Genomic DNA, 144,179 nt, shown 5'->3' with positions numbered 1-144,179 from the left:
GTAAAATGGGCTAAAATACATTTAGGAAGATAGCCTTTCTTGGGCTGCTTAAACCCAGACATTTTGGTCTGTCTGTCTGTCTGTCTGTCTGTCTGTCTGTCTGTACTCGATTCAGCCACCCGGCCAAAGTAAAACAGACATTGCGCAAGTCTTATATACTCACAGCCAAATGTAAACGTCTAAGCCCGGTTTATATGTTCATACTTGCCAATTTTGTTGAACAAGAACAAGACATTACGCAACTATTAGACAGGAAATTAATGCCCAAGGAATATTTACAGTGTTCGCTTATTCAAAATTTGTGGATGCTTGGTTTTTCGATAGCAAATGATATTCTACATCTACTGCAGAAAACCGCCGCCTGCTGTTGCCCGTGGGACCTCCTGGCGGCATATGAAAAATCACGCGGAAACAGCAACGAAAGGTTCCACTAAAGCTCCACGTTCTGCTTGGAACGCACGTCGGCCGCCTCGAGTCACGCGCGTCTCCGCCGTAGTGCACCACTGGCATCGAGGAACCCAGCCTGTAGCAGTGGAACGCGGTATATTCTAATCGCCTTGAGCTAACCTTTAGTGTGTTTACCTTCGGATGAGCGCGACGGTACAGGAACAGCATGAGAGGATAGAGGGAAAGCAAATGGGGGCATTTCCTTGGCAAATGCCTACAAAGACTATCGTCTTTTGACGACATTTGCAACGAAAGGAGCAGATACGCGGTCAATTTTTTTCATAAATTTCTCTTTGCATCGCAGGCCCGTTAGGGCGTCAGATGGGTTTTTGTTGACATTTATCATCCATTCAAATGTGTTAATACTGTTTCACAAGGTTTTTTCATAACAGCCACCTATCACGGAGAATGAGGGTTTTGGGCAAATTGCGTGATTGTAAAGAATTAACAATACCTATTCAGGCCGTTGATACATTCATTTTTTGCTTACAAATGTTGCCAATACAATAACCCAAAACACACTTTCACATTTTTGTCGTAATACCCACAAAAATACGATATTAAGGTTTCTTGTAAATCACTTCTATTTTCTATAAAAAGAGTAAATCACTCCTATTTTCAGCGTTCGACTACCACGCGCCATTTATTGACTTTCTGTAACTACGAGCCACCTGTGGGAGCTAATATTAATTACTATAAAACTCTGACTGATTGTTTACATCACCCCTACAGAGATAACAGCTTTCATGGCTAAGCAGTAGTTTGTTTCGGGATAGTTCCAATAACGCCCGAGTTCCGGCCGTTCCCCATAACCGCAAGCCTCCGCTTGGAGCGCATGCATAAACAGAATGCATCTTACTCGCGAAAAATAGACACGGTCGAAGAAGTACACAAGACACTCGCTAGTGTCTTGTGTGTCTTGTACTCCTTGTAGTCTTGTCTTGTAGTGACTTGTAGTGTCTAGCGAGTGTCTTTTGTACTTCTTCTTCGTCCTTGTCTATTTTTCGCGAGTAAGATGCAGTCAGATAACCAACTAACCCAACTTTATGCCTTAAATATAAACAGAAGGCGGGAGTTTTTTCTATAAAGTTCCTGGGTGAAACGATTTCGACAAATAAGAAATAACTCAAGTCGTGTTGTACACGAATAGTGACATTAAAAGAGCGATTCACCCAGACATCACCGGGTACGACCGCTAGTTTCGTGTGTACGCTTATTCATTGCCCCTTATCCATTGTTCAGGTAGTTGCTTTGCAGACGATTAAAACGTCCTCATATTCCTCTCAACTCAATGATTGCACCCAGCTAGGCTTCCAAGCGCTGAGCATTAAAGTAGCTCAATGCAACGCCACACTGCGTCCGGTGCTCCTCCGCTAAGCCAATGCGCCACTCAGCAAAGTGCTTGTGGAGTTCGAAAAGTGTTAAGGAATTCTGCGAACCTGTGTTGCACGTGGTCGCCTTCGCAACCTGGTGAGCCATTCATGCAATCCCGGCTTCACTTGCAGACTGCTTACCTCTTAGCGGTGTCAAAGGACAGACCATACTTGGTTGCCCTGGAATTTGCAGCCAGCTTGAAGAAGGTCTCCAATTTTTGTGTTGTCACGTGGAACGACTTATGTCTGCCCCTTTTGTAGAGCGACTCGAAGAACATAAAGTCGCATACGCCGTCATCGGGCCCCACTATGTCATAGCTGTCAGAATCAATGGTGCAGATCACTGTGAGCATATCTAGTGGTTTGCCTGAAATACAAGATGTCACCCCACAGACTTGTCATCGTTGAACAAATGCAGGACGAATGGGTAAGCGTAGTACTGCAGGCTATAAAATTATCGTCGTTGTCAACTTAGGTAAGCAGGCTGTTCGCGTTTCCAAGGGCTACAGCTTGACACTCGTAATTTGATGGAGTATACATGACCGGATAATCCACAGCTTCGGCTTTTTTGCAGTGACAAGCGAAGCTATCCTTAACAAACCCAAATGTTATTTGTGAAGTACTTCTCTGAATATTAGATATCCAGTAAGAACGGCAGCACCCCCCACCCCACACACACACACACACACACTCGCCCCGATGCGGATAATTTTCAGGATTAGAAAGCAGGCACTTGTAGACCTCTATCGTTTAGTAAGAAAAGGCTCGAAACAAATCACGATGCCAAGATTCTGACTTTTTTTGATGAAGCGTAAGTGTAATACACTTTGAACAACGCGCTGCATTAGACTAGATGTGAAGTATTGGCCTAGTAAATCATCGCTAAGAAATTCATTTTTTTTTTCTAGCAATTTATATTTGTCTAAATCCGCCATATCAACATCACCATTGTTCGAAGGAGGTTTCGGCACCAGGGAAGAGTTCTGCGGGCATTGGAGCCACGTGCAAAGCGTCTTTCAGGGAATTCTGGCAACAAAAGATCCTGCACATGGTGCGGAGCTTTCTGACTGACAATGCTGTCACTCTACATGAACGAGCACGAGCCGAATTTAAAAGTAGTTACTAGCACTAGTGTACCTCGCGACTGGATTCGCGTAAGGGAAATGTAGTGCCTGGTCAGACCACAACATTGCAGGAACGTAGCCCGGATGCAGCCTCTCCGGGTCTGCTGATGTGCCCCGCTTATGGTCACTAGATCCAATTGGTCATTAGATCCAACAAGTCGGCAGATCTACTAGGTCACGTGACGTTCAAATCAGAAGATCCAACGAGTCAAGAGATCCAACCGAGTCACTAGATAGAACGAGTCAAGAGGTCCATCTGAGCAACTAGATCCAACGAGTCATAAAATACAACGGGAAGAACCGAGCATGCTTGTCTTTCTTAGAGTTGGGGGCTCATTGTATTTATCGGTTTTCTTTTTACTAGTCTACACGAACCTGTTCATGAACTACTTGAGCTCTCTGAATGCCTGAGTGTGAAAGCAAGCAGGAATTGACTGCAAGGCATTTTTTCAAGATTAAACTGGTACTGATGTTGTACAGCCCACATTTAGGTCTCAAGAGTGGATTAGATAAGCATACATTACACAATTAGAAAAAAGAGAGGGAAACCAAATTGTCCTAAATTCACAATTTCAGAAATTCGTTTCAGTAGTTAGCGCTACTATTCGAGAACATTTACAAGAAAGGTAATTAAATGAAAGAGGATCGAGAATCGATCCTTAGTAAATAATAACAATTTTATAGTTTAAAAACGTGGATTCATAATTATGCATTAATAAAACAATAGGGCCACAGACGCCGTGTTTACAATAAAAAAATCCTTGAGATACTGCATAAAGACAAATAAATTTAACGCGAATGAGGAACCCTCTTTACCACACAACAACTGAAGAAATGGTTTCCAAGAAATTGAGTGCTCTTATGATGATGTTGGATAGAAAAAAAAATAATATGAAAAAATCTGTAATTGATTGGAACTTTTTACTGTGTTCTTTTGCTTCCTATCACGAATGCCTGAACACTTTTTTGTACCGAAATCATCATGCGCTGGAATGTGCGGGCGCCTAACTGTGCGTGTATGGTATGTTCATGCACCAAAACGGCCTTGTAAAAATTTTCTATAGTTTATGTGTTATAATTACTTTGTACCGAAAATTTTTAATTTAAATTCCTAGGGACGTTCGCCCTAATTGTCAGCCACCTGCCTCTCCCCGAATTTCTCTCGGCACATGGGAACGGGGGAAATGGCGTGCATGGCACCGGCTTCCGTGGGAGCTTAGATCGGGCACTTGGATCGGTCCACCGCTACCTTTCCTGTCTCTTATTACACTAGCCAAGGCAACCCATTCAGGAAGTCAAGCCACGTTTTTCTAAAAACGCGCCGAAGCGAACAACATGGGCGACGAATGGATGAGAGACGTGATGGTGTAAGTTTAATATCGTTCCCCATGACTGGACGAATATTTCCCTATTTCTGTATTTTTGTGTATTGCGCGATGCACCATCAGATTCGCCGAACAGTGATTTGTTCCCAGGTCGTCAATACGGATGATTTCCCCTCTTTCACTATCTTGCACAAATGTAAATATGCGTGCATAAGTTTCTTTGTTATACTTCCAACTTCTTAGTTGCCCTCATTGTACTTTGGCAATGAGAAGTCCTATACTCCGAAGAGCGCAAAGCCACCCTAGCCTCCAGTTGGCGTTCAAGACGGAAGACCAACGAACAATTAGTCTGTTTTTATTGATTCACACCCAGCTCTCCTGCTCAAAATTATATAACTGTGCGGGGACGCAGTTATTGTACAAGAGAAAAGTGATGTTTCGCACTGCCCAAGGACTGGACTTGGATATGAATCTTCGAATAGTTTGCGTGTCAATAAATATCAAAAGTTACTGTTCACACACTTCATAAGGATAGTTCAATGATCACAAAGCCTGGTAGAACAAAGTTACAAACTTGAAACTTTACACAAAGCTAGCTTTTGCCTTCAACATTGGCTGTGCGATAAGTCTGCGCTCAATAACTTTATAGTAATCACATCTGGAAGAACTGGGGTGAGCAGGAAATTGCACCTGGTCTTGCTTTATTGAACTATTGGTTTTAACTAATTTGTTCGCGAGTAGATGGCAATGAAGGTAATTTTTTTACGGTGAAGGTGTAAGACACTCGCTCGTGTGCATTTCTTTGCCGCTTTATGTCACCAGGGTCGTTAAGCGGAACGCGCTTTGCGACAAAGCCCCGACTTATTCGGTTAACTGCTGATGCCTAAACTCCAGCGTAGACATCTCGCGAAAAAATATGGTGTAGCCTGACAAATACTTCATTACGGCGAGTCCATTTACTTGTCGTAATTATGTAGTCCACAATAAAGTGGTAACCGTGGACGAATTCTCGTTTGTTCTAATAATGTGAACATCTACGGGGTGAGAATGGTTATAGAAAGTGGCTGTAACTCTGGTTTTGCTGAACAGACCCCGAAACATTAAATAAAGTCTGACTGCTGAGGCGGCTACATGATGTTGGGGAGTTTTATCTGAGGCGATATCACGGGTAATCAGCAGTCGCAGTTGTGAATACAAACAACTTGAAGCCGATGGTTCTAAGACATTCCATTAGAGTCTCATAAAAACAAGTTAAACCAGCAGCCTCATGTTTGTCTGTTAGAATAAAACTGCAGCCCTTTCAAATTTGATGACTATATAGAACTAAAAAATAGCTTAAATCGCAAATAACAATCGTATTGTGTTCCTTGGGCTCTTGACGAATTCACAGCGGAAAAAGAACGAGGACAGAGAGAGAACTGTTCTCTCTCTGTCCTCGCTCTTTTTGCGCTATGAATTCGTCAAGATCGCCACACCAACTTGTCCAAGAATCCGTATTAGTGATCCTTGGGCTCGTTCAAAATACGTCTGGTCAGTACGCTCACAAACAAGATACAATCTTTCTACAATTATCTACTCCTGATAATTAAAAGTCACTTAATTACAATTTTCGGTTACCTTGAAATGATATTGTGGTCCAAGCGTACAATTCGATTAAACATTTGGCGCATATATCGAAGCCAAAACCCATTATGTCTATTATTTGGAAGGTATTTTGAATAAAAACATACAGGTGGCCATCATATCTCGATTAAATTCACATTTTGTGGCGCCAAAACACCAACATGCACTGTAATATGTCGGCGCCATCGCAACTGAGGCCGCTCGCAGCCAGTTCAGTTGAAACTCGCGCCATCGCACACATCCCTACGTTCATTGCTGGAAACAAGTCCATGTAAGCACTTTTGGTACGGGACTCGTCAGGCTTCAGCTTAAGCTATGAGTCTTGATACTGCTAATCGCGGGAGGCGCCCATAGTGATAACAAAGAGGCCTGGTATGCACGAACATCGCGCTTCCCTTTTTTATCTTAATGTGCAGACGTCGGTCATTGGGTGCGCTCTTGACGAAGTTAGGCACGCTTGGCAATACCAATGATTGTCCGTACAATGACAGCGCTTTCGCAGTGGACACCGAATGCCAAGCAAAATCTCTGAAGTTCGCCCCGTGTGCATCCACGGTATTCGTAAAATGCGGCAAGTGCGATAAGAGCGAGCCACCAAAAGTGATGCCAGCGCCTGCAAGCGCATGCGCTGATAAAGTTCGCAGAAGAGGTACACTGCCGAGCAAAGTCAAGGTTGCGACCAAAATCAAGAAGTAAGACGTGTAGCGCTGTTATAGCAATACTCTCATTACGCTATCTTTTTCATTGAGTGATTCATTATGAGGTTTAACGCGCCGACGCTACGCAGGCGATGAAGCGCGCAGTAGTGGAATTAAGACCGCGTGGAAATCTTTAACGTGTGCCGAAATCTCGAACGCATGGGCGTTTTCCCCTTTCGCGACGATTGGAAAAGCGGCCGCCCCAGCCGCGAATCGAACACTCGTCCTTGGACTCAGCAGCAGCCTGAGCCTGTGAGCCACCACCAAATGGGACTCTGTTTATTTGGAATTTGAGTTAGTTCGAAGCTTTTTACGGTTTCATAGAGTTCGTTCCAGAGTTACGCTTCCATAGAGTTCGTAATATTAGGATTCAACTATACTGCGAAATTGCAACTCAAAGTGCTTTGTAATTCATTTGTTAACATGATTTTTATTGGTATCTAACACCTTCACTGTCTAATCAGCTGAGCAGGACTGATGGTCAGTTTTTATACAAAGCTTCCGTGTATTTTTTACCACTTGTGCGCATCGCTGCTGAAGTTGTTCATTTTGGCTTTCTGCGTCTTTAAAGTGAAGATTCGGAAAGGTTATAATATTCCAGCTAATATTGAACAAGTAAACAGATGTTTTTGGCACTTCCATCTGCTAATACAAAAAACGCAGCATTGCGAACAATAACATCTGTTATAGGTTCAAATCAAAACGTGCGCGGGCAATGTGTTTGAGACCCATGCTACGGAGTAGTAGATCTCGAGCCCGGCGGGCCGGGAGCGGCTAGCGCGGATCCGGCCGCGGTTGAGGTCAAGAAGACGGCGTAGGCCACGTCTGAAGTCTGCATGCAGACTTTACCATAGCTTGAATAAAGGCACTTTTTTTCAATCCAATCGGAGATAGTGAAAATACATAAAATGAAAAAACGTGATCCATGAACGATTCTCAATAAAGAATTACACCAGAAATCGTTTCAAGGAAGTCGAGTGCATTTAAATTAGGCTGTGCCTATATACCGTCCGACGCTATTAAAAGCCTTCCACTAAAGCGACGTCACCGGTTTTGTTTTGATGAAAAAGTCCCCGTCTGGCTGTAGCGCCTAGAATATACTTGGCACTGTAGTCTGCCACTGCTTCGCCTGCAATAAACGCAACGTGAGGTAAACAAACCTAACACTACCTAACGAACAGAAAAATGTTAAGACACCGAAAACTAACATAACCTTTGGAAAGTATTGGGAAATCCTAAAATGCAAAAAAATAGGCAGAGAACAGACAAAAACTCCTGCGTCATAAGGTTAAATGGACCTTACTCGATTTCCGGTCCTCCAAGCAGCCACCCCGGCTAACTAAAATTAGCATAAAGCCCCCCCCCCCCCCCCCCCCCCCCCCAAAGTCGGTATTTCGGAGAACCTGTGCACAAAATATTTTCGTCCTGCAGTCCCTTCCGCACCCACTCGTCACGATTCCGAGTTAAGAGGTGCAACGTGTCAGAAGATCCAGCTCGTGAAAAGGTCCAAAATTGGATCGCTTGACTCGTTCGATCTCTTGTCTCGTTGGATCTCTTGACTCACCGCGGACCTTTTCACTCTTTGGAACTCTAGTATCGTTGTACCTCAACTCACCGTGGACCTCTTGACGCGGCTGAGGCGAGTCAAAAGGTTCAAGGAGTCGAGAGATACAAGCAGTAACAAATCACCGCAAGCCCACGGGTAACTAGAAGAACAAAGAACAGGCAACCAAAATTTCCAAGAAATCCCAAACCCGAGACACACAGCGCATCGCCTGTTTGGGTCGGCCTACACGGGAGAGTTTCGCCCTCACCCGTGAAGAGAGCCTTGTGACCTTGAAGAAGATGTGCTGCTTCTGTACATGGGAAAATATTAGTTTTTTCTTATATTTGTCACCATGCTCTCCTGCCAGCTTTATTGTTTTATGTTATTCAGTCAAAAAAACCGATAACACCCGCTTTAAAAGCACACCCAGAAGACAGGCAGCGCTACAGTCACAGTGGAAGCAATTTTCATGTCTCTTCGTTACTCTTTGCCGCAGGTGAAGTCAACCCACCATCGCTTTTGGTGCAGAAAGACTGGCCGTCGAGGAAGGCGGAAACTAGAAAAATAATTAACTATCACAAGTAGCCATTATTTGCCATGCACACCCGCATAACTTAAATGACCAAATATTACTAGAGTATTTTATTGGATGCAGCCATCTTTTTAAAATTAGCTGAAGGGGTAATGTCGTCTGAGGGGTAAATTATATCGTCTGAGGGGTAAATTATCGTCTGAGGGGTAAATTATCGAGAGGGTAATAATATCGTCTGAGGGGTAAATTATACATGGTGAAGACAAAAAGCAAGGCTCGTTGGACCTTTTGACACGTTCGAACTCTCGACGCGTTGTAACTTATAACAGAAATGGGACCTCTTGACGCGTTGGACCTCATGACCAAAATTAGACCTTTCGATTCGTTGCACCTCTTGACACGACAGTCAGGTGACTATTGGACCTCTTGGCTCGCTGGACCTCTTGACTAATGGGACCTCTTGACCGGTAGCGCCCATCCCCTGTACCTTTCACTTGAATGTCACTGTAGCAGGCACACATTCCCATGACTAATCTGCAGTGGTAGAAGCGCCCCTTTATCCTACTTTTTGACCTTTACATTACTACCTCACTGGTAGCCAATTGCTGGTAGCGTGCTCAGTCTCAAACATCTTTGCCCCTTTCTTTTGAAAACCTTCTTTTTGTGCAGCAGGAACTCACCACGAGCTGTCGAAAAAGAGGACATAAAGACGTGCAGCGCTAGAAAGCAAACCCGCTCCCGAAGCAGTAAGATGAGGGGCGTCCATTTGTTCACTTTGTAAAGCCGGATTGGTAGGCGCCGGGGGCAAAAGGTATTCTGCCCTAACTACCCTCCTCTACCTCCCGCCCCACCGAGTGACTACATCCAACGAGTCATAAGATCCAAACAGTCGGTATACCCATCCAAATCATTACATCCAATTAGTCACTAGGTAAAACCAGTCAGTACATGCAACCGAGTATCTAGTTCCAACGCGTCACTGGAACCAACTAGTCAGTAGATCCAAAATGACTCGTTCGATCTACTGACGCATTGGATCTAGTGACTCGAAAACGGTGCGCCTGCGTGAGGCGCCATCGCCTTCGCGGCTTCGGCATGCACCCCACAGTTAAAAATCATCCACCCCTCCGTTTAACGAAGATAATTATTCAGCGCGAAGGTTCCTTGCGGTGGGTTCTTTGGTTGGCCAATCCCACACTTCGAGTATGTGCTACCCTGAAAGTACGCCTCCCTTACTTAGAAGATTCGCATCAACTCTCGGATGTGCACTACGCAGGCCTAACGTTGGGTTTGGGGTGTACGGCGCCAATCGGGACCTGCTGCTTGGCGTTCAGTGAGGAATGTTTTAGTAGGTGCCGGTTTGAGGCGTTACACCCCAAGATGTGGCGTTAGGCCCAATGTCCTAAACTTCAAAATGGGAAGTTAGTACCAACGACATGTGGTTAACAGCCTTATGGCATGCAGAGCAACACCATTCTTGTGATGGATTCAATTGTCCTAGACTCGAGTTTTCCAAATCGCTTCAGCAGCGCCTTAACGGATCTATCGTATAGATGCCGGTTCCGTACCGCGAGGGACCCAGGTTTGATTCTGGTCATGGGAAGCGTTTTTTTATTTCATTCACCGACGATCATTCCTCATCATCGTCAGAGAAACTTGGCTTTCCTCCAGGGTGTATTGGCGCACAACGGCATCAGTGAAGACACCAAAGCTTAGCTTTACAAACATTTGCCACCGCTAGCGAATTCCCGTGGAAAGCACGTAACAAGGCCATGGAAGGGAAATTCGAGATCATACTGTGGAAGAGCAGGGGTTTTCGGAGCTGGAAGTAGTGATCGCTACTCCAGATGTTTGCGGTCGCTATCACTGTAGGTAAGAACGCGAGCACCCTAGTCTGCGAGCGACCACAGCGGGTATAACTTGTGAGGCCGTTGTTATAAGGCTCCACTGCCACAGCGATACCGCGCTTTACATCAGGAATTCTCGATAATATTGCCGCACATCCCGCGCTGTCAATGGTTTCATCCTGTTTTGCCCCCAGCACTGAGCCGGAACGTCTACCTTTGAAGAGACTTTGCAATACTCCCGATAAACGATTTCACTCTTCCCTTCGTCCCTAGAAGCATTGTCAAAGCTATAGATAGCAGCAGCGTGAATCGGTACTGCGTGATTTGCTCATCGCCTCAGAACTATCTGCGTTCCGTTTCGGCTTTGCTTTGTGGCTTTTTTTCTAAAGTGGGTACCGGATACGTTTATTGCAGCAGCAGAAAAAAAGCGCCCAATAGCCGCTACCTTGCTGTAATGACGTATTTCGTGTGCTCAAACAACGCCAAGATTAGGGACAGAGATACAAATCTTTTGAGCATGTTTTAAACTTATCAGATGGGCATCGAGCAGTACTTTTCGGCTCAGCTGCTATGTGGCCCCATATAAGTGCGAGATGTTTTGGTAACTACGTTGTGAAAGCATTATAATATTCTCCGTGGGCGCTAGACATCTCCCGCTTCAGTGGCGCGCACCGGCATTAGGGCGCCCACTTTAGAAGACATGACGGTGGCTGTGGCAGTCAGAATCGAACGCTCCGGGTGTATAGCTGGAATCTGGTGCAGCAATGATCGGAGCAGGGAAAAAAGGAGGCGTGTGTTTCTAGGCTTGTCGCCAATGATACTACTGGGAGAATAAAAGCAAGATACGTGACTTCAACATGCGCAGTTTCTGCCCAGTACTGCTCCTTCTTCCCCGTCAGTCCTCGCATGCAGTGGACTACAAGTAGAGTGAAGTAGTGCAAGTTCATTGTACTGACGTTTGCACCCCGAACAGCAGAGCCCTCGCGTACTCGTCACTGCTCTTCTCTTTGAAATTCTATACGTAATTTTCATCGTCCTGCTTGAGTTATCGACATTCACTTTTACCACGTGTCAAGCCAGTGACACCCGCAAAAACAAGGCATGGAGGGTAACGTATCGCGAATGTAGCAGCTACGTTCCGAAACGCTCCCTCGACTACGAAGCAGCGCTGTCGCATCTCACATCCTAGCAAGTGAACCTAGATGTCCAATGAAATTTTTTTCAAGCTTAAAAGCAGCGGAAGCAGGTTGCTTTATCACATGCCGCACCCGGCTTCATTGCTCTACAGAGAAAGGTGGCGCTCTGGGTACCACCTAGGTGAATTTGACATGACGGCCAGTACAACAAAATTACAGGGGTAACTAAACGTGCTGAGCTAGGTGGTGCATGAATGTAATAAATAGACGAAAAGAGCTCTAAACGGACCAAGATGAAGAGACGCGTAAGCGTAAACAAGCGCCTGTTTGTCTTACGTGTCGTCCTTCGTCTTCATCCATGATGCCCTATTTGTTTATATGGGCTGCTTTATAAGGATAAATTTTAAAATAAGTATTGGTGGTTTAACATGTCGTATGGTATGCGGCGCGACTTAGTGGGTACCAATTGATATTCACCACATAGGGCAGCTTGGAATAACGAAGCGGTGCTCCTTAGTACAAACACTACTGTTCACGTTGACGTTCGTGAAAAAAGTTTCTTAATACCGGGGACTCTTCTAAGGCACCCTAAAACGTTTCGGCAGATTTCATTCCGGCCACCTTTCAAACACAAAAATACTCGAAACCCTTTGTTCTGTAAACTGTGCGGCACGTTTGTTTCTGGTCTACTCACGTGTTGTCGTACTTGTGGTTGTAGTGGTGGTAGCAGTAGTAGTTGTAGTTGTAATCATAGTCGTTGTTGTTGTAGTTGCAGTAGTGGTAGCCGAAGTTGTAGTATCTTTAGCAGTACCTGTAGTAGTGGCCATAGTTGCGGCAGTTTGAGGCATTGTTGGTGACATTCCAGGGGGCGCTTGTTCTGTAAACTGTGTGGCAAATTTGTTTCTAGTTTACTCACGTGTGGTCGTACGTGTCTTTGTAGTGGTGGCACCAGTACTAGCTGTAGTTGTAATCGTAGTCGTTGTTCTTGTTGTAGTTGCAGTAGTGGTACTTGTAGTTCCAGTAGTGGTACCAGAAGTTGTAGTACCTGTAGCAGTACCTGTAGTAGTGGCCGTACTTGAGGTAGTTTGAGGAATAGTTGGTGGCCTTGAAGGGGGCGCTTGACTCTAGAAGAAACAGCATGAAGTTTTATAGTTCACGCGCAATAACCGCATCATTTATCGGAAGTCGAAGTTTCAATTTTAAGCCAACGTTACGAGAGAAGTGTCGTACAATTATTTGACTGATAATAGGTATTGCTTTCGGCCCTGCGAGAGCGAACTCTTAGCTTGGATTTATGACAACGAAATTGGGCGTTTCTCGCCCGCCCTCTTCTTGGCTATATTAACAACTCGCTTAAGTGCCCTTTAAGCGCTGGTATGTGCTGCACACGCGCAACGTCAACGCAGCTCCCCCCATATTTTCTGAGCCACCACTTCACAGGATTTGTTGTAATTACGGTGTCGATCCATTAACACTGAACCAAATACAAAGTATAAAATCAATTTTCTGCGCCAAATTAGCTTACAAAGATAGTCGATAAACAGAAGGCGTTTTACCTGTATGTGAAATGTTATTAAATATTTAGTTATTTAATTTAACAGACGTAACTTTTTACAAAATAATGAATCACGCAAAACAAATAATGAAGCACGTTCGTTTTGCGTGTTTCACGTAACTGTGACCGCGATAATAAAACGAAATTTTAAAAACCTTTTCCCTCCCCCCTCCCAACGTATTACCAATAAATCAGGCTGCCAAGAACTACGTTTCCGGATTTGCACATATTGTATCAATAAAAATTATTTCAGATAAATCAATTACTACTAGGCCGTGTAATCAAGCGTGAAAAACTGAAGGTCCTTTGATAAAAAAATATGTTCCCCTCCAATCTGTGAAAACGCATTACCAGAGAATCCGCGGTGGGTAATGTTAGAATCGTCTGAACGGCTAATTGTCACACAATTTGTTTCCAAATAGTTCCAGTAAAACAACAGTTACACCTGTTATCTGTAACCATACTTACTCCATAGATGGCTATATGCATTGACAGCAGACAGTAATTCTGTAACGTTCAGAACTCCAATGTGAAAAAAGTATGAAACAACCAAACTCGGCATAATCGTAGAGTCGTCTTAGCGGCTAATAGTCAAATAATTTCATTTGAAATTATTTCGATAACGCAAGAATAAGAACTGTTTTTTCTAATCGACCTCCCACCGTATATGGCCAAGGGTTACTGTGAAAAAACAATGTGAAAAGGCCAGTTTAAACAGATCAAGCTTACATTGACTTCATTAGGCGTGACAAATGCTTTTGGAATTTAGCGAAAATTTAAACAAAGACATTTGGCTTCATTCGCGCATTTTCAACTTGCTGGTGATTTTACTTACTTCGATAATCAACATCAGGAGAACTCTATTGTGTACTTGATGAATTACTTATTGATTGTTAATCGTGTTATAGCTACGGAAAAGGTTACATTGTGAATTTAAATAGCTTCAAATGTCGTGTGTATTTACAAGCTATTTCAGTTAAACCGTCGTGGGAACCTTCAGTAATACGGTGCCACGGGCGGCCTTGCTCTTCACCTCAGTGCTGAAGCCAAAGGTCCTTAGAAGTGTATTTGTCCAATAATTATGCACATTCTTTTTCGCGAAATTTAAACCTAAAAAATGTGTGGGCGTTCAAATCGTACTCAAAGGCGAATCCAACTCAATACAACCCAAAAAAATGTCACAACATCATGAAGGTAAATTTTCGCGCACCTGAAATGTCTTCTAAACTTATATGCCTTGCACCAAATAAAAGCTTTAACGTTGTGTCATGTTTATACATCTTCGCGGTGGAATCACAGGCAAATTGTTCTTTTTTTCTAATTTCTCCAAGTAAACTAACCTGCGTATTACAATAAGGGGCGCTTTAGAATCACGCAAATACGGCAGCTCAGCCCCCCTCTGCTGAACGCGGTACCAGCATGGCCACTGGTGAATGTTTTACACGATAAAACACTTCATTACGCCGCCGGCTGTGTGCAGTCTTTGTGAGGAGCGTCAGAGAGCTGCCGAATTACTGTCTCCTTGGTCAATAGCTTGGAATTATATCTGAATTCGTTAATAGTATACGAAATATCAAAAGGGCAGATGTATTAGAAACTATTGGCGTTATATGGCCGGGGCGGCGAAGGGCTATCGACTTTCGACGTCACCTGCCTTAGACCAACAACAACCGGTACTTTTTTGTTGCTTAAGCGTGAGAGCTCGATATGAGGGTGGAGTGGGGCCGCAGAGGCCGAGGGCGGAGCGACATTTCGTAGGTGTAAATCAAAGCTTCCTCTCGCACTCCGAATACGGCCCACTGGGAGGACAGGTTGAAAATCCAGAAAAGTACACGAAGAAAAGTTAACGCGCTTTAGTGATTTCAACGCTCCGATTGGAAGTTGTAATTATAGGAGATTGTGTAGAAACCAGACAGAACCCGCATTTCATGACCGGCTCGAACATAATATTAGCTTAGATTCGGTTGTGTCACCGGCAGGTGTTGAATTCGTTTTACCGACACTGTTCCCGCTTGCCCCTCTCCTCGATTCATGCGTCAAACTGACGTCGTTTTCCGTGACTACCAATCATTCCTTGGTTTGAAGGGGAAACTGGCCCTTCTCATTCCTTTACCATTCACCTAAACCCCTTCTTCCGTGTCCGTCATCTTCCTTATATTTCACGTAGCACACTCTTTCCCCTCCATGTCTTTAATTCTTCTTGTTTGAGACACAAAGCTAATTCCGGGCCGTATATAAGCGGTTATATCGCAGGGGCTTAGACAGACACATGCACACCGACAAACAACTCCATGAATAGCCGTCACGTTTACAAGAATTAAAAACACACGCCAGTTATCAACCTACCCGACTTAATCCCGAATCCTGCTTGTGGCTCGCCCTCCAGCACTCTGGATTTGTAGCCTGTTTACCGCGCACCTGTCGCACTGATTAGCTTGCTAAATGGCAAGAATTTGCGGTTGTTATGTCGCCTTATTGTATGCCTTCTGCAGGCGATGCTTCTCTGACCTAACCAGTTATGTCAAGGCTGCAATAGATTTTTAACGCACCGTGTGAGAAAAAATTAACCAAACTTTATAGGTTGTATTCACGGGCATGGCACGCATGCAGGCAACCATGTGTGCGTGCCGCCAAGCGTTTGTGTTGCTAAGGTGACACCGCCAAATCAGGTGTCACGGTTTTCTCTGGACTCTACGAAATGCTAGCACTTGTCCGTGCTGGCGCCCGATAAAGCACAGCACACGACAACCACAACAGCCGTTTGATTTTCTAAACAGTGCCCACCGAACGAGAAGCAATAACTGGGCGCAAATACTGCCACAAGAAGCACCCTACGATCTACCTATAGCCCGACCTGACTAAAATCGCCAGGTAAATATGTCAGTGAAAGCTGATCGCGCCTTCATGGTCTGTCTTCGTTCTGTCGCGTAGGAGTGAAACTATAGTGAGGTATTGAAAAGGACGTTTGCGATTCGCCAGCGCTTGTGCCGGCTGATGAGTGCAAGCACGGCTCGGGAGACAGCCTCGCATGCACCAGCTGCTAAGCTACCACCGTATCTAAATCGGGGTTAGCGTGGAACATTTTGTCAATACAAATATCTGGTTTTTGTGCTCAGCCGCGCATTAGGGGGCACTTGTGTCAACATCTGTGGTCACAGGCCACAGCAGCAATACATGCTTATAACTGACATGTATGCTTAACAGCTTGCAGGTAAGTCGTTACATCCCAAGATTCGTATTTCTTTCTCCAGGCACGCAAATTGTTACAGTCTACAAGAAAAGGGTCCCTCGTGTACCAATCTAAAATAGAATACGTAAGTTGTATAACAAGCAACAAGTTGTACTTCTAACTTGCGAGTGACGTACAAGTTTCAAAGCGCGCTATTTGGTATTGGCGATTTGAAACCCACATTTACCGATGTGACAGGCGAGGTGGTGGACCACACCGGGTCACTGGAATCGGGAAAACTGGTCTCTCGTCTCCCTGTAACTCTGTGATTTATACGTCCGGTATTTGCCGGTTCGGGGTCTGTAGCACCGGGTATGACGATGTCACTGTAGTAACTGGCGCCATTGGTGCTTCCATCGTTGTCTTTGTCAACTTCATCTGTCCAAATGCAAATGAGAAGTTATTTCATGTACCTTCGGGTGACAAATGACAGGCGTTCACCCGTACGTCACCTTCCTAACGACCGCGTGGTTTGTGAAGTTCTCTGTAAGCGCACCGGGAAAGTGTTATCTTCGCAAGTTAAGTTGGCGGATGCCAGGAATGAGTGGAGATCAACGTAAAGCGACGCACAGGCAAGCGAATCCAGAAATACGAGACGTCTCGCGGAACGTATCCGTCTGCAATCCCAGTGGTGACCACGTGGCCAACCGCAGTACCAGCAAATACAGGCATGCAGCCACAACTCCGTGCCGCCGTTTTGTAGCCACGACATACGGCTCAAAAGTAAAATTCAAACGACCCGAAAAATTGCAACAGGGCCTCGTATTTTAAAGCTGCACGCAGATGTATTACGTAAGCATCGATACTCCTTCTCGAAAGGAGATCGCGTATGTAGAAGCCCGCGGCACCAAAAGGGAACTATAAACACATGTACTCGCTTAGCATATTTGCATTTTGCTTGTTTTATGCACCTTGATGTTATCAACAGGTTATCTTGTCACTAAACTAGTTGAAATTAGGGCTCGTCCATGTGAGCCTTTTGTGTCATTTGTCTTTGGCTTCTATTCACTCCTTGCATGCCCGGTGATTCGAGAACTAATGACAGCAGCAAATGTCTCCGAACTTTTCATGTCCCCAGGAATAGCTGAAATATGGAGAATCGGGCATAGGAAATTTAGGCCGCCGATGTTTCAGGGCGCATTGCTGTGCGTTGTCTGCTTGGTTCCCCAACTTGTCTGAGCGCTTTAAAGCAAAACTACCGCTTCCAATTCCCCATAGAACCATTGGATGCGCATCCCTATTCGCGTGCAAGCAACCAGCTTCTAGGGGTCCCTTATAATTTTCTTATTTGCTCGGAATGTTACAAGACACAATTTACCAGTGTTGTGTGTGTGTGTTTTTTTCACTACGCACCTCTACGCACCTCTATTACCATTGTCAAGCAATTTCCTGCCGAAAATAAATGTTGCCTTGAACATACCGTTTTTCCGTTACCGGCACCTTTGAAACGTTATCGATTTCTTGTGTTTTTTTTTTACTTGAAGGTGGCCTGTTCTTGCCGTCGGTTTGAGGCTACAAACAGCTGCACCAGAGAAATTATCAATCCAGTGCAGGTAAGATGCACAAAAATTTGTGTATTTTTATTATGTCCGTTGATGGATTGGTGTTTGAAAAACCACCCCAAAGGGCTGGCGACGTGACTAAAGGGAAACTGGACTTCGTGCCAAAGACAGACGACTGCTTTACCACAGCCAGAACATTAAGCCCTGACCAGGCGCTGATGAGTTGCTCTCTCAGTGTATGAGGACAGCATGAAAAGACGCCATCCACTAGGAATCTGTGCATTTGTATACTCCATTTCTTCTGTGTTGCCTAAAAGAAATTTCCGTGCATGGTTATCTAAGAGCAAAGATTTTTCAAGTTATTTGATACAACATGATGGCAAGTAGCAGCGCACGAGACGATGCCTTACGATAAAGCCACACACAGCCCCGGGCATTTGGACGTGTTCCTTCACACATTTTTAACTCTGTTGTCTCTTCATGTCTTTCATAAGTCGCTCTGTAGAAAACGTCCAGGAAGGCAATGGAGGAGGCCGTCGTCTGGGAAAATGCAATATATTTACACTATGTACAGAGAGCCGGGTGCTACGCAGCCATCTCGTCGCCTCGCCTGGTCGTCTTCTTCGTCTTCGCCTATGTGCCTGCTGAGCTGGGTGTCAGCTTCATATTTGTCTTCCATGAAACGCCACACGTACGTGAAATCTCTCGCGAATCCTCAGTCACGTCGTTCAGTAAGGCACATGCTGTCGCTGGTACAAGTGAGGCAATCATGTTTGGATATCCCTGGGGTCTATGAACGGTTATTGGAATTCCCATCCATGTCGCTGAAGTAATTTGTGGCTCAACATATTCCCGCCCGCAAGAGTTCGTATGAGCGCTGATAGTAATTTGTGGGTCAACATATTCCCGCCCGCAAGAGTTCGTATGAGCGCTGATGGTGTTGGTCAGTTTGCCGTTCGTGTCCAGCTGGTGTCCGATTTCTTCCTTTTTTCTTATCTTAGTTCTTCGCTTTCTTCTACTCTTTGCCTTTCGTCTAACCTTTGATCTGTTTTTTTTTCCAAAATGGCTACGTCCGGAGATGAGTGCGGAGAAGAGCGGATGACTGGCCAGACATCCGGCACATGGTCACGCTTTTTGCTCTGCGAGGACTCGTTATTGCCCGGTGTAGCGTTGGATATAACAGTTCGCGTTGTCAAGAATGCAACCTGATTTCCGATGTACTTTCAGTGTCGTCTTGCGTTTGCACCTAACACAATGTCCTCCAGGTTTCTTCCACAATGTACTACAATTCCTCCCATGTTTCTTCGAATTCCGAATTGGTTTAGTGGCCTGGTAAATCTTTCACGACACTATTATCGTGGCGGCGCCCTTCTTTCATGTCTTTTTTGGAATTGTGCGGCGTTTTTCAGTAGCCCTTTGGCCGATGCGAAGGTGCCTAATCGCCGTTGAAGGGTCCGAGTTATTAGGAAGAGCGCGTTTAGGAAGTTTGTATCTTTTTTGGCACTTCCACCGTGTGGTTGCAGCTGCCGCACTTTTGTCTCGGTCTTAGGTCTCACGGCGTATACACACTCCTGATGCAGCCACACATCCGGCACATGGTCACGCTTTTTGCTCGGCGAGGACTCGTTATTGCCCGGTGTAGCGTTGGATTCGCCGTTGTCGCCTTCCGAAGTCGGACCGTTCTCGTCATCCACGATATTTTCTTCTGGTGCTGATGAAACCGACTTAGGTAGCTGGAAGACTTTATGCTCTTCTTTTCGTTGCGGATATAGCGATTCCAATGTCATAGCATCTGCATGTCTGAGCGAAAGGGGCAAAGTTGTCTGGGGTATCTCTTGCGAATCCTCAGTCACGTCGTTCAGTAAGGCACATGCTGTCGCTCGTACAAGTGAGGCAATCATGTTTGGATATCCTTGGTGTCTATGAACGGCTATTGGAATTCCCATCGATGTCGCTGAAGTAATTTGTGGGTCATGATTTCCGTTATTTTCCCCGTGTACCTTGCTTTTCACTTGTCCTCTTCGATTCATTTATTGGTTGGCGTTGCATTCTCTCTTTCTTTTCGAGAAATGATTTCTCTGGGGCGCCACCATTTCGTCCATTAAATATTCGTTGACGTGAGCCAATGATTCTGTAAGGTAGTTCAACAGACTCCTGAGCATCGTTGTGTTGGCTGTCAGTTTTGGTTCCATGAGCCAGAGCTTCCAGCTCGTCCCTGATTCTATCATGTCGGTCGGCGCTGTTCAGGAGCCTGGCTAATGACACAGCGGCCTCAACGTCTTTCGCTTCCCCTAGAGTGGGCGTTATTTCGGTGCCCAGCTTCTGATTGAATTCGACAAGGCTGCTCTGAACAAGCTTCAGCCGTTCATCTGTTTCGACGCCTCCTCCTTCCTTCGGGGTGAGCAATGCGGTCGAAGGATTGAATCCCACTCCATGGCTCACCTCGTATCACTTGGCATCCCGGGCTTCGGCACCATGTGGTGGACGTCCAGGGAGGAAAGGCAGGAGGCCATCGTCTTGGAAAATGCAAAAGCATCATGGGGGTTCCGTGTTCCATTGTGTTGCCGTTATGTTGTTTCATTTATCGGAGCACGAATGGGAACGTAGTGTGAACCCCCATGTAGAGACAGAAATGTAGGGAAATGTAAAGACAGCGAAGAGACCGACACCCGCGTTACTTTATCGAACACTTCCCGGTTCTTGTCTTTATTGCGTGCTCAGGCTCCTACCCCGCTGCCCGCCCTCTTCGTCCTTTTCTCTGGTTGAGCTGCAAGGCGCGTGGCGCTTACAGCATTCCCGCAGGAAATTCAACATCCTCCTCTAACGTTTTCAGTTCGTCGTTTCCGTTGACGTTCAGCTTCGCGTGCCTTCGTTGTATCAGTAGCTTCTTGACGAAGTTTGAATGAGGGAAGGACATAAGGCGCGGTCGTAGCACATGCTCCTGTCTCGGTTTGTAGCGCAATGGGAAGAGCGCCACGTACCTCCCGTTGCGGCCAGAGAGTCGTGGGACCGGGCGCCGCCTAACTATTTCTTTTAATAGTGGACTGCGCTGACGTCAGCCCAAACGCTTACGGGGCTGAAGAGACGCGCATGCGCAGTAGAGTGCGGACGGCGGACAACAACAATGAAGGGAGGGACACAGCCCCGAGCGTGAGATGCTTCGCATTTAATATATTTACACTATGCACAGAGAACAGGGTGCTACGCAGCCATCTCGTTGCCTGCCTGGTCGTCTTCATTGTCTTCGCCTATGTGCCTGCTGAGCTGGGTGCCAGCTTCATCTTCGTCTTCCATGAATGTTTTAACACCCACCATATGTGAAGCCCCAAAAATCGGTTAATTGCGAAACATGGGGAATTTAGGAGATCTCTTAAATGTCGCATTTGGTTACTCCTCCAGCACTTTGCGCTAGGAACACTAGGTTTCCCGATCACTTTCCCCGGTCCCTCCACCAAGCGGCCTGATCTGCGTTGTTGAGTATCTTCCTGCCTTTCCGCAAGGTCGCACAAGCAACGATGGCATGGCCCATAAATATGCTCACGTAAACATGCTTCAAGCATCACAGCAACACGACTTGTGTTTACGGCAACACTCCATCGTGTACACACAGGCTTCTGTACACATTGTGTACACGCAGCTTACATGTACATACCATGAAAGAGGCGGCCAAATCTTTGAGAAGTCTCTTTGCACAGTTCCCGCTGGCCAGACCCGCACACCAGCGAAACAATCGGCCTCTGTGTAATGCACGCATGCCACTTGCTTGTTCTCCGCAGCCTCGGCTTGGATGCATCATATTTTTGAAGTGTAATGAGTGGAAGCTACGGCTGGCCCACGAGCCAAGCCGGAGGGAAGCTTTACAATAAAAAATCAAGATTTGGATGGAAGCCCGTCTGGACGGGGAAACGCATGGTGCCAATTAAAAACTGACACCGACCACTGGAGTTTATGAAAATGTAAAAGACGTTTCGGCTCCGATACGGGAACCTTATTTAAGTGATTGGGAACAAGGCCCCCGGACCGGAGCAGAAACGTCTCTTTTGGTTTTCATAAACACTGGTCGTCGGTGTCAGTTTTTAATTGGTGTCTCTACAATATACTTTAAGCAATTTGGGGATCTTCGCCGTCGGCTGAAACAGTGGCACAAGGCGGTCCTCGTTTTATGCACCGATCTCAATAGCGGCTGCAGCTGCCGGGTTTTTACCCTCAGCACCAGAACGCCTAATTCATTGGTCCACCGCGTCTGCCCAGGCGAGGTCCTTGTTTTCTTGCACGGATGAAAACGCAACGATTTCAAACTGCTCGTCATAGACGTGGTTCTGCGTTCAGTTTTGCATTTGCTTAACTCACAAAAGTTTCTCTTAAATTATCTTAATAGAGTTCCCAAAAAATACAACCCTGTCTTCTCATTGATATCGCAGGCTTAGTGAAACAACGATATCCCACAGGAGTCCGACATAATGGGGGTGCGCTTCGAATTTCGCCATTCCTGTCGTCCCCGAAGTGCGAAGGATTATTTGAACCAGCAATTTACTTACCTCGGTCAGTTATTGTGAGAATTCCGACGGTGGTCACCCCGATTGCGATGACGAGGCACGCGCATCCGAAGAATAACATCGTCTTCCATGAATCAAAGGAGTCTCCTCTGCGAAAGAAAACGTTTTTCTTTGTGTTACAAATGCAATGCCGTGAAATGGCCCGGCGTGGTCTCCTGTAGTTCCTGCATCAACAGGAAGAAACTTCGGCATCTCAAACACGCCAAGTAATGGATACTCATTACGTCTGCGGAAGCGACGCGGATTGGTTTTAGCGAAGCTGTTTGAGCAACAAAACTCGTAACGTCACTCCAGGGGCATCGGTAGGGCCTGTACAGTGCCGCCTGAACAACATTGCCTGGCGCGTCAGCCGATTTTCAATCGGAGCAGCAGGGACGCCTCAAGCGGTGGGCGCATGAGTGTAGAGTGACGCGTATCCGCACTCGCATACGCACGTTCCGGCGGCGGCCAGAAGCACGCATGAAGCCTACACGACTGGTTTGGGAAAGGCTAAAAATGCGCACGGTAACGCGTTGCTTTCCGCTCGTGTGTCCCCCTTTAGCCGTGTCCGCCTGCGTGGGCCGCCACACTGACCAGGGGAGAAACTACGCGTCCTATGTTCTCTGAACATGGAGGCGTAGTAGTGACCCGTTGCGAAGGCGGTACACAGCCTCTAAACGCTTCGTATAGTTTCCATGAAGCAGTGCCTCTTGGCGGACTGTCCTCAGGCCGGCAGCACGCAGAAAGGCTAGCGAGCGGGGCAGGACAAGACATAGCAAGAGGAATGTGGCTGTTTCGCCATTTTGCCGGACGCGGTAGGGAATGTGACGAAGGCGGCATCGGCCTGTCGCTAAACTGCACGCGGTCACGCGAGGGACTTGTTCAGATCAGTATATTTGTATACTAGCGGTAGGACCCGGAGGTGCCCGAGTTTGCCAGTATAACAACGAGCGTGGCGTATACTAGGAAAACCGTAAAGTGCTTAAGTTTCCCCCAATCCACGCTCGAAGTTTAGGCTATTGTTTAGGACAAACACGGAAATGTTCCGCCAAAGCTAAGTTTCAGATGAACGCTGTATTTCTTTAAATAAAATTAGAAATTTTCACAACTTTTTCAAGAGTACAATCAGGTCTGGTGATTTAGCAGTCCAGGAATTAAAAACTGTGTTCAGCACTTTGGGCTCGTTGTTGATGTCACATCTTACCGGTGGCCACTGCCTTATGTGCGTAATTTCAATAATACCGATAGCCGTTTGACCGGTTCACTCAAAGAATAACATATGTTTTTGGAAGTTTATTTATTAAAGAAAATTTTGTTATCACACACAAATTGAGAAGTACAGCAAAGAGCTCAACACGTATTGAGGAACGTGTAGACACGATTAATTTACCCCAAACCTTAACTAATTTCGCCATAGATTGGTTAGAAGACCATGTACAACAGCGTTTTAACACTCGTATCAGTTATCTATATCAGCAAAAATTAGTCCTATATCTCAACAGACCTGCAATAACACGATAAATCTTTCAGAATAACTTAGAACCTTTAGCTCTTTCAGGGCCGCAATTCATAAAACAAACGATACATCATCATGACTTCTATTACAAGTGAGATCATTAAGCCATTCAGTAGCACGACAAAAATAGACAATTATGGAAAAAGAGCATTTCTGGGACGCATGGGTAATAATATAGCGGAAATCACAGACTTTGCATCCAAGACAGCTATCGCTTTAACGTTGCCACCGCAACAATGCATTTCTCGCTTGCCAGTAGATGGCGACCATGACGCGTCATCGTAAGTAGCGCTAGAGACGGGACACAGAAGAGGAGACACACACGTGTCCCGTCTCTAGCGCTACTTACGATGAATCAAAACCAACTAGCCCAACTGTCAATTTTATTGACGATGACGCGAACAGGGCTTTATATATTCCATTGAAATAGGCAGCTTTCTCTGTAATAAAGAAACGCTAAACACAGGGATTACCGGCATGAATACGACTGAATAAGGAATGATTGAAACCAAAGCAATCACGCCAGCGTCCTCCTCAGTGTTGAGGAAAACATTTAGCTTCTAACAGGTATGTCCAGGCGTGTAAATTAAAACAGAAAAAAACACGCAGATAACTGAACTATTTGTGCAGCAAAAATGGCAAAGGACAAACTCGAGAGAACTAGCTTTTGTGGGATAGACAGAAATTCAAGTAGACAGCATCGAGGAGAGTTTGCATACCCATTTGAATGGGAAGACAGTTTCATTGATACGTGTCCTAGAGCCCCGAAAACGCACAACAAACGAGGCTTTACGTCAGTTATCGGCGGTGGTTTCTCCCTAAACTCTTTATTCAAAGAAATTTCCCGCGTATTCTGCTCTGCATAAATATCCTCGAAATTCGATTTGTCGCGCGCGGCCACTAAATGTACCACGCATTCCTCACCCTCCCCCCGCTTACCCTGGGCTGTTCCCCTTCCCTCTACCTTTTCCGTGTTTGGTGCATTGCAGAAATTCCCAATTCAATTTTCCCGGGCTTGCAGAGCTCGCACGGCAATGATGTGATAGGACACAACTGGCGTCTCTTGGACGGGTTCCCTTTTTTCGTTTACTACAGTCAAACCCGTTTATAGCGAATTGCAATATGCACCGCGATCAGTTCGATATATCCAATAGTTCGATATAGCCGAACCCGCCTATAACGAACTTATCGGTACAAGTTCGCAATCCGCGGGAGCCCCCCCACCCCCTCCCCCTTCCCAACTCCACCATCCCGGCATGCAGAAACGAACACAGTAAAGTAGCCATTACCATACGCAAAATAATCTATTTATTGCAAATAAAGCTACTTTCCACCTGAACTGCCTACTTTGCAAAGAAAAAAGTGGTGATTTTTGTCTTCACTTTCGTTTTGGCGGCTTCAACTAGCATAACATTCTCTACACGAAACATTGCACCAATTGGAGTCCGCGTCCTCCAAAATCTAAGAAGCGTTGGCGGAGCCCATCGACTGCCGAAAACGCTCCATTATAAGCGTCGGACGGCTTTCACTCGCGACATCATAGGGAACGTAGGGGAGCTCTTCCCACAGTTCACCAATGCTGCTGTCTTGGTCCGGACTCGCTGACTGCGTGGGTTCCGTCGTGAGTCCCGCGCGTCGGAAACAGTTACGGAGGGTGTCGGGCGTCACGTCGCTCCGTGCGAGGCGCAATGTCTGAGTCGCGACTCTTGCTACGTGGTCGCGGCCAATCCACATCTCAATCGCCGCTCCGAGGCCATGTATTTCGGCGGCCATTCTAGGCGCGCAGAGTTCGATATATCGGATGTGAACTTCCTTATAAGGAATATGTATCCCATGTATTTCCGTAACTGAATTAGTTTTGTTCGATATATAGCATATTTCGCTCTATCCGGGTTCGTTATAGGCGGGTTTGACTGTATCATAAAACACAATCTTACGCACCTCATAAAATAAACCGGCGTTCCTTCCGTCGGTTATCTACTGACTCCTTCTGTCAAACACTCCACAAGTTTCTTCGGCGCTGCATAAAAACATGACTTGCGTGACGAAATGCCAGTGGTTTTAGGAGGTTTGAACGATCCCGCCTGTTTGCACCTCTTGTCAAACAACTATTTCTACTTCTGGTTCGCTGGTTAAACAGACAGACAGACAGACAGACAGACAGACAGACAGACAGACAGACAGACAAATGTGTCTGGTTTGGTGTTTTGCGAAATCATACACACAGCCAGCTGAAGTGAGCAGCGCACAATTCAGCGACACTAAACTGTGTGGGAAGGGATGCCCATGCGCTTTACAATATCTAAGAAATATTACGTGCCCGCGCATACGTTTAACTCCTTTGTGCGAATATGTATCACCTTGGATCGCATGCAACGCACAACCGGTAACTGTTTTTGTTTAGTACACAATACAAACCATGGTTACCCAGACTGGTTACTTACGTAACTGGAGGGACTGGAAAGCAGAAAAAGATCATGAAAGTTCCGAAAGCGCAGTTCAAAGATGGAGTGAAAATTTTATACCAAAATACCAGCACGATGTCATGTAGTTCTATTCGCTTGCGAAGTTGAACATTTGATACTATCGCTAAAGCTATTTTCGATTAAAACAAAAAAAAAACAGGCTGCTTCAAATTTTCCCAAATTTAAGAATAGCGCAGAATATTGATTCGACTTTCTCAACGATAATGATAGGCTAGGAGCTCATTTTCGGGCTGCCGGTGTTGCACACACGCAGCCATCAGGCGTATTTATAAATGCAAGTTTTATTGAGAACTTAAGTGATACAAACCGCGTCTGCAAAATAGTATTCCCGCAAAATATGTACCAAAAGCTGCACACCTGGCTTGAATGTAGCAGGTCAAATTTTTTGCAAAACTTCTTTGCCTTTTTCATTGGAACCAGCGCAGAATTTATACACTGTGATCAAAGTTAAGCTAACAGGTTCCATACAAAATTAGGCGCTTACATCTACGTGAAGACTACCTATACAGTGACACGGAATGAGGTGGTAAATGTTCATCAGTGGCCAAATTAATTAAAATGAACCAATAACATCTTTACTGAATGTGGTAAGCAAGGATGTTTGTATTTAAAAGTTAGACAGAATCGTATTGCTACACTGTTTTATTTGGCCTATGCATCCGTGCATGCATCCATGCATGCCCATGCATCCGTACTCCGAGTTATCGATATGCAAAGTTTCATTGCCATTTGCAAGATTTTGCATGCAAGGCCGCGAGAACCGGCTTAAAGCTTCTCCATTTTATGACAACGGCGCGGACAATGGGGCGGATGCATAGGCAAAACTCACAACGGTCTAGGAGAAGACAGCGCTGTTTACACACGGACACAGGGAAGAGTACTTGACACACACGAGCGCTGACACACACGAGTACTCTTCCCTGTGTCCGTGTGTAAACCGCGCTGTCTTTTCCTAATGATGTTAAACCAACACGCCCAGATAGCCACGTTAGTGCATTTCATTCATAACTGTCCCTCTTTCACTCTCGGCTGGCGTAATTAAGGAACAACAGTGGTTCCGGGCACTGCAGCTTGCGATTACACAAGCAAGACTGAGAAAGTGAAAGTTATTACTTTTGCCTATGCCTCTACCCTGCTTTATTATTATTATTAATATTTATTATTTCGCACGTACTGCTAGCCTAGCAAAGGCTTTAGCAGGAAAGTAAACGGTTAACAACATACATGATCATTCACACATAGCTCAAGAGTAGCAAGAGGCCTTGGCCGCCGTTTAAGCAATCCTAACGATAGGACCCATGTACCGACATACATAGTGCAACAACAAGTTTCTCAACAAAGTTCAAAAGCGAAAAGCAAGCGTACATTAACACCGCACGTCTAAACATTGCACGTCACAAAACTGAGGAGCTTTACGCCGGCTATCGTGGCCTTGCATGCGTAATCTTGCGAACGCCAATTAAACTGTGCAGTTTAATATCTGAGTATGCATGCGCTAGAATAATTCTGCCAAATTAAACAGTGAAGAAACATGATTGGGTCTAACTGCAATACAAACATATCTCCTTACTGCAGCCACTAAAACGTTAGTTATTCAATTTTAATTAATTAGGCCACCGACATCAATAATTACCAGCTTATTCTGTATCCAATTGGGTGAATAACCCTACTGTAGACGTGTTCTTCATGAAGCTCTACGTGCATAATTTTTGAAAACCTCTCGTCTTGGCTTTAATCACCCTGTTTGCACGCACTGGTGTTAAGCGACGATAAATCCTCGCGAGAGTAAACGTATCTCTTGAATTTGGATTTGAATTAGTTCCTTGAATTTCAAATTTTTATGCAGCGTGTGTTGCCCGGGGCTCTAAAAATGTCGGAAAACCTAGGTTTTTACGTGCTTTGAAATTGAATGCGGGAGCCTTGCTTACTACATTGACGGGTAAGTTTTATATGTATAAGAGTTCATTCATCCATCCAGCCACCATGTTGTTTTATACCTTCCCTAATTTTTTTACTTTATTTAGATCTACCCTACGCCATCTTAATTTACCTGATTCCGTCGTAATCCAGGTCATTCCATTCTTATTCCTCTTACTCCACTGATATGCCACTATAATCTACGTTACTGGCACATTATTATTCCTTTTTACCATCTTAATCCACCTTTTTCTGCCATATTTGCTTTATTTAACCTAATGTCATTACACATTAATACGCGCGGAACTCCACCATCCCCCACCTAATCGTGCTTCGTCAAACTTATTTCTTTCAATTATAATAAATTAGCCTTATTCAATCCTAATTTACCGAAATCACTTTAGCAATCATTACGGTCCATCACGATGCGATTATTCCTATTTATGCATTTAGTCAATTTAACTGGTTCTGATTCATTGTAACCCACCTAAATCTAATATGAGTAATCATTACAACCAATCCCTAATAAAATATTCATCTCTTGTACACGACTAGCTTGCTTCGGTCCCCTTATATCTTTCTTTGGATCACGAGAGCTTCCTCATCTTTCTTGTCGAAGCCAGGGGCATCCAAAATCAACCTTCCACTGAGGCCAAGCCTTTGTTTCAATAAATGCCTGGGTAAAACACAAACGTACAAATGGGACGTGTTATGGCTGACAACAGGCTCACAAGCACAGAATGTATATGCGCTGTGAAATAGTGTAACACTACCTCCTAAAAGGGGGCAGTCCGAAGGTACCAGAAGGGCATTTAAGCATTTAACGCTTATAGCGACAGTTACGAGAACGCTTGCAGCGACACAAAGTGGCACGGTGAAAAGTGAACGCTGCCTCCAGTCGTGCATTTGTCTAGGGCGATTCGGCCCCCAAAATCCGATCGTTAATTAACCGAAAGCTGTGGTAACATACCAAGTGTTTATGACCATTTTCGCCTATCCGCGCGACAAAGCAGGTAAAGACCTGATTTTGATGTTGCTTCTTCTGGATTCGCGAGCTCGCCTGATTGTGCTGGGACGTCAGAACAGTAGCTGCCGCAATACGGCTGCATTAGCACGTTATAAATCGGTGCCTCACTACGTTTAAGTCGTTTCGTAATTGTTATGTTGTTTTGGTGTTGTTTTCCGCCCTGTTTTCCCACTATACCATATTTTTAGCTACCGCTGGAGGCTTAATATAAGTAATTACGCAACTTCTCAAGCGCGTGCGTTGAAAGCTAGTATACCGGTACCTTCGAACGCGGGAGAGAAAATGTAAGAGCCCACTTTCATTTAGGATAATAAACAATGTTTTATCGGGTTTTAAGTCCCTAAAAAAGTTATTTTTTCTTTTCAGCAAAGGATAAGCGGTTTGTTGTTGTCAACGCTGTGAACCCCACAGAGCAACGTGATCTTGCGTTTGATGTCAACATGTAATCTCTCGAGATTTTGGTCGCGGGTTTCGGGATACTTAACTGTAATAAAATGTTAAAAAGGGACAGTGAAAGGGGCACGAAATTGTAACTGGCGACCACTTTACTCTTAAGGGCAAGCTGTCCAACTTATTGCTTGGTTGCCATGAGGCCAGACAGGGAAATCCTTCGCATCGTATTCATCTGGTTTGCGTTCATGGTGACTTAATTCATCAGCAGAAAATTAAAATCAGGATTTATTTCTACACCCAACGAATCCATGCCTGGATTCGGAGAAGCTAGTAGAAAAAACCCAACAATTTAACGAACATGCAAACGATGAAGTCAACGTCGCCGTTCGACCTAAAACAACAGGGTTATCTTTTATTACGCCACTTCGTTGACGCGCCCATGCTTTCGCCTATGCCACTGCGCATGCTCATCGTAGGTGATAAAGCCACCAAAACGAAGTCATTGGGAACTCGAATACGGTAACTGTAGCAAAAACAGCGTATTCGGAACACCGGTCAAAAAGGTTTTGGGACCGCCCGGAAACAGTAACACCCAACCACAGTTCATTCATGCGGCGGAGGAACTTCGAATAGGCTGTTTCACGACGCGCGAAGGTGCGTTCAAGTCTCGCATAAACAGAGGAAAAAGACTTAGGGTGGAAAACAAAGGAAAACCGTTTAGGACGGTTCTCTTTCGCGAAAACGAAGGACAAGTTTTTTTAGATGGTTGCCTTTTGGCATTAATCCTTCAGGAACACACACACACACGAACACACGCACGCATGTACGCACACACACACACACACACACACGCACACGTGCACGCGTGCACGCACGCACGCGCACACACCCATGCAATACACGCACACACATACGCACACAGAAGTACGCACACACTCACGGGCACAGGCGCACACGCACACACGTGCACGCACGCACACACAAACACGCAAGCACGCGCACGCACAAGAGCGCGCACACACACGCACAGACACGCGCGCGCGCACACGTGCACGCACGCACACCTGCACACACCACACACACACACACACACACACACACACATATATATATATATATATATACATGCATACATATATATGTAGAGAGAGAGAAAACTCACAAACCGCGCAGAAATAGTACAAATAAAGAGGCGGATACACGCAACAGCAATAACAAAGGTTTACTCACGTAGCGGCAACTGCAGCAAAATCACGTTACTGTATTCTGATGAACGCAAGTCCCATTGCCGCTACGGGAGTAAACCTTCTTTGTTATTGCTCTCGCAGTATATCACCAACGTCCCATTGTCTTGCTTTTCCAGTCATGCAATAATGCCAATGCCGCGAGCAGCTCAGTAACTTCTAAAAGAAAAGCGTTTTTATGTGTGTGTGGTTGCTGCACCATATAGGTACGTATGTAACAAAGAATTCACTATTGTACCCCTTTTTATCTTGCTGGACTGAAAAATTGGTATCGCGGAACGTCGCAAGCCTTTTTTTCTCCTTTTCCTTTTTTTCTTTCCAATTTCTTTATCTTTGGCTTTTTTTCTGATGGATGCAAACGCATATGATCTTCCACTAATACACTTCGACAGCCACATCTGGCCCTTTTTGTCTGTTTTTTGTATGTGTGTCTTAGCTATATATGCATTTTTCTTTTTATTTTTCTATGTATTTGTGGGATCCGGCTGGCATTGCGGATGCATCTCACTGCGTTGCACTGCATTGCGCTTCGACATCCCCCTCGTGGACACCCGTTGCTTGTACACACGAAAATCTCTCCGCCATGTCACTTCATGCGAAACGAATTATCGCAAGGACTCTCGTCGGACCTCTTTCATCTCTGCCAAGAGCCACGTGCACACTAGCTGGACTTGCCGTGTCGCCCTGCCGACGGCCGCCAGCGTCGTGGCGCCGCGCTGCGGCACGACGTCGCTGGCGGGCGTCGGCTGGGCGACACGGCAAGTTCGACGCTAGTGTGCATGTGGCTTTACTCCGCTGTGTTTCACGCTCTCCTCCCGCTTTAGTCTTTTAGATGCAAAGAATCTATTGCTCTCGGCGCCGTCGTCCGTCGTCCGTCGTCCATCCATCCGCCGGCCCAGGAAGACACCAGCAACACTGTCGCTCCAGCATCTCATGGTCGGGGCTATGTCCCTCCCTTGTTGTGGCGCTGTCCACACCCCCACTGCGCATGCTCGGCTCATCTCGGGCCGGCCCAGGAAGACACCGGTAACACTGTCGCTCCAGGAGCCATTAACGGGTAAGACACCACCGGGCGTTCAGCAAGCCGAGCATGCGCAGTGGGGGTGTGGACGGCACAACAACGACAAGGGAGGGACATAGCCCCGTCGCATCTAATAAAATTACACCATCTTCCCGTAGGGGAACCCTGAGTAGTATGCGAAACAGCCATGAGCTCAACGCAATTTCCCATTTCGTTGTTCCGGTAAGTGACAAGTGTGGTAGTTACCATGGAAACCAAACTGTAAATATAACGGCAGCTACGTACCGCAACCTAACGGAAACGACGAACTGAAAACTAATGGGCACTTGAATCGACCCCGTGGCTGTTTTGCATACTACTCAGGCTCCCCTACGGGAAGATGGTGTAATTTTTTTCTTCCCCTCCTACCCTTGGCCTCCGTTATTTACCACGCTTTAGTATTTATCAGTATAGTATTTATGTACAGTTTAGCATTCGATATTTGTTCAAAAAGCGTTCGTATAAAACATTAAGTGAAACATTCTGGATGTGATATTCGGGTTGAAAGGCATTTTTCTAGGGGTTGCTACCTTAAATGTTGGCTGTAAGGTATTAGGACGTACTCTCAGGGAGAGCCTAAATGAAGGAATGAAATGGCAAACGAAAGATAGTTTGTTTAGAAAACGTGCAAGAAAGAAGAGACGAGCGATATCCCATTACTTTGATAAACGTCGGTGGTGCAGGAGACCAGTCTTTGTTCTTGATCAGTTTTTTCTCCCAACATTTAATGTCTGTTCGCCACCGCGGCGCTGTTTCAGTTTACGGTGTCTATGACTGATAAAGCGGATGCTAAGCAACACCCATAAACCACGCGAATACCTCAGCACTAGTGACTTAAAGAAACTTTGTCGTACGCACCCTGTGGGGTCCCACTCGGAGGCACGTCAGCTGTTGAGAAACAGGTAAATAACACTTGACATCACCACGTGATAAAATATTCGCACTTAAAACAGGTGGCTACGGCTTTCTCCTGCTTCACTATATACTGCTGTGTGCTCATATGGAACACGCCGGTTGAGGTGCCACGCCGGCTAATAGCAAAGCATAGAAAAATTTGTCTCGCAAGTTTGGCTACTACGCTAATTTATTTGGTGCGAAGGTAAATACGATAGTACTCGATTGTGGACGAGAACGTTATTAGCGCAGAAGAAACTGTGGTTGATTCCTCAGTCATAGGAATATCAGTAAATCACGAAAGTGAAATGTGCAGCGATATGTGCAGCTGAGAATGGTTTGCGGATCGGCGGCTGTCGTGTGGGTGTGCTTGGCGAACGACGTCCTGCTGGCGGGTCACTTCGGCAAGGGCGTATTGGCGTTATTTCCATGACGGATATGACGTCACTGAAATCTTGGAGTATCGCGGCGTAAAACACTTTCGTCTTAAAATATAAAACCCGACAACGAACAAATACTGATGATGATGATGATTGATGATTCCTATTGGTTTCCCCTTTGAAGCGGGGTGATGACATGTCACCTTACCAAAAAGGACTAATATAACCATGTTTTACACTCTTGGTTTAATACTAACACTGCTTATGGCAGGCACTAAAGCTTATTAGGCCCGAAATACTTTCTTTTCCCGGTTACAGGTGGTAACTGTCCTAGGCAATATTCCCCCCTCTGCTTTTCGTCCACCAGCATTCTAATCTTCTTTTCGTCCCCTCGACAGCCTTGAAGTTAACTTCCTCTGTGATACCCTTAAATCCTAGGGCTTCTGAAAGCCCAATATTCCCTTCATGTAGATTTGGATGGATACCCTCACATTCTAACACTATGTGCCGCATAGTTTCTGTTTCTTTTCCGCAGACCACACATACCCCATCATTTTGTGAATACTTCCTCACAAAACTCTTAGTTCGCAGGCAACCTGCTCTAGCCTCAAAAAGCAAAGCACTGCCCTGCACATTGTACTAAGTACTAAAGGTTGCTTCCCCGCAAGAAGACCCTGCATGCAGGGGTGCACCTTTTGCAGGCCGCTTGCTTCGTTGTACTGGCGTCACTTCCGTGACGGATATGACGTCAGCGACATCTTCGTGTATCCGGGAATAAAGCACTTTCGTGTTAAAGCACAAAAATCACGCACGTGCACTCCGCACACATGAATAACTGGCGAAGCTGTAACGTGCTGCTGTTGTTCACCCGTGTGTTGCTCTTCACGCATTATTAAAATCTTTCTAATTGCAAGTTGCCGGTTTCTGTAATTTTCTTTCATTCTCTTCACTGCTCCCGGCGCCGCTAATCGCAAGCTACCTGCAGCTGCTGGAGAGAGAGAGACCAAGAGAGAAAATGCTTTTAATTAATGTATGCACGGGGCCTGCTTAGCCCTGACATTCCAGAGTATCTCTGGAGACGTCTTGAAGCCGCTACCTGATGTACTCCGCCAGTTGCCTTTGTTCTTCGGTGGTTCTTGTTTCGGTCCGCCATTCTTTGTGAACTGTGTTTGTACAGTTGTGTATGGTTGTGCAGTTCCAGTGGATGTGATCTTGCTCTATATGACTTTACATGGGGCACAAGTGGTGTGTCAGGATCTTTCCGTATCTTGGGTAGTCTAGCAGTAGTATCCAAGGTGTCGGCGTTTGAGCTTTTTTAAGGTGGCTCGGTGTACCCTCGGGAGTACCTATGACGCGTGGCCTTCCCATTTCATGGTAACATGTAGCAGGTGTTTGCCATGTCCACGCTGGCGTTGCTAAGCGGATTCCTCGCTTCGAGAACGAGAAGCCGCTTTGAAACGCCAGCGGCGAGTAGCTGATCCAGATTGCACGGCTTTGCATCCCCTCAGGGTTCCTACGTGAGAAGATGGTGTAATTTTTTTCCCTCCAGAAGCCTAGCTAACGTTTAGGTGGCTCCGTGCTTCCATTTTGTTGGATATTTTGATTTTCGTGAATCCTTTCCTGTTCCACATCAGACCAGATATACTCTGAATATGCTGACCAGTGTGTTCCACTCGTTTATTCAGGTAGTCAACGCTCGAGGACCCTTTTAGATGCGACTGCATCTCATTCACTCGCCTTGTCCCTGCATCCGGTGTCGGCGTTGTTGTCGGCGTCCGCCCCTCCCCCATTCTCCTCGCCGCGTGAGCTGCGCTCTCCGCCGCTCACCCCCTCTCCTCTCCGATGGCGAACACTCTCTCGCGAGGGGCGTTAGATTGGATTCGAATGAATTGGCTTGGCTTGGCTTGGATTGGATTGGATTTGGATTGGATTATATTAGAGTAAATTGTGTTGGATTGTGTTGCGTCATAGCCGCGGCAGACGCACTGGCGCCGGCGCGTCCCCTCGCCGTTATGCCCACTATAAAACGCGGTGCCTGCGCCGCTCCGCTCCATCGTTCCAGCGCCGTTCTTCCGCTGTCCAACGCTGCAACGTGAACCCCCAATGCGTCGCATCTACACAGGGGTTCCCGCGAGGGGAGGTGGGAGATTTTTAGATGCAGAGCATCTGATTCACTCGCCTTGTCCCTCCGGCGTCGTCGTCGTCGGCCTTGTCCGCCCCTCCCCCATTCTCCTCGCCGCGCCAGCTGCGCTCTCCGCCGCTCACCCCTTCTCCTCTCCGATAGCGAACAGTCTCGCGAGGGGCATTGGATTGGATTCGATTGGATTGGCTTGGATTGGATTGGATTGGCTTGGCTTGGTTTGGCCTTGCTTGGCTTGGCTTGGCTTGGATTGGATTGGATTGGATTTGGATTGGATTGGATTAAAGTGGATTGTGTTGGATTGTGTTGTGTCATAGCCGCGGCACGGTGCGTCATTGCCGCGGCAGACGCGCTGGGGCCGGCGCATGTGCAGTACTCTCTCTCCCGCGGTTTCCTCTCCTTCGGGCGCGCTGCGCATATAACCGGTGTGCCGTTCTCCGGCGAAGCAACATCCACGCTTGGCTCAAACACCTAGAGTCCACGCCGCTTTACAAGTACGCCAACGTCGTCATCGACTGGGACCGCCTTACGCAGTCCCCTCATCGTTATGCGCGCTATAAAACGCGGTCCCTTTGCCGCTCCGCCTACGCGTCGCATCTACACAGGGGTTCCCGCGAGGGGAGGTGGGAGTTTTTTGCTGCTAACTAATGTACTGGACTGGTCTTATATCTGCAGAAATGAAAACCGCGGCTGTGTTTTATATTCACTATTTGCTTTAGTTGAAATAGTTACATCAGTTGAGCCAGAGTGTTGACCGCGTCCTCAGCAGGAAAGTAAGTGTTTCAACTTCCACTTCTACGCTGTAGCAAACGAGGTGGTGTCATCATCGCGCTCACGCTGAACCCGCGTCAGTTTTATTAAAGCCCTCATCCTAACCTGAAGCGTGTTCTCCGCTCTATCACGATGGCTTGACAGCGGGAGGACCTTGAGGTATACCACTTGGTGCCTAAACCCAGGATATGCCGGCAATGCCAACCTCATCAAAGCACTAACCCACGCAAGCCGTGTGAACAGGTGGGACGCCAGCGCTCTGGGCCCCAGCATCCCCAGATGCCAGCTGACCGTCATGGAATGGCTACTCCGATGTCCCAGGAGCCTCAGCTTGGAACGTCAAGTAATAACCAAAGAAATAGGAGCATTGCGAGAGCAACCAGGACTTTCGGCATAAGAGATGAGCGTGCTCCTTGAAGGAATCCAGGCGCTGTACCAGCAAAAAAACTTCACTACCGAATATTTGACGGGATTCCGGCCGACGCGCTGGAGAGCCATACCTCAGGCGCTGGCCAAAACGGAGACAATGTTGTGTACACGGCCACGGCCCGGCGCTTCAAGTTGGGAGATTCTCTCGCAGCTAAACTGAATTCACGACCGACCAGCTCGCACACTCCTTCCACGCCTAAATCTAAGCTGCTTTCACTTTCGCTCATAAAGTTTGAAGGAAACGGACAAAACTGGCAGCGGTGTCGAATGCAGTTTTCATCGGCTGTGCATAAAAACAACGCACTGAGCACTGCAGACAATTTTAATTATCCGAACACCCTCATGAGTGGAGAAGCCGCGCCGGCCATTTTTAGACTTCAGGCAGTAGAAGAGGTTTATAAAGATGTCATTGACATTTTATAAAGGCATTCGGGGACGAGAGAACCATCATTCAAGACCATGTCAGAAGTCTTCGCGTCCTAAAACACTTGCCGTTCTCAAACATACCGCAACTTTGACGACTATACGACCTAGTAAAGGGGCACATACGAAGTCTCAAGGCGCTTGGCATATGTCGAGCTAATCGCTCCTCAATACTACGTGAGTTCCTCTTAAGATTACTGCCACGCGGAATGGTGCCAAAGTTCCCCAAAGCTCAAAACCATCGACGCATTCAACCCAGACCTCCATCTCTACTCTAGCCGTAGGTGACCCACACTACCAGACGGTATAGCCTGAACAAGGCGTTCAGCAGCTTCACAAGTTGATCCACCATGAATACCAGTGTTGAGAAGCCTTGAAGTAACATACAGAAGCAAGAAACTGTTTCATCGGCGTAGTACTAGAACAGCCCTCCAGGCAACGACATAGTCGGAACTCACAGTTGATATCGGCTCTGCGAGAGTCAGCAAACAACACTCAACAGTCTTTGCTCTGCTATTCGACTGAGTATCGTTCAGAGGTCTGAACTGAGAAGAATGGAGCCCTACAGAAAAGAAAGAGCTGTTCACCAAGGACGGCCGATTATTTCGATGTCTCGAACAAGCTGACTTGGCGATGTCGACTGCGGTGTGACAAGTGTGCACGAGAGCATGCAACCATCATGTGCACATAAGACGTTCCAAGCAGCAACTTGATCTCTATACCCGTTAGGAGGGTTTTTCGAAAAACTGGACTCAAATGTTTTCTTCAAATTGACTGCAGCAGTCACAGGCTCTTCATCATCGGGACGCTACCGAATTCTCTTCGACGGGGGAAGCCAACACAGTTGTGTCCATGCAGATACGTCTAAGAAACTGATGCGAATTCTTAATGGAGAAGAATTTGACTGAATGTCTTCTGCAGTGAAAAAACGACTAGAATGCTGAGGAAAGTACACCTGCTCATTGTTGCCGAAATGTCAGTGTCCCCTACAATTTGAGGCACCCAAACACGAGGCTATATGTGACGGTCATGTCCCCATGCCAGACAACCATGTCGTTAGGACGATGCAGCAGATGCACTTCGACACGCGAACAATATGCACAGAAGGATCGGATGAGGGAAAGCGAACGCATCGATCCTGATTTGCTCGGACCACTTCTGGGATCTAGTCACCGGTAACATAAATCTTGTGATCAGCACACTCCAGGCAGTGCAAACATTGCTGGACAGGATTATTGAAAGCCCACTGTCAATACAAACAAATGCCACGTATACTGTGCTAGCGTTGTCGTGCTTCTAGCGTCCATGGAATAAATCGAGGAGTCGACGGTTGTGAACTGTCACTCCATATTTTAAAGCACCGGCGATCGATGGAGCGACCAACAAAGCTCCGTCAACGAACTGGTGACGACCCGGCTTTGAGAACCATACAAAAGACAAACGAGTGACATGATGCTTCACTCCCGTGCAAAGCAGTAGTTGACCTGGCTGATAACCTTGCTGCTGCGACGAAGTGGCTCCACAGCCTTATGAAATTACAAGAGAAACATGTCACGTTAATGGAAAGGTATGACGCGACGAATAAGTACGACTTCCGGAACGGGCACCCAGCAACGACTCATGACGAGCGCTAGCCCTCATGCTTTCATCGAATGACCCTCAGTTTTCCTCGCTCATCCCTGACTCCGTCCATTAATGTGACTTCTTGACCCAATCTTGCCACACGTTTTGTATACCACGATCCCGACAACTGCTAAAGAGGATTGTTCAATGAGGTCTTTGCCAACGATTGCCTCGAAAACACGTAATGCAAGAAATGCCTCCGCAGCGCATTGACCATTCCACTGTTCCCAACTTGCGTCATCTGTCGGTGGTGGAGAACCCTGTTGATTGAGAGACCCTTGGGAACTTACACATATTGTTGGGTTTAACGCCTTCGTCCTTCCTCGTATTGTCAGCGCCAGTACATTAGGACGAGGGCAATATTGGAAGAGGCCATGAAGACAATATACAGCATTGTTTTATTTTAAAGAATTATGATTTGGTAGCCAACTAAGCTCCACTCCAGCAGCGAAGGACGTTTTTGAAACTTCTTCCTTTTCTACGCTGTAGCAGACGACGCGGCATCATAATCAGTCTCATAAGCACGGACCAAGCAGTGGCACGCGCTACCGCTGCACCCAAGCCAGTTTCAGTGAAGCGTTCATACTAACGTGTCCTGGGCTCTCCGCTTTCTCATAACCGTTTGGCAGCCGAAGAACCTCGATGTCCATGACAGCAAGCAACCGTGAAATTTTTTCGATATGAAACACATATTTATCCATTTATTCCGACACTGAAGCAACATGGTACGGTCATAACGCAAATTCAAAAAATTGCGCCATGGCCGTACAACTCGGCGTTTAAAACAGCATGTTGTTCCGCCGCATAAATTTTAGCAAAACGGGAATTAGTTTCTATGTGAAAGCTATATACTTACGCGAATCCTGTGCCACTGGAATAAAGCAGGGGAGAAACATTAACAGTATGACCTACAAATGAATTCATAAAACGACCGTGTCCAGCCTCCCAACACCTAGCAATAGCGAGATTTGCTTCAATCCGAAGCCTGCATACTTACCTAGTGAGTCATCGGCTGAATGAATGGGTGATGGAAAAATGAAAAGAGCCGACTTAGGTTTGCATGTTTAAAGCAATACATCGTCCTTGCTTGTATTGTTAGCGCCAGTACATTAGGACACGGGCAACATTGAAAAGGGCCATGATGACAATATTAAACATTATGTTTTTTTGCAAGCATAAGATTTTGGTAGCCCACTAAGCTCCACTTCAGCCGCAAAGGGTGTTTTTCAACCTCCCCCTTACAACCTCCCAGTGATATTTTTTGGCGGTGTCTTAGGTCAGCGGCCATAAACAGAACAAACAAAATTTCGAGACGTTGTAGAAAAATTGGCGGAAAGTGCCTAGGGAGTTGACACTTTCGAATATGGGCTCTCTATTATGTTGAATACTTGTTTGAAGTTGGCGGTAAAATTGGCACGTTTTCGAGAAAATACACAGTTTTAAAGGAAAAGACCTTGCATTTTGTCCCCATCGCCCCCTTAAACAATAGAGCATCTGCTCAGCTCAAAGCAAGCCAATCGTAAGGTATTTGTCCGGGCAAAGCCCGTATACTTACATCCATAGGCATACCCAGCTGAAAGCATGGACGAGAAAAAAATTACTCATACGATTCGCTCGCGGAAATATTTCTGCCAATATAAACACCCTTTTTTACGTTGTGTTTTTGCCATGCCGCACTTGGAAGGTGTAACGACGAGAAGAGAGAAGAAAGTAGGAACGGCAGAGAGAGAAGGGGTACAAAAAAGCGCTAGGATTACTATATTCTTTATTGCCAAATTTTGGCGCAGAGCAAGCTGCGGTTTTCTCCGTCGCGGTGCATACCGGTTGCGTCTCATGAAGTGATGGCGTCATCCGCGAACAAGCGGCGGCGCGCGCTACCACTCTCCTGTTATTTCGCCGCGCGTTGTCACCGCCCGTCATCGCGTTGTGGCAAATCAGGATTGAAACTCCCGCGCAATTCATGGAGTTTTATACTAATATATACTGGAGGGAAATCTGGCCCCGCTGTCTAGGGGAGCCGCGCATCAGCGAGCGTTTCGTCATGTACAGGGCAGGCACGTTCCACTTCTTCTTAGCATGGCTCATAAACAGGCTGAAAAGTTGTCTCTGGCTGCAAAAAAGCAACAATATTACTGTAGAAGGTCCATCACATTTGTTTTGTTATTATAAAATTGAACCTCCAAAAACATTAATTTGTCAGTGATTATGTAGAAGCTACCTGCGCGATGAACAAAAAAATGTTACCCTTTTGTGTTGATTTTGGCTTCGAGACAAAAAAAGAAGCCATATGGCTAGCTAAGCCAAGTAGGCGAGGAACGTCGCTAGCGGCAATGGTGCCGCCCACGGCAGCCCACGTCTGCAGCGACAGATTTCCCTCTAGTATACATTAGTTGGACACTCTATGGCGCAAATGTCACGTGATTCGGATTAGCCACGCACGGTGAAGCAGCAAGCATATTGTTGCAACGCGTGTTTGAACCTCACGCACAAATGCCAAGTAGTATGGATTAGCGACGGACGGAACAGCATCTGGGGAAAGTGTCAGGACCTTGCTGGCGATGCATGAAACAAGGGTGAGGGAGGTAGTGAGAGAGATTAAGTCATAGCCGCGCGTGCCACCCTCGCCCTCACCCTTCAGCAGACGCTCCCCTGCGTTTTCTTTCTGCCGTCGCTGCTGCGTTCGCTCAGTCTATTACGCGGCCTCCACCACCGCGAAACCAAGGTAACGCCTGCCAGACGGCTGCGCCCATTATCGCAGGTAGTCAGTTAACCGATAACACTGTACACGTCTACAGCGAAAACCACAACACATGAAAAATAATTCCCAGCATCATCTAGCATCGAAACTTAACTCTGTATGTTAACGCTTAAGCACCTGATGATTTTTAGCTTTCAGAAAAGAAGTTTCCACGACAAAAAGATCAGGACTGATCCATGCATAAGAAAAACACACACCACACCGGTAACAAAGCCACTTTCATGAAGACGTTGACATTAATTAATGTGACCATGAAACTGCTCAACTCAAACGACCACGTACTTTTACGCTACACCGCCTTCATATAATTTCCTGTCTAGTCAGCCGCGTTCCAATGAGAGCAGTCAGGGCGCTTGTGGCATGTCCGCCAGCGCGCATAGCACCACGGATCAGTGGAGAACTTAATTGTCCTAAGGACACTGAGCATAGAGGTGTAGGACACCTACCTTGCGAAGGCTGTAGAGACCTTTTAAACCGATTTATTACTTTCTGTGAAGCGGCCCTGCTGGGCGCACAGTACTCAGGCGGGCAGTAAGAGTAAAGGCTATGGAGTGGACAACTGCAGGAGGGAACCACAGGAAAGTGGCTGCTTCGCTATTTGCAGCTCAAACGATAGGCAGCGATGTACAGGCGACGATGGTTTAAAGATAGGCGGACAGAACGGGTTGTTGAACGATCATCAGATTAATTATGAGGGAAGGTTGCCGTGATTCGTATGGTTTGTTAAAGGTGTTGTGCCACCAAATTTGTTGCTTGTGCATTCTTTGTTGCAAACGTTTTATATTTCTTTATAAGGTATGATACATGCTCTCACATGCACATATTATGAATAAAAAATTTATTATCGCACGATTCCTGTGAACAGGATGCGGTTTCGGTTTCTGGGCGCCGATTCAAGCAGTGACGTCACAGTGTTGCGAGGACGCTCTTCCACGTGTGTCTACCATGAGGCGCTGTGGCACGCTGCGACTTCACTGCGGCGTCTGCTCCCGCACACACGTGCTTCACCACGGAAGTAAACACGCCGACTCGTCATGTCAAGCCGCGACAGCTCCGACACGGACTCTTTGTCTGCACCCTCAGATGCAGACAAATGAAAACTATGGAACTGCAATTGGATATGCAAACCATGCCCCTAAAAAACGCTCAAAAGAAAACCCTGCCCACGTCGCGAATTGAACCCGCAACGTTGACCGAGCGGACGCGACGCGCGAGACCACTGAGCAATCGCACTTTTTAAATGCAGAACATTTCTTAGCCTCGCCTGTTCCTGCGTCGGACGGTGTCAACAGTTTCGCGTCCGCAGCAGGTGCGCCTCTCCTTCCCTCCTCTCTCTCAACAGCAGCTGGCGCGCGCATGCGTCGTAGTCAGCCCATTCGCTCCGTCGCGGTTTCGGCCTAACAGGTGCGTGATAGCAGCGCGGTGGGTCGTGGAAGGGCGCGCGCTGCTTGCGCATGCGCGCTCTCCCCCCCGTACTGCTCTCCCTCTACTGCGCGCGCTGCAAATATAGCGGCTAGCGGTCGCTCGTGTTTCAGTCACTGCGTTCCTCCTTCCTTCCTTGGTTGACGCTCGTGCCCACGTTTACTCGTGTCTGCTACTCCAGCATCACGGAAGAAGCGATGGAAGCAACACTGCCTTCAATCAGTACTGAGGCCCCAATGCTCTGCATTTACTCGTGTTCCCCTCGCGGGAAGGCGCGGGAATTTTTTTTCTTTATTGTCCACTGAGCCATCGCACAAATGGTTTCACACCGCGAAATAGCCGGTGTACTAGCTGGAGGCCCATCCTTGGAGTCGTACGTCGGTGTTTTCTAGCTAGTTTACAGAATTCCTGGCTTGTAAACTCAAATTTCTTAAATAGCGCTTGCGCAGCAAGGTTCCGCGAAGCCCCCGCAGTAGCTTATCGCCATCAACTCTGCTCTTTCGCGAAAGCGCTCGCAAAAAAACCCGCCCGCATCTTCCAACGGGGGGAACTCGAGTAAATGCGTCGCAGAGTGGTGGGGGTATCGCGTGAATGTTGCATAATTGGGTATGGTTTGGGAATGCTTAATTGTTATTTCGTCTTTATTATTCTTATTTATTGAATGAAGGAGAAGCGAAGGCAAGGAGTGTAAAGTTAAAGTCTGTCTTTATTACTTGGTGCCGTCAAGCAAAGCGTCAAGTCAAGCGAAAGCCAAGCAAAGACGCCCTTGACTGAATTATATGCACAAAGACGCCCTTGGCCGCTTATATGCACACCGCCCGCGTTCGAGGGAGAGGAGTACGGGGAAGAGACGCGCATGCGCACACTTCCGTACACAAGCGCGCGAACTTTACACGCACCCACCACGCCGTTATCACGTGTACATGCCCTGCCGCCGTTACTGTTGAGCGCGACGCAGCGCACGGGTAGCTACGACGCATGCGCGCACAGACGCGCTCCCCCCGCACCGCCGCAGCTGTTGTTGAGAGCGACGGAGCGCACGGGGTACACGCGCTCCTCCCGCACCGCCGCACATGTTGTTGAGACCAAGGAGGGTACGGGGGAGGGACGCGCACCTGTGCCTCGACGCGACGCGCATGCGCAGTGAGCGTGTGGACGGCGCCGACATCCACGAGTGACATCGCGAGACTAAGAAATGCGCCGCATTTAAAAATAAGTGTGCCAGGCTGCGACTACGATTTTGCACTGTAGGGATAGTGTTTGCCGTACTATGGTTTTACGTTTTACGTTAAAAACCTTTGCCGATACTGCTCTCTTATTACCCAAATTACCCTACGTAACTCTTATTCTGCACTAAACTGACCTTATATTTTCTACAGGCGAGCCGATCGCACACGCATTCCGGGGTAGCGGCGCCGCCGAACAGCACGGCCGAAGCGTGGAACGCCAAAATACGGATCGCATTGGCGCTAGTGTTCAGTTGTATGGGCTTCGTGGACCTTACTGAGTTTCTTACCCTCCAGAAACTAAGGAAATAGAGCCGCGTTCATTGCGGAACGAATGTTGTCAGGGCGCAGTTTTCGCTTCTCGGTCGATTCCCGACGACGCGTCGGGCGACCAGTCAGGCGAACGGTTTTAGATGCAGAGCATCTGATTCACTCGCCTTGTCCCTCCGGCGTCGTCGGCGTTATCCGCCCCTTCCCCATTCTCCTCGCCGCGCCAGCTGCACTCTCCGCCGCTCGCCCCCTTTCCTCTCCGATAGCGAACACTCTCTCGCCGGGGCATTGGATTGAATTCGATTGGATTGGCTTGGATTTGATTGGATTGGCTTGGCTTGGATTGGATTGGACTAAAGTGGATTGTGTTGGATTGTGTTGCGTCATAGCCGCGGCAGACGCGCTGCGGCCGGCGCATGTGCAGTACTCTCTCTTCCGCAATTTCCTCTCCTTCGGGCGCGCTGCGCATATAACCGGTGTGCCGTTCTCCGGCGAAGCAACATCCACGCTTGGCTCAAACACCTAGAGTCCACGCCGCTTTACAAGTACGCCAACGTCGTCATCGACTGGGACCGGCTTACGCAGTCCCCTCAACGTTATGCGCGCTATAAAACGCGGTCCCTTCGCCGCTCCGCCTATGCGTCGCATCTAAACAGGGGTACCCGCGAGGGGAGGTGGGAGTTTTTGTTGGCGTCTTCGGTCGGCGAGTCAGTCACACTACGGCGACTTTCCATCGGCCGACGTGTTTGTGTCGCCGTCGGCGTAGTGTGACAACGCGGTCTGGAAACTCCGCAGTTCGCCGATGGTTTGGCGACTCGTCGGCGTCGCGTCTATGGTGGCTATAATGGCCACCATATCGCGTCGTCGTCGCCGTCATGCTGGCCTAGTGTGTCTGATACGACCAAGCGACCAAACAAACTGTGATAACTGGAGTTCACGTTGACGTCGCTAGAGTCGCTAACGTGGTATGACGTCACAAACTTTATTATGCTGGCAATTCACTGACGTCATGGTTCGTGGCGCTAGCGATGGGTCCCGATCTCCAGAAGAGCTTTTAGGTACTTTTTAGAAGCGAATTAAAATATATATTAAGTGCTTGCTGTACCCACCACTTTTTGTTGATGGTCCTTGCATACAGAGGAAGCCTACAGCAGGCTTTTTACAGACTTAAAATTTGGTGGCACAACACCTTTAAAGATAATTTGCGGTCCACAATACACTCTCGAGAGAGAGTTGAAGAAGGACCCTACTAAAACGTTCCCTATAAGGACCCTACTGAAACGTTCCGTATATACGCAATTATGGGAATACGCAGTTCGTACGGTGTATGACATTTCCAAGAGTAACTAAAGCAGATATTAGTTTAATAAGCAGGAGAATGATGTGAGTTCGCACAACAAGAATGTTCGGAACAGTTTTCGGTTTTTGCTTCTTCAATAACAAGCAAAAACACGCTCCGTATGTTTTCCGTATACTCCGTATATACGGAATACATACCGACGATGATTTGCGGTTCTAGTAAACACACAGACATAAAATTGGTGTCAGCGTTTTTGGCAAGTATGGAGTATTTTATTTTCATGCGTTTCCCACAAATATTCCTTTTTTGTGGCGGCTTTGTGTCCTTCTAGGAAAGCACTCCGTATTCCCATAATTCTGTATACACTGAACCTTTCAGGAGGGGAGCCATTCAGTTTGCATTCTTCAGCGAACCACAACAATTAAAGTTTGCGACTACCAGTTTATCTGTCAAATACGACTGGGAGAAATCTGAATCCTTCCAGCCTGAGAAGAGGGAAGTACGGCGTAGCTGGCGGTCTCGTTGGATTTGGTATGGTGGGCTTTAGCCATAGCGGGTACTTGCTATACTGAATAATAAGGACACTTTCCTGACCTATGCGGCACAGACCAAGCCCAGATAGGATTGTTGGGTAGAGACAAAAGCGTTTGATTATACGGCGCTGCGCCAATAGCTGCGCAGGCTCTATCTAGTGCGTCGCACAGATGGCTGCCACGGAGCGCAGGACATTGCGCAATGGCAGAGAAGGAGAGACGTCGCGCGTTGAGAGCAGCATACTGGACTCGAGAAAAGGGCGGCCGCGGTGGAAAGGAGGTTAAAGTGGGTGCGTGACCATTGCACCTCCGTAGATGGTCATGCTTCGCCTCACAGCCCACAATGTGCGAAAGCAAGCTTACAAAGACCAAGAGCACACCGATCTCCTTACAGGCGATTTCACCTCTAGATGAGGATGTATTGCTGGGAAAACACTTTAAAAAAATGACTCAAAGCGAATTCGCGACCGACCAGCTCGCACACTCCGACCACCAGTGAGTCTAAGCTGCTTTCACTTGCGCTCATGAAGTTTGAAGGAAACGGACAAAACTGGCAGTGGTTTCGGATGCAGTTTTCATCGGCTGTGCATAACAACAACGCACTGAGTACTGCAGACACGTTTGGTTATCTGAAGACCCTAATGAGTGGAGAAGCCTCGCCGGCCATCCTTAGACTTCAGGCGGTCGAAGATGTTTACAAAGACGTCATTCAGATTTTATAAAACCATTCGGGGACGAGACAACCATCATTCAAGACCATGTCAGAAGTCTTCGCGTCTTAAAACACTTTGGCTGTTCTCAAACATGCTGCAAATTCGACGAGTGTACGACCAAGTACAGGCGCTTGGTACAAGTCGAGCTAATTACTCCTCGATACTTCCTGAGATACTTGTAAGATTACTGCCACGCGGTGCGGTGCAAAATTTTCCCCAATGCTCCAAACCATCGACGCATTCAACCGAGACCAGCAGCTCTACTCAAGCCTTAGGAAACCCACAGCACCAGACGGTATAGCCTGAAGAGGGAGTTCAGCACCTTCTCAAGTTCGTCGACCACGGAGACAAGGGTCGAGAAGCCGTGCAGTAATACTCCGTCATCGGTGTCGCACTAGAAGAGCCATCTAGACAATGACGACCTCGGAACACACACTTCGTGTCACCTCTGCAAAAGTGAGCAAAGAACACTCGACGATGTTTGCAGTTCTATTGGAATGGGCATCGTTGAGAAATGTGAACTGCGAAGAATGGAGCCCTACAGAAGAGCAGCAGCTGTTCCCCAAGGACGGCCGATGATTTCGGTGTCTCAAGCAAGCTCACTTGGCGATGTCGACTGCGGTGCGCAAGTGTGCACTAGAGCATGCAACCAGCATGCACATCAAACGTTCATAGCAACGATTTGATCTCCATACCCGTTAGGAGGGTTTTGCGAATAACAGGCCGCAAGCTTCTTCTTCAAATTGACTGCAACAGTCACAGGCTCTTCATCCTCGGGAAGCTACCGAATTCGGTTCGACTGCGGAAGCCAACACAGTTGTGTCCATGCAGTTGCTTCGAAGAGAGTGTCATGCGAATTCTGAGAGGAGGAGACTGATTTAATGTCTTCTGCGGTGAAAAAACGACTAGAATGTTCATGAAAGTACACCTACTCATTGCTGCCGAAACGACAGAGTCCCGTCCAAAATGACGCACCCATAAATCGAGGCGATATGTGACGCTCATGTCCCCATGCCAGACGACCATGTCGTTAGGACGACGCAGCGGATGCACTTCTACACGCGAACAATATACAGACAAGGATCGGATAAGGGAAAGCGAACGCATCCATCCTGATTTGTTCGGGCTACTGCTGGGATCTAGTCACGGGCAACGTAAAGCACGTGATGACAACATTCAAAGCAGTACAAACATTGGGGAGCTGGACTATTCAAAACCCACTGCCATTACAAACCAATGCCACGTATACTGTGCTGGCGTTGTCGTGCTCCTAGCGTCCGTGGAAGAAATCGAGGAGTCGACGGTTTTGAACGCTTACACCGAATTTAGAAGCATCGGCGTTCGATGGAGCGAACAACAAAGCTCTGACAATGAACTGGTGACGTCCCGATTTCGAGAACCAATACAAAAGACAAAAGAGTGGCATGATGCTTCACTCCCGTACAAAGCAGTACTTGACCTGGCTTATAACCTTGCTGTTGCGACGAAGCGTCTCCCCAGCCTAATGAAATTACAAGGGAAACATGCCATGTTTATGGAAAGGTATGACGCGACGAATTAGTGCGACTTCCGAGACGGGTACCCAGCAACGACACATGATGAGCAATACTTGTCATCCTTTCACCGAATGACCCTCAGTTTTCATCGCTCATCCCTGACTCTATCCATAAGTGTGACTTCTTTACCCAATCTTCCCAGAAGTTTTAGATGCCACAATCCAGACAACTGCTAAAGAGGAATGTTTAATGGGGTCTTCTTTGCCAACGATTGCCTCGAAAACACGTAATGCAAGAAATGCCTGCGCAGCGCATTGACCGTTCCACTGTTCCCAACTTGCGCAATCTGTCGGTGGTGGAGAGTTTTGAAACTTCTTCCTCTTCTACGCTGTGGCAGATGACGCGGCATCATAGTCAGTCTCATCAGCACGGAACAAGCAGTGGCACGCGCTACCGCTGTACCCAAGCCAGTTCCAGTGAAGCGTTCATACTAGCGTGACGTGGGCTCTCCGCTCTCTTATAACCGTTTGGCAGCCTAAGGACCTCGAGGTCCATCACAGCAAGCAATCGTGAAATTTTTTCGATATGAAACACACAATCATCCATTATTTCCGACACTGAAGTAACGTGGTACGGTCATAGCGAAAATTTTAAAAAAATTGCGCTATGACCGTACAACTCAAAATTTAAAACAGCATATTGTTCCGCCGCAGAAGTTTTAGCAAAACGGGCGCCAGTTTCAATGTGAAAGCTATATACTTACGCGACTCCTGCACCACTGGAATAAAGCAGGGGCGAAACATTATTAGTATGACCTACAAGTGAATTCATCAAACGACCGTGTCCCGCCTCCGAACACCTAGCAATAGCGATATTTGCTTCCATCCGAATCCTACATACTTACCTAGTGAGTCATCGTCTGAAAGAATGCGCGATGGGAAAATGGATAGTGTGAATTCGGTTTGCATGTTTACACCAATACATCGTCCTTCCTTGTATTGTTAGCGCCAGTACATTAGGACACGGGCAACATTGAAAGGGGTCATGATGACAATATTAAACATTATTTTTTTTTCAAGAATAAGAATTGGTAGATCACTAAGCTCCACTCCAGCCACGAAGGGTGTTTTTCAACTTCCCCCTTACAATCTCCCAGTGATATTTTTTGGCGGTAACTTCGATCAGCGGCCATAAACCGAACAAACAAAATTTCGAGACGTGATCGAAAAATTGGCGGAAAGTGCCTAGGGAGTTGACACTTTCGAATATGGGCTCTCTATTGTGTTGAATATTTGTTTGAAGTTGGCGGTAAAATTGGCACGTATTCGGGAAAATACAGAGTTTTAATGGAAACGGTCTTGCATGTTGTCCTCATGGCCCTCTTAAAGCATAGAGCATCTGCACAGCACAAAACAAATAAATCGTAAGTTATTTGGCAGGGCACAGCCCGTATACTTACATCCATAAGCATACCCAGCTGAAAGAATGGACGAGAAAAAAATCGCCGTAGATTCGCTCTCTGAAATATTTCTGCCAATATAAACACTCTTTTTTACGTTGTGTTTTTGCCATGCGGCACATGAAATGTGTAACGGCGGGTCCCCAGATTACTATGCTCCCTATTTCCAAATTTGGGCACAAAGCAAGCTGCGGTTTTCTCGGTCACGGCGCATACCAGCTGCGTGTCATTAAGTGATAGCGTCATCAGCGAATACGCGGCGGAGCGCTCTACTGTCCTTTTATCTCGCAGTGCGTGGCCACCGCCCGTCATCGCGTTGTGGCAAATCAGGATTGAACCTCCCGCGCAAATCATAGAGTTTCATACTAATATGTACTAGAGGGAAATATGGCGCCGCTGACTAGGGGCGCCGCGCCTCAGCGAGCGTTCCGTCATGTTCCGGGCAGGCACGTTCCACTTGTCCTTAGCATGGCTCATGAACAGGCTGAACAGTTGGCTCTCGCTGCAAAAAAGCAACAATATTACTGTAGAAGGTTCATCAAATTTTTGTTATTATAAAATTGTAGCTCCAAAAAGATTAATTTGTCAGTAATTATGTAGCATCTTCCTGCGCGATGAACAAAAATATGTTACCGTTTTGAGTTGATTTTTGCTTCGAGACAAAAAAGAAGCCATATCACTAGCTAAGCCAAGCAAGCAAAAAACGTTGCTAGCGGCAATGGCCCCGCCCACAGCGGCCGGCGACTGCAGCGACAGATTTCCCTCTAGTATATATTAGTATGAAACTCTATGGCGCAAATTTCACGTGGTTCGGATTAGCGACCCACGGGGAAGCAGCAAGCACGTTGTTGCAAATCGTGTTTGAAGCTCCCGCACAAATGCCAAGTCGTATGGATTAGCGACGGACGGAACAGCGTCTGGGGAAAGTGTCAGGACCTTGCTGGGGACGCATGAAACAAGAGTGAGGGAGGCAGTGAGAGAGGTGAAGTGATCGCACGTGGAGAAACGAAAGTTGCAGCGCAAAACAGTGAATGCAGCATACATAGAATCACCTAATTAAAAAATTAGTGCCTTTCCACACTGTGAAGAAGGATGACCTGCAAAGCTCGACGCAATCCACGGAGCGCACGAAACAAAATACGTTTATCGTAATTTGCGCTGGTATATACTTCCTAGCCAATTAGCGTAATAAACCTCTGACGGATCCAAGGTTTGCTCTTGCCGATAAATATGGAACTGCCTGTGTCCCTCCCGCGTCGTAAGCATCTTACTGTTTGTGTAAGGCCGGGTTCAGGCTGTTTGTCGCGACTGTCGTAATAACGTTAAAGAATGACGTCATTTCACGTCTCAACCAACCGAACTGCGTGAAATGGCATTCTTACGTCCATAGATCACGATACGGGTTTTGCGTCGGTGATCTGTACATAGCGTAACACACAAACCCAATCCGCTCTACCTATAACTACACCGGACAGGTCCCATTGGGCCGTTTCACTTCCGTGTTTATATCTCGCACCAGCACAACGGGCATGCCATCCATCAGCACGGGCATGAAACCTATAGCTCCGCGTGCACGCCTACCGTCCTCCCTCGTACTGTTCTCCACTACAAACCTGCGCACGCATAAATCGGCAACCGATCAATGGCGCGTGCTTAGAAGTGACAGACGCCGTCGAAAATATCCTCTGAAAGCCCTTCGAAGAAGTGATATTCGCTTACGCCGCCGTTCATATACTGCTTTGCCGTAAAAATGAAGGAAGCTTACTGTAGTCGATTTCCTTCTCCTGCGCTGACGCAACGACCTTTACTGTGTCATTGTTGTCATAAGTGTAAGCTTCGTTCATTTTTTTTAAAGTAATAATCATTGGGCATCACCTTGCAGGACGTACGCTATGATGTGTCCTTACCGTTCCGAGCAACTGTTTTTTTTTTTTTTTTTCAAATATTGGCATGCTTGGCTGGACAAACCTGCCCAGGTGACTCTCGGCGGCCGTCGCGAGGCAGGCACACGGGAGCGCTGGGCATTTTTATGGTTTTGTTAACTGCCGGGCGGTCGCCGCGAGGTCCGCGCTCCCGTGCGCGCGCTCGGCAATTTCTTCGTATTTTTAACTTAGTACACGAAAAAATTACGATTTGCTTAACAGCTTTGCGGTTAAAAGAAGTTGGCGCAGCTTGCACTGGTCGTGCAAGGCTGGAGAAACAGCAGAGCTGGCGGCCCCTCTCCCTCCGTCGGAGACCCGGCTGTTGCACCTCACACGGATTTTCGAACTTGCCGCTCAAAGTGCTTCATGACAGGCAGGCCCTGATAGTTTTGTCCGCAGGCTTTCACATCTCTCCCAAAATGGACCTCGCACGCGCGAGAACCCTGGGCAACCGGCTTCGCGAACTCGGCGCGAACTCGACGTCTGTGCTCCCCGCTGGAGGCGTGAACGCCCGTGAACTGGCGAAGAGAACAGCACGAGAGAGATCACGCCACGAGCGCTCCGCAGGGTTTTCTCGAAGGTCGAGGAGCGTGCCGACGCCGGGCGCACCTCACGAGGCGCACGCTTGCATGCACTCGGTATTTTTCCTTGTTTTTTTGCGAGTAATTCACGCGGCGCAAGCCCACGCGCATGCCGGGAGACTCCGAGCGCTTCTCACGGAGCCATGCTAATTACGTGCGCTCGGCTGGGCTGAGCTTTTTGGTAATGCTCGACGGCGGAATTAGCAGCCTAAACAGCTCTGCTCTTAAAAATCTACTCCAACAAAGTGGCATCGGGAATTTTAGGTGAGTGTTTCAGTAATAACTCTTGTGTAGCAAGCGTCCTCCAAATCTTCACGAATGGCCTTTCTCGATAGGCACTGCGTTCCTCAGGGAAAAGAAGCCATCGGAAGCCATGTGTGGTCATGCTGCTGGCCGCTGTGCTAGTTCACCCTGCGCAAAAAAGAGCTTGCCGTACCTTGGTTTCACGTTTTACAATAAATGTTTCCTTTAATTTTAATTCCTTGTTACCTATTTTATCTTTTCTGACCGTTCTTTCCCCTTTATTTGATCATAGATTACTAGAGCACCAGTTGCACAGGCATAGGCATTAAATTTCCACATCCAGTGAATCGAAGTTAGTGAAGCGTCGCGTGTGCGCTTGTGTGTAGCCACTTTGATTTCATCGAATTTACCAAGCATGATTGATTGATTGATTGATTGATTGATTGATTGATTGATTGATTTATTGATTGATTGATTAATTGATTGATTGATTGATTGATTGATTGATTGATTGATTGATTGATTGATTGATTGATTGATTGATTGATTGATTGATTGATTGATTGATTGATTGATTGTGGGGTTTAACACGCCAAAATTCCACAGGCGATCAGGCGCGCCGTAGTGGAGGGCTTCGGAATAATTTTGACCACCTGGGGGTCTTTCACGTGCGCCGAAATCTCAAACATACGGGCGTTTTTGCTTCTCGCCTCCATCAGAAAAGCGGCCGCGGCCTGGGATCAAACCCGCGTCCTAGGGCTCAGCAGCACAACGCCTTAGCCACTGAGCCACCGCCGAGGGGTTTGCGAAGCTTGATACAGTACACAAATGAGCAAACTAATTCCACATTTTTCTAAGAACAAACCTTGACATAGATTAATTTTAATGGGGCGGACGAACTGCGACGATAAGGCAGCAGCCGGCCGACGGGCTCTGTCGGAGGCTTGACCAACCGCACAGTTAAGCCAAGCCTGCCTCGTGTAAGCATCGCACTAAACGTCATAGAAAATTAGCAAGGAGGGAGCAGAGAAGAGCAAAACACTTTCAAATTGATTTTTCTACTAAATAAAGTCGCGTAAACGCATTCAGAGTGCCCGAAACATGGCCTAGAGAATCTAGACCAATCTCCGCAAGCAATGCAACAATGTTTACAAATCACTTCAGTGTCCCTCTAATGGCTATGATAGCGTTATTCGAGGTAATTGGACGATACGGGTTTTAAAAAACCATAAATTTTAGCAAAGACGAAAAATAACAACAATGAACTACCGAAATTAAAATATAACAAATGGGTATCAAGCTGCTCGTCGGGGAATACTCATTAAGTTGACGGTATCAGCTCTCTTCAACTTGTAGTTTTGTATTGGCCAAGAAGTGGACGAGGGCGCTTCAATATCTGCCCTCGCTACCTGAATCAATGGGGAAAATACCCAGATGCTCCGAGGCAGTCCTTCAAAATTGCCTCAGCTTCGAAATAAGATGGTGCGACAAACACACTTTTGAGAAACTTTTAGCGCTTTCAACGAGTTCACTCTCTATCTACGACTTGAAACCTTGCAATGCACAGGTAGTTTAGTTGCCCCATCATTCCACCTCAGGGTCGGTGGAAAACACAGTCAACGACTACCACCACAGTGTGCACGGCGGGAGACCAAGTGATTCCCGAGGTCGACAAGATACGTGTCTTGGGTCTTCTCTTGGGGCATAACCGCGTCAACAGGGCAACGGTCAACAAGTTAGCGATGAAGGCTGCTGCGGCGATACATCTCATCCGTCGTATCTCCACACGTCAAGCAGGAATGAAAGACCCCCCCCTCGCCCCCCTCATACAGTCCTTTGCCATCAGCCATATCGCATACCTGACTGCCTTCCATAACTGGCGGCAGTGCGAGTGGGTGGAGGTGAACGCCATCATCCGCTAGACCAAGAAGACGGCTTTGGGACCTCTCCAGAGCACAAGTACTGAAAACCTCCTTTCCCGGGGGGTCCACAACACCTTGGACGAAATTGCTGAAGCCCAAGGAAGCGCCCAGAAGGAACGCCTATCCGGTACATGGACGGGTCGCCATATTCTCCAACACCTGGGTCTAGTATACACAGAAGAAAAGCGGCAGCCCCAGGATTAGATACCGGGTGGTGTTCGCAACCGTCTGGTTGTCTGTCCCCTCCCCCGGAATATGACCCCCAGCACAACCACGAGCGGAGGTTGACTAGAGCGAAATCTGTGGTCGATCTTCATGCCAACGGCACCGGTTCCGTGTACGTAAACGCGGCCGAACATCAGGACCAACCCGGTACCTTCGTGGCTGCAGTGGTTGCGGCTGCGACGGCAAATACCAAGTCTGCTGCGAGCTTCCGGGCCAGCAGAGCACATCAGGCAGAAGAGGTGGCCATCGCCCTCGCCATCGCGGACCCCAACTCTCGGACAGCAGTGATGAACTATATGCTCGGAACAATGTGTGCAGCGTTGCAGCGCGTGTCCTTCGCGGGGCGTGTGTGCGTGATGGTGCAGTGTCTATCAAGTGGTTCCCGGCCCATATGGGTCTCAGTGTGTCGTGTAAAGTGAACGCAAACCACAACGAGACGGCCAACGCTGTCGTGCGAGGACTGGCGAACCGTGCGGCGGCTATGAGTGCCGGAGCCTCGGAGTGGCAGCCCGTCCATATTAGCAAGGATCCCATGCCCACCTACAACGACGTTGTGAAATGGTATCGTTTACGCAGGAGGACTATGCCGCCCCCACACCCGGGTCTCACCCGGTCGGAGGCAGCGCTCTACACACAATTAGAGACCGGTTCGTTACTGACTCCAGTGCTTGATATATGCCCAGAGGTGTATATGAGTGACGTGCGCAGATTATGCGCGAAGGAACGGCCCACTGCGGCCCACATCCTGCGGAACTGTGAACTTTATCCGTGTGAGGCCAGTGCGATGACAACGATCCCGCCGCAGTTTGAAGCTGCAGCGCGGAGTGGAAACTACGACACCCAACTTCAGGCCATCCAGCAGGTCGCGGCGGCCCTCGATAGACAGCGATCAGTGATCAGAGAACACTCATTATAAACACATCTGAGCAGTGGGAGGCAGCCTTGCTCAGCTCGGAAGCTGACATCCAGCTACAAGTAGTCCGGATGGCCGAAGCCGACGCCAGGGACCAAGGACTCCTAGCTGATAGCTGGGGGGGGGAATGAGCGGGGACTCCCACCTCTTCTACTCCGAACCCCTTACTGGGCAACAATAAACGTTTTGCCTCCTCCTCGAGGAACTCAGCAGGGGGAAGGGGGGGGGGGGGGGGGCAAACCTTTCGCAACCCGCGGATAGTACCCGGATGCAGTCTTAAAGGCGCTGACGTGACGACGTCCAGGCCGCGTCGCGGTAACTCGGCACCCAGGTTAGGGTAGCCCTACCGTTTGCAGGCTCTCAATAAAGTTGACTCTCTCTCTCTCTCTCTCTCTCTCTCTCTCTCTCTCTCTCTCTCTCTCTCTCTCTCTCTCTCTCTCTCTCTCTCTCTCTCTCTCTCTCTCTCTCTCTCTCTCTCTCTCTCTCTCTCTCTCTCTCTCTCCCTAGCATTCAAAAAAGGGCCCGAGGTAATTATATATTTTCTCACGAAACAAACTGCCTTTCAATTCTGCCGACAAGCAAGTGATTCGTGTTCTTTTTAAAAACTAAAACGGCGAGCTCGTAAAACGGAACGGACTTCGTTCTTTTTTCATCCCTTCGAACGCCCGCACCCGTACCCTACTAGTAATACAGAAGACTTCAGTGCGAGACCCTCGGTGCGATACTGGCCACCGCAAATCATATTTTAGGGCAAGTTTTTCCTGAGCGCTCAAAACGGCGATGTTAAAGTGGTCTGAAGTATTGGTCGAAGTGAACCCTCAAAACCCAGAGACAATGAGGTTCAGGCATACTTCCGGACGAAACTAACGTCACCTCTCTTTTTTTTCTAAATAATTACCTTCGCGTAAGGCCCAATAACTTTGCGCCATGACCTTGGTGCCTGCTTCTTCAAGATGCCGTATGAGGACTGCTAGTTCAGGTAAGCTGGTATCGGCTCATGGCTGGAAACAGCGCGCAAATAAGGCGAGTTGTCGCGAGCTTACTCATGGCGACACTGCCGTTCGGGGCAGTTCCTGGGCGCGTGCGCGTCGACGTCGAGTCGCAGCAGCGAAGGCGGGTAGCGCGGAGGCTGCTGCGATGGGCGTCGGATTGCAGGGGGGTGGTTGGGGTGGCCTAGAAAAATGATGTCACTCGGACGACTGCACGCGTGCTCCTTCGTTTTCTCTCAGGCACTTTTTTCTTCGTCTCCACACGACGGTGATGATTATGTCATGAAGAAGCAAAAAGCACAGCTCTAAAACAGGTATTTGCTTGCACTTCCTATTCTGTAAACCATACCAAAAAAGAAATTCACGCATCTTCACGAAGTGAATCACGGCGAGTGGGCGAAGCACTGTGGATCGTTCTTACCGTAAATCACCCGTGAGACTGCTTACTGCTGCTCAAACGATTTCCAATCCAATCCAATCGAATACAATTCAAATTAATCCAATCCAATCCATTTCAATCCAATCCAATCCAGTCCTGATTTGGACTGGATTGGATCCAATCCAATGCTCTTCGCGCATGCGCTGCACGGCTCTCCAAGAGCTCTCCGACTCTGTAAACTTGTGCGAACCTTTTATTTTTTTCTTGTTAACCTTTTGTGAACCTTTCGTTCACAGATGTTTCGACTTACACGGTACTGTGCGTCTCTCTATACCTCTCTTTCTATCTCTCTCGCTCTGTCTCTAACCTTTTGTGAACCTTTTATTTTGTTCTTGTTAACCCTTTGTGAACCTTTTGTTCACGGATGTTTCGACTTACACGGTGCTGTGCCGTTAGCACGGACGCCGGACGATGGACGGACAAGCCTCGACGTTAAGGTGCTCCGCCCCTAATATTGTTCAGTCCACAGGGTTATGATCGGTTTTGAGCTATCAAACCATCCGCACCCTGCCCTCTCTACTGGTGGAGCTCACAGCCATCCTGGATGGCTACAGGCACTAACGCCGGCCCTACAGCGCGCCCCCGTGGGTACCATCCTACATCTTTATACGGACTCCACCGCGGCGATACGGGATTTACGCCAAGTATCGAACAATTGCCCTATTTCAAGGGACATCCACACACTACTAGACACGTACCCCTGTCCTCTCAGGCTGGTATGGTTAGGCGGAATACGCTCCCCGCTCACATTGCAGCGGATATGGCTTGTCACCCGACGTATATTCCTCGGCCGCTGCCAATGTTAACAACCGGTCCGATAGAAAACTTTCTCCAACGGAAGGACGATCGGCGTCGCGTCACACGTGCCCTCATCCCCCCGTGTGGAACGGACCTCCCCAGTAGACTTGCTCGCTGGGAAGAGGTTTTGCTGCGCAGACTTCGCGTTCGAGTGGTGCTTTCACCTGCTGTGACCCGGGCGTGGCCAACACTACGATGCCCCGTTCGACGACACCTGCCCCTTCAGCACAGCTCCTGCCGCACAAGCTGATGCGGACCATCTCATATGGGCGTGTCCTTCACTGGCCTCAGCCAGAAAGCGACACCTGAGAGGCACAGGCCTCCTTCCTGGAAGACCCCCCGACCTTCAGCGGTGGCTCTGGGGACCCCACCACCACTCCCTTCTTGACTTCCTTCGAGAGACGGGTGCCCAAGTATATTTGTAAATAAGTTATTTTTATGCCAACGGGCATTTTATCGCAAAAAAAAGTCAACAAGATTTATTTCGCTAACCCACATGGACACTATGCCCCGATGACCCCACATCTTTGTCTAACGATGACGTCAATATCGCAGCGCCAATCGGCCCATTACACGATCGATGAAAAATTTCCGCCCCGTCACGTGACTTTCACTCGTGATGACCCTACTGACACAACCCACAGGCGGCGCCCTCTCTGTGACGCTGATCTTTTAAAGGGACAGACAACAAATTTTTCAACAAAATGGAAAGTTGGGCGAGATGGTACGTATTCATGATGAAATGTAATAGCGCAATAAACGACGAGGGACACAGAAGAACTTCACAGCGCCCGTCTTGTGAATTTCTTCTGTGTCCCCGTCGTTTATTGCGCTGTTACATTTTAACATGAACAAATTTTTGTCGAGTATATTTTCTTTGTCCCAAGGTAAAGGGCATTGCTTAAGATACCTTAACCCGAAACGATTTTGCTGATAGTGCCCCAGAACCCTTGATATCGCAATTTTTAGATATACCAGCCATAGGTGTCCCGCCAAAAGTAATGCTAGCAACCATGACAAAGAGCTGTCCTGCAGCACACTTTTAATTGCACGAGAGATTAAAAGAGGTGTTTAAAAACATTTCCCCGGCTAAAATAACAACAATGTGCAACCTTTCCTATCCCGTCATGCGGTTTCTGAATCACGCGGAGTCACGTGGTGGCTCGAACGCCGGCGGTCGCAGCTCAGCTACGCTCCAGCGTTTCTCCCCCTACAACCGCCACCGCATCTAGCCGCAGCACTACAGCCACGGCCACCGACGCCGAAACGCTCAGGGAACCTCCTGACTAAGTTTCATTCACCGGTGAGCCCCCGTTTCTTCATGAGTGGAGTGCCAATCATCCACCACGCCGGCACGGCCTGCTAGGCCTAACCGGCGCTTCGGCGAACCCGCATTGCCGTGGCAACGGTAGCGCGCCCCTTTGATGATCGCCCGCCTTGGCCAAGTCATGGAGGTCGTGGTCGAAGGGGAGGACCTCGCTCCCGAGGACTTCCACGGGGACGACTGGCAGTATATACATCGCGCCTACAAGGAAAACATCGAAAAAAGCAGGGCCATTCAAGCCCCCAGCAAGCAGCAGCCGGCGCACCAGCCGAAGATGCGCCGAGCAAAGCAGCGGACTCCGCCGAGAGCCAATCTACCGGAAGAAGACTACAAAATCGTGTTCCGCCCAAGAGGTGGATTAGATCTGAAAGCCACCAGCATCGTTACCATCACAAATGCGATCTACGCAGCCGCAGGAGTTCCTTACATAAGCGGTGAGCAGGTACGCACACAGCCCATCTCGAACTACTTCATCGTTAGTACCCCCTCCAAGGATCGAGCGGTTCCCTTCTCCTCCGTGAAGTTTATGCGCATTAAGGACCAAAACTTCGAACTGTCGAGTCACGTCGCCGCCCCGTCGCGCGCAGTGTCCGGCATCGTGTTCACCATTCCCGAGGACGAATCTCCAGACGACATTACGACAGGATTCAAAGATCACAACCCTGACTTCCACATACTGAGTGCCAGGAGGATGGGATCCTCCAAATCCATCCAAATTTCTTTTCAAGGCACCGTAGTACCATACTGGGTCCGATACAGACAAACGACCCAACGCTGCTACCCCTTCCGCAGGAAAACGGAGGCCTGCCCGCACTGCTGGAAAGTAGGCCATCGACCAGACGTGTGTCCAGCGGCTGAGACTCGCTGCCACACCTGCGGCATAGTCAATCCTACCGACGGACACCCGTGCACCCCCAAGTGTGTGATCTGCAATAGACAGCACCTGACCGGGGCAGTAGAGTGCCCGCGTAGATTCCAACCCCGACGGGAGACTCCCACCATCGTCGCAAGACGGAAGACAACAACAGCGACAAGAACATCAATCGAGGTCAACGCAGAAGTTCAAGTCGATCCTGAAAAACCCACAAGAATGGCCCAGCCTGCCGGAGCGAGAGAGAGGTCGCTCGAAATCTCGATCTCCATCCGGCAATAGGGCCCCATCCAAGTCCCCTCCGCGGAGCCAATCGAGATCGCCATCAGTCAACAACCGCAGGCGACAAACTTCTAAGGGGAGGGACAAGACGCCACCGCCAGCGTCAACCGCAACCGCCAACAAACAGGTGAGCTGGGGCAGCGGGGCGTCCTACCGTTCCTCGAACACCCCTCCTCCTCAGACTACCCAAATTCCTGCAGAGTTTCGGATGGAACTAGCTAGTCTTAAAGCAGAAGTTAGATATCTTACGCAGGGCATCGCGAAGCTGTTAAAAGATAATGAAGCCTTGCGGGACGAAAATAAAGCCCACCGTGAACAACTGACCACCCCGACAGGCCCCTCTGGTACAGATGTTAATTCGCCCCCCCCCCCCCCCCCCAAAGAAACGCGCTGTCGAAACCTCCCTCCCCCAAGAAGTCGAAGATAAAATTGGCGACATTGCACGCACCCTTCAAGGTATTCTAGAAGTTCAAAATAGTATCCAGAAGTCTATGGTAATATTACCACATAGCCAACTGCTAACAGGCCCATCACAGCGATCCTCCGCCCCCCATGTCGAGAGAAACAGAGGCAAACCGTACAGTTAAAATCTGGCAGTGGAATTGCCGCGGATTTAAACGGAAGCGGCCAGAACTACAACTACTTGTCCAGTCACTTCGATTTCCTCCCGATGTAATTGCACTGCAAGAAAGCGGAACTAACGTTAAACTACCCGGCTATAAAGCTTTTCAGGACCCCGAAAATACCCGCACAGCCATTCCGGTCAATCGCAACCTACCGGCGACCAGGTAACGATTTGACAGTATAGACATTCATCATGATCTAATAACAATCTTTCCAAAGAAGCGCGAAGCGACTAAAATCTTCATTCTTAATGTATATAGCCCACCGCGGAACCGCGACCATAGATTTAATCTTCTTTTCGCTCTCACACGCAGGGAAGTAGGACCGCACGCGCTAGTGGTGGTAGGAGATTTTAATGCCCCACATACCGCCTGGGGCTACAGATGCAGTAACAAAAAAGGAAGGGACCTCTGGGAGCAAATACAGCTACACCACTTTAGCATTCTTGCTGACACCGGAATAGCCACCAGGATAGGTAACAGCGTCCAAGTTGACACTGCCCCAGATCTTACCTTCGCCCTGCATACGAGATGCGAAGAGTGGAACGTTACTGGTCACACCCTCGGCAGCGATCACTTTATTATCGAGACAGTAATTAAGCACACGACGAAAATCAAATACACTCCCCGTCAGGCAACACTAGTCGAGTGGGACGAATTCCGGTTTCTTCGAAACAGCAATGCAGATGACGCTCCGATATCAAATATAGACACTTGGACAGAACAACTCCTAATGGACATAAAAACCACCACGAAAAAGCTTGATCAGGACATCCCATCCCTAACCATTGATGCCAGGCTTGCCCACCTCTGGGAGGCCTACAATCGCATCCAGAAGCGCTGGCGCAGACAAAAACGCAACCGCAAGCTTAAGTTACGCATGGCCTCACTGGAAAGGGAAATAGCACACGCCAGCGAGCTCGCACGAGACCGATGGGACCAAATTTGCGACCAGCTTCAAGGAAATCTAGGGATGAAGAAAACATGGCAGCTTCTCAGACACCTCATCGATCCTAACCACAGCAAAGCTGAGCAGAGAAACCGTCTAACACAGGTCATGCATAATTTCCCAGGATCTGATACAGAACTCCTTGACAAAATTCGTGACACATATTTGCCCCCGAGTCCTAGCCTCAAGCTCCCAAATTACACCGACCTCCCAAATTCTGAAATGGACCGAGACATCTCGGAAGCGGAGCTCAGGGCGGCCATCGCAAAACTTCGCACCAGCTCAGCTCCTGGCCCCGATGGCGCAACTAATAAAGCACTCCGCAATCTGGATGACAAATCGATTGCATCCCTAACGCATTACATGAACGAGTGCTGGAGATCAGGCACCCTACCTCGGTCGTGGAAACATGCCAAGGTAGTTCTGATTCCCAAGCCGAACAAACCTCTCGCACTCGAACATCTACGCCCTATTTCACTTACATCCTGCCTCGGTAAGCTCATGGAGCACATCATACACACCCGGCTGTCAAATCACCTCATAGACACAGAGCAATTCGCCCATACGATGGTAGGTTTCCGAGCCGGTTTATCTACACAAGATGTGATGCTCAGACTCCATCATCACGTCATACGACGTTCGCCTGACAGGTTAGATTCATCGGCAGTACTAGCACTAGATCTGACCAAGGCCTTCGACAACGTTGGCCACGAGGCCATTCTCAAAGGCCTGCAATCGATCAATCCTGGAGTACGCACCTATAACTACATCAAAGACTTTCTCTCAGACAGGACGGTTGTCATGCACGTGGGTGACCTCGTAACCCCCATTTTCTCGGTTGGAGGAAAGGGTACTCCTCAAGGAGCCGTTCTTTCCCCACTCTTGTTTAATCTGGCCATCCTAAAAATCCCGAAGAGACTAGAAAAAATTCCGGGTCTCCATCATAACCTGTACGCGGATGACATCACTCTGTGGGCCAACAGAGGTAGCGATGCCCAAATTGAGGAAATCATGCAGATGGGCATCGACATCGTCATAGAGGAAGCTGGCAGAGCGGGACTCTCTTGCTCTCAATCTAAATCCGAGCTGCTTTTACTTCCGTCGCCGGCTCAAAGACCACCTCAGAAACCGAACATCGAGCTCCACATAAACGGCAAACCGATCCCAGAGGTCCCGATAATCCGAATCTTAGGACTAAGAATACAAAGCAACCGCAAAAGTGACAGCTTCATAAGCCTAATGAACCGAGCCGCGGACCAGACGGCCCGACTTGTCTGCAGGGTCACCAACCGCCATAAGGGTCTTACCGAAAGCGAAAAAGTTCGCATTCTCCAAGCCTTTGTCTAAGCCGGCTAGTTTACTCCCTCCCTTATCTCCTCCTAACTAAGGCCGACCTTGATAAAATAGTCGTGCTAATTAGGCGAACCTATAAATTGGCGTTTCGACTCATTCCCGGCACTTCCACTGCCCGATTGGATGGCATGGGTCTCCAGAATACAGCTCAGGAGCTGATAGAAGCCCACTTAACGAGTCAGTATGAGCGACTGGCCCGAACCAGCACGGGGAGGCACATCCTTCAAGAACTGGGTATCGGTCACCATACAAACTTCGCGCAACTACATCCCATCCCCGCGTCAATACACTCCCAACTAATAATCAAACCGTTGCCCCGCAATATGCACCCTCAGCATCCCATCCCCGCGTCAATACACTCCCAACTAATAATCAAACCGTTGCCCCGCAATATGCACCCTCAGCACCACGTCGCTAGGAGACTAAAGCGAGCGGAAGCACTCCACAAGATGTACGGCAACAATCCCCGAGTTGTATATGTCGACGCGGCAGAATACCGATTCCACGACGCATACACGATTGTAGCCATGAACAATGCCAAGGAACTTCTCAATTCGGCCACCGTTCGGTCCCCCCGCCCAGAGACAGCGGAAGAGGCGGCCATAGCCCTAGCCCTAACACTCGACCCCACTCCCAGCACGATCATTTCCGATTCTAAAACTGCAATTCAAAATTTTTCCACCGGTTGCATCTCAAAGCCGGCACTCAAAATTTTGACAGGAAACTCTGCCCGACCCCTAAAACCGCCAGTTCTTCTGACCTGGACGCCCGCGCATTCGGGCCTCGAAGGGAACGAAGCGGCCCACGAACACGCCCGAGCACTCACGATCCGGGCTGGGCCCAGCCTCTATCCCTACCACGGGGCGCGATCTGCGCGGGATGGCCTGGTCTCTTTTCATGACATCACTATGCACTACCGCCTCTCCCGCTTGACCTATTCTCCGGCGGACAAAACTTTAGACAATTGTAAGGCTCACACGTGGCGACTTCTTCAGACAGGCACCTTTCCTAATCCCGCCGTCCTGACGCATATCCACCCAGCTCTGTACCCCACTTCGGCCTGCTGCTTATGTGGCGGTCATGCCACACTATCCCACATCATCTGGGCTTGCCCGAAAAACCCCCCCTTTCCAGAAATACCCTCCGAGGAACGGTGGGAGGCCGCGCTGCGCAGCTCGGACCCGGACCTACAGGCCCGCTTGGTCGCCAGGGCTGCCGAGATCGCTGATCAGTTCACGCTGACAGCCATCAACGCTATCTAACCACCAGCATCGTTTCCATGATGCATAATCACTGATAGTCCTCGAAATAAAGTTTATTCTCTCTCTCTCTCTCTCTCTCTCTCTCTGAATCACGCGTTGAAATCGACGAAATTGTTTAGACACGTAAGGTACTGTCACGTCTAGACACTAGAGGTCACCTCATTTTAGACTTCAGAAATTTTAGTTCAAAATCAAAATTATTTCCGCCTGTTTATTTAGAAATACCTTGCGGTTACCCCAGTACATAAAACGCTGGCTTTCAAATGAGATGAAGAACATGCACTCCACAAAAATCGGTTGTCTGTCCCTTCAACATTAGGGCGGTTAACGTACGCAAGAAAACCTCGCCGAGTGATTACTTCGACGCGCCCCGGCACCGCTTGGCCTTTTAGAGCACTTCCCAGCGTTCGTGGCGTGATCTCTCGCGTGCTCTCCTCCTCGCCAGTTCATGTGCATTCGCGCCTCATGTTCGAAGCACAAAAATCTAGCTGCAGCCGCGCTCGACCGGTTCGGCATCACTGGCTATCTTCGGCAGTACGTCCAAGCCTTCCTCTCCAGCCGAACCCTGCGCATAAAGGTTCGGAAGGAAACCGGAGGTTCAGCGTATGGGTGCTTCACTCAGTGGCTAAGGCGTTGCGCTGCTGAGCACTAGGTCGCGGGTTCGATTCCCGGCCGCGGCGGCCGCTTTTCTGATGGAGGCGAAAAGCAAAAACGCCCGTGTGTACGAGATTTCGGCGCACGATAAAGATCCCCAGGTGGTCAAAATTAATCCGGAGCCCTCCACTACGGCGCGCCTCATCGCCTGCGTTGCGTCGGCGCGTTAAACCCTACAATCAATCAATCAATCAATCAATGGGTGCTTCAAGGGAGCGTGCTGAGTCCCTTGCTTTTCAACCTCGCCCTTGCACCCCTCACTGAGTGCATCCCCGGAGGCCTGCAATACCCAGTTCACGTCGCTGTGTATGCAGACGACGTGGTGCTATGGGCTCACAGACCAGCAACAGAGGCCGTCACCATCCGGACTGGCCTTCAGCAGAGCATCGACGCCGTGGCGGTCTTCCTGTAAGATCAGGGATTGACGCTGTCCGAGAGCAATAGCCAAGCTTTTCTTGCTCCCCCCTGGAACACTGGCGCTCAATGAGCGACCCCGTCACTGCAGCTGCGTGTCACCCTTCTTCTCTGGTACAAGACCATCGCCTATGTTGGCCTGGTGATCGACTATGAGCTAAACTGGATACCTACGGTGGAGGCCGTCAGATCAAGGACAGCCCAGGTGCTCTACGGGGTGGGACAGCTGCTGGCGCGCGGCCATGGGTGCCCATATGTTTGGGCGCTAAGGATAAATCACGAGATAGCAACTTCGCCAGTCCTCTACGCCTTGCCGATTGCCAGCCTCACCCCTCATTGCTGGGAGCAGCTGGAGCTCGACCAGCTGGAGCTCGACCAGAGATTCGGTCGTACCTCGGCCGCCCACAGTCGTCGTCGCCAACCGCCGAGACCTACACACAGTCCTCAACCTGGCCCATTCAAATGCAGACTCTGCAGCGAGGACTCCTGCAAATGGAGCGACTCCCCAGGGCTCCCGATAGCGCCTCGCTTCTTCGACGGCTCTGGTCCCGGCGTAACTCGCGCATGGGCCAGCCCATCTTCCTTCACCGGCCCCGCCTCCGGCACCCGCTGCCTGACAGGAGCCCCACCCTCCAGGTGTGCACCACAATGCCAAGCGTGCGCTCAAATCGCCATACCTCAGCGGTGGCGCTTCGCCACGAAACCGCTTCTCTCTTACAGGACGGAGTAACAGGCCGCCTGAAAATATACATAGGCGGCTCCGTCCTCCCAGCAATCGGAAGCGCCGCGGCTGCCTGTATACTTCCCCGGAGATCGAAGTAGCCAGGACCTGCCGCCTCCCTTTTTCCGCATCACCAACCACTGCCGAGGTGGCTGGACTCCACGTGGCTTCAGACCTGCTCCTGGAGAGAGACCACCAGGATACTGCTGCAGTCATCCTAACGGTCTCGAAGCCATCCCTACTCCAGGTGCTGGAATCAGACTTGCGATGAACCGCAGTGGTCATGTCCCTACACGCAGTCACTTCCCGCGGCTGTGAGGTCACGCTTCACTGGCTGCTCTCCCACTGCGACCTCAAGGGTAACGAAGAGACAGGACACCGTGTCAAAGGAAGCTGTTAAGTTCCGTCTCCTCATTTAATTAATGAAAGCCGCCGGTGGCTCATGTATCGGCGTTGCCTCCGCTTGTAGCTGTCATGCAAGCGCAGGGACGCGAAGTTGGAGGCCGCTGAGAGCATGCTTTGTGTTCCTTCCTTTTGTGTGGCAAAAACCCGAGTACCTCTGTTGCATTGGTATGCGGTCAGCTCGACCGGGTGGTCTCAGTGAACGGCGGATGGGGCGCAGCAGTGAAAACAGTTCCGGCGCGGAGTTCCCTCTCGGACAGCGCGCACGCCGCTATTATGGCTTGCCGACATTGGGAAGTGGCTCGGTCGTTCGTCAAGGTTGACGTGCTGACGGGAAGCTAAAGGATGCCGTCTCTTAGAGTCGAAAAGGCGTGCGGCGTAGTCTTTGAGGATTTGCGAATAGCCGGCGTAGGTGCTGTTCGTTTATGGGTCATTCGCCTCGAGAATGTTCGCCTGGGTTTAGAGCAGCTCTTCCCGCGAGTCTGGCGGCGGACAGCGGCGTTCCTCAGTCTGGGGAGGGGATTAGCCACGACCCCCTCATTGTGCCGGCGACAGCACGCGGACAAATGCGAGGCGGCAAGGCGAGGACACTGTAAGATGTTAGCCGCGCAAAGACTGCTCTAAGCGTTCGGCTTTGGCATAGAGCAGGTGCCGCCCGCCTAAAGTAATGGTGCGACCACTCCACGCGGTCAGCCACTTTGGGTAGCAGCTAGATGTCTTGTCTTTGCTTGTCGGTTGCAATAACGTACACGGGAAGCGTACTAGGAGTTTTTTTGCGAGAGTTTGCCTTACGGCATAACAGTTATATATACAACATCACAGTTGTTTGAGAGAGAGAGCATGAGAGAGAGCGTTGGGTCATGTGACCGCAGGTGGGGACATGTTTAGGATTGGTTGGTTCTTGTGGTCAATCCGTGGTCCATATGAATCATGTTGAAAAGGGTTTTCGCTCTTTCTTGAACGCCCCTTTGGAGGCGTGGTTTTTGGGATCAAAACCAGAGTGTCGGGTTTGGTCCAGGGTCGGTCGGTCGGTTGAGGGGGATCTAGTTCAGATAGATCACGGCGGAACAGGATGCTGCGGGCAGAGTGACCATGTAACCGTCATTCTTTCCCGATGTAGATACTTGGAGTAATGTATAAATAGTGTAAATAAACCTAATATCCAGCAATAAAAGCAGTCCTCATCCCTCACCTGCTTCAAGCATCGGACGTCGGTCATCGTAGCGAGTCGAGATCGTCCTCTCCGCTCGAGCTTCTTCAAGAACCTCATTATTTCGTCTTCATCCACCAAGAAGATGGAGATGCGAAATCTAACTGGGGCCCACGACCCTTCCACCCCGATGTGCACAGCACTCAGTGCTCTCGATGGGGCACTGGCTGTGCTCAACCTCACCATACTACGCTAACACCCAGACGACCGAATTGCCTGCGGGAACCCGCCGCAGCCACTGCCACACTGCATAGAGCGCCGAGAACGGGCCCTCCTCCTGAGGCTCCGCCTCAACTGCTCAAACACCGCCGCCCGACTCCATCATCAGGGACGCGCAGCACCTCCAGCCTGCAGCAACTGCTCGGAGCTCGCAACCATCGACCACGTCTTCTGCCTCTGCCCGCATCAGGTTCCAGCAAGGCCCCTCCAGGGAGCGGCATACCGACGCATGGGGCTGCCAGCCACCAGCCTCGAGGCGGTGTTCTTCCCATGGGGCCTTGACCTGACGAGAGTGCGGGCCACCTGGAGCCTGTCCACTACCTAGAGGCCACGGGGCTGAACCAACGCCTCCAGACACCCCGGCTATAGGAGTTCAACTACTTTTCTTTCCTTTCTCTCACAGTCACTGTCCTCTCCCCCTTTACTCCCTCCATCCCCCCAACAAGTTGAATGCAGGTGTACCCTTATATGGGCACATATCCTTGGTCGAACTTTCCGTTTCTTATTTCCGAATTAAACCGCTACTACTACCGAGTTCGCGAAGCCGGTTCGAGCGCTTGCTAACGCGGTTCACTCTGGGAGAGATGTGAAAGCCTGCGGACAAAACGGTCCGGGCCAGCCAGGCAGGGAGAACTTTCAGAAGCAAATTGGGAAATGCATGCGAGGTGCAACAACCGGGTTACCGACGAAAGGTGAGACGAGGTGACAGAAGAGGAACGCCACTCCCGAAGAAGAGGAAGCGCTGCGCGTCCACCGTATACACAGGTGGAGACACGTGTACGCTGGCGCCGCCATTTTGGGTCGCTCGCTGCCGCCGCAGCAAGTCATTGTATCAAAATCGCGCTAGAATTATCGCCGCAACGCGGTTTACCAGTGAAGTTTGAACCATCTTATCTGTTTGGCGTTGCTGGGTCTAGTGGTAAACGAGAAGAACAACGCACTGAGCACTTTGACCCAATAGCGGCGGCACGGAACCGTTCAAAGGGCGTCTCCACCCTGTACGGCGGCGCTTGCATCGAGGCACCCTAACGAGAACGGATGGATATGTTCCCGACGGGGCCTGCGGCAACCCAACGGGAAGTTTTCGCTTATCTGCTCCATTTCCTGGAGACGACCGGCCTTACGCAGCGGCTGTAGCCCGGAGTGCAGTGATTGACTGATGTGCCCGGACTGACAGCTTTCTAGGACTGACAGCTCTCTTTATACCGTTCTCTCTCTCTCTCTCTTTCTATTTTGTCCTATCACTCCCCCTCTACTTCCCTTCCCCTGCACTGGGTTGTATGCAGGTGAGCTCCCTGCCGAGCTCAAAATATCCCCAGTGAATTTCCTTTCCTTTTCCCGTCGAAAACCACAACCACCACCATATCGCGCCGGTGAAGCGGCGGCGAAACGCCAGTGGGTTGCAGATCCAGAGTTACGAGCTGGCGTACATTGTACAAGTGGGAACAGCGGAGCACACAACCTGCGACTCACGCCGCACCGCCTAGATGCACTGTCAGTAAACTGCGCGCATGCACAGTTCTTTCACAGCGTTTCAGATTGTGGCCTACATATATGGGAATTTCGTGCAAGAAGCGACGCCGGTCATTTATTTTGAGGCGTCTTTTTATTCTCTGTCGCCACTGAGCATCCTGTTATCTAATACATTCGGGAGCCAAGCGCGCAGCAGGCTGATTGCAGCTAGCATGATGCCCTTCAACGATCACCCTCATCAGGGGCGGCGCAGCGTGATAAGGCGCCTGTAAATGAACGACCGGCGTCGCTTCTCGATCACGCTATTCCCATATATGTAGGCCTCGACTCCCTTTCCGTGCTCCCGGGAGGAGAGTCGAGTCGGCCCATGGTAGGCCACAGTCTCAGACGCTCTCGAAGTGCGCATGCGCGCAGTTTCCTGACTTCGCAGCCAGGTGGTGCAGCATGTGTCGGAGTCTGTACGCTCTGTTGTTCGCATTTTCCCCCCTGTACATACTTTAATGACCAAGTGTTCATTGCTTGTTGGAGGGCTAACGACAACACAACGCAAAAAAATTACGCCCACCTCCCCTCGCGGGAACCCTGGTGTGATGCGACGCTGAGGGGGTTCAAGCGCAAGCGGAGAGCAACCGTCGACCGAAAGGCCGCCGGAGAGCGGCACACCGGTTATATGCGCAGCGCGCCCGAAGGAGAGGATACCGCGGAGAGAGAGAGTACTGCACATGCGCAGCACCGCGCGCAGCGCCGCCAACCGCCGGAGTGAGAGCGCGCTGGGCCGCACACCCACAGATATTGAGAGAGAGTGTTCGCTCTCACCTGGGCACGCGCCGGCGCCAGTGCGTCTGCCGCGGCTATGACGCAACACAATCTAACACAATCCACTTTAATCCAATCCAATGCCCCTCGCTAGAGAGTGTTCGCTATCGGAGAGGAGAGGGGGTGAGCGGAGGAGAGTGCGGACGCCGACGACGACGGACGCACGCAGGAAGGACAAGGCCGCCGACAAGAGATGCTCTCAGCGTCGCATCTAAAAACTTGAGCGAGTATCGAAGCATAACCGCGCTTCGCGCCACTAGTGCAAAGCTGCTCCAATATTTTCTTTTTTAACATTACCAGTATGTCGCCCGGCTGGGAGTGGGGCTCTTTATCAGATTAAAACGTTCAGATATTTGACGACATGCTACTCTGCGGAGAGGGGAGGCTGTGGATTTAGTAAGGAGAGTACCAGAGAAAAGAAAATGCTAGACCTCCACCCAGCTGTTGCACATTCGTTGTGGCGTCATGCACACGTCGCTACTTTTATTGAAAAAAAGTCCTCTTTCATCCACCAGCAAGGATTTCGTTTATTTTGTTCACAACTTCACATTTAAACGGGATCGTCAAAGGCAACATAGTTAAGATTCTGTACTATTAAAAGGATGTTCATTTTAAAATTTTCTTTGCATTGATTGCACATACAAATAAGGATATCTACGTAGCATTTTTCACGAATAAAATCTATAAAATCATAAACTCACAACGCGAAGGCACGTACCAGCAGCTGGCTGGATGTGAGAGAGAAAGCTCTAGAAAGACTAGAAATGTCGACCGCACACGCGCGACTGAGACGCCAGCATCACTCGGGAGACTTCTAGCGTTTCCCATCTGATCAGGCGACACTTCATTTCGCGTCGTTGTCGTTTGGAGGAGAGGAAGCCAGGAGGATCGCCAGGGCGTCCTTGACAGCGTGGTAGACCACGTTCTTGATCTGGACCTTGTCCTCGTGGTTGGTGTGGGTGTCGGACAGCCGGCGGAACTCGTCGGTGAGGCGGAGGCAGTGGGCGACGTTCTCCGGGGAGACGAAGTCCTCGGCCACTTTGATGCAGCTGTGCAGGTTTCGCACCTGGTGCGGGGCGCCCGCCGGAATGAAGACGGCGTCGCCGAGACACTGGGCGATGGCGTAGCCCTCGACGCCGTGCTCCCGGTAGAGACGGTCGCGCAGGTCTTCGTCCAGGTACCAGCTCTGGTCGTGGATGGGGTCGTCGTGGCGGTCAAGCTTCTGACCCCTTTCTACGGCCACCTGGTTAAGCAGTTTCCGGATCTTGTCGGCGTCACGCGCGCGGAAGATGTGCCACAGGGCACCGGGCTTGGCACCTTTCTCTCTCGCCCTCTTCCGCATGAGGCTGTCGCACGAGCCCTCGTCAATGGCCTTCAGCGCCTCGTGGACGTGTTCTTCATCCTTGCCGTCCTTGGGAATGCCGACGTAGACCATCACGTTGACAGCATCGCTGACGTCTAAGTGGAGGTTGGTGGTGCCCTTCTTCGGGTAGAGCGCAGAGCCGTACGCGATGTACATCTTCGGCCCAAGGTCCGGGCGAACGAAGGACTCTGGGAGCCGCGCAGCCAGGTTGAAGACTCCTTCGCGAAGCGTGTATTCGGGCAGCGGCAGCACCTTCATGAGGTCATTGAACCTGCTGGGAAGCACGTCGCTGAAGTCATCGCCCGGCGGCCAGTCCTTGAGCTTGAGCAGCATGCCCTCCCCGTCCGCGTCCTTCATGCGCTTGCCAAAATTCTCGAAGCCCTCCCAGAACCTACGCATCGCCTTGTTTTTAAGGATGGCGCCTGTGCGGCAGTTGACCAGGTCATTGCGGACGTCGCCGAAGTCGCGACAGAAGCCGTCGGGGTGCCACAGCGCCATGTCGAGCTCCTTGCAGACATCCGTGACCAGCACGGGCTGCCCCCGTCTCCACTGCTCCTGGAAGAGGGCCGCGTTGTCCTCGTTGCGCGGCTCGTGAAGGACGAGCAGCTTTCCATTGCAGAGCCAGGAGTGACGCACCGCGGTGTAGTGCCGGGAGCTAGTGGTCAACGTGGATACGCGCACAGGTGGGCCCCGGCGGCCCTTTCGTACGTCATGAAAGCCGTGACCAGTACGCGCCAACTCGCGCACGTGTTCGTTGATCACTTGCTCCACGGACGTCGGCTTCAGGGCGTCACTACCGATTCGGCAACCCAGCAGCTCTCTCATTGCGTCAAAGTCGTCGTCCTCCTTGTTCGAGTCGTCAAGTGTCACGTTTGCCAGGGACGACATGAGGGAGCCGACGCCGAACGCGCCATAGACGTTGTTGCCCGCTCCGCCCGGAGGCGCGTCGGCGAAAAGCTGCTCACTGCGTTCAGGAGCACGCCGGGACTCTTCCTTCACTGCGCTGCATTCTCTTTCCGGTGAGAGGGATGTGAACACTTGACTCATGAGTGCCTTACACGGACCCAGAGTGGGACGCTTGGGGCAGTTGCAGGTTCCCACGCCACATCTGCACTGGCTCGGTATGTTCCACTTGAGGCATATCCGCTGCAACTCCTGATAAACGTCCCATAGAGCCACGCCTGGTATGATCTCGGTCATCATCAGCTTGTCCACTTGATGAGGCGTCCGGTCGGCACACAGGAACCACTGGAACTCGTCTTTGGTGCTCCAGGGCGAGTCCTCAGCCGGCGCTGTACCGTTTCTCTTCGCCTTGTAACAGTCGATGCACACGGCGAAGCCGCACTCTCCACACACCCAGTGGATGTTGAACAGAGTGGTGTCGCAGACATCGCACATTTCGCGAACACCCTGTAAGATGTGCTTCCACGCAACGCCTTCGTCGCCCGCGTGCAGAAACTTGCCTTCCCGTTCTTTGCTGACGATGGCGGAGAACTGGCCGCATACCTGGGACAGTATGAATACTGCAGTGGTCACGTCTAGGCCTTCGGGCGGGCGTTCCAACGAAGGAAAGAACATCTTCAAGTCCTCTCGTGTAGCGTCCGTCGACACGGAGAATCCGCAACTTCGAACTATGCCATCCTTGTCGTACCGCAATTTCCGGAACTCAACAAAGCGGCACACGTGTGGCCATGCCTTCTTCTTCTTGTCTCGTGCCATCCGGCATTCCCTACATAGGGCTAGTTTCGGAGCAGCTTCAAGGCAGGACGCGTGTTGAAGAAAAGGTTTCAGCGATTTCCTCGCACGGGTTGTGATTGGGTTCTCTGCCGACCGCCGCAATTCTCGCGTAGTGCTCGTGGAGCCATTTTCCGCTGCAGACATACCAGTACTCGAGTAAACGGCACACTTTTGCGCAGAACGCGCCTGATTAGGAGAACCGTTGAACGAAGCCATACCGAACGAGTTTATCCCGCCTCCCAGCTGTTGTTGCCGGACGTTGCGAGACGAGCCGAGGAAAGGTCCCCTAGTGGCCAAAGGTGGAACCGCCTAAAACGTTTTAACCCTCGCGTGCCCGTAGTTCTTGCCTAATCGACGATTTAAAAACTAGAAAAACTTTAGATTTGTATAAATTCAACAAAAAGGGATGTAGTCATGATGACATTGCAATTTTAGTGTAGTAGCAGTAGTAGTCTTTGTATGCAGGTTATTTTTGAACACGTATTCAGGGTAAATACCCGAGAAAACTCTGGTGTGGGCGAGGCCCGCACATCAGCCTCTGCTTGATAAATAAAAATATGTATATTCTCTCTCTACCAAATACCTGCAAAACGACTCGCAATTTTGATGTTTACTAGGTGCCCTATGCAGCTCTGATACTCCATTACTGACCAAGCCCCACAAAAATTTATTCCAGCATATGTCACTTGGGTGCAGTAATTTCGGCACTGTCAAGGTCAGCGTGAAAAGTTTGAAAGATTCACAGTGAATGGCCTCGAAGGAACAGTGTAACCAGGCACATTTAGTTGTGTGTGCTTGCAAATCCACTCTACCTCAATAAATGTACTGTGCATGTGTGCAGATTATGGGTGTCAAGCTTGCGAACATATACTCGCTGTTGGTCATGAAATCAAACTCCCACAAAATCTCTGTCGGTTGCAGTCTGTGCATTGTCATTCACATTGTTCACACCACAGCACGTACAGCCTCACTATTTTTACCAATTGAACTACCTTCCTACATCATCAAACAAACAACACATAGTTAATGCAATGAATATTGTTTTCTGGTTGCCATCAAAGCAAATAAGCTCACAGAAGGTAACGAGATGGTTCTATATTTCATCCAATTGCTTTAGAAGTCCGGTGCAGTTCAATATCTGGCCTGCCCTCCATTGCGTGCCGCATATAATGTATGTTTGTCCACCAGTGTCCACTATGTTCAAAGCGCTCATTAATCATCTGTCTTCAATTCTGCCACAATTCACTGCTTTTCTATGGTTGCTGTTTGTATATTCTTCAAGAAGCTGATGGTAGTGCCGGATGCAATTCCAAGCCATTTCCTTCTTACAGTCATGACTCAACATGTTAGAGGCAACTGTGTTGAAGGCAGATTGTATGCCTGAAAGCTTTTGCCGTACTTCGTGTCACAGGCTTACACTTGCTTCTTAGCCTTAGGCTAAGAAGCAAGTGTAAGCCTTGGCAACGCTTTAGGAAGATACAAAAGATATGGCCAGTTTTTGCTGCGTAAGCTGTTAGTCATGTTTCCCGTGAAATGACTGGCATATGCGGTCAAGAGAAACACTTACATCCACGAAGTGGTGTGCATCGTGGGGTGGAGAGGGTGGGGGAGTTGTGGCAAAAACGTGAACCCTCTTACATTTTCAGTATCAGACATTACAGCATGCAGGGGTCTCAAAAATTCTTCCATCAAGGGAGGGTGCAAAGAAATGGTTGAGGCCACTAACTCTGCCCGCTATCAAACAACAACTATCAACAATTATTTTTGAGTGACAAGCTACATGTGAACCGTGTTTGCCTGCAATTTATGCCCTCACCGTAGTGGTTAGCTAGTATGCAATTTCACTGGGTTAAAAAATGAACAAAACAATTGCAAAGTTATGTGCAGTACGGCATCACTCTGAAGTTTTTGTGCATTGTAAGTGAATATTTTGCTACACCTTCTAATCTTTTCTTGTTTTGACATTTTTAAAGTTTTATATTTTTACATTCTTCTTTCACTTTTTCTTGATTCAGAGGGGAAGAACCCCCCCTCCCCCGCCTCCTTAAACGAAATCTTGCGCATAATATAATTAATTTGTTATCCCATGAGATAGCATTGGCATCATTATGACAGCAACGAACGAGCGATAAATCGACAATGGGCTCATGACAGCCAGTGCACACAGATCACTACCCACTGCACAAGTGTCGTGCGAAAGTCGAAGACCCCATGCAAAATTATATCATTGAAAATCTCAGCACCTACATGTGATCGCTTTTCTTCTTTGTCAACTGAAGCCAAAATGAGCACACAACATTATGAAACGTGCGTTTATTTATACCACAAGCATCAGCCATTTCACGGAGGCCATGTTCAATTGCCGCAGACTAGAGGCATGAAAGTCAACAGCCATTCAACAGCACAAGTGATACAACAAAAGAACATCGTACATAGAGTGTAAAAAATAACGCGCAGACTAGAATGACGTGCAGTGCACATATATGCAGACAAAAGCTCTCACAACAAACTTTACCCGCAAAGCAATCAAAGCAGTCAGCACACGTGAACCACACTGGAGAAAATTGAGACGCGTGTACTCATGAAATTGTTAAAAAAAAGTAAGAAAGCTTTTCAAATGCAATAAGAATTTAACATCTGCTCTGTCTATAGGGCTTGGACACTGGTACTAACAATCTTTTGAACAAAGCAGCCCACACAGCAGTCACAAAGTCTTAGGACACAAACTTCGCACACAAAGCAACAGAAACAATTGATAAACCATTTAAAAAATAAACAGGCTTTTCAACCACCACAAGCGTTTAATGTCTTCTTTGTCTTAGTTCAGTCAACTAGCAGTAACACTCCTTCGAACAAACCAGCCAACACAAGGCAAAACAAGCAGAACAACACATAGAAGAGGTTTTTCGGGCAGCATATGACTGATAAAAATGACACACTGGCGAAACCACTGCGCAGACGACTAGAAAACATTTGCGTTAACAACACTGGAATGCTCGGATTAGTGTGGTTGCAATGCTGATGTCGTAAATCCTCTCGCAGTAGCAGTCATGCTTGCAGGGCTCATAACTATTCAGACGTCATGACCACGACACCTTGAATGACCAATGCTTCCCCAAACTCCGTCAACGACAGATTAGCTTTAAACAATTTCACAGCATTTAAGTTGTGAGGACACGCACGTATTTTACATCTCACGCTTTCGGGTGCATTAGAGCTGCGCTTTCTAAGGCCCAACTGTAATTAGTGCAAATATCTTCTGCCCTTGAAATCGGTCAACACTGTGCAAGTAACAAGCGCACTACCTTCAGCAGCGAATTGAAAAAAAAAAAAAAACGTTGCCCGCCTGCTAATTCTCCAGTTGGGAATGCATGCCCGAAACAACAGCATAAATTGGTCTCATAAAGCTTTGTTGTGCATTGCATTGAGCGATATTTTATTTTAAATATTCCCAAACATCACAATTTTGCTGCGGGCGCTTTATGTCTGCAAACAATACACACTACCACACCAACTGAACTACCAACGCTAATCCCGCACATGACAGAAAAGCTGTATTCCTTGCCCTGCCGAGATTAGACTTCAGACGCCAAAACCAAAAGTACGAAACAGCACTGCCTGATGTAACTAACTAGACACACCATTTTAATATAAAAACCCTCCGCCATTGTTGGTTTGATTCAAAGTTTACATATCGAACAAATGCTTGGCTTAAAATGCGTAGTTTATGGCATAAAAGTACTGTCATTTGGTAATTGAAAACATGTTTGCAGAAAACATTAAGAAAACATTCAGCTTTGCTTTCGTCAAGAGAGGAGCCTGTGAAAGCAATGCAACAAAAATGTCAACATTTGTGCGGACTGCACCTGATTAGGCTAGATGACTAAAAAAAAAAAGGACAACACTTTTCAAATGATGTCAACGGGGTTCAAACTTGAGAAAATGTTTTTCACATCGATGCGATTAACACATCGTTACGGTACAGAAACTAACGGGAAGCTAAGAACGCACCACCAACTCAATGCGGTCTCATAACAGCCCTACGGCATCAGAAATGTAAAGAATTATCAATAACTCAGGTCAGCTGTTTTTTTTTTTGTTTTTTTTCCAGTGAGAAGTGCGAGTCCTTATGTGGGCTCAAGCAGTCAAATTCTGTGCAAAGATACGCCTGAGCATGAAACCCAAAGCCTTGTCATTTCACAGGCAATGTGCTTTGCTATGTTTTGTGAAAAGGCAATAAGACAATCAGGGGGGGGGGGGGGGGGGGATAGAAATAAATCTTGTTGGAACTTTATTTTTATAATAACTCACCACACTCAAATACTCTTTTACAATAAATTGTTCTTTTTTTGGAGTCAGAGGTAACTTTCCAGCTTGTTTATGAGCCATACTAAGGATAAGTGGTGTGTGTGTGCCCGGTACACGACGGAGCGCTCTCTGAAACACAGCTCCCCTAGACAGTGGAGTAAATTTCCCTCTAGTTTCATTTGTTTCATTTCATTTACACTAGTATGAAACTACGCATCACAGGGACCTTTGCCACATAGCAAGATTTAAGAAACGAGCGGGTAATTTTACATCGGCCTTATAAGCCAAATTTCAGTGCACCGAAACTACGTTTCCCGTCACACAGAACTGCAGCGTAGTAGAACTGCAGAGGCTGGTCAAGACTGACCCCTTGGAATGTGGAAGGGGGCCTATAGCGTGAGAAAGAGTTGGCAAGGGCAAACAATGCATGCTTGGCAGCGCTATTTTTGAAGCCGCTTTGAAGCAAGGAGTGTTCAACCCCAAGATCTGCCCCTGCACTAATGCCCAGTCATTAAAGCAAGGTTCCCTGTTGTCTCTCACGGTACTTTTACACAACGTAGAGAAGCAAGGGTGTCCCGAGACTCTTGCACACTGAAAAAATGCAACTGACAATCTGCCACACAGTGCAACCATGCCCCAGTGACTAGAAAAAGATAAGACTAGAGATATTTAGACAGCCCGGCAACATTGGGGTACGTCAAAAATGTCCATATCGCGCACAGGCCATAGAAGCATGCGTTTAGCCACAACGCTTAGCTTTGGTACATGCCATCTGTCCTCACCAACCAAAAACGATCACACTTGACAATCGAGGCTGGCAGCAATGGTAAACAAATGGACGCGAGATTCAGTACAGCAGACTAGGGAAGACTGGCACCCTGATGTTGAGTTTTTAACCACTACAGAAAATCCCACGGGTTCAACCGCCAGAAAAATGGAGTGAATTTAAAAAGGCGAAGATGTTATGTGGAAACACCCGGCTGTGGATTTGGAATGTGCACATATTGGTAGCAGAATAATATCTACCCAAAAGTGAGATCAAAGTGTACGAAGTACAAGTTCACACTGCAACATCGAAAATAGTTAAGGTAAAGGAGGTCAGCATCCGCAAGCTCAGTATAAACATTGCACACCAATTTCTGTTCGCCAAAACGTTTCAGAAGAAAAAAGAAAAGCAGTAACAAGCGCGAGCTGCAATACTGCAAAGATGATGTCAAAACAACTCCGCACTTTCAACGACTGCAAAGACATTAAATGGTGGAAACAAGTTGTCATTAAAAAAAGCATATGCAAGATAATCCCTCGCTGTGCAAATGAAAGAAAGAAAGGAGAAAGAAGGCACAACCGTCATGTAGCGTGGTAAGACTGCATAAGCTGGTCAAGACTGACCCCTTAGAATGTGGAAGGGGGCCTATAGCGTGAGCAAGGGTTGGCAAGGGCAAACAATGCATGCTTGGCAGCACTATTTTTGAAGCCGCTTTGAAGCAAGGAGTGTTCAACCCCAAGATCTGCCTCTGCACTAATGCCCAGTCTATGCCCAGAAAAGTGAAAACTTGAAAATTAAGAAAATTAAATGTTCCGAAATATGCAGGCTGTACTAAGTGAAAGCAAAAAAAAAAAAAAGAACTCGGATAAAAAGAACGCACCTACAAAAACACACTTCATGCAGTCTGCCCAATGAGGGAGCCAGAGGCCATGCAAAAAGAACAATATGTAAAAAAAAATAGCAGGGAAACTGCATTGCAAAGAGGAATAAATTCCTGAAATGTAGCTAACCCGCGTTATAATAACATCGCTTCACCCAAATTTCCACTTTATTCTAAGTTTTTCACGGTCCCAACTCCAGTGCATTATTAGAAACCCATATCACTTTTAGCGAATTAAAACTCGTGAAAGTCAGTCTTCTGTTTCGAGGGCTTCATTGTAACGATGAGAGTTTACTGTTTAATTTGTACCATTTCACACAAGATACCTCAGCTTTCGTGTCTTGTTTGTATAACCACAGTGCACATACATTTTCACACTTTCCCAGACTTTTTTACACATTTCAACCAACAAAGAACATCCAGATCTAACGCAAGCAACACTGTTTCACTTACAAAGCTGTTATGTACACCTGCTTACTGGCTGGCTAGCAGGCACATTGAAACAGCATTAACGACATCTTTTCCGGCTTCAAAAACAGCAGTGACAAAAGGAACAAAATGACCAGAACTCAAAGCTGTTGTGAATCAGAAACATAGTTGACTATCTGCCGCCAAGCATGTGACAAGCATGAAATTGCAATCATTTACTCACTGCACCTTCGCCTGTGGCTAGTTGCAGCCACCTGGTGTTAAAGCGGCCATGAAAACAATATAAAAGTTTGTTTCATTCAAAAGAACAGTTTATCCCGATGAAAACAGCGCCAATTTTATCGCAAACTTGCACAACTTAGCTAGATTTGTACTAATGAAGAGAGATAAAGCAATGGCCTGTTTCCGGTGATTTCTCTCTGACATCAATAGGTGGCCAACGACCTCAGCCACCACCAGGAGGTAACGCTGGGAAGTTGCAGTGAAGCCTCTAGTTCTATTTGACCGCATCACTTGCAGGTTATTGTGCAGTTAGCACACCAATAACCATACTTCCAGTGCTGCCCCATACTACGTCTCTGTAGAGTAAAATTTCAAACTTATTTAATATTTCATGCATTTTTTTTACAGCAAAGCTGTTCAGCAAATTGTAATTTCTTCGTGTCCACAGTTGAAACTACCAAGCAATTGCCGAGTGCGTGCACTTGAGCGCGGGCTATGCGGCAACCATCGGGCAGTTAACAAAACCAAGAAAATGCTTAGCGCTCTCGTGTGTGCATGCCCCCTGACGACCACCCAGTGTTCCCGACGCACGTTCATCAAGCCAAGCATGCCCACTTAGGGCCAAGAATGGACAAAAAAAAAAAAAAAAGAAACCCTCCATCGTCCGCCATAATCGTGGCAACCACTGATCTCCACCAGAGTTGCTGGATGGCGCTTCGAGCTCTCCGGCGCACGGCCGCCGGAAGTTCGAGCGCTCGTCCCGGAAGTCGGGCCGTTCCAGCATAGCGCATGCTACGCATGGGCTGGTTTCGCACGCATTTCGCCAAAAATGCCTGCTTGTTGCGCCGTAAACTGCACAAGCAGACCAGAGAAGTCGTCTGGGAAGACGTTCTACTTGGAAGTATTACAATATTCTGAACGATGTGCGTGATACGCGGCGAAACGCAAATGTCATATCAGTGTCGTTTTTAAGCTGGGGCTCTTGTTACGCAGATTCCCTCGCTCTAAGCCGGATTTATACCGGCGTTGGGTGGCAAACTTATACCCTAGTTACACGGCGAAAGTAACCGCAGTTAAGTTTAACCGTGGTTACTAAACTTAAACCGCGGTTATCGCCAACTGCGGTTTTGGATGTTGCACGCGAAATTGCAAGTTTGGTAACCGCAGTCACTTGATTATGAGCGCAACAAAAATAAATTACCACACTCTTAACTTCACGATAAAAAAAGAGAAGCAGTGTAGACAAAAAGAAATATCGTTAAAGCATTCGCTTCTGACACAAACGCAACGCACTCGTGCGCGGCGAGAAGAGGGGCTTCCCCAACAGCTCGCAACCGGCTTGGTTTGCATAGGTCTGTTCGGTGTTGGGAATTTTCATCTTAGCATCGCGGTAGATATTTGACCACCGCTATCTCTACAACTGCGAATTACAATCCATAGCACAATTTTTCACCGCACTAACATTCATTTTCTCGAATGCGGAAGTTCTTTTCCGCGATCAGATTGATTTCGAAGAGCGGCGATGCGATAAGCTGTTGCTGCCGTGGTCTGGGATGGTTCGGGCCGCAAGCAGTGCCGTGCGGGCAGGCGCGCCGGCGTGTTTACAGGCACGGCCGACGCGCGCGCCGATCGTTTCCGTGTGCTGAAAACGCTTCAAGATTGCCTGCTATATCCATTTCTGGCGGACGACGCGCGGAATTTACAAATTTAGCACGGCGTTTGTCGTAGTTGATCGGGCGGATCGGGAAACGAGCCGCTGCTGACGGGCAGTCGCGCTGATTGCGAGAGCGATGCAAAGAACGTAAGCGCGTCTTGGGGACAGCTTTTGGGCGCCTGCTATTTGAGAACCTTTGTCTCTTCCGAACGCCAGGTGATTTTTTTTTCGCTTCCGCTGATGCGCCGCCACTTGCGTCCGAACTGAATTGTGCGATTTTGAGCACTGCGGCTGCAGAAAGTGCGGTTAGCGTGACCGAACTGAGGTGCCAACTTGCTCAGTTTGGGCTAACCATGGTTAGCGACGTAACCGCAGTTTCGTCTGTCGTGTAATGCAGCAAACTGCGGGTTTTGTCTAACCACGGTTTGCTTAACCGTGGTTAACTGTGCCCGTGTGCTCTCCATCCCCAGGCAGCAGGCTCTGCAGTTACCACTTTACTGACAACTGTTTTGACAGAACGGGCGCACGAACTCGGCTACAGCCTGACGCCGTGCCCACGTTGTTTTCTTTCTAGCATAAATCCCTAGCATAAATTTCTAGCATAAATCCCGTTACAGCTGCGTCGTCTCTCAAACCAAGACCCAAGTGACATTTTCGTTCTCCTTTGCAATTAAATTCTGCTTCATATTAACGTCGCATATTTCAGTATAGCATATGTTGCGATCTGAACGCAATGTGTATAGCCAAAATGCAATAAAGTGAGAACAAAATGCCAAAATCCGCCAATCGGGACGCTTATCAGCGCGGTTGAAAAGCATAGCAGACGCCCGACTTCCGGGACGAGCCGTAGAACTTCCGGTGGCCGTGCGCGCGCCCGGCCGCGACAGCGGCGAAGCGCCATCCAGCAACTAAGTGGAGATCAGTGGTGGCAACGCTTGCTCAGAACGAGAAAGACTCATCATAGCATACACCCCTCGAAGGTGATGTCCAATGATTATCACTTCCAAAGAAAGAAGCTCACACTCATAGCAACAATGATGGCGTAAAGGTCGTTGTGGCAGCGAAGAAGAAGCAAATCGGCTGCACTTGTGGTCTTAAACCGCCATGATGTTCGTGAAGGCTGTGTACAGATTTCCTACCTCCAAGTCTTGCGCGTTCGTAGGAGCTTCCTTCATTTTTTTTTTTCAGTTTAAAAAGGCATTTTGTAGCTGGAATGTAGCTGAGTGAGGCTGGTTCTTTCAAATGGAACAAAGTTGTATTTGTCGTCACGGCTCCTTTGACCAGGTGGAGAAGTGCGGTGCAATTTGTTTTAATGAACTTACATCCCATCACGTTTTACAGCAGCTTATTCTAAATGTCACGGGCAGAAGTGCAGGCATTAAGAAAATCATTTTGGTTTTTCAACTGCTCATTACGTACTGCAATTGCCAAGCTGGGAAGTGAGATTCTGACAGTTTTTCTCAATCACCGATATGTTTTCAAAAATGTGCATTAGAAACACATTTTTGCTGTTTCCTCAAAAAGATGGAAATAACGGTATTTTCCGGTATTTGTCCGGACGTTTTTACCATGGCAATCCAGTGGTCAGGAATCAGCAGTGTTTCTGGGCCACAGCTGACGCACTGAGGACAACCGTTTCCATTGAATTGTCAAGCTGAGGTCAAAATTATTGGCACTCAACAGGTGAGGAATGTACAGCAAGGCTCCCACGAGATCCAAAACACCGGCATTTCTTTTGAACACTCCGCACACTACACAATCACAAAGCCCAGTTCATATTCACCAGCAAAGACTGTGAGTGCAGAGGAGGATAAACTGTGATGTAAAGGACATTGTTCCTGACAATGCCATTTTGCAATGCACAACTTGCAGGACAGGCTTTCTTACTCAGTGTACATGTTTCGAACCTTAAAAGGGCGGTGATGTAGTTTCAATTTTCCAACCCAAGTAGTGGAGTAGGCATTTCATTGCAGGTACTATGCCTGTGGGATTCAATCCCTGAAGTAACACACACCAGACCATTACGCCTGCCATGTTCTTAATGCTGACAAGCACGGTATGCTGAAGGATTCAAGACGTGCCCTTGCAGTCAATACAAGGATGACTTCTTGAAGGACATTGTTGTCCGTTAAGGGGACAAGGAAGACAACATACATCCTTGCTTTCTTTGAAATAACTAGCCTATGGCAGCATGCCAAAAAAGCTGACAAAAAAGATGGTCACAAATATCAACAAAGCATTCAAATTTCCCGCCACATAACATCAGCAGCGACATCACTGGTGAGGTACAAAAATGGAGTTGTGCTATCAAACACAATGACAGGCACTACTAGAATCGTGTAATTGTAGTTACCAGCTGGAGTAATCTGCAAAAAAAAAAAGTGGGACCAAGTTGCCACTTTTCTGTCCCCTTTATTTTCTATTTTAATTGTTTGAAATTTGGGCTAAAATTTCCATCATTGTTACTCTGATATGGCTGTCCCTTTGGATGGACCAATGGTGTCATGGATGATGATAATCCCTTTGCAGTCGAGAACAAATTTGTTAACTTTGATGAAACAGCCCTCCTTTGGCCAGAAGTAGAGACATTTCAAACTGCTCCTACATCGCGGACAACCATTATCATTATATCCGCATGTAATGACTAGACATTGTAATGCATGTAATGACTAGGAATGTAACGAGCAGGAATGATGTCTTTGGTAGGTTTGGTCAACAATACTTTAGCAACTTTTCAAGCTCCGACTGCCAACCGCGTTTGACAGCAGAGCCTTCCCCAGCAGATTTGAGATTTGCCGCATTGTCAAGCAACGTGATTCAATAAATGTCTTCTTGGGAAATTATGTTGGAGTTCACGAACAAAAACAAAAATCAACTTCAGAGTAATACACAAAATATTTTACTGACGTAGTTTAAGTTTGTGGTCAGCAAATCCTTGCCTCTGTACAATCCCTAGTGAAGCTCTCTGAGAAATTGTAACAATAAAAAAAAATACTTTTAATCAAAATGACCTTTCCTTGTGCAGCTAAAAACACCACTCTAGTCAACTGATTTCTCAGAATTCTATTGGGGGAAAAAAATTAAAAAATACAAGGGTACCAAGCAGGTCTTAGTAGTACCTCTAAGTCCGTAGATCAGACAACTCCGACTTCATGAATCACCAAAACAAAAAAACAAAAAAAAACTCAGTCGGCTACTCTGCTATCATATTTGCCCTGCTCATTCCAGCTACACCATTGGCTGCCCTGACATTTAAGCTCTTGATTACCTCGCAATCTTGCTATTATCTCCAAGTTGGAGACTGGCAGCCACCGCCACCACCACTAATGCAACAAAGCCTGAACACACAGCTTTCAAAGCTAACACACACAGACACACACACACTTCATACGAATGCCACGCAACCATTCCGGAAAAGGCTACCCACTCAAAGCTTTCAGGCATCAACCAGCACGAAATGCTAGCTGGACCTCACAAAGCCTTGCTTTGAACACCTTCGAAATGGCCGCGCATTCGGCGTGTACAAAAAATGGTCCATGCCAACGTGGACATTGCAGCCATCGTCACCGGCAATGAAAATTTATGGCACCCTCCGACCGAAGGATAAAGGAAAATAGATCGCTTTGGCGGTCTTGACCGGGTGGCCAGGAAGGGTGCAAGGCAAGTGCGACACCGCAGTTCGCCCGAAGCCAAGTCCGCTGGAAGCCAGGGTTGTGGACTTTGGACTTGAGGAACCTGCGAAGATTTGCACACAACGTTGGCACTTACGTTGAGTTCCCTTATTAAAAGGGCCATGAGGACAAAATACAAGTTCAGTTCATTGAAAAGACTGCGATGTCCCGATGAAGATTATGCCAATGTTAATGCAAACTTCAAACAAATAATTGAAATATTAGAGAAAACATACCCAACAGCGGTGGCGGCCTAGCCAGTTTCCAGCAATTTTTCTATGACGTCACGGCATCTTGTTTGTGCAATTGGCGGTCACCGAACAAAGTTACCGCCAAGAAAGACGACGGGGCGATTGTAGGAGGGGCCTGTAGTTTTGTTTGATTGTATCAATTGAATGCTAACATCTGGTTAAAATAACGATAACAATGTTTTTAGCACTGCCCCGCATTACATCACTCCTGCCCATATATGTACAGTTGTTCGTTTTCGGGTTTTATATTTTTTAAAAAAGGGGGGTAAAAACAAAGTGGTATTTCTTAAAATGGTAATTGGGGAAGTTTTTTTGTAAAACCTTTCTGCAATTCGGGTTTTTTAACACGACAGTGTTTCATTCCAGGATGCGCAATGATTTTGCTGACGTCATATTCGTAACGGAAACGACGCCAGTACAACGAAGCAAGCAGCCTGTAAAGGGTGCACCCCTGCACGCAGGCTCTTCTTGCGGGGAAGCAACCTTTAGAACTAAACAGTACGTTATACTTTGGGTTGTTTGTTTTCGTGTTTGATATTTTAACACGAAAGTGTTTTATGCCACGATACCCCAAGATTTTACCGACGTCAAATGATGCCAGTACACCTAGCCGAAGCGACCCGCCAGCAGGACGTCGCTCGCCAAGCACACCCACAAGACAGCCACCGACCAGCAAATCATGCTCAGCTGCAGATTTCGCTGCACATTTCACTTTCGTGTTGTAACGATTCCTATGACAGAGGAATTAACCACATTTTTTTTTTTGGGGGGGGGGGGGGGGGGGTAAATCTACAGATGAATCTCAGCTTATCTCAGCTTATTTTATCAGTAGGTATCACGAGCTCCTTAACTATAACACATTAAAATTGGTGTTTATTTCAAGCCGGTGATCGGGGGATACCAAGGTTTTATAGCAAATACTGTCTAAAATATGGCATTTTTAGGTAAGCGAATCAGTAACGATAACAGTAAAGAGCATTGATAACTTCTGAGAAATGAAACATTTTATTCACAATTAGCTTACCATCGTTTTTTACCCATCCTTGTTCACATACAGTATCATGTGCATGCGCAACATGTCAGTATCCATTCTTTGAGACCTGTGCAATCGTTCCACATATTTCAGCCAGGAGATCATTCTCTCGATATCACAGCTTCCATTAGTTCAGCACAACAACGTCAGTGCAACATTTTCCCACCTGGGGTAGCGAGCACTGAAGTCACGCGAAAACTCAGCTGTGCTTGTGGGGCTTTCTTCCAGCAAGTACTGGTTGAGAATGGCGAACTGTCAGCGTATGATTGCCCTGATCGCTACTTTTAAAAGGTCCATTCAGGGAGAAATCGGGTTTAACCCGGTTTTCCTTAAACATGTTTGGGGTGTAAATATCCGGTAAAATAGGGTTTTATCCGAAAGTGGACAACCCCACATATATGCAAAGTAAAATTTGGAAGTTTTTCTATATTTATAGCGTTTTCTTTCGCTTGAAAAAAGCGTCTATCCCGGCTGGAATGAAACTGAGTCAGTTGCCAATGGCTATTCCTGTCAAATTGAATGAAGTTGTATTTCGCCTTCACAACCCTTTCATAAGTTTTGGTGGCCTGTCAAATACAGCCTAGTAGAATATGCTATACTACTGAGTAAAAAACTAGATCCAGGCGCAAGCTTTTGAATTTGCGCTATTGTCTGCCACGCAGTAATCACACCTACTACAGTGGAGTACTCGGCAAAGCAACAACCCTTTTCTTACGACAAATCACAGAAGTCCCGGCAAACTCCCCACAGGAACGACGAATCAAATGCCAGGGTTATCAACTTGCTTATAATGATACTGAAATACCACCAGAACGTGATTGCTATACCCGATAAATGCAAGTAATGGGTTAGACAGAATAAGAACATTTTGCAAGTATTTGGTGGGCCTTTTACCTGGCATTACAAACAGAAAAAGCCATTGCGCGGCAACACAGACTAAGCAGTGTATGTTCCAACCGACTGAAAGACCAACACACTTTGGACGGAGGATCACTGCTGCATCACCTTTTTGACTGTTTCATTTCTTTTGAGTGATTGACAAATTTCCCAATACTAATGTGACATTTTTGTTTGTTCTGTTTTTTTTTTATGAGTGATGCCACAAGCACAAGTACCCATTGCAGCATCTACAAATACTGCCTCTGCCAGTCCCTTCAGTGCTAGCCAGCGCTATCAAAAGCTTGGTTTTTTTTTACCATATTTATCAAGTTGTCATCTGCTGTCATCACCGACTGACCGACAGAGGAAGGCAACATAGCTCGGCAAGCACGCAGACATCACTCCTACTCCTACAGACAGTCCCCAGCAATAACCCTCCAACACCAAGATTCAATGACCCATCAGAGACAATACCCTATCGATTCAAAGCTGGGCTAACCTAGATTCTTTCGTGTGGGCCTCATAAAATCATGTAATCAGGGTTCCACTACTGCGGTCCACTTTTATTGGTGAATTTAGGACATTTAGACATTGTTCCAAATACACTCCGGCAAAACCTATCACCCGGATATTTACAGCTGTTGGGCTAGCTTTATAAGTAGTACAACAAAACAAAAGTATGATTCATCAAATTTTTGGACTCCAATGGGACTTTCGTTAAACAGAGCGTCCATTACCATTTTCCCTGAATGAAAATTTATACACCGATGTTGGGTTCTACCCACGGAGAAAGAATTATTAAGGAGGCGCAACAGGGCTTGCTTTAGAGGAGCGAGAAAGAAAGTCACGACGCCGGGCACAACACCGATGCGCCCGCTGTCGCGAGGTGCCAAAGGGAAAAGGCTCGCCGGTTCAAGGTCAGTCAGTGCATGGCCAGCTGCCGTCGTGGGCAGACGCCGCCGCCGAATCCCTTGCGTGACTGAACTTTCATTGGAGTCGGTTTGGGGCGGGAGAAATCTTTGCGTTTCAAACATCGTTGTCATAAGACGAAGGGCTTCAATTTTTTAGAACGGGAAACCTACAATAATAATAAAAAAAAAAAAACGTTGAGAATCTAAGTACGATTAGTTCCAGTGAATGATGGTTCTTATTCCTCTATGCCATTAGTTTATATTTAGACTGTCCTAACTTCGCCGCCCTGCCTGTGCAACATGAAAAGCGCACGCTAATCTGAGAAGCCCGCGAGGGGCGGGGAGCGGTGAGATTGAACCAGTCGTGGCGAGAAGGCGGTGTCGGCAGACGTCGTCTGCTCCAGGATTCCTTCTAGTGCTTCGTTTCAAGCGTATTACGGCTTGTAACTAGGGCAGTATTTATTAATAACTGCTGCTAAAATGTCCAGCACTTTTATTTATTTATTACGCAGAAAGAAATCTGGCAATTTTAAGAATATATTTGATGATATTACAATTTTTGTGCATCGCGTCCGTAGAAGAACGTGAACTATGGCAACACGCTTGATGTGTCATCTGTTGTGCTGCTCCGCAAGCTGCATTTCCTCCTCGCCAGGCAGTGACATTAATACGCCGCCCGCCCGTGCTGTCCCAGCCCAGCGAATTCTCCTCCTCAAATACTTCTTTCTCCGCAGTTCCACCACACGCACACTCAGTGCACAAGACCTATGCTCAATGCGACTGCTAGCTAAGCCTAACTAGGCTTAATGAGGGCAGGCCAGGCCTCAGGGTAAATGAATGCTGCACCGAGAGAAAGGGCTGTACCACAGGGGCCAGGGGAGCCAACAGAGACTTCTCAATAGCCACGGCCGCCCTATACCAGGCGCATTGACTACTAGCTAAGTATACACTTAACTAGGCCAGACCGGCTTCACGGTTAAGGAGTACACCACGGTTGCCAAACAAATACTGCCCAGAGGCAGAAAACCATACCACGCTGGCTAGAACCAGTCAGCCATAACACGTTCACTACTGGAACAGGGACCTCTTGAGAGTGGCGGCCATCCCATAGCAGTCAAACAAACCATTTTACTACACGCTAAGCCTAACAAGGCTTAACGGGAATAGACTGGGCATTACAGTAAAAGAATGCACCGTGTTTGCCTAACAAACCTTAGAGAAGAGGGAGAGAAAGAGAGCTCTACCATGGCAGCCAGAAGAGCCAGCAGGCCATGGCATGTTCACTTGTGGAGCAGCAGAAACCTTTTGAAAGCTGCAGCCGTCCCGCATGAGGTGCATACTTGAGATTTGACTACTAGCTAAGCCTAACTAGGCTTAGTTAGGCTAGGACGATCTTCACAGTCAAAGAGTACACTCCAGTTGCTGAACAGATCAGCACCAAAAGAGAGGGCCATACCACAGTGGCTCCAAGAGCCAGAAGGGCCACAGCGTGCTTGCTCCTGGAACAGCAGAGACCTCTCAAGAGTAGCGGCCATCCCATATTAGGTGCATAGTTGATTTGGGTACCAGCAAAGCCTAACATGCTTAACTGGGCTATCTAGGCTTAGCTAGGCCAGACCTCGCTTTTCAGTAAAAGAGTACACCATGGTCACCAAACAAATCCTCCAGGGAGAGAGAGGGAGGGAGACAGGGCCATAGCGGTGGCTGGGAGAGCCAGAAGGACCTCGCTGGGTTCACGTCTGCAGTTACAGAGACCTCTATAGAGCAACGACCGTACTATATCAGGCACACAATTTATCGACCACCAGCTAAGCCTAGCTAGGCTTAGCTAGGCGAACTAGACTAAGTTAAGCTTAGCTAACTAGGCTTAGTTAGGCTAGAATGGACCTCAGGGTAAAAGACTACACAGCGGTCACCAAACAGGTCGGCAAACAGGGAGGAAAAGTCCATACCACGGTGGCCGGGAGAGCCAGTGGGCCTCACGGCGCTCACTCCTGGAGCAGCAGGGAGCGCTCGACGGCCGCAGCCATGCCGTCGTCGCCGTCGCCCGCGCCCACGGGGCTCGGGTTGACAGCCCCCGCGCCGATGCTGGTGAGCAGCTCGTCGTCGTCCTCGTCGTCCTCCTCCCCCTCCTCCTCCTCGTCCTGGTAGGGGCTGACCGAGGGGTCCGGGTAGTGGAAGGTGGAGCGCGACAGGTCCACCTCGATGGGGAAGATGCAGCTACCCTTCATCACGCCGTGGCAGTCGTTGTGGTACTGGGACAGCGCTGACACCAGCCGCTGGAGCTGGAACACAATGTCCTGCACTGCACGGCATCAGGGGGAAGTGGGGGGTGGTGGGATGATCATTGTTGTTGGCAAAGCAACGACCGTGCAACGTGGTGGCAGCACTACAATGCTTTCAGAAGCCTCTTAAAGGGACACTGAAGTGATTTGTAAACATTGCGGGATTACTAGCGCAAATTGTAGTCTGGAGTCCATAGGCCATGTTTCGACCATTCTGAGCGCGTTTACGCGAATTTATTTAGTAGAAAAATCAATTCGAAAATGCTCTCCTCCTCTCTGCATCCTCGCCCATTTTCTGTGGTGTTTTCGTGTGACGTCAGGAGGAGATTATCTGGCAATTGGCTGCTCTACTGCACGGCTTGCCGACCTTTCCGACAGAGTCAGTCGGCCCAGCATTTAGTCCGCCGGCCGCCGACGGGTCGTCGCAATTCACTCGCTCAGTTGAAACTACACCACGGCACGTTTGTGAATGGAAGATTGTGCCTTTCTTTACTTGGTTAGTTTGTACACTGCATCAAGCTCCGAGTCCGGGTCGCTCCACACAAGCGCTGCACAAGTGCACATGTGACGATTCGCTGACTGGTACGCTAGTAGGACAATCGAAGGCCATTTGAAGGCGGGAGAAGAGTCAGCGAAGTCAGCATAGGTACTAAGGAAATAAAATCAACTGAAACTTTTACTGTACAGTTTAAAACTAGGGAGCAGGAAGCACTTTTTTGCGCCGGCTGAACAAGCACAGCGATCAGCAGCACAACCACACATCTGCGAACGTTTTTCCGTCTAAGAAATGCAATTGCTAGACGTGAGATATTGTGAAAGTTTGGGGTATGCCTACTGCACGAGCGCTATACAAGAAATAGCCATCTAAGCTGCTTGAAATGCTAAAACTAAATAAAAGTGTATGCTGGTTATATATACATTATATACCCTATATATCCAACCTCAGCAACGCGGGCTTGTAGCCGAGTGGTCTGAAGCGCGGTGACAACTTAAGAACGGCACCGGAAGTTGCCGCTGTGCCTTATCACCGTAGCCGGATGTTTCTCCGCGCGGCGCAAGTAGGGCGTTACTGGGAATATTTTGAACATGGTGTGAGCCGTTCCCGTGATTTTTTGGACTTAATATGCTTATAAACAACTCCAGTAACGACAAACAAACTGCGTGAGACAAGGCAGACGATATCACGCATTCATACCAAACCCCTTTCAAAACGCGCGCACACGGATGTCACGGGTCCGGCGCTTTGGCGGAGTGATACACTACATGAGGTGGTGCCGTTCTTGAGTTGTAACCGAGTATAGTATTGTTGTTTTGCAAGTTGCAAGTTCGAATCCCAAAGGGTATATGCTTTTTTTTTGTAAGTTGATTTTTTTCGTTTGCGGCCGATGTTTTCTAAACTGAGTTCACTATTTTTTGGCTGTAACGTTCACTGCTCCACGAGCGAGTTGGCAGAATGCGCGCAGACTGACACTGACGCGCTAGCGAGTTCTCATTGGCGTGCTGAAGCCACAAGCACTGACTACTTGCGGGCAGTGGGCACAGGCCACAACCAGCAGACCCCTAGCCTGGTGCGAACACACTTTTTACGATACAGGCATGAGTGAGGCAAGCTCCGAATATGCGGGAAAAGCGCATGGCATTTGAGCGTTTGTGGTGACGCGGAGGGCATTCATCCACTGCGTAGGCCTTGGCTAGTGATTGCTACGATTCCAAGCCGTCCTGGGAGGCTCATCTTAGCGTTTTACAGCCAACAACATGGCACAAGCGCGGCATGGCGATTACTGAGATATCGAGAATGCCCACCCAACGATAACGTCGGATGTCAAGCATGTTGTTTTACAGAACCGAAACCGAAATTTGTTTGAATGATAACCTTGGACAGCCTCCAATCACGGTGCCACCTCCTCCCGACGTCACAGCCTTTAGTTGGTGTGGCCGCCGCAGACCGCGCATGGTAGTCTTTCTTCTTTCGGGCTTTATAAAATAATTACCAACTTATCAGCCGGATAAACAATGAAAAGCGCGTTAATTTGAGCCAGTCTACGCAATGCAAGCAAAAACGGGAGCTTGACAAATTCACTTCAGTGTCCCTTTAAAGGGGCTTTGATGACAAAATACAAGTTTGGCGCGTTATAGAGACTGGTTTGTCCCGATAACAGGGACTACAATTTTACCACTAACTTCAAACAACTAATCGAAATATTAAAGGGGTCCTGAAATACCTTCCGCCGATGCATGGATGTACATGTACCCAAATAAAGCAATGTATTTGCAATCTCCTCCCGCAAGAATTTTGTTAAAGCGAAGAGTATTAGCTGAGAAATCGTAAATCAAAAACCGCGCATTATCGTCGCTCCGCGTTTCCTCCTCCTCTCGACTTACTCTCCGCTGTTGACGGCGCGCGAGCTTTGCCTCCCATGATGCTGCGCTCCGCAGCGGTGACGTACTTCCGCTATTGCGCTGCTACGTCGTCTGCTACGGGCAAGCTTTGTTGACACCATGAATCCCGCACTTCGCTGAAGGCTGGAACACCGAACGAAAAATCTGGCCGCATGTGTGCAGCGGCCTGGCCTTGCCCTTTCGCGGTGTTCGTTGGTGCAGTTGCTATCGGTGGCACATGACTTTTTATCAGCGGCGAACTCGCAGCCGTACGGGGAAGATCGTGCGCTCGTTCCCTTTGATGAACCGACACTGTTTATCCAAAAAGTGCCGTATCAGATGTGGCCCCGCTGGTGCCGGGTCTTATTTTGCGGCGGTCGTAATTCCTGCCAGCGGCATGTGAAAAAGACATTTTAAATCGATACAGAACCCGTGCACAAAACCCTTCAATCATGTGACCAGTTCAGCTTGGGGCGACGCGTGGTGGAGAGCGGCAACGTTGGCAAAGCATGCTCCACCGCGGCTCTGAGCTTTCTAGCGCTGGAGCGAGCGCCACTTCTTTGAGAATCTCAAACATCGGTTGCCTTGAAAACAAGGCACAAACCACTGTAGAACTCAGTTACAGTTGCGTGTTCCCGGTTCAGCTCGGGGCCCCACCTCGCGACATGTGGGCACTGCAGGCGTACCACCCACTCCCATTGGGAAGTGCGAGATGCGTTTGACATTACAGGAGGCGATGGTGTGTGTGTGTTGTGGACGTCTTTGTTTCGCGATGCAATGCGACGTTGTGCTTCTGCGGGTGGATAGTGCTTCCCATGGTCTGGATTATCTTTCTCGAGCGACGTACGACTCAACTTCGCATGGGGTATGTGCAGTGTGCGTGGCTAAAAGCCATCTCGGCTTGTGCGCCGGAGTTAAGTGACTTGCTGTTCGTCCCCGCAAACCGCGCGCGAGGTGAGTGCCGAAGTTACGACGGGCAGGAGGAGGCAACCCATCGTCTTTCAATCGCGGTTCAGACTTGCAACGCATGTTGTGACGTTGTGTTCGTTCGAAACCCATCTCTGGATTGTTTTGAAGTAGAATAAAATGTATGCGTCAAACCCGGGCATTCGGCTCAGGGCGTTCTCTGCGATTGCACGAAAGAAGTGCCACGGGGCTTCAACGCTTTCTTTACGGAACGTACTCAGGTAAGGGAATATCCATGTCGTGTTATGGCCGTGCTGCATTTAATACAAACGGTTAAACGTTTGTTTACACTTGTTTCGTTTGTCGTAAAATGTCCAAGCACTCCGGCACTCCGCCGGCAGATCAGCCGGCGAGCCGACGCTGAGCAGACGACTCATCTCTTTGCCGGAAGTGCGTGAAAAAGCCGCCCAATAGCAGGATGTCTAGCTCATGACGAACATCTGGGAATCGATGATGTAGACATGTGAAGATGGCGGCGTCCAAAAACACGAAGGAAAGGGTGAGAAAAAAGCGACAAACTTTGCAACAAAAGTGTGAGCTTTCCGCTGCGCGTAAAAGAGTAATACTTGGCACAGATGACGTTGACGGCCCAATCTAACGATTGCGCTAGTTCATTTAGTGTGCTCAAAACGCCTTTCAGGGCCCCTTTAAAGAAATAATGTGAATCAGTGGCAACTCCCCAACTGCCTTCTGGTGATTTCTGTGACACCACAAAACTGCGTGCGCTCAGTGGCCACCAGCCTAAGCCAAGGCCAAGGAACAAAACTGGGCGATTGCATCACTTGAGTGTTAACAAGCTGTTAGCACGCTCATACCTATTTTTCCAATACTTGCTTTGTGGCTCAAATGGAGCTGAGCGCGTCAGCAAAGACTAGTTCCTTCAAACTGAGCAAAGTTATATTTTGTGTTCAGGACACCACTAATGAGTACTATCCGTCAAGGTCCACGAGACGTTGAAAGATCGGATCAGTTCGCACCTTGTCGTTTGAGTCTTTGGAGCAGGTTCAGACAGACGTCTCAAAAACCCTTCTGCTAGGCGAACTTTCATTCCCTGCTAGCTTTCGCTCCTCCTTCCACACGTCTACCATGGCCGAAAATTGCAGCTATCGAGGCAGTTTATCGACAACCATGAAATCGATCTAGACATGACATACCACACATTAAAGCAATGCTCCCCCAACACTAACACAGCACTACTGCGTGCTAGTTAGTGCCACCATGCTCGACCCTAGCTACTAATCGCTGCGTGACAGATGTGACAGGTAGCCACCATCATGAGCAGTGGCGGCTACTTCTCAGTATATACCATATTTTTGCATGCATAACCCACCCCTGCATTTATACCGCACCCCCACTTTCGGCCTGCCGGAAAAAAAAAAAGAAATCCTCGCATATTGCCCTCACATTTGATACAGGAAAGGCTGCACCAAAGCTACAGCTCAAGCAACACATCACATACTATGTAGACAGAAAAAGTGTACATTTAGCAAGAAGAACGCACTCACTGCGAGGCGAAAGTCACAATTCACTAATAAGATTCAGTTGTTGGAGTGCGCTCATCCTTGCTTTTTTTTCTTCCTTGTCCTCGAATGTTTTGTGCAATCGCTGCCACGGAAGGCTTAGTCAGTGTTCCGGCGTAGCAGCTTCATGGCACAATGCACATTGCCGTGAAGCACTGCACTAAAGGAAAAACCCCATGTATTATCCGCACCCCTACTTTGCCACTGAAATTTTCACATTTTTAATGCAGATTATATATAAACGCGAAAATATGGTAAATTTTGTCATGCTGATTCCTAGAGGAGAGCCTGAGAGCTCTGGTTCACTGCTTGAACCACTGGAGGATGGAGATAAGGAAAAAAAAATACGCAATTCGATAAAATATGGCACAATAACTTGAACGAACAACGAATAACTTGAATAAAACAGGTCAGACAGTTTCTTACAATAAACACGCCAATATGAAAGGAAGGCCCCTAACCACCATCATCACTGCGTCCACCTTGATTGCACTAGCACGCGTGGGCGGGCAGTAACAAGCGTGCTCAGTGAGCACGGTGGTCTGATGCTTCCTCTCACCGTGCTTCTGGTCGAGCAGCTCGAGCTTGACGAGCACGTCGGAGCGGAGCTTGGCGAAGCGCACGCGGGCATCTTGGCGGCAGCGTAGGATCAGCCGGTACTCGTAGTTGCCCGTCTCGACCCGGTAGAGGGGCTCCTGCAGGGCCTGGTAGGCGTACTCTTCGTCGTCCATCTCCTTGACCTTCAAGCAGTACGACTGCACAGTGGTGAGGGACGAAAGGTGGCGTCGACTGCAGGCGTGAACTAGAACGCCGCTCGTGCTCTTTTTCTTGTGGAGTATTGCAGCAGGAACGGTAGAGGTAAAGCGGCACGATTGGCCACGAAAGAAGTGGCAAGTGTCAACCACAGCCACACAGAACGTGAACCAACACACCGCTCATCTCTGAACCAGAATACCACTCATCAGCGGCAAATAGGAGCACCTTGAGCGAAGCTTTCAAACCTAATGTTCACAGTTTCCAAAGGCTCAGCTCACGATACAAAGCAGACTTGTCAGTCTTTCAAGTCAAAAGAAGTGTCCATGTCGGACTGCACAGATGTGCACCTATGTACGGCAGGTTGTACTTACTGTTACCTGTAACATGAACTGGGATAACAGACCAATCCCTTCTCCCACTATGATGTTTTGTGGTATTCTTGGTAACAGGTACAAGATTTTACAGCCTCTTGGTCAAGTCTGAACCAACCTCTGAGAGGCGCTAAGCAAGAAGGGCATTGTGAAGAAGCGGAGGCACGTGATGCACAAGTGAGCGCACGTGATGCGTGCACTGACCAGGTATTCAAACTTCGCATCTGCATACTTCTTGATGGTCAATTTGGTGTCCGGTACAGCCTTGTTCAGGTACGTGTTCAGGTCACTCAGCATCTGCGACACAGAGATTAGAGAAACAGTGTGAGTGAAAGAGGAAAAAGGGCGTCAAAGGTTGGAGCATCGGCATGCGCTGTAAAGGGAACGAGGCCAGTGTGAGCATCACGGACAAAGATCGGCACAGGACAAAGTGAAAAACTTTGCCATCCCTTCCTGAGGAAAGTTGAGAGAAGCTTTGTCACATCAAAAGTACATCAAAAGGACATCAAAACCTTCACTAGAAAAATGTCCAACCGCTAAAAAAAAAGTGTGTCCAGTCAATCGTCAAACCTTCAGAAACCCAAATCACAAACGAAAAATGAACCCATGCCACTTGTTTGTGCATCAATCTACAATCTAAATATATACTGATACGTGGTTTATGAGATAAAGGTGCACTATGGTACTCCTTCACGATCGATGCATGTATTGTCTTATCTAAACAACTTCCTTTTCTGTGATTTCCAACTAACCGTTCTGACTAGGGGTGTGCGAATATTCGAAACTTCGAATAATCGATTCGAATTTTTTGGTATTCGATTCGATTCGAACAACACTTCTATGGTTCGAAATATTCGAACCACCCAAAACTTAAAAAAAATAAAATAAATTCAGAGCGTGTCTCAGCAGCAAAGTCGCGAAGCGTATAAACGGCGAACGGTACGTGCTTTCGCAGACTGTATCGGTGTTGTTTTCTGCTCGCGAAAACGCTCTGCGCATGCTTAACGCGTGCTGACACCGCCGGGAAACCTACCCCATGCTGCGCGCAGTGCGGCCGGCGGCGTCAACATGGCATCGGCTCCAGCCACGAAGTGGTGTGGGCGCTCGAGGGACCGTTTCTAACCGCTCTTTAAAATGCGGCTCAAGGGGAGACACGAAGTTGCTTGTGCGGTAAAGGAGCTGATAATGCATGCGAAAACGGTACTATAAAACATCATCCGCGCCGCTAGAAAGCGCCCGTAAAATATTTGCCAGTGTGCTAAGCCTAACCATCTCCGGCGGAGCCACGCCGGCTGTCTCGATCTCATCGCAAGTAGTCAGGCTCCTCCATTCTGCCGCGGGCGTCGTGCGTCATTTTCTGACCGAGGTAGGCGCTACTGCGGGCGCGAAATCGGCGATGCGGGCGTGAAAATACAGCGCTCGCAGAGCCAAGGCGAGCGAATCGCGTGCAAAAACGCACCATGCGGTTCACGCTTGACTGTTGCGGCGTGTAGCGAGCTTGTGCACAGCGAGTGAGGAGATGAGCGCGAAGATTTACGTGCTACAGAAAGGAATGCTTTGCGACATGGGGGTTAAAAAAAGCAAAAAAAATCACGAATTTCTTCACGCGAAAGTAAGAGAAGAAATAAACGAAAACTTTTTTTCAGCGCTCAATTTTTTGGTCTGTGTTGGTTCACACGAATTTCGGATGATACGAATATTTTTCGTGGTCCCACAAGATTAGTATCATCGAGATTTTACTGTATCAGCGCGTGGCAATGTGCACGGGCTCGGGCATGCCAGCCACTAGTGTCTCAAGTGAGCGGCTGCTTTCGGTATCTGGTGGAGTCATGACGAGCAGGAGGTTGTCACTGCTCCCCGAACATGTAGAGCAGTTAACCTTTCTCCATGTTAACATTTAAGTGAGTGCAGACCTTAACCTGTTGAGTGCAATGGTATTGTGTAATTTCTAATTTTACTTTGTATGATTTGTTGTGCAATAAAGTTGCAGTTTTTGTGTCTCTAGATGGTGAAAACTTTAATTTTACAAAAAACAATAAGTATTCGTATTCGAAAAATATTCGAAAAATATTCGATTCGATTCGAACTTTGTTTTTATTATTCGAATTCGCTTCGAAATTTAAAAAATTGATATTCCACACCCCTAGTTCTGACACAATGGAAGCCTGGTTTCACAGACGCAGCATGTGTCCAGAGATACTGGCAGAGCTTTTTAATCAGCCAACCGGTCTACGGGGAAATGCATTAGTTTTTTGACAGGACGCCATCGGTTCCACTAAGAAAGCTTTTGCCTTAAAAACTGAAACTGCCGGGTTTGATCACTAACTCCATCATGTTTCGGACAGCGGAGGAAAAAAACACTTTCAGAACAAACAACGGGGGGTGAATAAAATGCTGTGAGTAGACACGACCGACGTCAGCTGTGACATGAATTAGTATGTCTGTAGCGTCAGACCTGTTTCGAGCCAAAAACCTAAAAAATTTTGTGCACCTGGCATAAAACGTTTCCTTTTTTGTTGAAGAATATGGTCCTTTTTTCTCTGTCCTACGAGTCAGGCCAAGGCAACTTTTCTGTCCCCTCTCTTCAAACAGTTTATTATTAGGGCCACGCAGACACAATACAAGTTTGTTTTATTTGAAAGATTTGGTGTGTTACAGTGCCCCTAGCGCTTGTCCGGCAGCAAATGATACTTTATTTGCTGACAATTGAAAGAATTCTAGCCCACATTCTCATTTTTTTTACTAAATTGTGCATTTTGTGACGTCAGCAATGACATATACAGGGCAGGTAGTTGGAACGGATGTTAGTACATTGACTAAGGCTGCAGCAAATGGCAAAACATCTTTTGTTGATGTATAATTACATTTGCCTGATATGCTATGTTTTTATCTTTCCACTCCTGCTTGGGCCTAATTCTGGCGTGCAGTATTGTCTAAATAAAATTAAAAAAAAATATGTCCTACGAAATGGCACAACCGTACCACTCAGGACAGCTGTTGGCACCGTTCGTGAGGCAAAACAACCTTTTTGTGAAGCTGCATCAATAGATTGATTTGCCGCACGAACGGTGCTGCAGCAGCAAATTTGCGGGGAAAGTCGCACCATGCAGAACCTTCGCACCACAAGAAACAGTGCCCCCCCTCCCCCCCACCTTTGAACAAAATTATGGCAAGCGCTTTAAAAAGGGACACGTGAAAGCAACTAAGAATAACCTGCAGGGAACAAAATTCACCCCCACGGCATTTAGGTCTGTGTGAATCTTGTTGCCTGCAGGTTATTTTTAGTTGCTTTCACGTGTCCCTTTTTAAAGCGCTTGCCATAATTTTGTCTATAATTTACTACAATTTGAATTCCGTTAGGCCCCACAACCTCCTTCTCGCTATGCTCCTGCACTCAAGTGATGCGATCTGATGTAGCTTGAGACCCCAGTACAACCGCTCCATCATGTTTCATGATGGTGACTTTAAATTGGCCGCCATGAACTGCACAAACAAGATTCTGTGGTGTCGTGGAGCATTCGCCGGAGAGTGGCTAGGTAGTGGCCCCTGCTTCATCTGTCTTCCATAATATGTCCATCATTTGTTTAAAGTTCCGATAAGATCGACACCACCATCATCTGGACAAAGCCGTCTGTTAATTTAACCAAACTTTTATTTTGTCTCCATAGCCCCTTCAAGTGAAATGTGCATCTCCCCCTACTCCCCACCTCCCCCCCTTAGCTTCGAAAATTTCCGCTCTCACGAGAGTGTGTTCATGATGAAAAGTAATACTTCCCCCCCTTGATTTCCTTCATGTACTGTCAACTTCTCCACCCGCAACACACGCATGCCACAACCATAGCACCTAATTGCATGAGGCACTCAATTAGAGCAAACATGCCACAAACAAAAAAGGTGTGCTGCTCAAGAAGTTTTAGCCTGCGTATGAACCTACTCAAAGCCCAGAAGAAAAACATCTTGTAGTAAAATATTTGGCACCTTATGCAGGACAATGCATTCGCTTTACATGACACCCAGCAAACACTGCCCTCAAGTGCCCAGTTTGATTTACAACCGTCATCGACATTTGCGTCAGCTCTGAAGCCTTACGTACCAATACAAGCAACCGCTGTTTTGTGAATGCTGGGGTCACGCCGTTTTATTTCCACATCATTATTGGCCTTGTCTTGCCACCGCCCCTTCAATTCCCCATCCCCAAATTCCACAAATTTTATTCAGCGCAAATTATTTCCCGAAGCCCCTCAAAGGCTGCAACATTTCTACCTCTTTTGTGGAGACATCACATGGCTGCGTGTGCCTGGGTGGGTTCAGTTGTAAGCCAATATTCCTTTTTTTTTTTGTCCACGAAGCAAGCAAAAATGCCCAGGCATGCAAGATTTGGGCCCACGTTTCATATCCCAAAGTAGCCTAAAACCAAGCCATCCCCTTTTTACCATGGCATGCACCTCAAAGCCAAGGTGTAGATTAATTACTTGTACTCCTTGGCTAATAAAGCCTAATAAAACTGTTATTCATCCTGGCCTTTTATGGACTTGTATTTGCCTTGTCAGTGAGTCAAACCTTGTCACAGTGCCCGTGCAACACTGCAAACTTTTGTGCATTTTTAAAGGTGCTGTTTCCAACCATAGCTGGCCAGCCAAGGTCACAGTTAAAACAAGCTGTTGGCTTTCAAGAGCAACACTATTCCTTGCAAGTAACTCTTGCCAGCAACGGTCGAGCGATAGCCAAAGCTGCGTTGGATTACCCCGCCCTCTGCACGTCAGGATGAAGTGGCAATGTCCCACTGACCGACACGGAGCATTGGTATACTAGTAGTCTCGATTGTACCGCTTGTACCAGTATTCGGTACTCGGTATTGCACCAGTTGGTGTGGGATGGTGATCAAGTGGTGGTCAGTAACAAAGGAGTGACCAGCACTGGCACTGGCGAATCGTGAGTACACAGGGCTTGGCTAGCTTGCAAATAAGCGCTTCTGCACTTGTGTAAAATCCCAACTTCTACTGTACACGTAAGTACCTTTAGAAACGAAAAATTTTGTTACATTTTCTGCCATACAAATTGAGGCTGAAGCCCCGTTCATATTTGTTTTGTTTGTAGAGCTCTGAAACATCTGGTTAGAAATTTTCCTGGTGTAATTATTGCGCTCCATATTTTCATTCACAAATTTTTTGTGAAAAAAGTGCGAGCACTATACGAGTAAATGCAGTAGTAGACGGTTCAGCATTCCAGTATTGAGGATGGGAAGGAAAGTCGCACTCTCAAAAGAATGTGCTTAGCCTAAAGCTAAGTTTCAAGTGCCAGTTTCACTGCCACTTTTTCTGTATCTGTATTTTATAAAACAGGATTTACTATTATTGTAAGGATATCGCAGACTGTCAGCAGCAGCTCCAACGGCTGCTTGCTTTTTTTAACCCGGTGGTCACTCCACAGAACAAGCCACCCGTGATGATGACCATGTACAGATGATGATTTTAATGGGCATGCACGAATGAGAGAGATTAATCCCACCATTTGATGGTGGGTGGCCAGAGTACTTGGTAGTCTTACTGGGCAACAATTACCCAATGATGCTGACTGCATGAACATACGCTCACATTTCCATCGTCATCATTAAATTCCCTCCTCCCTCTCTTTTTTGAATCTGTATGATAATAGAGCCTGCACCCTCACAGCCATCCAAACAACCCTACCACTCAATGCCTTCCCTTTGGCCATCCCCAATGTGGCCTTCATCTGTGGAAGAGAGATAATATTTGCCATCCCTTCATAAAGAAAGCTGAGGGAAGCGCGAAACCTAAAAGGGCGTCAACGCATCACCAAACCTTCAAAGCCATATCACAAGCAAAGAACGACCCACGCGACGATTTTTCGCGCACTAAGTAAACACATCTACGAACGACCTCAATGTACACCGATCCATGGTATAAAGATATACTCTTGTACTCCTCCTTTATGATCAATGTGCGTACGGAACCGTGCCTTTTTCGGGATTTCCAAGTCAGCGTTTTGACACAATGGAAGCCCATTTTCACGCATGCGCCGTGTGAACAGAGATTTTATGGGACCTCTTCGGTCGACCAATCAGTCTATGGGGAAATGTACGTATTAGTTTTTTGAAAACGCCATTGGTACCACTAGGAAAAAAAAGCACAGCCCGGATGCACACTCACGGGTCGCACGGTCTTGAGCAGCTTGATGCCGTACTTCTCGATGCTCCGGTGGGCCTCTCCGAAGCGGGTGAAGGCCTCGCTGGCCCTCGGCTGGGGCTCCCGCACCCCGATCTCCGCAAACACGTCCCCGAACGCTGTGTGACAAAGAGGAGGGAAAAAGACTCGTTTCGAAAGGTGCTTTTCCATCTAGTACCTATCTTGCAGGGGTGGCATTCATATCGATCTCACTGCGATTCCTTCTGTCTGTTAATAAACGCAGGACCTCTTCTTCCCTCCAGTTTCACCACTAATTTGAGAACATGCCAGCACTTATTTTCTCATTAACGCTCTTGTGATTGATTGTAGGGTTTAACGCGCTGAGACAACGCAGGCGATGAGCTGCGCCGTAGTGGAGGCCTCCGATTAATTTTGACCAGCTGGGGATCTTTGTCGTGCGCCGAAACCTCGTACACATGGGTGTTTTTGCCTTTCGCCTCAATCAGAAAAGTGGCCACCACAGCCAGGAATCGAACCCGCGACCTCGTGCTCAGCAGCGCATCATTAATGCTCTTTCACTGAACTTGCAGGGGTACCCAGGAAAACTGGTGAAAAAACATGCCGCACAAATGAAGAGACTAGGTACAAGGACAGTCACTGGACTTGCAACAAAATTTTATTGTAAGAGCTCTCATAAATACTTTTTTCCCCGTAAACAGTGCAGGTGCAGATGGGTCACCCCTCAATAAAATTTCGTTGCAAGTCCAGTGACTGTCCTTGTATACCTAGTCTCTCCTTTTGTTCGCGGGTTTTCCTGAACATCACGAACCAACAGGCCCAGACTTCCACTTCACTGCAGCGGTAGTGTCATTTCACAAAACTTTAGTGTCCTCAGCATCTGTTCAAAGTTGGTCAACGTGAATCTGTCACCCCACAACTGAATTGCCCTGCTAGTGCGAATTCTGTGTCGGCAATCAGAATGATCGGTCGTCAATATTTTCTCTTTCCCTACACTCAATTTTGATCACCATTCCAGCAGAATTTCTCTTGGCAATGGAGCTCTGTGGCTCCGCTCAGTATTCTCTCTTCTAATTAGATTAAATACTCGATGGTGCCACCAGTACAGGTCCTTTATTCATTTTTTCTCACAGCAGCCAGGACCTATCTACGAAACCAGCATTCATCACCTCTTGCTGACTTTACCGTCAACCGCATGTTTTCAACTCAACCCTCAGTAATCTCTTTTATTCTTTTATTTTCCTCAAAACATGGCCAATCAAAATATTAGATCAGTCCCTAGTTGTGCCAGTAATTTCTGTAATCTCAAGCACAGAGCTAAATACTCGACACTTTTAAGCACTATACTCTCACCTACAACAAGTGTGGGTGCCTGGTACATTGATAAGGTTGTGAGGGCAACGTTTCAAAGTGTTCCCCAACTGTTTCGAGACCACCTTTCAGTTAGTTAAACGGCACAGAGGCCACAATAGGAGTTATTGCCTTTGCGAAAACATTTCAACCTTTGTACCTGCACCGCAGCGTTACCAATAAAAACACCCCTTTCCAGCTTTGGTTCAACAATGGCTCTGTGCATCGTAGTCTGTTGACAAGAGAAAGAGGCAAGTTCGAAATCTCAGAATAATAATAGTACCACAAATAAATTACACGGCATTTGTTTCACGATGTAAAGCTTCTTTCAAGTGTCGCCAGGTTGTAAAAAATTCCCCGCATTTCCCCGAGGGGAAGAATGTGAAAGTGCGAATGCACGAGTTGAATTTGCGCGGTTCGGTAATGTTCGCGAAAGAGAGATCACACACACACACACACACAACTACAAAGAAAGAAAGATGCATTTATTCACAGACACCTATTTGTGTTGTCGTTGTACTTGATTGCTAGAGCGGATCTCAGCTTTGAAATTTCGTGTCAGTACTCCTTTAAGCGGGTGCATTAGCCCTTCTCACGCCCGATTCCTGGCCAATCCCCCACGTGGGTATGTGCCATGTCAGCGGCCAGGCAGCGCGCGCCCATCTCCCCCCGTTGCCAAGGAAGACGAGGAGATTCCTGGCCAATCCCCCACGTGGGTATGTGCCATGTCAGCGGCCAGGCTGCGCGCGCCCATCTCCACGTGCGCGGACATCGCCGGTGGACGCAGGTTCAGGGTCGCTTAAGAAGTGCATTGCACTTAAAAGAATTTTTCGACAAGTAATTATTCCTAGCGGGCTTTGCTGTTTGAAAGAAGGGGTTTAAACAACCACCTGCTGGAATTAGGCGGTGATAAACTGAAAAATAAGTGCACACGGCAAACACTGCCAATGCAGCAACAGCTACACGAGTAGAAAAAGGGTGTGAAGGCCAAGGATGCAATGAAATAAACTCGATATGTTGGAACCACTGGAACAAACAAATGTTGATTGAGAAGCTGACACAGATGATGAGAGTGCGTGATAGACGTGAGTGCCATGAGTGAAGCAAGTCATAACTGGAACAGCGAAATGCGTGCTTACTAATGGCAAAAACAGAAGCAGTTACTGGTACATGTGAGAATGGCCGGTAGCTCCGCATTTTATCCCATCTTTTCTGTTATTCTTGAAGTTACCGCTAAGCATCAGTGGTGTTCTCCAAACATGTGCGCAGCCAGAAAAAATAGACGAATTTCATGTGCTTCTCACCGATCGTGAACTAACAAAGAAAAGAAGTGCAGGCAGGTGAGGTTGATAAATTTTTTAAGATAGAAAAAAAAAAAAAAAAAAAAACAGAGCAGGAGGAGCTGGCAATAAAGCGAACCGCGACTGTTCGTACAAATGAAATGAATGACATTACCAAATAGTAAAAAAGGCATATAACAGGGGTATTTAAATACATAATGCATTGTTTCCATGGGGAGTTTGCAAAGACTGCAATGACTCGTCATACCACCAGGGCTACCGCCTAAAACAGGCATGTACACTACTAGTTTCATTTTGCAATTTGCCCAAGCAGTCCTAGCATCTGTAATGATTTGGAGGATACAACGACATTGCCTTCATCCATTCCCCGCAGGGTGCCAGCCTAAAAGACAGGGTGACTCCCCTTGTGGGCCCAACTAACATGCACGAAAAGTTCCTACATGTGGCATGAGCATAAAGAGAGGCAGATAGTCAGCCCATCGAATCACCACAAACCCACTCTTGTCTCTCCCCTGCCCGTTTCAAGACCAATGTGTTTCGTGTCTGCAAGAGTGCCACGACAAGTATGATGAGCCAAGTCCTGATCCCAAGTTCAATTTAAAAGTTCCCCCATTTCCCCTATAGCCACATTTGGTGGCCCATGTCAGGGAGAAAGAAATGGAGTGCATGGAACACAAAGCTGCCTGAAGTGTTCTTCAAGTCCAGGATTGTCAACCTGCCCGTGTGGAACTGTCTCTCTTGCCAAGCAGGGCTACAACCACATTGCTGGACGGCCCTGCAATCTCGTTCTAGCAAAAAATAAGACAAGCTGCAGAAGCAGAATCACGATCAAGCTTCTCTTCGCGCCACCAACTAACTGCTTCAACAACATGACACACCGCATACACCAGCATAAAGTGGTATGAGAGAATAAAAAGGAAGGCGGCTTTCACCGAGTGGCAACAGTATTGAAGGGACCGTGAAGATTAAACACAAGTCTGGTTCATTAAAAAGGCTGGTGATAACGACACCAACTTTATCTCAAACTTCAACAAAATAATGAAGATATTAAAGAAAACAGGTGAAGCAGTGTCGACTCCCCAGCCTCTTTGAGGCAGCACCTCTATGACGTCGCAGAACCTCGTTTCCGAGGCCACCGACCCCCCAAGCTGATGCCAAGACACGACTGTGCCATTGTAGTGGCCCCTCTCTTCCCATCAGATCACATCGCTTGCATGCTAATGCAGTTGACATGGTGATAACTATGTCCCTACTGCTTGCCCACGTTAAGTTGGTGAGGCACAAAATGTGAAACGTTTTCAATATTCCCTCCATTTATTCAATTTAAAAAAAAACACCTTTCGTGGCTGTAATGGAGCTGAATGAGCTATCAAGAGCTAGATTTTTCAGATGGAACAAAGCTGGATGCTGTTTTCATGGCACACTGAACATTAGTGCACTTTTCCCGTTGCCTAGACCAAGCAGGGATACTTGTTATCTGCAGGATGCCTTTAATCAGAACAAAGACCACTCAGACGCCCCACCTTGGTGCATGCATGGCCTATGCGCCCTTTGCAGGTAACACGCCCGCATGCCTGTCATGGTGGAAGGAAAAAATTGCTGATGGAGCTGACACAATATACCTCATACTAACTGCCTCTCTGTTTCATTCACTGCAGTGTGTCATAGAAGCTACCAATGGAAAAAAAAAAAATAACAGAACCAATACACGTTTGCAGATGGTGACAGGCGTTATGAGTCTCCACAACTAAGCGGGGTTTCCTTTATGCACTGATAACAAAGAGGGCGCTCATCACCCACAATTATCCAACAAATGTAGACCTCTCCAAACTGTGGAAAAATTAAAAGAAAAGAAAAGAAACCACCGCCCTCAATACTATACATGCAGGAACAAGTGTTTGCCTGTATAGTTATGCCTTCCCATCATCAAAGACTGTCAGAATACAGCAAGCAAGCAAGCGAGAAAGGAAGGAAGGGAGGTAACGAGGCAGGGAAGCGGACTCACTGCGGTAGACGTGGCAGATGTCGAAGAAGGCCTTGAGCATGTGGTGGGTGTGCTCCATGAGGCCCTTGTAGATCTGCTCGTTGCGCGACAGCTCCTCCAGCTTCTTCACCAGGCTGTCTGCGGGAAAGAAGAACAGGCCACGGGAGAGGGGACCACGTCTCTCAAAATAACACAGCACCCCTTTTCAACAGGACCCGAGATGAAAAAAAAAAAAAAGAACCACCACCACAGCATAATATGGGCATACAGGAGAACTGCTTCAGAGATTTCCCTTGGCAACGAAAAGTATTTTTCTCCTAAAATTACAGCAATGAATAACTCTCAAATGTTGTGCTGCCAGGGAATGCCAGCAATCATCAGGTGGAGCTAAAGAAGGAAAAAGGTAAAAAAAGAAAAGGAAACTCAGTAAGCTCGGCAGAACAGAGCAGGAGGAAGATTGCAACGATGGCTGGTAACAAAGCATGCTTCACAGCACAGCGTGCAACGCAGCAAAGCTGCATTCTGGGCAGAAATCTGCAAATCGTCCACTCCGCAACTTAAATTTTCAGATCTGTCAATTACTGGTGCAGGTTACATGTGCCAAAATACAGTAATCAGCAGAACCTGTCGTCAGCTAGAGAGAAGGATCTCACCGTTGCAGAGGATGGCCCGGCTCAGGCCCAGGGCATCGGCCGTGGTCGAGCTCATGTTCTCCACAATGCGGTGCTTGGCCTTCTTGAGCACTGCAACACGAGGACGAGGTCAACAGTGAGGCAGGCTATAAAAAGGGGGGGGGTGAAAAAGACTCCCACATTTTGCTGTTTTTGTGTTCTCTCTTCACTGGATAGGGCGTTTACAATAATGCATATATTAAATGTAAGGCATGACTCCTTGATTCCTTTCACAGGTCATTCGTGCAGAGAACACTTTTGGGTGAACGGTTATGCAAACAGAAATTTGAGTCCCATCTTCGTAACAGACACAAATATGTCCCACGCTTTGCAAAATTGGCAAGATTTTAGAGGAAAGGGCGTGATTAGGCTGCAACGACAGAATGCGGCCTATTTAAAATTAGAAAACAGACCTTGGTTTAATTCCGTTTCTAACCGAAATAGTTGGTACAAAAAGTTAGGACGTCACAATTCCTGCGGTATTCACAATTCCTGCGGACTACTCTGAGGTATTTGCCACTGTCAATCAATCACTGCTGAGAACAGCACTTGTGGTTTCAAAAACTCAGCTGCCTATTTAGTTGACAGGACTGTTTTAATTTTCATCCATCCTGAACAGCTTGCTGTCCTTACTTAATGGTACGCTTGTGTAGACGGTAGCACTACAAATCCATTAGCGCTTTTCACCCTTTTTAAAGTTTGTGCCGTGTTCTAACTCAATTTCAGAAAAACTGTGCTGCATACCACTGTCTCAAACTTGCCCATGTTCCATCTTCAATACGACACACTAGAGCAAGCTATCACAAAAAAGAAGCACTATGCTCTCACAGATAAAAATTGGGCCAATAACTGACCAAACACACAGTATCTGCATTTGCAGCATTTGAAAACCACATTCTCATCATCTTCCGGACAGACCTCACACGTCTGCAGACGGCTTTCCTGACATCACTGCAAATATATATACAGTGCAGACTACTTACAAGTTATGAAGTATGTCATGGGAGCCGCAAAAATGCGTAGTATAAGCGGTACTGCACTATAAGCAAAACATGCGCGAATCCAACCACATCACAATCTACCTTTCAATCATTCTCTGTTCATCATCACTCAAATGAAGGCCTCTTAAAGACAGGGGCGCGTTCTTCATTTCGTCTTTTTTTCCCCCTATCGGCCACTGCTGAAGGGACTTACAAGCAGCTGCACAGTATTACAAACCGCAAGCGCGACTTCAGCTTCCTATTACAGTTTTGAAGGAGCACGGCTGAGTGTCCTAGTGTCCATGAAGGGATGCCGCGGGACAACATGATAAGAGCACAGGTGGGATATTTTTTCCCCCCATGTTGTGTTCACAATGCAGAAGGCAGTTGCTTATTAGCAACCTCCGGTGACATGGCTTGCTGTCTCCAAATGTTCGAAAATTGACAGGGTGGCTGCTTATCTGCACAACGTTTCAATAAAAACTTACAGCGGGGGGGAGGGGGGCCTCGCTATCTTCTCAGGTGTGTCAAGCGAGGGCAGTTGTGGTTATCACGTGAGTGCCAACAGAATATGCAAACGAAAGGGCGCCTTTATTTTTTTTATGTTGAAGTCCAACAGCAGGGAGTGTGCACTGCGTGGGATGGCTGATTCAGTCTTTTTTTTTTATTTCTCACAACCCAAGACGATGCCCCAGCTGCGACAGTCAGTCAGTGGGCCCACCAAAAGACCGCACTATAAAGGGTATTGTGCTTCGGGAAACCGCATTATAAGCGGTATGCTTATGCATAGAGTTCAATGGGAGGCCGACCGATGGCCAGGAAAACCCGCATTATATCCGGTCCCGCACTGTAAGCGGTTACGTTATATAAATGGTCTACACTGTATCTTTCGTCAAATACCCAGCTAAACAGCATCGACAAATCGTCCGGGACAAAAGCTTCACTCACCGATGTCCAGGGTCTTTCCTTGCTTGGGGTCAGCGTGGAGCTTGTTGTAGTTGATGGTCACCTCTTTCTGCTACAGTGGAAGAGGGGGGGAGAGGGGGAGAGGAGGGGAGAGGTGACGGGTCGTAGGGGCAGGAAGGGAATACAACGCAAGGGGGAGGCCGGGGGAAGGGAAAGGTCGGAAGCCACTTTAGAAGACACATTGAACCCTTCTCTTGAAACGTACAGGTCTTCACGCCTTAACTTACTGCGTCAGCTGTGAAACTGGAATCACGCGCCAAAGGGCAAAAAAATGAAAGGGGGAGGGAGGGGGAACAGTCACCTGCGATAATAGCAGCACATTTTTGTACCAGGTCACAAGAATAATTCACTCACTCCCAAGTGTACGAACAAAACAAAAAAAAAGGAGAGAACTGCCTTGAACTATTCCTGCGATCAATGCATGTTCTTCACTGTTGCAACAAACCACTGGCTGGCGTTTGCTTAGGCATGTGCAATCATCCGAGCTTCTAACTCAAACTGAATAATGACTGCATGAAAATTTTGATTCGAAATTTGAACTCCGTACAGTTGAATTTATAAAAATGGAAAAATCCAAAGGCAGAAAGCTTTTCCTTTCCTTTTATGCTCAAAGAAGTTTTGGACTTTTTCAAATTCTAACCCGGTGAATCAAGTTGAATTGCACTAGACACATTTTGATGCACTACAGTTTTCCCCAAAGCTTGTTAACACCAGAAGTAGGCCTTGGTTGCACGGTGTTCTTCTCAATGACTGTTCAGGGGCTGACATTTTAAAAGGGCCCTGCAACACTTCCAATTAACGCTTTCCCTTCTTCATGCCTGAAAGCACTGCAAAAGTCAGTTTTCACCAGCACAGAGTGGCACTGCATGATTTGCTCGTCACAGCAGATATGCCTTCCAGATTCTGCTTTGCTTTTGTAGTGATTCTCTTTAAACTGGCTATCAAATGCGTTTATTGCTGCATTTGAAAAGAAGCCAGCCAATAGCCGCTACATTACTCGAATGACATCCTTCAAGTGCTCAAACAATGCCGAGACCGGGAAAAAGAGAAACATTTTTTGAGCAGACATCTCTAACTTATCTGATCGGCACAGAGCAGTAATTTTTGGCTGAGGTACTTTTTGACCTCCTATTCTACATACTGGATGTGTTTGTTGACTACGTCCCGAAACCAGTTCAGATTCAGAAAAGTGTTCAAAAAAGGTTCAAAAAAGTGTTGCAGGTCCCCTTTAAAGGCACTTCCCGAAAAAACGGATGGCAGTAACTCGATGAAGGGATGAAATAAAATTTGCAGGCAAACGTTGCTCTCGGGCAGCTCAGGATAGAAACAGTTGGGGGTCAAAGAGTGAGGCCTTCGCCCTGTAGCGGACTTAAATACGTAGTCTAAAAACTAATTTCGCAAAACAAAAAAGGAGAGACACGGACGAAGTGAAGATGGACACACATGGAGAGACTCACACATCTTCACTTTGTCAGTGTCTCTTTATTTGTGTGAAATTGAGTTGAGTTGAGTTTTATGGCACATAAGCAACTAAGGCTATCATGCGCCAAACGGGTGATAGTGCGTGTGCATTTGTGTGTGTTTGCTTATTTTTAGAACATTTAGAGCTTGTTTAGGAGTTTCGCTCCTTTTAGAAAACCAACAAGGGAGGAAATTTCAACAAAGGCACTGTCTCCTATGAGTAAGCTGGGATGAAAGGGGATGTGTTGTTTGTAAAATTGCAGGAAATGTTTTTTTTTGATGACCTCAAATTTCACACATGAGAGTAGGATGTGTTTTGCTGTTAGATCTTGGTCACATTCTCCACATCTCGGTTTATCTTGTTTCATCAGGAGAAAGTTATGTGTCAGATGTGTGTGTCCTATGTGAAGGCGGCATTTTTTGTGAAATTAGTTTTGAGTTATGGAGTACCAACATGCCCAGGATGCTACTGTTGTTAAATAGGCTGATGATGATGACAATGACGATGAAATGGACAATGCTGATACCATGCTAATGTGCACGAGACTAAGGCTAGACAGAGTGAAACAGTGTAGACGTCTACACAAGGAAGCAAAAGAGCAAGCCCTTGGCAGACTGCCTTGCCTTGACCCCCTGGATCATCTTGGCCACCTCGACCTTGGTCTTGCCCTTGACGGCCGTCCCGTTCACGCCCACAATCTCGTCCCCAGACTGCAGGGTGCCGTCCCGGGCCGCCGGCGTGTTGTCAAACACCTACGGGGGGGGGGGGGGGGAATCAGCACGGCCAACGAATCAAACTGGACACAATCGTTTTGGAAAGCTATACACTGCTTAGCAGGACTCTGGTGCGAGTTAGTTGGTTCATGTTCATAAAAAAATTCCCCGCATTTCCCCGAGGGGAAGAATGTGAAAGTGCGAATGCACGAGTTGAATTTGCACGGTTCGGTAATGTTCGCGAAAGAGAGATCACACACACACACACAACTACAAAGAAAGAAAGATGCATTTATTCACAGACACCCATTTGTGTTGTCGTTGTACTTGATTGCTAGAGCGGATCTCAGCTTTGAAATTTCGTGTCAGTACTCCTTTAAGCGGGTGCATTAGCCCTTCTCACGCCCGATTCCTGGCCAATCTCCCCCGTGGGTATGTGCCATGTCAGCGGCCAGGCAGCGCGCGCCCATCTCCCCCCGTTGCCAAGGAAGACGAGGAGATTCCTGGCCAATCCCCCACGTGGGTATGTGATGCGGACATCGCCGGTGGACGCAGGTTCAGGGTCGCTTAAGAAGTGCATTGCACTTAAAAAGACGGGATAGCACGAACGAAACAGGACTCGAGGAATAGAAACACGTAGTACACAAACAGGCGCTGATATGCTGATAGCGCCCGTTTGTGTACTGTGCGTTTCTATTCCCCAGTCCTGTTTCGTTCGTGATGTTCTCTCTTTTCATATACAGTGTGTTGCGACGGTAATTGGAACACTTTAAAAATTTTTCCTGAGCGAACCGCCACTCTGTTCCCGCTCAAACTTCACACGAAGGTCGCATTTTGTGGTCTATTTTGTTCGATAGCGGGAGCAACGATGGTACTTACCTGTGTATTCTGAAAATAAATAAAAACAATTTTCGCCTATGGGAAAATGGCGGCTGATTTGGACGTGCGAGCCCGAAAACCGTGTTTTCTGGTCGTCTGTTAGCTCATTTCTAGATGCATTTTCTGATTGTCTGTTGCACCATTTGGCTCCGTACGTGAATCCCAAACATGCGTTTAACTCTGCAGGTGGTTCCGTCGTTCCAACATCAACTTGCGCTGCTGGCTCGCACGTCCAAATCAGCCGCCATTTTCCCATAGGCGAAAATTGTTTTTATTTATTTTCAGAATACACAGGTAAGTACCATCGTTGTTCCCACTATCAAAGAAAATAGACCACAAAATGTGACCTTCGTGTGAAGTTTGAGCACGAACAGAGCGGAGGTTCGGTCAGGAAAACTTTTTAAAGTGTTCCAATTATTGTCGCAACACCCTGTACACTTCTGTATAATTAGCAATACTTAGAGCTGTGCGCATAGTAGTTGAAACTTTCAATGCTTCGAAAATACAGTTTTCTATTCAGTTCAATCATAGTGCAGCTCTACCATTTAAAGTGTTCGAATATTCGAAATTTATGAATAGCTTTGTTGCAAGATATATACTTTAAGGCTTAGCTGCACGGCACAGCCCTTAGGGCTGGCTTTTTCACACGACACAGAAGCTCTGCAAGAAAGCCTGATGCACGTATGCCTTGCACAAAACAAATGTATGATGACTCAGGCTTATTGTTCCCTTCTTTCTTAATAATTCACCACCACCACCACCACCTATGTTAACTGAAGTGGACTGTTACTAGTGAAAAATTTATGAGAAGGAAAGAAGTTTCCCGTCAACATAGTGGCGTGAGCGACGAATCAAGAGTTGTTACTTGTTGGCAATGTCTGTAGGAAGGTCATAACAGCCACTGGCATGCCTAGCCTCTTTTGAATGACTGGAGGGGCCAATCAAATATGGCACTTCCTGCACTCGCTGCATGTTGAGGAGCCAAGATCTGTCCACGGCAATGTACTACAGTGAAACCTCGGTATATCGAACAGCGCGGTGCCCGCGAAATAGTTCGATATAACCAGAATTCGATATATAAAATCACGTAAAAGCGCGTCATAAACTGGTACAAATCAATAAATGAACGAATTGTGCAGTAAATACTCACTTGGTGCTTCAAAGTATTTATTTTCTTGGCTTAAAGTACTGCAGCAGGGTAGCCTGGCGTATTATACACGACTTCCTCAACGTAGTCCAAACGTTGCACAAGCGACAGGCCGGTGCCTTCTATAGCGCTGCAGTAGCGGTGCGGTAGGGCCAAAACCGCTAAAGCCTCGGTCGAAGGCGGGGGCGAGGCACTATCAGCGCTTGCGGGTACAACCTCGGCAGCGTCTTCGTTTGTGCGCTCAGTAGTAACTTCCGCTAGGATCTCCACATCCGTCAGCTCCGCCGTCGTTCCGGTGCTGTCACCGCCAACAAAGTCATCAATGCACATGCTTCGTGGCTCAGCACCAACAAAGCGCTCCAGCTGGCCCCAGGTTTCTTCAAGCTTGCATTCTTCTTTTGCACCGTCCAATTCTGCTTCGGTGCAACCGATGCGCAGCAGTCGGAAACGCCCATCGCGCCACCGCTATCCTCGAGGGTACTGCGGGATTGCTCGTCGCCTGTCAACAGAGCTGGGGTGGCGGAGTTCGACATGCCCATTTCATGTCCGTCCCAGTTCGAAATAAAAAATTAAAAATTCATGTGATTTTCCGCGTGATATAGAAAGGAATTGCCATTAGGAATTGCCAGAAATTAGGAATTGCCAGGTTGTCTTACGAGGGGAAGGGAAGTCCACTTAAATTGTGCTTTGTGGTACCTAAACTTCTCCTGAACTGTAGAACAATTAGTCTTTTGTTGTAGTACCACGTTCATTTCTGCAATGGTCGCTCCGTTTTATCCTTTTCTGCTTCAGAGTGCGGGCAGCCAGAGAGATTATCATGATTTCTAAAGTATTGCAGTGCGTGTAGTAGTCACACAAAATATCATATGACCACAAACATTATGCACAGAAAGGTTTCCATGGCCTCCCAATGTGATGGGTTTCAGGCTTTCCCCAACACAGTCACAGGTGCAATGTTGGGCAAGACATAGACAGCTGCGGCTGTGATCAAGCATACTGTCGGTTTATTTATTGTAAATATACATGGTAAACACAAACACCAACTCATAATCTGTAGTGGAGGGTTCCTTGTAATACAAATTATTTCTTCCACCTTAATTAATCACCCGGCAAGGCCCAAACTGCCTCACGGCTAATGGTGATTTAACTGCTCGCACCCCATGAATGACAGGAAATTCCCGGGACACGTGGCTCCAACAGCTAATGTCGTAAAAAAATAGATGCGTGCACCACCTCCTGTGTGAACGCCTGACTAGCCCACCGCCGTCACCGCAGCTACTGACCACTCTGGATTGCGTTCACCTTGTTTTGATGGGCTTGACATTAGCCTCTGGCTTCGTGTCCAGTGTAAGTGTGAAAATGTACTGAAAAAAATCCTACTGCCCTTCCCTGGCCTCCTGCACTGATCCTTGTCTACAGGCCAAAGGTATCAGGGGATAATGCACACAACACAAAGGACAGCCAGAACCATAATAAATGGTGGAAAGATGCCCGAGGCTTGCAGATCAAGGACTGCCCCGTAGCTCACCTGGACGACATAGAGGCAGGGGCAGAGGGGGGCCCCTCCCCCGATGCTGATGCCGATCAGGTTGCTGTCGTCCTTCTGGATCACCACGCTGCCCGAGGTGATCGTCATGCCCCTGCGGACACCACCACAGGGTGAGCGAGTGAGAAGACGGACAGAGGGGGAACGCCACGACCATTGAGTCACGCGAAACACCAAGAAATATTCCATGCCCACAGAACGAATGAATGAATTTACTGTTAAAACGGAAAGGAAAGACCACTGATTTGGCCCAAGTACTACTATAAGCCAAGCTTGCCATAGTTTATAACCCACTCACATTCAGACGCCGCTTGGAAACCTGCATCTTATCCAAAAATGATATTTGCAGTAACGGTGCGGTTCAAAGTGCATAATGCTGAATCATGGCAGACAATGCAACAAGAACACCACAAGCAGTTTTTGCCATGCTTTAAGACAAGCCTGCAAAAACTCACCAACCTTAATTGTTAACAGGCTGAAGCGACAACTTACGATATCATGCATTAGCAATAAATCGCGGTTTCCCACTACATAGCCGGATTATGCCCAATGGGAGAGCATGTCTATGCCCGAAGTTTTGCACTCAGCCCAAGCTTGAACTCTCACGCCATGGTATCACAAAGGTGCCAAATTCAATCAAGTTTATTCTTAAAAAAAAGCTAGACAGTTTCTAGTGCAAAAAGGTGGTAATTACAGCTTGATTGAAGCCTAGTCAAGCACTGGGTAATGTATTCAGAATGCAGTACTTTGAGCGGAGATTTTTACACTGCAAAATTTCCCTCTAACTTTCATTTTGAGGCTTTTAAGCTCAATGAAAATCAGTCTGCGTTCATTTCATTACTTTTGTAACTCTGTTCTACGAGACTAATTTGCAAATGCCCCTATGCATATAATGTGCCAGCTGAATGCAATGATACAAGCGTATCATAAACTCTGCCACAGGAGAGTTTTTTTGCTCACTCTTTATCTGTTTAGAGCTTTTAATGAGACATTCCCAGCTATCGCGTCGTCTATCACTAGTCCATAGCACAAAAAAACCTGTTGGTGACAGCCCCAATGCAAACGAGTGAGGAATTGACTGTAACTCGAGTGTAAGCAAATGAATGAAAAACGCAACGTGAGAAATAATTTGGCAGACTTCAACAGTTTGCAATAAAACATTGAGCTGAGTGGCAGTCGGTGGATTACACATCCTTACACTGTTAATTGGTTTGTGAGAAATAAACCATGCATCCAATGTCTATTGATTGAAAACGTTTAGTGCACATAGAAAAAGTAACTTAATGGGTAACATGAAATGAACTGCAAATTACATACTATTACAAAAAGCAAGTAAGCAAGTAAGTAATTCATTTGAAATAGGCGAGCAATTCAAGGGAAAACATTTTACTGTTAGGCTCCGATTTCTTTAAAATTAAGCCTTTAAATGGCACCTGGCACGCAAATTAGCAAAGTGTTTTTAGTAGGAAATGTTTGCGGTGAGCACGGATTCAAACGCTGTTCGTGTAGGCTGATGCAGTGGTAACTTCACAGCTACCCATTTCAAAGAACCATTTCAGGGCCCCAAAATATCAAAGGCCTAAAAATCAATCACTACTATCATTCCAAACTATCAATTAACAATCCACCAATTAAAGTCAAGCTGTTTGCATCCACACAATGTTTCAAGAGCGAATGTAAAGTACCGCATGCAAGCTCCGTACGGAAGGCCTCTCAAATAAAATGAACTGCACACAAAGTAAAATGCTTTAAAGGGGTCCCAAAGACTTTTGAAATTCACGTTTGGTTCATTCAGAAGGATCCTATGTCTCAATAATAATAATGCAAAGTTTGGCACACAGTTCCAACAACTAAGCTAGATTTTTTCTGATAAAGCAGCGGCGAATTCCTAACCACTTTCTCACCAAACATTAATGATGCCACATGGATTTTTTTTTTTTCATGTGATTGGTCGCCACCAACCAAAGCAACCATCAAGAAACATGACCATGCGATTGAAGTGGTGCCACTAGATCCAATTCATCAGACAACTTCAATGCTAACGTTTACACACAGATAACTCTCTGCTTATTGTTTTCCGCATTACCTTGCTGCTAACGTCTATAACACAAAATTTTAAAATTTTCCAAGATGCCCCTTCCTATTTTTCCGGTTATAAAAAACACCTCTCGGGGCTACGACGGAATTCAGGTAGTCCCCAAAGGCTGGTTCTTTAAAATTAAACAAGGTTGCATTTGGCCATTCCGGCCCCTTCAAGCATATTATCGAATCAGAAGGAAAATAACAAGCTGTCTAAAGCAGCCCAGAATTACGATACCCGCTTCAAACAAGCTTCGTATGCCCATTTAGAGGCCAATTAAGCAGCTTTCCCGCGACTCATTAATTAAGCTACACAAACACAAGCAATTACCACAGCTTCCAGGATGTCACAAGCCTTCCCACTTCTTCCATCTTACAAGCCTGATCTAGTTGTACACAAAATCGGCATGTTCTGAACGCACTCTTAGGTGAGCCTCAAGGACTTTGAAGAGGAGAATAGAAAACATGCACACCTGCTTTATAGCGCAAACTCAAAAGACTCTCGTACACAGCTGCAAAGCCCCCTTTGTTTATTAGGGGAAGGCAGTTACTCTACTGATACTTTTATGGAGGAGAGAGCGCGGACATTTTATCACCCCATTGAATGAAAGTGAAATGGCAGTAAGCTTCACAGGTCCGTGGTGTGTACATGTAATGTGCAAGCTACCGAGTACCAGGGCTCTACAAAAAATGCAGGTAAGGGCTGCAGAAAAAACTTTTTTATGTTAATGCACTAGGTCACACTTTCACGTACAAGCTGACGTACCATAAATGTTAGAATATAGGTGGAGATTTTTCACTAAAAAGCTTTTTGAAAAGTCACCCCTCGACCTATGTACCGGTCATTGGCTTATTTTTTCCCATTTCTCGGCCACAAGGTAAGGGAGTCGACCTATATCTGACTTATATGGTATCTCACCTTGGGTGAATGTGATGCTTATCTAGAAGCTAGCAAGAGGACATCTCACAAAACATTCTTGCTTTGCACACTGTTTAAAATTGACAAACGAATTGATGCTGTAATCGCCACGAGAAAAAAAAAGCTGCGTAATGTTTTAAAATTTTAGTCTAGCCAAATCTGCAACCTATGTGGCTTGCTAGAAATAATTTGTATTTTTTGCGATGTTCCCATAACAAAAGAAAAAAAAAAACGATTCTCTTCACATTTCCAACAATTTGGGGAGTTCACTATAACAAAATTTGTCATGTGTGGGCAGTGTGATTTAACGGCATATCGGCCCGTCCAATTACAGTAACATTTGAGATGCTTTCCGTTTACAAACAAGGAAATGACAAATGCCCTCGCTTCATTTCTTTTCGTCTCCTTTTTCTTGCTTTTGCAGCACGCAATATTTATGCGTGAGAAAGCAGTGAAAACTTGAGTACACCACTGGGCTTTTCTGAAAAACCTGTGGCAGTAACAATCACCGAGCAGCGAAGTACCACGTTTATTCACGTACTATAACCACCTCCAAAGATGTCACTCCAACAGGACGTTAAAAATTAAGAAGGAACAGCATTGCTTGAAAAATTTTGAGACAGCTATTCCTGGGATACCATCGCTACTGTTTAAGAGATCAGTGTCCAGGCCTGTGGTGGTCAAGACACTGAACCAATATTTGCAAGGCTGCATTGATGGTGCTCGACGCATCAAGAAAAGTATCAGACCGTCCAACTTGTCATACTTGCCGCAACATCGACTAAATTTGCATAATAAGAACTTTTTCAGGCAGCTATCAAGACATGTCACACAAGGTTTCAATGCAGGCAAGAGCAGAAGAAGCCAAAACTAGCGAGGCCAAACTTCATGGTCATTTATGGAGCAACGACCAAGTACTGTATATTTTTAAATCAACCCATAAGCACCCGTGGTCAGAATGCCTACAGTTTTATAGTAGTGGTCAACGGCTATTGCGTACCATGAATTGTTGTTAAATTAAGCTTCTTCTGTTCTTTTCTCCGATTTTTTTTTTCTTTTATATACGAGCCGATTTCTTCCCCCACACTTTCAATTACTTTTACCACAACTATACCGATTCCAGCTCACCTCTGGGACGTCGTGAAATGCCCACACGGCAGTTAGAGGCAATGAATACAAAACACCGTGATCACCGCAGTTTAAGATATGCAGCAGCCTGCATCCATCAGCTCCCCACGTTCCCTACATTCTGGAAACAACTTCAAAGGTTCACTGGGAAATGCATTCACGAAAGCGCTAGAAGAAACTGCCACTGCTCTAACATACACCTAGTGCATGGCACCACGTAAAATATAGCTGAAAGCACTAGCTGGGGTCAGCAGCAACTTCCAATGCGTCAGCAATAACGTAGTTGATGGTATCAACTGTTCCAAAAGGGGTTAGGGCGTAGGTGCAAAAGTTCGCAGAGTTAGAAGAGATAGACGCTCCCGTTCTCACTAAATAGTTACAAATTTGACTTGGAGAAGAGCGCACAATAGACGAGTCGTGCGTGGCCTCGGTTCGGTCGCGAACTGCTCACAAGGTGAACCAAACGAAAATGTTCGACGTGCGGGACTACATCAGCAACGCAGAGCCAACGCTTCAGGCGAGCTCCTCTCAAAAATGAAACGGGGCTTTATGCAGCGAAGCTATATCTGGGCAACAATGAAGGCTGTCACAGCGGAGAGCTACGGACGAATTTACGTTGTCCAGGGGTCCCTTAATGTGAGCTGAAACTCCCGAAAACAGGAATTTTGTTTTTCCCGTCCGCAATCATGTGCTCACTTGCCTGGCATCTGATTCAGCAGCAGCGTCATATTTTGTTAATGGCTGATTAAGCGCCGACAAAGAGGGATGCTGGGATTTCCACCCCATCTTGGGAAAGGTCGGGGGGCAGGATGTGGGGGCAGGGGAGTGGGGGGTTGGGGGGCATCAACTGAGGAGACGTACATGAGGTCTTCCATTGCGAAGTAGAGTGTATCCTTCCCGTCGTCCGGGTCCTCCGTAGGGATGCGATGGTAGGCGCACAGCTCAGACATAGCATGCCCCACCAGCTCTGCCTCTACGCATGCCGGGATGGGGAGGAAAAACAAAAGCAAAAACAAATAAAACGGGAAAAACGGTGTGGGGGGGGGAGGGGGGGGGGCAATGCGGGGAGGCACAATCCACGTTCCACAACTCAAAAGAAGACAACACTGTGGCAGTGCAAAGAAGGAAAAGCTCAACAAGCAAAACAAGGCAGGCGCCCAGACAAAGAGAAAAAGGCAAATATAAATTCCAAACAAAGCCAAGAAGGATGCAGGCTTCAAACATGAGGCAGCCAGAACGGAAAGCCGCGTCGGTTTCATACAAACACAGACGTTGGCTGAGCAACATGCCTTGAAATGTCCGGGCACTTAGAAAAGCTACCACCAAGAATTTATTAGGAATGTGCTGTTTCTCAAACTGGTCATTTGTTTTTTTCGTTCTCCGCTCGGAAATGTTCGCACGACACATGACACACACGAAAAAATTTCACGCCGCCAAACAGGTCGGCGTAGGGAATGGCATACTTTCCGATTAGTGCGTGTAGTACATGACAATGATAAAGACGACCAGTTTGCAAGGATGAAGGCTTTAAAATCCTGTGTGAGTGCATTCACTACTACAAAATTTAACGCTATACGTCAAAGTTATAGCGCGTAGACTCCGGAAGTTGTATGAAAGATCGCACACCGTTTAAGTGCGCTAACATGACTGCGTTGATCTAGTTTCCATGCTAACTAAACTGGTCAGAAGCAACAAAACGAAAATACGTCGCGATCACGCTACATCACTGCAGGACAACTGCACATTGAACGAATCTATGACACACTGGGCTTCCAGGCAAAGCTCGGGGGTCTTGCAGAGAAGCCGAACGACCTAATTAGCAAGCAGTTTGACCAGCCACCAACGGCATAGAGGTAAGAGAACTTAGCGCACACGCACGTCTTAAGTGGGGGAAAAAAAGCGTAATATCAGTGATCGACAGGCTACCTGAGGGCGAGCGGCTGATCCGCTAAAGCAGCGTGTTACGTCGCCGCAAACGGCGGCCGAGATGCCAACTCGACATCTCGTGCGCGATGTAGTAGCTCCTTGAGAGACCGCCTCCGCTGGCGTCTAGATCGGGAAAACGTGAACATCGCGTGCGCTCTGATCGTACAAAAAAAAAAAAGAGAACCAGTTCAAGCCCTAGGCGATCGCTCAAGCACAGCGGCTCAGCTGCGTGCGAAAGCCAGCAGCTGTGTGCATCGGCGGAAATGTCGCAGAGCGCAGCATGAGAGGCTGCGGCTCGCGTACGTACATTTTGTCTTCCTCGAAGTAACAGTTCTCCTCCAGGTCCAACATGATGTCTCGGCGAGGTTGCCTCGAGAGAGGACACGGGGAACGATTAAGGGTGAACGAAAATCCACCGACGGGATCACGATCGTCGAACCGGCACCATAGAACGCACGACCCGCCGCCTTGAACCCGAGTCCCGAGCGTGCAAAAAAGCAACAAAAAAATGTTGAAGCTTTTTGGTTCATCTCTCTAGATGTCTAGTAGCGCCAACTGGATATATGCGCACTATGCTTCCCTTTTAGTCCATTTTAAACATTCCTTTTTGAAAACATTTTTTAAAGCGCCAGTGAATTTGTTTATTTTAAAGCGACTTTGAAATACTACCACTTTTTTTTCGTAAGTTCACCACCATGGCTACACCGGTACACGCCCAGGGGCACACCGGGGCTACACCAGTGTGTCTTATGTTTGTATTCGCGCGTGTTTTTAAAAACAAAAATGGCTGCCAGCTCAACGGCGGGTCCTTCAAGAGCGTCCAGTGCACAAGCCGCCGACGAGGACTTGGGGCTTAACAATGAAAACTCGCACGCTTCAGAAGTCATTGAAACGCCGACTTTTAAAACGGTAAGTGTCACTGAATTCCGAATGAGTGTAGTGGTGCGTCTGTCAGCTGGGCTGACATTACTCAAGCGATCGTAAATTAGTGCATAGACTACCTGTACTCCCTCACGAACGCCCTTTACGGCGAATTTAAATATACGCAGCTCTGATCGTGCTGAGACTAAAGCGACAACTGCTTTTCCTACTAGCGGGCGTCGTGTACAGTACCGTCCGTCGATGCTTCCTCCGGAGCAGATACAGTGCCTAGCCGATAATTAGGGCTCCGCTGCTGTATTGGCAGGATTTTTCAATCGTGCAAGACTGGGATCACTTACTCCAGGCTTTCCTGAAATTCGTGAGTAGGGAGGGAAGTGACGCAGCCTGTTTTTTGTATAGCACTTAAAAAAACTCACTGATATTCTGTACCAGTTTGCGCTGTGACTGACAAATGTGAGTTCTCAAATTTGAAGAGCAAAGCTTTTGAGCAAATCGTCTGTGTATGGCGTTCTCAGTTTTAAAAACATCAAGAAAATACGCAAAGTGCTCTCATGCACAGGCGTCTCGAGCGCACGTTCTTCAGGCCAAGAACACCCGCTTAGGGAGAAGATTGGCCAACACTGGCCAGAAAAAAACTCCAGCGTTCTCCGTGTTCCAGCAATACTCGCTCAGATCGAGGAAGACACATCACAGCATGCACCCCTCGTTCGTTCCTCCTCGTGTCATCGTGTGCATGCGCTCTGTACCGTAGAAGAGCCGAAGTCGAAGTCGAAGCTGCTGTACGTGATCATTGACTCTTGCACACGGCCCAGCCGCAGATAGTTCTCACGGCTGAGAGAGAGGCCGTGCTTCGAAAAGCTCGGCATGCAAAGCATCCGCTAGAGACGATAAGCTGCGCTTGCGGAGTGGCGTACGAAGATGTCGACCATAGCGACGAGCTCACTCTGGCCTTGCTCAGCATAAGGTCATCGAAATTAACGTTAACAGGGCCTCTGTAGGGGCTAGTTAGTTCTGCATAACTTGAATGGAGAGCGCTTAAACTTTGACAGTAAACAAGGACGAGAAAGACTACAACACAGGACGAAGCGCGAACTAACAACTGATTTATTAACGTGGATGAACATATATATACACATGCTTGTGTGAAAAAGAGATACAAAGAAACAAGATGCAGCGCGAGATATGGGAAACATACAGCATGTTGTCTGGAAAAGAAGGGGAATACGTCAGCGCACCATCTATCACATTATCGAAAAGACAAATAGACTCCTTGTCGCGCTAAGAACTGAGCATGCCCTCCTTGTAACACCATGTGCAGTTGTAATCTTTCTGCATCTTGTTTCTTTGTATCTCTTTTTCATACAAGCACATGTATATATATATGTTCATCGACGTTAATAAATCAGTTGTTAGTTCGCGCTTCGTCCTGTGTTGTAGTCTTTCTCGTCCTTGTTTACTGTCCAAGTTTAAGCGCTCTCCATTCAAGTCATCAAAATGCCATGCCGCTGACATCAACCCCACACCCCAACGGCACTAAAACTCAACTTTGTGTCTGTCAATGATCAACTACAACATCTTCGCCATTCAAGTCTTGTGCGTGAGGGTAAGCCTGCCTGAATTTTTTTCCTATTTGGTTTTGGTTTTAAAAGAACACCTTTTTGAGGCTTCAATGGCCCTGAGTGTGTTATATGAAAGAGACTAGTTTATTTATTTATTTATTTGTTTACTCTCAAGGTCGAAGCATTACAGAGAGGAGCGGGTATACATCGAACAAAAATAACAAGAAATACAGCAGATAAAAATTATATGCACACAATGGCAGTCTGAAAACCATAAAAAGAAAGACTGCGTGATGTGAAAAAGAGGCGGGGTGGTTGTAACAACCATGTTCAACATGGTTGCGTCTTTGAATGACGCACACAGACAAAAAAAAAAGTTCTTTAAAATTGAGCAAAGTTGTGTTCTGTCTTCGTGGTGCTGTTACCTTTGTCGTCTTTTCGTTTCACTAATGCAACCTCTGCCTTGCTTCCAAATGCAGAAGACCATCCAAGAGCTCATAAAACTCCACTTCGAGGACGACAAGACGAGGAGTAAGTTAGAGTGCTTTATCCTCTTTAGTCTTGTTCGCTTCAGGCAAAGATACTTGCACACAGCCAGGAGATAACTGACTGTGCAAACAGATTTAAAAAAAAAAAAGGAAATGAGAATTGAGTTTTTTTTGTATATCTAGTTTCTCTGTTACTACTTTACGTGTCTGCCTCATGCTCGAGGAGTTTCTAGCAACTTGGCAAAGATGTTGAATAACTTGGGCTAAGAAACATTACCACCCAGTATCATCTGCTATACTAGCAAACAAAGGCGGCTTGCTGTCTCTGCTTGAACATTGGGTAACTTCTCTCAGCAATTCAGCTTGTCCCCCTTGACACATGGACGTGTGCATCATAAGTGGAAAGGTTTGTAATCCGACCTCATCGACAACTAAAATGGTACACGTATATAAAGGTGTACAAATATTCGAAACTGGGAATAAATAATTCACGAATATTACTATTTGCTCTGATTCAGAGCCCAGTTTCACTTCATGAAGTATTCCAAGTTTTCAAATATTTGACTTTTACGAATAATTGAGCTACGTTCTGTAAAAGTGGGCTCTGTCGCACAGCGTACAAAATTTTGAGCTTCACCCCGCGGTGTGCTCTTTCGGGTCGCTTTTCTCACATAGCTCAAAGCTCTCTGCAAAGAACTTAGCACGGGAAAGCGTTCTGCGAAACAAGGGTACTTGCAAACTCTGACTTACGTTAGCTCAGCGGAACACTACTTCTGTTAAATTTTTTAGGTCGAAAGAAGTTTTCTGTCAATGTGTGGGCACAAGTGAGGAATCAAGAGTCAGTATTTGCCGGCTTGCAGGGGGGGTGATAGCACCCGCCAGCTTCCCTAGCTTCTTTTCAGTGACTGGAGGGACCAAGCAAGTATAGTTCCTGCATTCCTAGCATGTCGAGTGGGTAACTCGCATTTTTTCACGGCAGTGCATGCGAAATTGTTGTTCTGTTTTTCTGTCTTTTCCTAATCTTCAACACTAACATCAACACTAAACATCATCTAAACAACACTAAACCAAAATCTTCAACACTAACATCAACCTAACATCAACACTAAACACTAAGACAGTAACACTAAGATGTGTTAAATGCTGCTGACTGTGTAAAATTGAAACCAAAGCACTAGATCTGTATGTTTTGTGGAATGTTTGAGGTGCAGAAAATCGATGGTACAGAAAATCGGAGCCTGAGCAAGGGAGCATCATTGGGAAGGGGGAACAGCCGTAGCTGTGGATTGTGAAAAGTTCTGTACATGCCTAGCAAATGTTGCCACGTGGGCTCAGAGCTTCATTCCACATCTCTGCAGCTGATGACACAAACTTGGCCCTAGGTGCTTAAAATTAGGAAGTACACCGCAGCGGAGGAAGAAGCTAGGGCAGCTCAAAATGCCGCTTGTTGCAACTGCTGTCACAAAAACGTGGCTACGGGTGAAACGTCGGCAATGGCCCAACAAGTGCAACATGGTAGTTTACCAGCAGATCAACTGAAGGTCCCATGAGGTTCTCTCTCTCTCTCTTATTCATGCTCGCATACTTAAAAAGTTCTAAGCATCTCCCATAATTTCTTGGTTGCTACACACACTAAAGCAAAGGTACTCACAAACATTCAATTCACCTCGCAGTAATTTTTTTGCTGTTTGTATTAGTATTAAAAAATAGCCCATTTGATTTGCAGTCAGTTTTTGTCATTTGCATTTGATTTGCTCTTTGTAATTTGGTATCTGCATGCCTCCGGCATTATATAGAAAAGAAATTTTTAAATTTTGGGGTTTTGACGCGCCAAACCACCACTTGGGCTGTGAAGTGCACTGTACCGGAGGGCTCCGAACTAATTTTGACCACCTGTGGTCCGAAATCTTGGACACACGGGCATGTGCACTTTTCGCCTCTGTCAGAAAAGCAGCTGCCGTAGCACAGAAATCGAACCTGCATTCTTGGGCTCAGCAGCACAACGCCTTGGCCACTGGCTGGGCTACTGCGGGAGGTTTATCGAAAAGCAGTTTTGCAGAAAAATGCTGCCTGCTAGGTGGTCAAACTCAATTCCAATGCTTAACGCAGCCGTGAAAGCCCATGTGGCAATATCTCATCATTTGTGATCAGTATTTGGCATTGTAGAGGGGGGGGCTACAAAATATATAAAACTTGAAGAAGACCACTGCTGCACATCTGCAAACACAAGTTGAATGGGAGAGAGAGACAGAGAGAGAGATCAATGACTGTACAGACGAAGTGATGTAAGAATCCTCAAGGCCTTGTTTTTTTTTTTTCTTTTTTTTTTTTTTTTTTTTTGTAGCACGAAATATGTGGCCTGAAACAAAGCTGGTGGGTTTCCTATTGTGGTTCGTGGAATGGGAAGGCTTGCAACAGGCAGTTTTCCAGTGACAGGTAAAGGCGCTAGTCTTGCAGGGTACTACTCTTGATAAGCTGGTCTTGCAAGCTCAAGAAATGTTGTCAGTGGGCTAGGCAGAAACGTAGAAAGCATTACAGGTGCCAGCTCAACCGTTCAGCGCCTGTGTATCTCTTTTTCACGTTTCAAAGGTTCTTTTCAGCCATCGTAGAAGGGTGATAACGCTGCAAATCAAATCCAACCTGCTCAAATTTTCTGTCACTGCCACAGATGTCGTCATCCATCTTGCCAATGTCAGAATCCCTTCTCTTGCTGAACTGTACCTGCAATAATATCGTATCGCAAGCTAATCTTCGATAAGAAAGAGGCCAGCTTTGTGATCCGTGCTCTGAACTGAAGATTTTTCTTGACTGAGGACCATTTTGTGTGTGGAATCTCAGCATGTTTGTTGCCGTCTTTTCACCGCTTCTTGCAGTCAGCGCAGACGCACTCAAGATGCTCACCGAGATGTTCAGGGTGCTGACAGCGGGTGAGTGTACGAGACTTCCGCATGCCTGCCTTCTAAAGAGGGTGTCAGAGCAAAAAAAAATGGCCTGGCATATTTATTTGTTTTTTTAACAAGCACGTGTCCATTCTGGTCAAATTAGCAGGCTAGAATGGTAGGGTAACAGTGTTATCGAACAAAGGTGGAGTGATCTCGGTTACAGGTCTTACAAGGAACACATAACAAAGGTATTCATGCCGGAGGATAGGGTCAGACAGGGAATGTCCTTATGTAATACCTGCTTCACTGAGAAGCCCCACGTTTTCTGGTCCGCTGCTCAAATTTTCCCTCGGGGTCATTCAAGAAGAGACCACCAAATGCGCCCACATTTCATCAATGAGCCTCACACAAAGGCAGTGGTGTTCCGTAAGCGTAATTTTCCTTTTTGGGGGGAATTTTTGCTTGTAATTTTGCCCAAAAAGGGAAAAGGGGAACCTTTAATGGATGCAGAAATTTCAGGAGTTGCGGAGTAAAAGGGAAAAATAGTGTATGTGAACCGGATCTCGCTTGATTTATTACTTTTTCTTTTTAAAATTTTTTTTTACACCTCGTCGGATTTATGTTGAAACATCCGCCGTCATTTTTGTGCTAGCTGCGAGCATCCAAGACTGCTTTAAATCTGGTTCATTAAAGGAGCCATGAGGACAAAACACAAGTTCGGTTCATTCGAAAGATTGCCTTTTTATAATCATACTGACACCACGGTTAACACACACTTCGCTCAAGTAAGCTACATAAATAGGGAAAAAACGGAATGGCCATGCAACCCACTAGCTCATTTCCCGCAACAGAACCTATGATGTCATATGAGCTTAGCTGTGCGATTGGCTGAGGACGGAAAAAGAAAACGCAAATTAGGCACGGCTTATAGGCGTTCCAAACGAACTATTTGTGCTTAAGTGTAAGGCATATTCATTTTACAGCAGTAAGAATGGTGCGGTAAACAATGAAAGTTACAAAAACGCTCATAAGCATAAAAGTACCGATGCACACTGCTGTTGGTACTGGGCGCACTATGCTTGTTTTAGCTGCACAGCATTCGGCCGCTTTGAAATTGTTTTACAGGACACTCGCCGATTCGCATAAGCGGCGTTGTCTTAAGTGACCCTGTTTGTCGAGGATACCCCGGGTTTCACGAGACGATCACTTTTTACAGTAACAAAAACAAGCCAGGTGCAAATACGCTCAAAAACAAAGCAACGGCGGACAACGGTTCGTGGATGACTATAGCAGCGTGATATGGGACGGCTGACGGACAGCAAGGCAGTAAACCCGAACGACGCAGTGGAAGTTCGCTTGAATACACGCGCTTCTGACGTCATTTGTGACTACGAAAACCTACGATTTGGCGGGAGAATCAAAATTTTAACCTAAATTGGTCAATTTCTCAGTGAATACGGCATCATTTGCTGCCGGACAAGCGCTGGGGGCGCCATAAAAGGCGAAATCTTTCGAATAAAACAAACTTGTATTCGGTCTTCATGGCTCCTTGAAACAGAAGGGAGCACAAAGGAAAGAATACTCTAGGAAAAAAGGACTAGTAAAGTGTGGAGCAGCGGCAGCTGAAGGGCTGAAGCCTGTTCGTGTGTATTCCTTCACAATATAAAAAAAAGCTTTCGTGTGCAGCTTAGTCCACATGCTATTAACAAGAGATGGTGCAAGCAATTCCTGCGCCGAGCTAAAATTACCACAATTGCCCTACACTGTGTGGTTCCTTTTCATACAGGCAGTTTTTAAACAGCATGCAAAGTAAGCATGCTGTTTTATCCAAAACGTGAGATGCATAGTCAAATTCTGCTGAGTGGCAGCAGTAGTAGAATTTAGTTCACGCTAGCACTCAGATTCTCTGAATGGTGTCTGCGTCCAGAAAGCTAAATAGCATTGTTCTACAATGAGAACAATGAACTATATAACTTTATAGAACTGTTCTATAGAACTATAGAACAATGAGAACAATAAGCATTGGGCGTTATCACTGGCTAACGCTCACAACCAAACAGGAAACCACGTAAGGACATATCAGCTGCAAAAAGATAATGCAGGAACATTTGCAGGGAATTCCGGAGAAACCTGATGGGGGAGAGGGGGGGAGTCTAGAAATAGGGAATATCTAAACCTGGAAGTGGGAATTTTTCTCCCCAATAAGGAACATCACTGCATGTAGGCCACTGTTTCTCCCATGGGTGTCTGTTTTAGTTTCTCCTTCTCAAAATAGATGGCTTTTCTCGGCGATTTGCGAAAATGACTGCCCTTGTATTCATCCCTCAAATGCCATTCTAGAAAGGAGGGGGAATTTTATTTCACTTCTGCGAATACCCCTTGACATGACATCTCCCTCCCCCAAGGTGTTTGGGGAGCCAGACACTCTTGATCTTTTTTTTTCTTTTTCACTTGATATATAATGAATCCCAACACAGTGCCAGCGACTGGGCACAATTATATCGTCAAAAATCTCCAGAACACTCCAAGCACTGTCTGCCAGCCGTCCTTTTCATTAAGGCTGTGGCTAGTTTTCCGTCCAGACGGAACAATACACAAGTGCTGTAGTTGCGTCCAGATGGAACGAAGCATTGTGGGTTATCCTTCCGTCCAGACGGAATACAACTGTGAGCTTATAGTGTTCCGGCCAGACGGAGCCAACTCAAAATTTGTATAGTTCCGTCCAAATGAAAGGAAAACCGGCTGATGAGACGTCATTTGGAGTTTTTTCCCTATTTGGTGTAAGGGTTGCGCCTCGGATGATGGCACTGTCGTCCCGGTTTCAATTCTGCCCGGGCTGGCAAATTTTTTATTATTATTTGTGGTTGTGCCAGCGTTTTGTAACAGCTAACTTCGCGCCCACCTTACAATTGATGCGGTGAGAGCAGTCGGTCTCCATTTTGTGCTGAACCGGCCACTCCGCTACTGCTCACTGGAGCCAAGGCCGACGTATCCATCGCCAGAGTTCCGATCATCTGTGGTTAGTAATAGGGATTAATAATTAACACTTTTTCTGGCTGGTCAATGAGTGGAAGTGGTTTTTTCGACTGAGTAAATATCAAGAAAGACTGCTCTCTCCACTTGTTGTGAAGCGGGCGGGGTCGAGCCTGGGAGTTCCGTTTGACGGCCGATCATCTACGATCATTGACAGTGATTATTAATCAAATCTGACTCTGGCTTGTCAATGAGCGGAAGCGGTTGGACCGGATGGGTAAAGTAAAGAAAACTCAAGAAAGGCGATTGGACTAACTAACTCTGTCAAACAGAACTCCAAGCCGATACCTCTATCACGCCCGCTCTCAACAAGCAGCAAGAGCTGTCTGTCTTGATATTTACCCAGCTGAACAAACCACTTCCGCTCACTGGCTAGCCAGAATCACCGTTAATTATTAATCGCTATTACTAACTTAAATGTTGAGACGTAACTCTGGCGATGGATATGTCGGCCTTGACTCTTGTGAGCGGTAGAGGAGCGGCCGGTTGAGTGCAAAATTGACCGACTGCTTTCACCGCGTCATTTGTAAAGTGGGCATGAAGTTCGCTGTTACAAAACGCTGGCACAACCACAAATAATAAAAAAGAAATGCCAGCTCATGCAGAATCGAACCCAGGACGACAGTGCCATCATCTGAGGCGCAACCCTTACACCAAATATGAAAACTACAAATGACGTCTAATCAGCCGGTTTTCCTTTCATCTGGACGGAACTATACAAACTTCGCGTCGGCTCAGTCTGGATGGAACTCTATAAGCTCACAGTTGTATTCCGTCTGGACGGAAAACTAGCCACAGTCTTTCGTTAACCTTGCCGTAAAAGAGTATATTGTGTGTGCGTGTATAAATTGCCTATGCAGACAGTGTTTGGGGAATGGAAATATCGTGAATGGACCTACACCTCCGAATTGCCATGAAATGCATTTATAGTTGGGCAGTGCCAGCAGTTTTAATAATGTAATTTTACAATGAGAAATGGGTTAAAGACTCTTTTTTTTTTTCTGAGTAACCAGGCGTGGTGGCAGCTTTCCTTTAGTAATGACCTGTAACTATTAGGGGTGTGTTACTGTTCGAAACTTTCGAATATCAAAGCTGGAAACGCAATATCCTGTTTGGCTTCAAATCAAACGGAACCGTTGAAAAATGAATATTTTCACCGTATTTCAAGGTTTGGTAGCACAAATGGACAGTTGACAAACAAGAAATGTCCGAATTGAATCGTTAGGTGCCGGATAAATCGCACTTTCAGTTCGTATGATTGAAAAATGCAACAGCTCCCTTTGGCAGCGGCGACAGGCTTACAATGCACCAATGGCATGTTTCTCCAGTATAGTTCTAACAGTGTAACTTTCATACACATGAATGGTGTGTGTAATCGTATTGCACTGATTTTTAGTGACCTGTTTTTAGCCTCCTTAGACAAATGCATTGCTGATTTCGTAAACTCTGCATTTTGTGTCAAGATGTTTAGATATATCGATGATCTTAATGGCAGAAGAAAGGCTGTGTGCTTGGGAAAATGCTCTGGGTGTTTTTCTGAGTCAGTCAAAGTGGCTCAGGCTCACTTACAAGATGGCAGAGAAGGGACTCCTTGAGTTGTTTGACGTTTGCGTTGTTTTGAGCGGAAGTTCCGTCCACTGGTCTTCGAACCAGTCTAAAACTGTGAAGAGAGGGATAGCTCTGATCCATGTGTGCTCTGCTCTCGATTAAGTCTTGAGAACAGGGAGTAACAAACAGTGTACAAATGTGTTGTCTTTTCGACTAGGATTATCGGACAGCATGTGTGCGTTGGACCAAAGACTTGTTGTCTTTTTGGGCGCATTGTCTTTTCGACTGCTGATAAGTTGGCATAGCCATGTAACTTTGTTGACTAGGTGTAGAAGAAGCAATGCTGTGACCAAAGTGTACCGCTTGCTTTTTGTCAAGTGTAACTGTAATGATGCACCATTATAATAAGTTCAAGTTTATTTCACTGATTTATACGTGTTCACTGCTGGTTGTACCACAGAGGTAGGTCCCAAGGCAGAAGGTCCCAAAGCGGGACCTGCGCAATTCTAAGAGGTACCTTTATAGGGAGGAGATTCCCCATTGACCAAACTGGCCACTAAACGAATTTAAGGCGTGCTCAGTGCAGCAGTCGAAGCTGTCGCAACTCTAGGACACTTGACTGGCCATTGAAAGGGGTGCACTGGCTCCACTACTTTATGGGAAACGCGTGTGTCCTTTGGAGCTTTTCTGCGCAGATAAAACAAGGAAGTTGTGTGTGTGTGTTTTTTGTTTTTTTTTGTGTGTGTGAAGGCAACAAGAGTGTAAAGCAGGCCGTCCTCTGGCCCTCACATTTAGCATGCCGTCTGTAAGGTACACAAGTGTGTCCTTGTTCGTTTTTCTATGTCTTCTGTTCGCTGTATTCACTCAATTACAACATGGTTGAAGTATATCATTTGTCCTGCCTACCCTTAGTTGCCCTTCATTCTTTTTTTTTTTTCTTTTCTTTGGGCTGTTGAGTATCTCACAAAGCTAAATGTCATCTACCCCAACTTTCATCGTTCAATGGCAAGAGGGAAGGGCTTTTGGGAGGCACTTCTTATATCATTAGCCTTGGGGCCACCTTGGTGTCCTGCTTGTCTTTTCACACCCTGTAGTCACCCTCAAGCTGCCTTAATCAGCAGTCCTTTAAGAAAGCCCGGCATTGTCTTTGATTTTCTGATCACATGACGAGCAGCTTTTTCTTTTTTTTTCGAGAGTTCCTTTTTCTTTTCATGTAGGAAATATCCAAGTAAATGAACTTTCTTAGCTTGGCACTTCTAGACACCAAGATATCGCTTTGCTAACAGGAGGTCATTGGTGAAACAAGTTTGTCAACCGTGCACATTTTTTTTATCACGCACTGCTGCCGGTTGGGGTCTCAACTCAAATTACCATATTTTCCGGTCTATAAGTCGCACTTTTGTATAAGTCGCACCCCCCTCAAAACAGCAGTTTTTCCGAGAGAAAAAAAAAGAACCGTATATAGGTCGCACCGGTTTATCAGACCTACCGGTGTGCAAAACGCACTTGTTAATCAGGTAAACTCATAGAAGATCAGTTCGTTAGAAAGTTCGGCGAAAGTACATGGTTGCGGCGGCCGCCGCCTCTGAACGCATCCCCCGGTAAGCAGTGCTAAACATGTGCATATACCGTCCAAAGTCTCGACAACAAACTTGTCAAAAATGGTTTATTGATACACACAGATGGCATGTACGTACAGACGGCGTTGAGGCAAAACCATCGAAGGCTTCTTCCTCCAACTTGCTAACAAAATTCATTCATTTAGAACAGAGAGCTGTGTCTATTTACGTGCGCTGACATCACGCAGCACACATGCACCTTTTGGAGCGCGGACCACACACAGCCACCGCGTGCCAAATTTATTCCATATGTAAGTCGCATCGGTGGATAAGACGCACCAACGAAAATTTCAGAAAAAAACTGCGACTTATACACCAGAAAATACGGTATACCTTTATACTAGGCGTGAAATGCCCTTCGCACGACCCACACTGTGTGCGGGGACATTCTTAGGGTTAGTGCACAAAAAAAAATAAAGTTCGTGAGCAGTTAGTATTGGGGAAGGGATCTATGAGCAAGGGGATTTCAAAGTGGAAAAAGTACCATTACATGAAGGCATACCTGCGAAGATTTCCCCCGAACCGCAAGAAAATGGTACAAACATCAAAAATAAATCACAAGACCGCAAAGCAGTAGCACAAAAATTCCGCATGCATTGCCGTGAAGAAATGTGAGTTCATCAACTTGCTGTGAATACGGGAAGTATATTTCACTGGCTGCAGTATACCTACAGCGATTGAAAAGAGGTCGTAGCTAAACGTGTCAGTGATTGGTGTGACCTTAATTCGAGCAATGCTAAGAAGTATTGACTCCTGATTCCGCACTTACATTGCTGTATTGGCATGAAACTTCTTTTCATCTTATGAATTTTGCGCAAGTAGCCGTCAACTACGCCTAACATACACCGGAGTTTGCGTACACTTGAGTCACACGTGGCGTGCATGAGTTAGGCTTTTTGCACAGCTTCTGTGTTTTGCGAAAAAGCCAACCCGTGTGCCAGAGCCAACTTGACAAAAGGGCGCACACAAACGGAGGACAGGAAAAGAAAACATGGATAAGTGCCTTTTTTTTGTATTCACTGCATTCACTGATTGCTATGGTGGGGACAAGCACTGCAGGTTTAGTGAATTCTGTACGCGCTATGAGGTTTCTGTGCGCTATTTTGTTGAGATGAATCAATTTCAGCTAGGCCGGCTCGCCCAACAGGCGACTTGTATTGCTTGATTATTTGTATACTTCAGATATTTGCTAACATGTTTGTAGAACTGCGGCCGTCGCTATCGAATCGACTAGCAAGCACTATTTGCAAAGTATTCGGAGTTTCCAACATTAGCACAGTGCTAAAAAAATTCCCTTTAGGGGTTAGCATACCAGAACTTCCAAAGATTTAGTAAATTGTTAGCTTTTTACCGTTCCTCAGAATGTCTTTTTCAACGTCAGGATAACTGTAGGTTGCTTAATTTAGGCTGGGTTGACTTGCTTTCATCTGAAGATTGGGCAAGAATCAATGGCTACTCTGAAAGTTGGAAGCCAGTGGGCAGTGAAAGTGATTAGATGGCAAACATCATTCCCCGGTCCTCGTGTAAGCAACAAGAGGAGTTCTTGGAAGCACGTTTGGTACAAGTAATCTTCGCAGCGTTGATTTCGTTCAACATTGTCCCTCTTTTCTGCTCTAAGGAGGCATCAGTAGTTTACGTAGATACTATCACCACAGAGTAGAACAAAGTTTTTTCATTGTTGCTGTTGTTCCTTTTTTCGTGGGACATGTGCACTTGGCGGATTGGCCAGGAATCGGGAGCTTCGAGAAGCTAGTGTGCCCACTTAACAAACTTCCCAAAACTGTGAACTGAAAACATAAACATTTTAACTCACACTTTAAGAGGAAAAACAAGAACAGAGAGAGAAGCATACATTTTGAGAAGAGAAGCAGGTTGAAGTTATTCACGTAAAGTTGTTGATAAGTATCGCCAGTCTTTCACCTCAGAGCCCAAAGAAATTTTTATCTGTGGAAGCTGTTTCTGTACTGAGTTCACTTTGTGTGTGTTTCCACTGATTCACTGATTGCTGTTTTCTTGTCATGGTTTTTTCTATCTTTCTGCAGAGGCTGTAGCGAGGGCCACAGTTCAGGCAAAGGTAAGGTTGCCCTGAGTGCTCGTTCGAGCGTCCTAGCTGATAATAGCCTTATTTTAAAACAGGCATCGTTAGTTGGACAATAATGCCATTGTTTTGGGTGGGCCGCCCATTTGTAATTGCGAGTCTTTCATTTTAGAAGCGCACTTTGCCCGTGCAATTTTGACGACAAACGAACTTTGTGCTTTTATAGACACGTTCCTAAGGAAGGCGTATTTATGACACTTAGGCAAAACCATACCGTGGTATGTGTGTGCTTTAAAGCGGCCACGAAGACAAAATGTAAGTTTCCCCGAAAACAGTGATACCAATGTTATCCCAAAATTCAAACAAATGGTGGAGATAATAAGGAAAAACGTACGAAGCAGTGGCGCCTCCCCAGCCACTTATCGGCGACTTCTTCACGAAGTCGCAGAATCTCAGTGGGGCCTCTGGTCTCCGTTTGATCGCATCACTCGCCTGCAGTCAACACACTGGTAACCATGTTTTTAAATGCTGGCCCATATCATGTCACTGCTGCCTGTACTACGTCAGTGTAGCCCAAAATTTTAAGAGTTTTCCAATATTACATGCGACTGCATCTCATTCACTCGCCTTGTCCCTCCATACGGCGTTGTTGTCCGTCCGCACCCCTCCCCCATTCTCCTTGCCGCGCGAGCTGCGCTCTCCGCCGCTCACCCCCTCTCCTCTCCGATAGCGCACACTCTCTTGCGAGGGGCATTGGATTGGATTCGATTGGATTGGCTTGGATTGGATTGGATTAAAGTGGATTGTGTTGCGTCATAGCCGCGCCACGTTGCGTCATAGCCGCGGCAGGGGGTTCACGGCATGTTTCACGCAATGGGAGAATCAACCTAACGGAAACAACAACGGAACCCCCCTATGCGTTGCATCTACACGGGTTCCCGCGAGGGGAGGTGGGAGTAATTTTTCTCGGGTTTGTCTCAGATACAAGAATGTTTCGTGACTGGAATGAGTGTGTTGCCAACGGTTGGTTCTTTCAAACTGAACAAACGTCGGCATTTTGTCTGCATGGCCCCCCTTTGAGGACGACGTTGTGTGGTTGATGGCTGGCAAAAAGAGCGGTTCTAATACAAGTCTGCACTTTGGGACGCACACTCTGAGGTGTCATTAGCAATTAAATGCTACGGGATGCATCAATGAGTGGCATTGTTAATGGAGTAACATCGATGCGATGGAGAGGGAAGCATTGACTGAGCAGCCCAAAAAAGGTCACCTCTTGATTGCACAAGAGAAAGTCACTGTGTATGCCCAGATGTACCCTGACCAATAATTGTTAAAGGAAACTTTATAAACCTGGCAAAAGAGGAGGTAACAGCATCTCCAAAGAGCTAAGTGCATGTGTGTTTGGGGCTCTTAATTTAAGCAACGCAAATAAACAGTTAATACTGAACACCCCAATTCTATTTTCTGTTTATTTATTTTTTACGACACCCCTAAGGGCCGCCTAACACCCTACCCAGAGAAAATGTGACATAGGAGGTTACGCATGCAAAGCACGCATGTATAGTTTTAGTGAATCTAAAAAAAAAAATAAAGAAAAAGAAGCGGCAAACTGAAGATGCAGATAATTTTGTACACAGTTTTAAGCTTGAAAAATATAACAATGCAAAATGCGAGTGGTAATAAAGAAAAAAAATACAGAAAGAATTTGCAACAAATGATTCAAATTCTCCTGTGACTGTGATGTATAGGTAAGGTATAAATACACAAAAATACACTGCACAAATTTTTAGTTCACGCTCCAGGAGAAGAAAAAGAAGAGAGAGAAAGCAAAGTATTAGATGCTGTTAGCCACTTGAGCAGGCCGTGGAATTTAGTGGTGTCGCCTTCAAAAACACCGGCTGATGGTGTGTTATGCCATTCGACTGTGCCCCCTTCCTTTAGCAGCGGCCCCAAATAGAGACTTGCCCGCCCTATTCAGGCACTTCCTTCATCCCACCCCCCTCAGGTCTCGAGCAACATGTCATGTACAGCGGCCAACCAATTTTTCAGGCCTGGAGGGGAGTGAAAAATGGTCCAAATAAAAGAGCAGTCCAAATAATCCGTGAGCCATTACTCCAATGGGGCAACTGGGAGTTCGTCGGGAAAGTCCAGAATATCCAGCAAGTCTGAATTTTTGGAGTTCGAGAAAAAAGGGTTGGCTGCTCTAGAAACCGAATTGTGTGCTTGAGCATGACTGCATTAGTTTAACGAGAGGCTGTGAAGATGAAATACTGGTTTCAGCGGTAATTAAAAATACTGCCCTGTCCAAATAGCACTGACACCAATATCACCGCACACTCCAAACAACGAGGTAGAAGAAGAGGCAAAGCAGTGGCGACTCCCGAGCTACTTTCCTAATGGTGACCAAGAAGCGTGACTGGGCAGTGGTCGCGGGGGCATCTAGTTCCGTGCAGAGTTACTCAATATCTACAGTTGCGAAAGAAACTGCGCTTCTGAATACGGGCGGCGCTAGCCCCCCCTGCTCCGTGGAAGCTGAGGGGCAAGTCGACGTGCACGGCACCTAGGAGACAAAACTTAACTTTGTCTTGACTAATATTATTCAAAATTTTTTGTAAAATAAAGATTGCTTCTTAAATTAGAGTACATTAATTAGGTGAAATTTACTTGCGTTTTTGCGGCTTTTCTTCTTATGACTTACGGCAGCAGTCGCAAGCACTTGAGTAGTACCACTTCAACGTTCTGCCGACAGACAATATAGGCTAGGTAGTCAAGTTGCCCCGTTCTTGGCCCGGCGCAGGGGGGCAAGCAAAGACCGGCTTTCGATAAATGGGGCCTATGGGGAGTTTCGCAACTGATATCCATATCCAGTAACTCTGGTTCCGTTTGGTCGTGTCGCTTGTATGCAGTCAACAAGTCTGACAACTGTGTTGTTAGTTCTGGCCCATATCACATCAGTCCGGCCAGTGTTACATCAAAGTAGACCAAAATTTGAGAGTTTTTCAACATTTCTTGCGTCTTCTCGGTTACACAAGCACCCTTTGTGGCTCTGGGATGGGGCTGAGTGAATCGCCCGAGGCTGGTTCTTTCGGATTCAGCGAGGTTGTGTGAATCCATTTTAAGTCGTTGACCTCTGCTCTTATTCTCACTTCAGGTCCAGTGCGACACCGAGGTCAGCCTGGAACATTTGGAGAAAGTGCTGCCACAACTGGTGCGTCCTTTCTGCCACTTCCTCCCTTTGTAGGCTTCACCGAACGCCCCGTTTACTCAGGGTCGGAACAGCTGCACCATTTGCACCATTGAGCACCAATCGTGTTACAGTCTAGTCCACTTATAACAATATCCAACTGCCAAGGAAATCCCATCGTTATAACCGGTAATCGTTATAAGCGGGTTGAGACATAAAAAGACAGAACAGAGCTCAAAACATTTTATTCGCATGCCAGCAAGGTCGCGCTACTACTAATTTGCGGTAAAGAAGCCACAGTCGGTCACCTTTGTTTGCCGCATGTGAAGCTAGCGCAAATATTTTCCAAGAGCATCTACAGGTGCTTCACCCAACTGATGTAAATGTCCTTGGCGGATGCAAACTCCCCGAGGGACTGTGTCACGCATTGGGCCTCCTACGAAGACACTACCTGAGTAGGCTGCGCAACCGCGTCATTAGTCGTCACTGTTGCACGTTTGGTGCACAATATCACTGAATTCAATCGTTATATCCGATATCGTGGCACTGGGCTTATTTTACCATAGAAAGAATACAAAAGTTGACGGTGCTATAGCTGTTCATCGTTATATCCGATATATTGTTATAAACAGTATCGTTATAAGTGGACTCGACTGTACGTGCGCCATCCTGCACCGAACCGCCCCTGTTGTGCCAAACCTGTTAACTAGCGCCGTCCTGCGCTGCAGCGCCTGAATTGAGCCGCGAGATACGACCGCCATGATGCCCCGTGCCCGAAAACTTGGTTGAAACATCGTGTTCTCGGTGTCGTTAAGGCAGCTGTCGCTTGGGTTTCATCAAGGATATGAGTGGCTGTGAAAGTTGGCTTTGGTTTAGCCGCAAGGCTGCAGGCTCTAAGCGCCATCTCCTCCTCTTTGCGTTTCTTGGTTTCGCATTTGCACAATTTTGTTTGGTGGGTGTTGGTGGCCGCTGCGCCGCAATCAATGAAAAGTGACCATAAAAGTGAAATGTTTTTGTGGCCTAGCCCAAACAGATAGAAAAATATTCGCGTAAACGGTTGTAGTTTATATAAGAGGTAAATTTATCGACCCATTTTCGACAATCCCAGCTTTGCGAGTCCCCGCAACTTTTTGTAGTGGCATGTATTGAACAAACAGGTTTTTGGACGCCTTGCCCTCGCTGGTTATAATTCAATCGCTTTTGTTGTGAGGTAATTACTGATTTTCTCCCGTGAGCCTCGTGGTTAGCTTTGCTTAATGGGGGACGGTCCAACATTAATCGCGCCTTCTAACACACTCTAGTCTACGCCGTAAGTTCATCGACTTTCGCAACCCGGTGACGGGCGAAGACAAAACTATATTCATCATCGCACTCCCTAAAATCATGGTTCCATAGAAAGAGAAAACAAACTTTCTTTATCAAGAAAAAGAAAATTGAATGGAGGTATTATAGAAAAAATGCAAGCAAACACCTCGTTTTACGGAATGCCATCGTGAGTTCGTGTAAACTCTGCCATTTACTGGACGCGAAGCAAAGCCTGTTATCTGATATCCACAGGCGTGAGGTTTGGCCTTTGAACAGTGATAATGAGGCATGCTCGCTGGGGCCGAAGGTACTAGATAACTCTGCTCCTTGTAAACCTCCAGATATATAGTACAAGAACTGCATTCCCGGGTCGGAGTATGTTCTAGTGCATGGTAGAACACCGGAGTGGTGGTTAGATGAAACGTAGCTTAAATGGGACTGGCACAGAAGCCAGCAGGGAGGTTAGGGAAGCACCATGATCCTGTGAAATGGTGTTCCATAGTGCTCCAAACGGAATTTCTCGCTGCTCCAAACCTGCTACAAAAGGCACTTTTGGCTGCTCCCAGGACTGCTCCCATACCCATTATACCCTGTTCCACCACTGTGTTTACTTTATTCTAAGCACCTCCCCTACCTGCTGCCCTGTCCTAAGCAGCATGAACAACTGAACATTTCAGCGTAAAAAATGTGAAGTTCAAAAGTTACCTTGCTTCATATATGGCCATTTTAAAGGAGCCATGAAGACAAAATACAAGTTGGGTTTATTAGAAAGACTGCTTAGTCCCAATAACAATGATACCAATAGCATCGCAATCTTCGAACAAATTGCAAACTCTGCTTTTTTTTTTTTTGTACTAACCCTTATATGTAAAAATGGCTTGTTTCTGTTCGTTTTTATTTCAGATGCTGGACTTTCCATGAAGATGCAGGCAAAAGGTGTAGGCATCAGCCAACGGTCACACTGCTGAGTCTGCTGGTCAAACGTCTGTCTGTCACAATGCTTTTGTTGGTTGCAAACTCATAATTTATCTCGTGTTTTTCTTTTAGTGTAAATATTTACCTCTGCATCAGTGTTCATATTCGTTTATTTTCTCTGCATAAAAACTCTCTGGAATGCCTGCTGCTGTTGTCCTTTGTGTGGGAGTCCAACAACTTTGCAGGTGTAATAATGCCGCCTGTCTTCACCTGCCGTTACAAGTTGCGAGACGCTGAACCGGAAAATTGGTCCTTTCTTATGCTCTGCGGCCTTAGTTTGCTTTGCGCGAGTGAAGTTTACGATCATCATCAGAAAAATTGGAGCAAGGGTGTGCAGAGAGGCATTCAGTGCAAGCCTGGAAAAACGTGATTTGCTAGAACTGCTTCTTCCGGGATGGACGACGACATTACTGTAGCTTAGATTGCTAATCAGAGGTAAAGGAATAACCTTTCAGGTCTGGTCTATCTGATTTTGGTGACCCGGTTTGGGGTTGATCAAAGAGCAAGAATTATTGAGGAGGCTCAGCAGGGCTTGCTCCGGCGGCGCGATGAAGACACGGCGCCGGGCACGGTGCCGACGCGCCCTCTGCCAGAAAACGCGCGCGGCACGCTTTACGAAAAGGCTCGCCGGTTCAAGGTCAGTCAGTGCATATCCGGCTGCCGTCATGGGCAGGCGACGCCGACGAATCCTCAACGCTACTGGGCTTTCATTGGGGTCGGCTTGCGGTCGAGGTAATATTCGCGTTTCAAACGTCGTTGTCGTTAGACAAAGGGGCTTTTGATTTTTTTTTTTTTTTTGGCACGCGAAACGTACAATAAAAAAAAATTCCCGCGCCTTCCCGCGAGGGGAACACGAGTAAATGCAGAGCATTGGGGCCTCAGTACTGGTTGAAGGCAGTGTTGCTTCCATCGCTTCTTCCGTGATGCTGGAGTAGCAGACACGAGTAAACGTGGCAACGAGCGTCAACCAAGATAGGAAGGAGCAACGCAGTGACTGAAGCACGAGCGACCGCTAGCCGCTTTATATTTGCAGCGCGCGCAGTAGAGGGAGAGCAGTACGGGGGGGGAGAGCGCGCATGCGCGAGCAGCGCGCGCCCTTCCACGCCCCACCGCGCTGCTATCACGCATCTGTTACGCCGAGACCGCGACGGAGCGAACGGGCTGACTACGACGCATGCGCGCGCCAGCTGCTGTTGAGAGAGAGGAGGGAAGGAGGAGAGGCGCACCTGCTGTGGACGCCGTCCGACGCAGGAAGAGGCGAGGCTAAGAAATGCTCTGCATTTAAAATTACGCCCACCTCCCCTCGCGGGAACCCTGGTGTGATGCGACACTGAGGGGGGTTTTCAAGCGCAAGCGGAGAGCGACCGGAAGGCCGCCGGAGAGCGGCACACCGGTTATATGCGCAACGCGCCCGAAGCAGAGAAGACCGCGGAGAGAGTACTGCACATGTGCAGCACCGCGCGCAGCGCCGCCCACCGGCGGAGTGGGAGCGCGCTGGGCCGCACACCCGCAGATGTTGAGAGAGTGTTCGCTCTCACCCGGGCACGCGCCGGCGCCAGTGCGTCTGCCGCGGCTATTACGCAACACAATCCACTTTAATCTAATCCAATCGAATCCAATCCAATGCCCCTCGCGAGAGAGTGTTAGCTATCGGAGAGGAGAGGGGGAGAGCGGAGCATCTCCCCCTCTTTGGACCATCTGGGTTTGGACCATCTGGACCATTTTGGACCATCTGGGTTTGTCTGTACGTATTTGTCTGGATTTTTCGCAGGATTTGCGCTTCCGAGGCCGTGAGGTCTTTATGCGGATTCGGGAATTGAACCCACAGCTGCTGGGCTATGCGTAGGGTTTCACCATAGGTGGGCGCTGTGTAAGGACGCTTGGCGGTCCCGTCGGCTGCGTGGTATGTTAGTACACACGCAGCCGCATTGGCCACCTCATTCCCTTCCAGTCCTTCATGTCGCGGAGTCCAGGTGATGTTATGGAACTTTGACATTTTTTTGTGGCAGTATGTATCTGAGCTGCTTGGATATTCTGCCAGCGGTAATTAGTCGTGCCGCATCTTGGGAGTCCGTTACGATGTTAAGGCTTCTTTGCTGTTTTTCTCCCAGCCGAATGGCCAAAAGTATTGCACCCACCTCGGCTTGTTTGACTGTGGCGTTTCTCTGGGAGAGGCAGTCTAAAATTTCTTCCTCTTTGGTGGTTGCCACTGAGACCATCTTTGTGGCATTGTACCTTGCCGCGTCGACATACAGTGTATTGTCGTGATTGTTAAATTTTCTCCGGATGAAGTCCGTCCTAGCCTTCCTCCTCTCCTTGTGAATCTCTGGGTGCATATTTCTAGGGAGGGTAAGGTCTTTATGTGTTTCCGCTGCTCTGGCGTTAGATCGTGCTCCTTTTCTAGGATTTCCCTTTCCGGTGGGTCTCCCGACATCCCACAGTATGGTTGTTGTTGTTGTTGCGCCTTTAGGAATGGCACATACCCAATCAGGGGATCGGCCAATCAACAGAGG

The 144,179-nt window shown here is 47.3% G+C and overlaps 2 protein-coding genes and 1 pseudogene across 6 annotated transcripts; 1 reads left to right on the top strand and 2 right to left on the bottom strand.

Annotated features, from left to right (window-relative positions):
- Positions 1-71,054: 71,054 nt before the first annotated feature.
- Positions 71,055-73,942, bottom strand: LOC144138923 (lysine-specific demethylase 3 pseudogene; annotated as a pseudogene).
- A 2,013-nt stretch (positions 73,943-75,955) lies between these two features.
- On the bottom strand, positions 75,956-122,653 carry Pick1 (protein interacting with PRKCA 1). Of its 5 annotated transcripts, none has more exons than XM_077671435.1 (12): positions 122,461-122,618; positions 121,089-121,200; positions 116,084-116,195; positions 112,440-112,568; positions 110,337-110,406; positions 108,391-108,480; positions 107,759-107,875; positions 103,109-103,242; positions 97,143-97,235; positions 96,371-96,566; positions 90,614-90,966; positions 75,956-85,651 (listed from the first exon to the last, which is right to left on the bottom strand). In XM_077671435.1, exons 2-11 carry the CDS (start codon positions 121,175-121,177, stop codon positions 90,650-90,652), a joined length of 1,347 nt encoding a protein of 448 aa, XP_077527561.1. In that variant the 5' UTR covers positions 121,178-121,200; positions 122,461-122,618; the 3' UTR covers positions 75,956-85,651; positions 90,614-90,649. The 5 variants fall into 5 exon arrangements, with proteins under 5 accessions (XP_077527561.1, XP_077527563.1, XP_077527562.1 ...); XM_077671437.1 differs by having other exon boundaries at positions 110,337-110,403; XM_077671436.1 differs by lacking the exon at positions 122,461-122,618 and adding an exon at positions 122,154-122,299.
- A 252-nt stretch (positions 122,654-122,905) lies between these two features.
- LOC144138922 (centromere protein X-like) lies at positions 122,906-141,809 on the top strand. The gene is made up of 6 exons (XM_077671440.1): positions 122,906-123,062; positions 125,074-125,125; positions 127,956-128,009; positions 136,207-136,238; positions 139,354-139,410; positions 141,595-141,809. The coding sequence occupies exons 1-6, from the start codon at positions 122,937-122,939 to the stop codon at positions 141,610-141,612; spliced, it is 339 nt and encodes a 112-aa protein (XP_077527566.1). The 5' UTR covers positions 122,906-122,936; the 3' UTR covers positions 141,613-141,809.
- The last annotated feature ends 2,370 nt before the right edge of the window (positions 141,810-144,179 follow it).

This window comes from Haemaphysalis longicornis, unplaced genomic scaffold (genome assembly GCF_048455015.1).
Source record: "Haemaphysalis longicornis isolate Haplotype H1 unplaced genomic scaffold, Haemaphysalis longicornis Haplotype H1 scaffold_5, whole genome shotgun sequence".
Lineage (NCBI taxonomy): Eukaryota > Metazoa > Arthropoda > Arachnida > Ixodida > Ixodidae > Haemaphysalis > Haemaphysalis longicornis.
The sequence above is the reverse complement of the archived record's forward strand: the minus strand, read 5'-3'. Positions and strand labels throughout refer to the sequence as shown.

What these genes read in the sequence shown, in the direction of transcription:
- LOC144138922 (XM_077671440.1), top strand. Translation starts at nt 122,937, where the DNA reads ATGGCTGCCAGCTCAACGGCGGGTCCTTCAAGAGCGTCCAGTGCACAA. An exon ending in AAACGCCGACTTTTAAAACG is followed by an intron (nt 123,063 to 125,073) that starts GTAAGTGTCACT and finishes TTCCAAATGCAG; the next exon opens with AAGACCATCCAAGAGCTCAT. An exon ending in GGGCCACAGTTCAGGCAAAG is followed by an intron (nt 136,239 to 139,353) that starts GTAAGGTTGCCC and finishes TTCTCACTTCAG; the next exon opens with GTCCAGTGCGACACCGAGGT.
- Pick1 (XM_077671435.1), bottom strand. Translation starts at nt 121,177, where the DNA reads ATGTCTGAGCTGTGCGCCTACCATCGCATCCCTACGGAGGACCCGGAC. An exon ending in TTCGCAATGGAAGACCTCAT is followed by an intron (nt 116,196 to 121,088) that starts GTACGTCTCCTC and finishes TGGTGTCCGCAG; the next exon opens with GGGCATGACGATCACCTCGG. An exon ending in CCTGCCTCTATGTCGTCCAG is followed by an intron (nt 112,569 to 116,083) that starts GTGAGCTACGGG and finishes CCCCCCCCGTAG; the next exon opens with GTGTTTGACAACACGCCGGC.